The sequence below is a fragment of the Phacochoerus africanus genome, chromosome 4 (genome assembly GCF_016906955.1).
Source record: "Phacochoerus africanus isolate WHEZ1 chromosome 4, ROS_Pafr_v1, whole genome shotgun sequence".
Lineage (NCBI taxonomy): Eukaryota > Metazoa > Chordata > Mammalia > Artiodactyla > Suidae > Phacochoerus > Phacochoerus africanus.
The window spans coordinates 137,483,756-137,627,934 of NC_062547.1; the positions used below are offsets into that span (position 1 = coordinate 137,483,756).

Genomic DNA, 144,179 nt, shown 5'->3' on the forward strand with positions numbered 1-144,179 from the left:
AAGAACTTTTTCTTTCATTTTTCTCCTGCTGCCCCAGTGGTGGAAACAGGCAGCAAAACCAGGCAGGTGTATAATTCTGCATGGATCACCTCAGTTCTGTGGGCTCCCCGTGGGCAGGGTCCCCTGGGCTGGATGGTGCGTGCATTGCTGAGGCAGGAGAAATGCTTTTGTGCATGTCTGGAGGCTGGGAGAAGGTTCACGGCCAGGTCACAGCGCCAGCATTCTTGCCTCAGCCACAGCAGCAGGGCAGCGCTGGGCCCCAACTGGAGAAGCCCAGGCAGGCGGGGCCCGGGTCCTGGGAGGCAGGGCTGCAGCTGCTGTGTTTGGTTTCCCTTTGGTCCCAGGGATTTAGATAAAAGGGCGCTTTTATTGATTGGGGAGATTGGGGGAGGGGCAGGGGGCTCTAGAATCAGCCTTGGCCTTTTTTGTTTTTCTAAGTAAACATTTATTGAGCATTTACTGTGGCATCGTGCTAAATATATATTTTTTTTGTCTTTTTGTCTTTTCTGGGGCCACACCCATAGCATATGGAGGTTCCCAGGCTAGGGGTCCAATCGGAATTATAGCTGCTGGCCTACACCACAGCCACAGCAACACCAGATCCAAGCCGCATCTGCGACCTACACCACAACTCACAGCAATGCCGGATCCTTAACCCACTGAGCGAGGCCAGGGATCGAACCTACAACCTCATGGTTCCTAGTCAGATTCGTTTCTGATGAGCCCTGATGGGAACTCCACTAAATGCTTTACATGCATTATCAGGTTGAATTCACACGACAGCCCTGCCATTTGAGTCTCATTCCACGGAGGAGGTAACTACAACTCAGAAAGGGGATGTAACCTGCCCAAGGTCACGCAGCTTGTAAACGGTGAAGCCATCTCTCACCTGGACTATCACAGTAGTCCCCTTCCTAGCCTCCTCCTTCTATCCCGCACCCCCTAATCCAGGCGCCAGTCTGCCACCAGAATGTTCTTTCTGGAGCTTGGCGCTCTTCTGCAGTTGTCAGTGGCTTTCCTTTCCTTTTGGTGCCCGGCTCACAGGGTGACCTGAGCTCGCCTTATCCTTCTCTCAGGAGTCCACTCAGCTGGGCCTTTCCCCCTGGGCCTCCCTCCCTCCAGGCCGAACCCAGGCCTCCTGCCCAGCTCTCAAAGCAGTTTATGAGGCCCCTCCTGCAGTAGGCCGTGCCCTCCCCACCAGACTCAGCTCCTCCTCCCGTCGTGCCTGGCCTTGGTCAGACGGGGTTCCCCGGGTGTGGGGGGTACTCTTGTCTGTCTCCCTCTTCCCAGTGGCCTGCCAGGGAACCAGCATGTGGTGGGTGTTCTAATGATTGCTACGCTGACTTGGAAAAAACCTACCTTTCTGGCCCTTTGTCCTCAGCGTGCAAGGTGCTTCCCAGTCTGGGGAACCTCCCCAACTCCTCCCCCACTGGGCAGCAGACCCATCCCTAAAGGAGGGCCAGCTCGAGTGGCCGTTTGCTGGCCAGTAATAAAGTCACAGTGGGAAACTGGCCAGTGATCTGAGAGGCAGGTGCTGCCGCTGGGTGGGCGGGCTGAGGCCGGCAGAAGAAGGAGATGGGGAAACGGGCCCCCTGGGCTGAGGGTCTGGCTGGTTCTAGACAGACATGGGAGATGCCAGGGTAAGGTATGGACACAGTGAGGGCTGGACAGCAGGCCCACCCAGGGCCACAGTGAGAGGGCACCTGTGGGGCCTCGGGGAGCCCAGATGTTGCCTGGCCAACAGCAAACCAGAGGGGCAGGGATTATCCGGTTTGGGATCACAGAGACAGAAATGCTTTGGTTGCCATTCGCCGAAGTGAATTAGGATCCCAGCTGGGTATTCCAGTTGCAAAAAAAGCTCAAGGAGGTATCACTGGGGGATCAGTGGTACCCACTCTAGTTAATGAGCTGATAATGTTGCCATGGGAACCCTTCCCCGGAGCCTGACGGGAAATCGCCCTGGCCTCGGTTTCCTCTTCCCTGGCACAGTGGCCCTCCTGCCCCATAGGTGGTGGTGTCCAGGGGGGCAGAGACGCTGCCCCCACTGCTGTGGGCAGCGCTGGCAGGACCATCTGAATGAATGTGCCTTTTTCTCAGATTCTTGGCATCAGCTGTCAGTCCGTGGGAGAAGCTACAACACGGCTTGCTGTTGGATGGTTGCTTTCCTCGTAGGTTCCATCCATTCAGAGTTTTCACAGAGTCTCTGGCTGGAGGCACGTCTCCCGCCCCGTCCATCCTACTTGTGGGGCCCAGCTGGGTTCATTTCATGCCAGACCACCCTCGAGGCAGGGTAGAGGTGGGGGCTGATATTGTCATCTGTAAAATGGATGTGATGCGGCTCAGAGAGGGCAGGTGACGGTCCCGGGTCACCCAGGTGAGTCGAGATGGTGGGGTGGACGTCAAGCCTGGTTCATTTGAGCGCTTGTGCCCTGGGCTGCTCTGCCAGCCAGCCTTGCTCTGACCTCAGTGACAGAACAGGCCTCACGAGAGCACAGCATGGGGTGACAGACAGTGGCTTGTCCATCCAGCCCCTTCTGGTCCTCGCAGAGCACCGGGATCACTGAACCCGCCAGCCGCATCGCTCTGCATCCACCCCTTGGTGACCACCAGCAGATGGCGGTGGGGGCGGCCCTTCTGTTCTCAACCTGAGGGGCCCCATGTGGGACCGGCCACCCTGCCCTCTGTGTGTTTCACTCAATCTGGAAGCCTCTTGGCGGGGGCCGCTGGGGGCTGCGTTGCTTTGTAGATCATTAGTTCCTCAGCTTAATGGTTTAGATGGAAACAAAAGAGAATGACCCTTGGCAGGGGGCACAGGCTCACATGTGTGTGTGGCTGCTTCCAGGGCGCTTCCACACCCACAGTTACGGTGACAAGGCCCACTGGCCAGACTTCTTTGCTGAAGGACGTTGGAAGGGCGTCTGGGACAGTGGCGGGGCTTGTGGCTTGCTGACCACAGCTGTGTGAGTGCCAAGAGGCAGGGCTGGAGTGTGGGCGAGAGCTCCGGGGCCCCGTGTCCCCCAGCCTGGCTCGGGACTGCTGCTTTCTGGGCTGTGAGCCTGAGCGAGCTGCTTAGTCTCGGGGCTCCCCCACCTGGGAAACGGGGGTGCTGATGACAGTGGCGAGGACAGCCACTCACCATGCAGGGCGTGTGGGTCCCCACAGGGACCCTGGGTCATGGAAGGCTGCCCCTCAGTGCTGAAGTGGTGATGGTGGCCGTCATGGCCCTGGTAGGAGGGCCTTCTCTGGGTCCCCCGCCCCTGGGAAGCCAGGAGGAGCCCCAGGAGCCTGCTGACCCCACGGGAAGCGTTTTCCCACAGGGCGGGCCCTGCGCCTGCGCAGAGCCCCTTCTGCACAAGAGACACATGGAGATCGTGTTCAGGCCTCGGCGTCCGTTGTTCAATCAATCAGGCTAATCTGCCTGGCCCTCGATAAGGGCACGGATCAGGTTGCAGGGAGATTTTCCCGGGATTACTTCTAGTAGCCGCTCAGTCTAGACAGGGCTCTCAGTTACAGGGGTGCAGACAAAGGCGAGGACTGGGAGTGCCCGGCCACCAGGCGCGCCCCAAGCCCTGCCCCACTGGCCTCCCCCCTGCCCCAGCCCCCGCTCTCCTCCTGGGGGGCCCGGGCAGCAGAGACATCAGCTCACCAGCCGGGGACCCTGGCCTGTCCAAGCGTGGGTCCTGAGCCCTTTCGTGGGCGCAGGTGGGGCAGTGCCCTGGTGTGAGCGGCTGGTGACCGTGGAGCCCACGTGCTGTGCCCGCGCCGTGAAAGCTCAGCCCACCCTTTCTCCTGCTCCCTTCCTGCAGGATCTCGTGAGGCAGCCGCTCTTGTTGGGCCCCTTTTAAAGACAAGGACAGTCAGGCACAGGAGGGTGAGGTCCCACAGCTAGAAAGGGGTGGCGCTGGGACATGCATGGGAGCCTGTCATCGGCTTACCCTGGTCACCGGGGGCTGGGATTGGCTGGTGAGAGGAGGGCTGGGACCTGGTGCTGAAGGGACCTGCAGGGAAGTCCACCCACATGCTTACCTCCGCTCACTGCTGGGTTCCAGACCTGGTTTCTCTAATCCCTTGCTCAGAGTCTTGGGCAGTTGCTTTGGGACATCATTATATCCATCTGCAAAATGGGCACATACCGACCCTACCAAATAGGGGCATTGGGTTACCGAGAGGAGAGGACATGTGTTGAGAGGGTTTTGCAGATTGTTAAGTGCAGTGCTAATGCTGGTTACCCAGTGCGCTGCTCGCTAGAGGCGACCATAAATTAAGTGGATAAATGAATGAGTGAGTAAATCTGAATGTCCCTCCCTTTCAGATCGAATTGGTGACTTGACTGCTTCCCTTCTCCACCTCCTTCACTCCCCTGACCCTGAGCAAGGTGCACAGCTAGCCTGAGGCCACAGGGACAGGCACCTGCAAGATTAGCCTGCTTTTCAGGTTTTTTGGAAAACGAGGGAGTAACATCTTCCCAAAAGCGGTGAAGTCCTGCCTTCCCTGGGAACGTTGTGGGTATAACCCCTGCCACTCTGATATTGCTGTGTCCAGGTGGGGTGCACGCTTCTTCATGGGGTTTTGGAACAGAGCTTGGAGAGGGGCTTTGAGGAGCTGTCCTTTGGGGCTGGAATGTAAACTTTGGTCACCTACGTGTGTCATGGGGCAGGGGGACATGCAGAGACAGATAGATAAACAGCTCTTTGTTTTCTGACTCATCACCCTTGGGTTTGGAGCAGACGCCACGTTGCCTCCTGGTTCTCTACATCTGTATGCATGCCCTCTAAGAAAAGTAGAGTCGGCTCAAGGACACAACCCATAGCTCCTTTAATGAGTTAGCTTTGCCCAGAGCAGCAAAGCCGAATCAAAACAGAGTAAAAAACATTCATAACAACAGCAAAACTTACAAAGTCCTAGAGTTCCCTGGTGGCTCAGTAGGTTAAGGGTCTGGCATTGTCACCACTGCAAGTCAGATTGCTATTGTGGTACGAGGTCACTCCCTGGCCCTGGAACTTCTGCATGCCATGGGCGCGGCCAAAAAATACGCCAAGCTTACAAGTCCAGGGAGCCCTTCAGGCATTGCTCTCTGTACCCACGGTGTCTGCCTCTTGGTGTTCTTTGGTTGAAGAACCTCCCATCAGAAGCGGACTTCGTACATGAAGCTTGGAAGGCCGAGGCTGCACAGAGATGGCCTTGGGTTGGCCGACGGGTATACCCCTTCCCAGAACGGTACAGTTATCCAGCCTGCACACTGTGTTCTTTGGATCAGTGTAGAATGACCACACGAGCACAGTGAGGCGGGGAGAGGAGGTCTCGATGACAAGGGACCACTCCGGAGATGTGTGTGGAGGGCCTGGGGATCTCATAGCGTTTCGTGTCTCAGTGGCCTTGGTCCACCATCTGCCAGCTGTGTGACTGAGACACACCCGTTCACCTCTCTGACCCTCTGTCTTCGCATCTGTGAAATGGGGCGAATGATAGGACTTAGGTCCTGAAGCCCTTGTGAAGATAGGTCGGAGATGCTGGGCACGAAAGGTGTGTGGGAAGAACAGGCCTTCAGTGGGGTTTGCCCTGCAGAGGATAAGCACGGAGCGCTGTCAGCAGGGCTGTGAATCCACTGGCAGGGCCTTCGCTGTGGGCTCTGGGGGTGTTTGACTTGCCTGGTAATCGACCACGGGTGCCTCGACTCATTTCCATTTTCACAAATGCATTAAACACGCCCCTGGGCTCAGAACAAATGCCAGTTGCACCCCGTAATGGAGTCTTGACTCTCCACCAAGCCATGCATGGCTGCTCCCAGCAAGATGAGCAGAATTATAATGAAATCAGCATGTGCTCATGGCCGTTGACTGTGTTAAGAGCATCTCTGGAGCTGATGAGCCCTCCCCTTTTCCACGGTCTGTGAACAAACAGTGTCGGCCGCCTCCTCTTTGCAGAGCCTCGAATGCATCCCTTGACAGCTCTGGGCCCCAGTTTCGACCATCTATAATCTGTCACAGATGACCCTTCCTGTTCTGTCTACCTACTGGGCTGTTTTGAAGGCCACGTGAAAATATGTACTGAAAAGACGTTTCGCATCTTATACAAATCCCTAGAGTTGTTATTGACGAAAGAACCCGAGGGTGTATGGTCATCATTGGCAACAGGTGATGAGTAAAATTCTGTCGTTCAATATTAGGTTTCTGAGCTCCGTGAGTGATTTGGAAAACACGCCAACCAAGACAAGTATTTACATGGCTAGGAACCTACACTTTGTGCATCCTTCTAGCTTCCGAAATAGAGCTGAGAAGACAAAATTTAACCTTGGCATTGACCTAGCCGTTAGGAACAGTATCAGCAATGACAGCTGTTGGAGGCCAAGTACTGAACGTGTGCTTCCCGTGTATGATCTTATTTCATCCTCATCACAAACCTATGAGGCGTATCTCATTCTTTATTCTGTGTTATTGTGAGAAACGGAGGCTCAGAGGAGTGGAATAACATGCCGCAAACCATACAGCCAATAAGAAGAGGGATGGGGGTTTGAGACCCTGAGATCTGTTGTCGTCTAGTGTTGCCAATAAGTCAGTTGAAAACATTTCACCTCTTTTCCCTCCCTCCCTCTTTTCCGCCTCCTGCCTTCTTCAATGCCTCCATCAAAAAGCCACTGAGTGGGTGTTTGCTGGAGTGAGAGGCTTGGCAAATCTACCCCACTAATAAAACTAGACAAAATTGTCAGAAGCATCTCTTTTGGGGCTCTAGAAACTGACCAAGATTATACATTTCTGGTAAGAATGTAAAATGGTACAGCGGCTTTGAAAAACAGCTTGGCACTTTCTTAAAAAGTTAAACATAAACTTCCTATGCCTCCCAATTAAGTATCTGCCTGTATTGGTTAACTGTCATTGCTGTAACAAATTGCCACAAACTTAGTGGCTGAAAAGAACACAAACATATTATCTTACCATTTTGGAGGTTAGAGGTCCGACAGAGTCTCACTGGGTTACAATCGGGGTGTCAAGAGGGCTGCATTCCTTGTGGGAGGCTCTGGAGGGAGGCTTTCCAGCTTCCAGAGGCGGCCACGGTTTCCTGGTTCACGGCCGTTGTCCCTCCATCTTCAGAGCCCGCCACAGTGGGTTGCGTCCTTCTCACATCCTGTCACATCTCCCCAACCTCCTCCTTTGCCTCTTCTGCTTTTAAGAACCCTCGTAAGTAGACTGCGCCTCCCCAGATAAGCCAGGATCACCTCGCTTTCTTAACACCAGCTGATTAGCAACTGTAATTCCGTCTCCAACTTGAATTCCCCCTTGTCGTGTAATGTAACATAGTCACAGAGTCTAGGAATGAGGACATGATATACAATAACCTAGGATAATCTTGCTTTCTTAGGGTCATCTGACCAGTAAATTGGACTCCTTTGGGGGCCATTATTCTGTCTACCGTGGGACCCAAAATAAATGAAAATGTGTATCCCTATCCAGATTTGTGTGTGAATGTTTATAGCAGCATTATACGCAATAACCCCAAACTGGTGACAATCTAAATGTCCGCTGGTTACCGATAAAGTATGAGGTATCCACAAAGTGGAATATGAGGCAGTAATAAAAAGGAGCTACTGGTGCGTGTTACCTCGTTATGCGAAAACATTATGCCAAGTGAAATATAGTGAGACGCAAAAGATAATAGAATTCCTTTTATATGAAAATTCCAGAAGAGGCAGATCTCCGGAGATAGAAAGCAGATCCATGGTTGCCTGGCAATGGGAAATGGGATCTGGCTGCCAATGAACTGGGAAGGTGGTTGGAGCGAGAGAAGTGTTCCAGCACTCAGCTGTGGTCAAGGTTACACCACTCTATATACATTTACTTTTTTAAAAAAAAAAAAAATCACTTACTTGTATACTTAAAGTGGGTTAATTTTAGGGTGAGTAATTTATAATTCACGAAAACTATTTGAAAAAATAAAAAGCAATTATGCAGGCCTAACAGAGAAAGTGGCCTGGCAGGGGTTAAGGGCCAGGTGGGGAAGGTGGCTGAGTGTGGTGGCAGCGTAGTCAATGTGAGCATTGGATTATGCACAGGGATGTGGAGCAGTTAAGAAAATAGATTGGGATAGTGGAGGCTGGCTTTCCCACTATTGGAGGAGGGGTTACAGATGGGGAAAGAGGAAAGTGAGAATGAACCCAGGGCTGTTGGACTGGAATTGGAGGTATTGGTGTAAAAGCTTGGTTTTAAACATAAATATAGAAATTAGCATATATGTAATGTGATATATACCTATATATATAGATATCCATATACACGAATAGTACGGAGCCCTTTCTATTGGGAGCGCGTAACAACAGTGACACCTAAGTAGCAAATAATAGCACACCTAGTTGCTCAGGGAATGGGTTCTAATAACATTTTCCACTGAGGAGGACCAGGACTCCTTGGAGAAATGGCTGATTCCAGGGCTGGGGCAGGAAGAGTACAAGATGAGATGGAAACATCTTCTGCCAGAAAGTAAGGAGGTAATCAAAGATTGATGTGGATATGACAAAAGAACATAAGGAGTTCCCTGGCGGCTCTACAGGTTAAGGATCCAGTGTTGTCACTGCTGTGGCTCAGGTTGCTGCTGTGGTGCAGGTCATTCCCTGGCTGTGGGACATTTGAGCATCAAAATATATAATGATAGTGGAGTTTCCATTGTGGCTCTGATGTTGTCTCTGTGGGGATGCGGGTTCAATCCCTGACCTCACACAGTAGGTTAAGGATCCCATGTTGCCACAAGCGTAGGTCGCAGATGCAACTCGGGTCTGGTTATGCCATGGCTGTGGTGCAGGCCTACAGCTGCAGCTTTGATTCAACTCCTAGCCCTAACTTCCACATGCCATAGTGCAGCTATAAAAAAGAAATATATATGTGTGCCTTTGAGATATATATATATATATATATATATATATATATATATATATATATATAATGAAAATAATGTGTTAAAGTCCATTAAACAGGAGTTCCTGCTGTGGCACAATGGTACCAGTGGCATCTCTGCAGCACTGGGATACAAGTTCGATTCCTGGCCTGGCACAGTGGGTTAAAGATATGGCCTTGCTGCATCTGTGGCATAGGTTGCAATTGTGGCTCAGATCTGATCCCTGGCCTAGGCACTCCATGTGCCACAGGGCAGCCAAAATAAATTTTTTTTAATTTAAAAATAAAACAAAATCCATTAAATAGCTCTCCATGAGTCCACACCAGTTTAATGCAGAAGAGGAAAAAGCTCCTTATCATAGTAGAATGCCAACAGTCAATGTAGAAGGAGTGATGGGATTAGGGAAAAAAACCTCCATTCAGGAGTTCCTGTCATGGCTCAAAGGTTAACGAACCTGACTAGTATCCATGAGGATGCAGGTTCGATCCCTGGCCTTGCTCAGTGGGTTAAGGATATGGTTGCCATGAGCTGTGGTGTAGGTAGCTGACGTGGCTCAGATTTGCCATTGCTGTAGCTGTGGTGTAGGTCAGCAGCTACAGCTCCAATTCGGCCCCTGGCCTGGGAACCTCCATATCCTGCAGGTGAGGCCCTAAAAAGACAAAAGACAAAAAAAAATGATAATGACATAATGATAAAACTCATTCATTAAATCAGGTAACTCAGGTAAAACTCATTCATTAAAATCATTTCCTATTAAAAAACTCAAAAATATATTTGTGTTTGACGTTGTTCCAGGCCTTATTCCGTGCTACTCAGATATATGGCACATCTGTCTTGGCTCTGCATGGTCATGGGCTACTTTTTTAGTTTCTTTTCATCTGCTTTAGGATGCTGCATTCTTTCTCTGTGTACCTTTGCTGTCAGTTGGTAGCTGTCACTTTTTGCGGTGGCCCATGTCTGGCTGCAGGTGTCCTGCCTTATCTTCTCGTTGGTGGCTCCTACCTGTAATTTCCAGTCTGACAGGGCTTAGGACACCATAGGAACAAGCTTATCAGGGGGCGGCGTCTCTGGCTTGTGATGTGAGGGCCTTGCACATGAGGAAAGGACGTGGGCTTTTGTGCACACAAGTTGTAATGACATTTTTTTACCGCTTAGAGACCTAGCGGTCTATTTCCCGGCTTCTAAAATATTTTGAGGAGCTTAGATTCCTTGAGAGTTAGATGTAATTTGTGACTGCCTCTGGTCTGTGAGGACTCTGGTTTCTTTTCCCAATGCAGGGTCACCTGACAGGTCGTGCGAGCACGAGCACCCTCTGGTCAACAGTGGAGGCCAGAGGTTGCCCAGTGTTAATAGATTGGCCAAGGCCACCCAGAGTGAGTTGTCCATAGGCAGACACTGGTGAGGTGGCTTCAGGAGTGCCATCTAGGGAAACACTGCCAGATGATTCTTTTCATGAGAGTGAGCAAGTACTTGGTAGTTAATAAGCTGAGTAATTGCCTCAGTCACCTCTCTAGACCCAGACCCTTTGGCTCAAGGACAAATACCGTTTCTTCACTTGCCAGTCCACACATTGCACAAGCTCGTCACTTTCATATGGGCTGGGCCGTTGTGGACCCTGCATCTGTGCCTGTCCTTCCCTCTCAGGGCCTGGGAGGAAGGTATTTGTGCAGGCGGAGCCCCCAAACAGCTGTCACCTGTGGAGACTGCATTGCCAGTGACACCTCTGGGACTGGGAATGTGGGCAGGACAGATGGCCCCAGGCTCTGGGAAGCTGTCCCAAGACATTTGGTCTACCACCCACAAATAGACATTCATCATCCTGAAGCTGGAAATTTGGTTTCTGGACTCATTTTTATGTGCTATTTATGTTGGCCACTCTCCTCAGAATAACCTTGGCCAGCTGAGGAATGAGGGAAATGAGGCCGTGTCCACTGTGAGTGGATAATTCCAAAGGGATGGGTTGGATGGCCAGGGACTTTTCTGATAGTGTCTGACATGCCTCTGCTTGGCAGAGATTGGTTTTGATTTGGGCTGAGTTCTGGTTTAGGCGTGGTAGCAGGGATGTGCCGTGCCAGCAGAGGCTCCAGAAGCCATCTGGCACCAGGAAGAAGGCAGTTTCTTCCAAGGCTCAGCCATCATGGGCCAAGGATGGTCTGCCTAGATGGCCCAGGCATCAGAGCCCTCAGGGACCCTCCTTTCTTCTCCTGGGCCCTGTCACGTGGATTTGAGAAGCACCTGCTCCCTGGGTGGGAAACACAGGCTCTGGCCTCTCATGTCCGCCAAGAGAGTGAGGCAATACATGCACATTCTCCCTCTTCCTTTTGGAGCCCAGTCCTCATCTGTCATTGAGGGGGCCAGATTCAAGGTCTTCTAAGCTTCCGTCCAGATAACATGATACCTACAAAGCCACCTGCCTTGCACCTCTCCTCAATAAGGGTGCAAGTGCCTCTCCCCTTATGTAGACCCCTTGGCATGGAGCTCATGCAAGATGGGGGATAGACTGCATCCTGGTTGGCAACTTTTAAGATCTTCTCTTTGTTTGGGGGTCTATACAGTTTCACTGTAATATGTCTAAGTGTGAGTTTCTTTTTGTCTGTCCTACTTGGGATGCGTTGGGTTTCCTAAATCTGAGGGTTAACACCTTTTACCAATTCTGGCAAAGCATCTGGCATTATCTATTTCTCCTTTTCCATTCTATTATCTTTAAGAAATCTGATGAGATGTAATCAATAATCTATCTTCCATTAAATTTCTCAGGGAAGTACTTAGAACAGAAGCATTAACATTTTGCTCACAAATTTGTAGGTTGGCTCTGGTGGCTCCACCCCATGCTGAGGGTCAGGTTTGGGTCTGGTCCACATGCTGTCATCCTAGGATCCAGGAAAAACAGACAGCCGTTACCTAGGGCCTGCGAGAGGCCAAGGCACACCCCAGAAGCATGTTTAACCTCAGCATGTATCATGCCCACTCACATTCCATTGGCCAAAGAAAACCACATGACTAAGCCCAAAACAGTGAGTAAGAAGTCTACCTCACTCCTCGAGGGGGCTGAGGAGAGGAAATGATTTGCTGAGCACCATCCACTGTGTCCCAAATATTTACTTTAAGCCTCAAGCAGAATGCCCTTCCTCCCTCGCCAAGGGAGTCCAAAGTTTTATCCCATAATGGAACCAGGCTCAGCATCCTTTAATCTACATCTGCTCTCTCGGTTCATAGGCCCGTGAACTAAAGGGACAAGTATTTGCTCCCTACTCCCCACCCCCCACATGAAACACAGCACAATATGCAATTGAAGAACGGGGACAAAATGACCACAGGTATCCCCACCGAATAGGAAAACAACAGGAGGCACAAAGCACTGATTGATCCATAGGGGATTCCTCCTTCTGGCAAAATACTGTGAGATCCTCTTTTCATGAGGGCAGGCGATGTTCCTCGATCAATCCTTGATTCTTGGAGCAGCACCCACATCTGTTGTTCTCTGTGGCTCCTGGTTTCACCCTCTGGGGGCTTCTCTCTTGCCTACCTCCAAAGAAAATGTTAGAAAAAAAAAAAAAAGAAAGAAAATGTTAGAAAATATGCCTTCTTGCAATGACATTTTCCTGTATTTGGAAAGTTGGGGAGCCAAGGGCTCTTTTATGGCAGTACTTTTAGGAATTTATCATGCTCACAGTCATGTTTTAAAATGTATTTTAAATTGTATTTTATATATATATATATATATATATATATATATATATAATATGTGAGTATAATATTGTATTATATATATAATATAATATGTGACATATATATATGAGTGTGTATTTATTTATTTATTTATTTATTTCTGTCTTTTTAGGGCTGCACCCACAGCACATGGAAGTTCCCAGGCTAGGCACTGAATCAGAGCTATAGCTGTCGGCCTACACCACAGCTCAGCAACGTGGGATCCCAACCATGTCCTCAACCTACACCACAGCTCACAGCCACGCTGGATCCTTAACCCAGTGAGTGAAGTCAGGGATCGAACCTGCATCCTCATGGATACCAGTCAGTTTCATTACCGCTGAGCCACGACAGGAACTCTGACTTTATTATATTTTTATTGCATAGGTCTGAAAATGCTCTTGAGCTCCAACTCCATGTGCCACAAGCCTGTCCCACAGTTCTTTTGAGGCCTGACTCTCTGTTTCTCCCTCCCTTTCCTTGGCCTCTGCCTCTGGCTCCCCTCCACTCTCACTTTAATTATAGGTGTTCCGAGTTAATCAGGCTTCCCTGGGAGGGGAGCCTGATTTTGTCCTTAATCTACCAGCTGTGATCTTAATCCGACCAGATTTTACCAAACGTGGTGTAAGGGCCACCTCTGTGATTTGATCTCTGTTCTGAGAGTGTCTTAAAGGCTGGGCCCTCGGCTTGATCTTTGCCCTAAGTCTGCATGTTAATGGCCACATCCTCAGTTTGAGGAGAAAACAGTTCCATTTTGCAACTTTGCAAGTCCATGGACTTCAGGGCCCTCTCCATGCTGCTTGCAAACTGGTCAGGTCTTCCCCAAGCTCTTTTTTTTTTTCTTCCTTGCAACATCCTGTGAAATGCAGCGAGTAACTCCAGCTCACCCAAGGAATCATCTTTCCGACTCTTCTTCGCCGGAAGCCATAAATCCATTAGGTGCATTTTTGACTTTTCAGGTCTCCTCGGCAGCAGGTTTACCACCACATAACCCAGTGCTCTTTCTCTAGTCCGGTTTAGGTTTCCTTACCACCTGCTGCCCAGTCCCAAAGCTACTGCCACATATTTTAGTTTGTGGCAGCAGCCCAGTTCAAGGTACCAACTTCCATATTTGTTCTAGCAGCAATAATACTTCTTAATAACTCCAGGACTTAAAGCAAAAAATACATTGTACTTAGGTATCTGCCCGCTTCTCTTCTGCTCCAGGCTGTGGGTCAGGTTCAAGTCTACTCCACGCTTCGGATATTCTGGGCTCCAGGCTGAAGGGCCAACTGCTCTGTCAGCCGTGCTCTTCTCGTAGCATATCACAGAGTGTGAGCACTAGCCTATTTTTAGTAAACGTTTCTTCTATCCCACCCCCCACCCATCCCATCCTGTCTTTGTGCCAGTTCCCAGGTTGTTTTGTTAGATCCTTTTCAGTTAATTAATTGTCGCATCAGCTATGGTTAACTGTTCACTGGGCTTCTCATTTCATGTTTCATTTCTGAAAGTTCTAGTGGCTTCATTTTCAGGTATGCCTGGTCAGTTTTGAACCGTTCTGTTTCCATTATATGTAAGCTTACATGTCTTCATTTGTATTTCATATTTGCAAAGTTAACATCTGGTCCTTGGGGAGTTCCCGTCATGGCGCGGCAGAAACAAACCCGACTAGGAACCATGAGGTTGAGGGTTCGATCCCTGGCCTCCCTCAGTGGGTTAAGGATCCGGCGTTGCCCTGAGCTGTGGTGTAGGTCGCAGTTGTGGCTCAGATCTGGCATTGCTGTGGCTGTGGTGTAGGCTGGCAGCTGTAGCTCTGATTCAACCCCTAGCCTGGGAACCTCCATATGCTGCTGATGCAGCCCTAAAAAGGACAAAAAGACAAAACAAAAAAATCTGGTCCTTGGGGCCTAATTTTGCTGCCATTGTTTCTGCTGACTCTCATTCCTGGTGGCTTCTTTCCTCGGGTATTTGGTAATTTTTCATCATGAGTTTCACTAACAGATTATAACCTGTAACATTCCTGTGAGGGGCAGGGGGGCAGGAGTGAGCATGCATCCTTCCAGAGAGATTTTATGGATGCTTCTTCTGGTGCCCAAGGATGACACCTCTCTGAAGTCACTTTAATCTGTCTTGCTGGCATTTCCCAGACCGAGAAGGTATTAAAAATTCATACCCAAACCCGAGTGAAGCCGCCTTGGACTGGGATCTCCTGTGGGATGCTTCTGGGGTACTTCTCATTCAGAGCCAAAGCAGGAGATGGCCAATTTCCCAGCGGTCCCCTTTTCTAGTGACTAGACTGCAGGATGAGTTCCAGATCCAGGCAGAGGTCTCCGTTCAGGCTCCCCCTTTTGTGGGCCAAATGCTTTATCTGTTTCTGGGATGGGCAGGTGCCTCTGGCGTAGCCCACGTCTTCAGCATCCCCATGGCTTTGGGCTCCTTTTAACACAGCTGATTCCTTCCATCTGTTGCCTCCATCTCTTCCTTCCTGCTTTGCTCCCTTTGCTTAACCTTCACATTTAAGTGCATGTGTATTGCATCTTACCCAGCCTTTCTGGGTGTTTGTGGTGGGAGGGTAGCCTGGGGAGCAGAAGGTCTGCCCTCCATTGGACACTTACTCTTCCCCAGGCTCACAGCTGTGTTTCTCAAGAGACCAGGGGGCACAGCCCCAGACTCAGCCCAGGGACCATCTAGAGGAAGCAAAAGACCTGATTTCCCTTTATGAAGTTCTTGTCAGGGAACAAAATGAACAGACACAAGGAGGTAGAAGAGGTATAATGACCATACATTTATTGAGCACCTACTGTCTGCAAGATTCCATGTGGGTGCCTCGCCCATTTACGGGTGTCATCTTACTTAATCCTTACAAGAACCCTTGGAAAGGCTCAGAAATGGCTAGTGATGTACCCAGGGTCCCACAGGCAGTAGGTGGCCAGGCTGAGAAGCCAGGTCCACCCCCTTTTCACAGTCCTGTGCTTCTCTAAAAAATGAGCACAGGAATTCTTGCTGTGGCTCAGTGGGTTATGAACCTGACTAGCATCCATGAGGATATGGGTCCGATCCCTGGCCTCGCTAGTGGGTTAGGATCTGGCATTGCTCTGAGCTGAGATGTAGGTTGAAGACAGAGCTCGGATCGGGCGTGGCTGTGGCTGTGGCGTAAGCCCGGGGACCTCCATATGCCTCTAGTGCAGTCCTAAAAAGCAAAAAAAGCAAACAAAGAAAATGAGCACAGGCGGGGCTGGCCATCTGGGATGGGCTGCGGGGGAAGCAGCATGACCACGTTCCCATTCACTCTGTGCGGTCAGGTCTGAGTGCGCATGTGCAAGCTGCCGGTGGGCACCGGCAATGCGGCTTCGAGGGCATGTCCCCCTCTTCCCTTTTCATGACGGTTGTAGAAATCCAAAATGAACCAACAAGTAAGCCTTTCAAATGGAGCACGGGGGTGCTGTGCTGTCTGTGAGGGCGGAGGGCTGCCCCAGCGCTGTTTTCTTCAAAGTTGGCATCTGGAGCTGCTGGTGACAGGTGTGGATGCTTCAGACTGAGAGACAGGTGTGCCTGCGGACAGGGCTTGCCCTCCCTGCGGCTCCACCGCAGAAGTCCCAGTTGCCCTGTTGTTGCCTCGCTGCCAAGATGCTCACCAGCCAGGCCTCATCAGAACTAAGCTCTTTAGGTATTTTAATATTTTTTCAATCAGGACTCATCCCCAAGGATCACAGCAGATTTAACTCACAAGTCTGGACTCAGGTCTCCCCTCTCATCCCAGCAGTGTCTGCTCACACCTTCGCCACTGAGAAAGTCCCATTTCGTCTCTTCTCCCTGGCACGGCCCCCAGCCCCCATGTAGCCTGTTCTGCATCAGGAGAGCTCCATCCCTGAGACGTAAGGTGCCAGCAGATGTTAGTGGCAGAGCAGAAGGCAGCTGGCCCTCAGGGAGCACAAGGCCCTGTGCCATGTTTACCATGGCTTTCCTAGGCCGGCAGGGCCAGGGGGCACTGCGAGGGTAAAGGGATGGCTTGGGGCATTCCACTGTTGCACCCAGGGTCCTGAGCTGCCTTTAGGTTCCCAGAGGTTTCCTGGGCAGGGCAGCCTGGAAGCAGGGGCCTCTGGGTGTAGTTCTGTGTCAGGAGGGGGAACGCCAGGACAGGCTGGGGAGCAGAATGGTTCACAAAGTGGGCCCTGGAGTCAGACAGACCTGGATTCAAGTGCTGGCTCTGTCACTTGCCTGTGTGACCTTGGGCAAGTTCCCTAACTTCTCAAAGCCTCAGGTGCCCCACCCGCGAGGAGGAGAGGGATGGTAGTGCCCATTTCTGGTTGCTGCTGGAGGGCCCTCTGCACAGTGCCCGACACCTGCTAAGCGGTCTCTAAGTGCTACCTGCTGTCGGGGTCATGGCTGTTGATCTGGAGGGACCCTGAAGTCCATGGTGCTGGCTTTTGCTGGCTCTCGTCTGAGTGATAAGAGGAAAGCCTGGACCATTGTGCCCAGTAATTCAGGGTGTTGCCCTAGAACCTGAGTTGCCAGTAGTGTTGAGGTGACGGCCCCCAGCTCTGGGGGGAGGATGTCCGAAAGGCTGAGTCAGGTGAGCAGGTGGATAAAGGGGGAGGACCCCTCCCCATAGCTTTCTTAAGGAGCCTGGCAAGTGGGGTCCCTGCTGTCCACTCAGATGGGGCTGGTCCACCCCCCACCTCCCTGAGCCCTCCAAGGAGGCAGGGAGACCCTGGCCTCTCGTAGGTGAGGGCCACTGAGGAGCTGGGTGGCTGGAGATGGGAACCTGGGGAGGAAGCAGGCCCTCTCAGACCCCAGGGAGAAGCAAGAGGAAGCCACAGAGCCCGATGTTTAGAAAAGGGGCGCCACTTATCCACAGGGCTGCACCGCGCCTGTGACCGTGACCATGTCAGGGCCTGCGGGCTCAGCCAGCTGCAAAAGTCGGCATTGCAGCTGCATTCATGGGCGGTGGAGCCCTGTTCTCCAACTTTCTGCTGTGTGTGCCCCATGTGAGCCGCTGCATACGGCTGATACGGGCCCTGCTCAGAGCCTGCTCCCCCAGGCTTCCTGTGGCTCTGCCTCCCCTGCCTTTTACCCCCAGCCGGGAGTTGGCAGGATCAAGAACTGATCACAAACCAAGGCGCTGGAGCCCACCTTTGGAGCTTTATCAGGTGGTGCTGGGAAAGATCTGAATGGGGCATGGCAGCCTGGTCGGGGAGGGTTCGGGCTCAGTTGGGGAGGGCCTGGATCCTCATCCCCAAAGGGGATAAGGGCATGCCTGCCTGACCCTGGAGCCAGCCCAGCACAGGAGAGGGGCCTTGTGCTCCCTGGGCCAGCAGATGCCCTCAAAGTCACATTCACTGGTGACATTAGAAAAAAAGAGCGCTTTGTAGGGAAGGCTGTGTGTCACTCCCAGACTTCCCTCCCTCGGTGACACATGGAATCTGCTCACCCTTTCCCGATGGCGGGTCCATCGTTCCCTGTTCCTGGTGGTGTGAAGGCCACTTTTGCCCCAAGAGTCTACAAGGACACTGCTGTAGACAGAATAACGCCCCCCCCCAAAGATGTCCAATCCTGATCCCCTTTACAAAGCACGAGAAGCTTTGCAGGTATGATTCATTGTGATGGAGTTCCCGTCGTGGCTCAGTGGAAATGAATCTGACTAGCATCCATGAGGATGCAGGTTTGATCCCTGGCCTCACTCCGTGGGTTAAGGATCTGGTATTGCCCTGAGCTGCGGTGTAGGTCACAGACATGGCTCAGATCTGGCGTTGCTGTGGCTCTGGCATAGGCCAGCGGCTACATCTCTGATTCCACCTCTAGCCTGGGACCCTCCATGTGCCGAGGGTGTGGCCCTAAAAAAAAAAAAGAAAGAAAGAATTTCGAGATGGGGAGATTATCCTGGATTATACGGCTGGGTCCAATGGCATCATAAGGGTCTTTATAAGTAAGAGAGGAAGGCAGGAATGTCAGAGTCAGAAAAGAAGATGTGATGACGGAATCAGAGGTCAGAGAGGGGTCAGAAGATGCAGATGGAAGAGGGGGCGCGAGGCAGAGCGGGCAGGCGGCCTCCGAGAGGCTGGAACGGCGAGGAAACTGATTCTCCCCTCGAGGCTCCCGAAAGAACACAGCCTGGGGACACCTTGGCCTGCAGTGCAGTGGACTTCTGACCTCCAGAACCGCAGATACCTTAGGTGGTTTTAAGCCACTCGGTTTGAGGTCATTCGTTAATAGCAGCAGTGGGAAACCAGCACAGGCACTGAGACCTGAAGCGGGGCTGAATGAGATAATCAGACCAGGGTCTGTTCTGGATCTGCCCGGGGCGCCCCCTCTTCCCTGTCCCCTGGCGTCCCACCTGAAGCAGCCCCGGGACGCTGTTCTTCCCAGCGCTTCTGTATCAGTTTTCGGTTCTTCACCACTGCATTGCTGCTGCTGTGTCTTCTCGGGCCTTCTCCCTCCTCTCAGCATTCGTTTCCTCCAGAGTCACATCCAAGAGCAGATGAGGAGCAAACAGAGGGGCTATCAGGCCACCGAAGAGTAATCGTGCCACCTGACATGGAACGGAGCCCCTCTTTTCCTACAGAGTCACAGCTCTGAACTTTGTGACAACAGTTTCTCTCCATTTGGCTGCGTTTCTTCAGATGTTTCTGGCTTTAAATCACTGTTCGAGAGGGCAGAGCTCCTGGAAGGCTGAGTGCCAGCCAAAAGATGGATTCTGTGTGCTTTCAGGGAATGCAGGAGAAGTCACTCAGTCTTCTTGCCCGTACAGAAAGCCAACCACGGCAGTGGAATCTGTGGGCTCTTTTCAGAAATTCCTTTGCCTTTGCTGTACCCAGAGGGCGAGTGCTGAACCCACATCTCCACCATGGCTTCAAGAAGACGGCATGCGATTGGCAGCTGGCTTTGTTAGAGGACCCGCCAGGCTGTGGTGATGGGTGGGGGCGGGGGGCACCAGCTTTGGTGGTTTGCGTGTTTCGTGGGGATCTTCCACGAGCGGGGCCAGCCTTGGCTCCTGGTGGGCCTCCCAGAACCGGATCGAGCCACACATTCCTGGATCTTTTAGTAACTTGGCAAAACAAATCAGCTCTTTGTGCGAAGAGGAATTTGGTGGGGACAATCACGTGGCATTTGGCTGTACCGGGGCTTTTATAAAGGAGGGTGAAGCAAAGACAGAAAGGCAGACAGACCAAGACAGTGACACTCACCTTCCCAGACATGAAGATAATAAGTGGGTCCGGAGGATTTCCCGTCGTGGCGCAGCAGAAACGAATCCGACTAGGAACCATGACGTTGTGGGTTCGATCCCTAGCCTCGCTCATTGGGTTAAGGATCCTGCATTGCCGTGAGCTGGGCTGTAGGTCCCAGATGCAGCTCAGATCCTGCGTTGCTGTGGCTGTGGTGTAGGCTGGCAGCTGTAGCTCTGATTTGACTCCTAGCCTGGGAACCTCCATATGCCTCGGGTATGGCCCTAAAAAGGAAAAAAAAAAGCAGGTCTTGGGTGGTCCCTCTGCACTGGGGCCTCTGTTTCCACACCAGCTACTCAGATGTTCCCCTGGCACCGTGTACCTTGTGCCTTGTAGCAGTGGTTGGTTCCAGGCTTGAGCATCACCCCAGGCCTGTGCTGGACATGACTTTACACTGAAGAAATCTTGTTCCATTTAGAATCAAGGAGAACATATCTCTTGAACAGTTCCAAAAATTTCTCCTACAAAGTTAGAATTCCGCCAAGGTGGTGAGCAGACGGTCCTCAGAATTAGCAAAGAGATGGCAATTCTCCGGGTAATTCCAGACTAGGATGTGGCAGAGGGATGCCAGTTCTTTGAGGGGGATGCCAGGCAGCCTTGACCAGGGCTCATGACCCCTCCCTGCCCCACCTTGCCCTGAGCACACAGCCAGGCGACCCATGTCAGCCTGGCCCCCGCGGGTGGGATGCTGCAGGGCCTGGCCTCTGAGCAGCCATGGATAGGTACCTGCCCACAGAGTGAGGGTTTGATCTCGTGCAGCCGAGAGTGAACTGGCCCCGCACCCTAGACCGAGTCCCCTGAGCACTGAAGACATTAAACTACCGCCAGCACCACCCCGCTGTCACCAACTCAAACCAAGAAACCAAACAAAACCATGAGACTGAAGTGAAAATGAGCCTTCTGTGGATTTGCTGATGACAAAACTCCAGGTAAGGTTCTTGACTCAAAGCGTTTCTCACTGATCGAGGGGCCTGCTTGGCGCCTAAGCCTGGGGTGTTTTGCATTCGAGTTCATGGCCATGGCCTTTGGAGTCTGAAAGATCCGGGAGCCCATTCTGTCTCTTTTTCCCATGTGCCCTTGGGTAAGTCTTTTAAGCTTTTCCAGAGGTGAAGGCTGGTGTCCCCCTACAGACTTGTTGGTCTCTAAGCTCCTGTTTGCAGAGTGCTTGCTCTAGGCCAGACACACGCAGTGCAGCACTTAATATTAACACGGACCTCATGGTAGGGGGATGTGTATTGGGGGGGTACCACCACTGCTCTTTTAGAGATAAGTTATAGACTCGAACAAGCTCAGGGACTCACTAAGGTTACAGCCACTAAGTGGCACAGCTGGGATGCCACCCCAGAAACTGACTCAAGCGCCTGCTTTCTTAACCGCTGAGCTTGCGCCTACCGCATGCCCAGGAGGTGCTCGTGCAAATAAGTGAACAGAGAGGGAGCCGTGCGCATGTCTGCAACCCTCACCCGCGGAGCGTGTTGGGTCTTGGGCATGAAACCTTGGTTCTCATAACCTTGGCATGATGGAAGCCAGGCAGGCAGGCAGATGGCGCCCTTGGGGACTTGTTCCAGGTGAGGCCGGGCAGGAGGAAGCCCTCTGGGGTGCTGAGCTGTCTCTTCCTCTTCCTCCTGGGCCAGCATCTCTGCAGCGTTTGAGCCCAGATCCTGGATCCTGGAGGCGGGCACAGGGGTGCTTAGATTTAAGGGGTAAGTTCAAAGCAGAAAGGAAGCTCTCTTAAAAATGAAGGGCAGCATGAGTGTCGGGGCCAAAGGAGGATGGTTGAGAAATCCTAGTAAAACTTTACAGCTTCCGCGTTTCCCCTCCTCCAAATCTTCCCATGAAATCCGTGCATCTGGGGGGCCGTCTCGGCTGAATGAGGGCAGGAGCCACCCATTAGCCCCACCAGGGAGGGCTTTCCGGCTTCATTAGTGCTGCTCATGGTCTGGTGGACAGCGGCCTGCTAATTGAGGGCCACGGTCCAGGCCCAGAGGTGAGGAGAAGCAGCCACAGATACCCGCAGCAGCCAGGTGGCACTGATGCAGCCCTCCGGCCCTGCTGGAGCGCTTCTGGGCAGAGGAAGCTCAGCTGTTGTCCCTTTTACGCGTATTGACTTAGCAGAGTGCAAACATGTTAAAAGTTCACTTTCTCCTTTATAGGAGTCTATAAAAAGGCTCTTAAACCGGAGTCCTAGGGCTTCAGCGAGACAAACGTAGGCTCGGGCCCCAGGGAGGGCACGGTCCATCCCTCTGCCTCCAGCATGGGGGAGCGGTCCCATTGAGGATGTTGCTTCAGCTCGAAGCCAGGAAGCCCAGGTTTAGCTGGCCCCCCTGTGGTGGACGTGTGCCAGTGGGTAGAGGGGTCCTGCCGCAGGACTGCCCGAGGCCTTCAGGCCCTTTGAGCCCAGGCATTCATCGGCGGGTGTCCCTTTTCACCCTGCTGACCCAACCCTGCAGAGTCTTGAAGCTGGTTGGCAGGTAATCGAGACCTTTATTCATTGCATGGTCCTGGGGGGCCTCGGTGAGCAGGTCCTTCTAGGTACAGTGCCAGGGCAGTGATGGTGCCCGTCCCCCACTGGCCAGGCATGGCCTTGACAAAAACATCTGCGCTTTCCTGCACAGGAGGTGTTCAGAACTAAGCGAAAGGCAGGAAGGGAATGGGCAGCTTTTAGAAAGAGCAAGCATCCCTCCGAGTGCCGATCGAGTCTGCACCTGGGGAGGCTGGCTTTGCAGTCGCTCCACCTTGCTTGAGTCCATTTTGTCGCGAGTCAGATGGGGACATGTCACTAGCTGCAGAGTATCTGGGGGAGGGAGTTAAATGTAATGAGGAGTGTGAGGCATGCGGCACAGCGCCTGGAACGTAGAAATGATCAATAGGTGGATATTACTGCTGCCATCATCATCATCAGTCACTGTCACTGTCATTACTGGTAGCATAGGAGCATTTGCTAGTGGAAGTGTCCTGGCCTTGATTTTTGCTCCACGCCCTAAATGTAGATGGTACAGAAAGTTTGGGGCATTGCTCTGAAGGGCGCCAGGGACCGATGTCCTGGCACCAAACTACTGGATACAGTGGCTCCTGCGCACGTATGATGTGACTAGTGAAAATGAGGAACTGAATTCTTAATTTTACTTGGTTTTGATGAATTTGAATTTAAATAGCCATGTGTAGCCACTGGCTACCGTATTAGACAGTACAGTTCTAGAAGGTTCCCTCCAAACTGGATATTGCTCAGCTCTCCTCTCTGAGCTGTTAGCGCACCAGCTGGAGAAGGGCTGGCCCATGACTCCAGCTCCGTCAGCCACCATACCAGTGAATGTTGGGTTTGAAGGGAGCATGGTATGGATACCAGGCTCAGTGGGTTCCCTTGACCTTGGCCCACCTGGAGATGAGCTGGCTACTCGCAACACTGACCACAGGCAGACAAGGGCATCACGTCTAACCTTTCTAGGACTCAGCCGCGGAAAGCAGCCGTTCACAGGTTTATTGAGGACCTGCCCCTCTGCACACTGCTGGCAACTCTGTTTCAGCAGATGGCGAGACCACACCCGTAAGAGGTGGGGTGCCTTGCCAGCCCTTCATCCCCTACCAGCTCCTCAGACCACAAAAGTAAAGGGCCAGCCAGGTTTTGGACTAAGAGGACTCCAGGGTACAGAGGTTCCAAGTGCTGCTCTCCCCGCCAGGGGCAGGTGCAGCTGCCCATTTTACAGCCCTGAGGATGGAGGCTCAGAGGGGTCAGGGGACCCGCCCACAGCCCCGCAGGGAGATGTGCCATCCCTGGAAAGCAGGACGGTGCTCAGGGGCACTGTCTCTGAGCCCACTTCTCCCCCTCTCTGAGTCCTCCCTGCCCTGCGGCCACCCATTCGGTGTGGCCAGGTCCCATCCGTGGGGCCCATCGGCCTGAACTGGAGGGTGGGCGGGGTCAGAGTCGGGTGGTCTTGCCTTGGCCAGCGGGCTGGGGTGTGCGGGTGGGGGGCTGACAGCTGACGGCCTTAATGGGCACATTGTCCCCTCGCGGCCGCTGCCTAGAGTGCCGCCCGGCCACTTCCTCGCTCGCCGCGCTGGATGAGCTCATGTCTGAGGCTGCGGGCGGTGCGGGGCAGCCGAGCTCGGCTGCAGGGAGGCCCGGGCCTCGGAGCCCAGCGGGCTGGGGCGGCGGAGTCGTGAAGCGGAACGTTGTAATGAGCGAGGCCGCTGGATTTATGGGGCTGCGCACGTGCGCCTGGCCTTCCTGCGAGGGCCTCGCCTGGGAACAAAAACAAGTCCTGGCCCAGGAACGGCGCGACTGGGTCTTAACACGAGCCCACTAATTACTGCAAAGCCCCGGCCGGTCCCCCGCCTGCAGAGGAGCAGAGCTTGGGGCTGGTTCCTGTGTCAGCCTAGGCTCTGCTGGAGACCTAGGTCTCTACCCTGGAGACCAAGCCACTCCCTGGCTCTAGGGCATCCTGTAAGGCCCTGGTCCCCCTCCTCGCTTTTCCTCATCTGTAAAATGGGATCGTAGACCTTTTGAGGCTCTTGGGAGGCAGGGAACCAGAACCAACGAGTAAGGGTTGACTCGAGAGTTACTTGTTCCTGGTTTTAAATCCTGTTCTGCCAGGTTCCTGCTGTGTGGCCTGGCCAAGTCACTTCCCCTCTCTGATCGAAGCTCTCCCACCTACAGAGTGGGGATAATCTGGTTCCTTTGCAGGGTCCTTCTGGAGATTTGATGAGAGAATGCATGCAGGCTGCTCATGTATTCCTGGTACTCACCCCCGGCCCCCTCTCTCCATGCACGGATGCTTCTCTGGCTGTGTTGTTACTGCGGTTTTCCACTCGAGCATGCGGGTGGCCTATGGGGTCTCAAAGGCTCTGCATCACTATGATTCTGCCCTGTGCTTGGTGGTCTGGGCAGCAGAGACTCGGGTGCACGTGCTGTCAGGGGCATGCTGGAGACTCCCAGGGGCCAACGGGTCCCTTGTGCTGGTGACCACAGCCTCTTCCTTCTGGCAGAGGAGCCTGACGGTACTGGCATCCAGGCCTTGAACTGAGCTGGCAGCAGGACCTGGTCCTCCTGTCCTGGTGCCAGGGCTGTGGGAAAAAGCTTCCGGACTTAGACTTGTGTGTTGGGTGCTCAGAGGCTACCTGTGGCGCATCAAGGACACCTGCCTTGGGGCCAACACCCTGGCCTGTAAAGTGTGTGCCTCCAGCCTCACTGGCACACGAGCAAGGGTCCCCTGGCTGCTGTAATGCAGAGGTTTTTCCTGCACACATGTTCCACCATTTTCGCTGTTTATCGATGCTCTGGATTTAGCATCTAGTGGAAAAGGTTCCATGTCTGCTCCCTTTTCCCATCAAGAGTCAGGGGAAGCAGAAGCACAGATGCCATGAGATCCAGGCGGTGGTTAGCCCTGGGGTAAGCCAGTGCCAACATTCGGCTTCACTCTGAAGTTGCTCTGTGCCCACATGAGGAGAAAAATCCAGGGGGGTGTTAGCCCCGGCTGACCTCTGCAGAACCAGAGTGTCGGGAATGGCCACGTTCGCCCTGGTCTTCCTGCTGCCTTCTCGGAGTCAGGTGCTTGACCAGTGATTCATGCAGCCCCTGAGAGAGCCCCTCTCCTGCCCCAAACCCTCTGGGCGAGGCTCTGTGAGGGTCTGTAGGGTACGGGGGCCCTGGTCCCTGGCTTCATGGAGGGTGGCGTCTCCTTTGCTTACTCGCTGCTGTCCATCCAGAGCCGACTACCGTGCTTGGCCCAGAGGGCTCGGGGGATGTGTGCAAATGAACAACTTACTATCTGACAGGGAGGCGGCTGTGTTGGCACCTGAGAGCCGCCCAGTAGGCCCAGTGCTGTGACTGGTGGGTGTGCGGCCTACACTGAGGGAGGACACCTGGCTAGACAGGGTAGGGGTGGTCAGGAAGGGCTTCCCGGAGGAGGTGGAAGGGCGGTCTAAGAGCAGAGACCTGAGGGGTTGAGCAGGATAAGTAAAAGGTGGCAGGAGCGTGTTCCAGGCTGAGGAACTGACACATGCAAAGCCTTGAGAGCAAGATGCCAGTGGCCTGAACAGTTGACTTCAGTAGAAAGTTAGGGCAGAGACAGAAGGTGGGGCTGGACAGGGTGACCAGCCTTCCTCGATTCCCAGGCCCTTATAGACTCCAGAAGGCAGCTTCTGAACTCGCACGGGTCCCATTTCTTCATTCACTTAACAAGAGGAGATGCCCACCCTCCCCGTGCGCATGCGGGTCTTGCATGCTGGGCAGGGCTCAGTAGGGTGTGGCGATGGTTTCAGGGTACTGTCCTAGGGTGATGGGTGACAAAGGAAGGCTCAGGCAAGGGCCCCTGGGCAACCAGATGTCCTCTCAGTGGATGCTGGTGACATCTTCCCAGGTGTTTGGATTTGCCCATGACATAATCCTGGAGGGGCTGTCATGGCCCTTGACAGTATGTCATAAGTACTCGCTAACCAAAAGTTCCCTCAAGTTGGCCCAGCCCTTGCCCAGGGTGGCATTGCCCTACGGGGGATGTTTGGCAGGGCCAGGGACGTGCCTTCTCTCCTGGTGCTCAGAGGCAACCTCAAGGTGGGAATCCGTAGCCAGGACCTGCGGGGCCCTAATGAGGAGCTGCCAGGGTTCAATTACGCACCCGGCCCCGGCTCCACACTGTTTGACTGACAGCTCATTACCCTGCTGCCATTTTGGGGCAGTGGAATTTAATCTCCCAGATGGGAAGCCAATCAATTTGCCCATCGGCCGCAGCTGAGCCTCCTTGAACTCAACTCTAATTTATTCTCTTAAGCTTAGGAAGCCTTGTCGTTTCAAGGTACAGAAATATCAGGTTTCCCAGCCAGCCTGGGCATGGAGTGCGTGGGCAGACGTGTGGAGAAGGTCAAGGCCAGGGCCCCTCCTGGGCCGGCCGGGCAGGTCGGCAGGGATGGTGCCATCAGCCTGGCTCAGAGGACCCTGGGGCTCCCGCCCAGGAGCCAAGCGTGTTGTGGGAAGGTTGTATGTTGGAATGGGGGTCAGCGTGACCTCTCGTGTCTTTGGGATCAAAGTCCCCTGCCCAAGAGCTGGGGCCCAGAAAGGACGCCCGCCAGCAAGGCACGTAGGACCTGTTCACCATGTGTGTGCTGGGGCTGGGGCGCTGGTTTCCAGCCTTTGGACCCAACAAGGTTTGGAAGGTGTCATTATGGGATTCTGAGCATTCTGCCCTCCCTCAAGTGTCATCACAAACCCACAGCCCAGACAGTGACTGTCACCTCTCGACACCAGGACACAGGACCCTCAGAGGCCCCCTCCCAGTGATGAGATCACCTCCGGTGCGTGCTCCAGGGCACATCAAGGTGCCCCCTCTGTGGTCCGGGTCCGAGTGCTCCTCTAAGCACACTTGGGGCGTGTTAGCAGATGTGCGTTCACAGGGCGAGACGTGCATGGGAAATTCAGTTGTTTGACAGAAAACAGAGTCCTGGCTGATTCTGCTCAGGTTGGATGTTTCTCTGCACGTCCTGATCCTGCGCTCTGCTGTCACAGAGCGTCCGGAATCTTCCTCCTTGCACAAATGAGAGTGGGTGTGGGTGTGTGTGGGTGTGAGCATGGGTGAGCACAGGTGTGTGCACATGTGAGCATGGGTGTGGGAGGGGCGGGGGTCCTTTGGGTGGGAGAAGGGCCGTGGGGGAAAGTGCCTTGTGTGGAGAGAGCGTTTCTGAGTTTGACAAAGCAGCCCGGCTGCGTTGGTTCTTCGGGGTCAGGGAAAGGCCAGGCTGTTTACACACCTTTGCTGAGGAGCAGGGAGGGCAGAGACGGGGGCCGGGATTAATGAGCAGGTTTATTGCTTCGCCTGTCAGGAGGGGTCATGTCATATTATTTTGATATCGGGGCCCCCAGAAGCAAACACAACAGGCCAGGTTATAAATGGAAAAAAGCCAAAGAAAAGGCGGCCTCACCCCTGCCATCGAGCGTTTCCCTTTCTTCTCAGCCAGGTCCGGCCAGGACCCTCCCGCCCCCTGCGCCTTCAGGCGGATCCCCGCAAGCGGCACCAAGGCCAGCTCCCAAGATAACAGTGGCCGGGGGGCGCCCGGCCCGGAAAATTCAAAAATTCAACATCGCAGTCAGTGGCTAATGAATACATCGGCCACACCATCCCCCAGCCGCCGCAGCCTCTGATGAGAGCTGGACCCCTCCGGGCGATGGCGATGCCGCCTGCGGGACACACGAGGAAACACGGGGCTTTCTTGACACCCCTCTCACCGCGCTGACTCGCCTCATGTCTTCCCCCCTCCCCAGAAAGACCCTCCCACGAACAGGCCCCATGGGACCCCAGGATTTCGAGGGGTGTGATGGAATGAAAGAGGGAAATTGCTGCCCACCTCTTTCCTCCCCTCCCATCTCCCTCCCTCTCCCCCATCTCCCTCCCCTCCCCTTCCCCCTTCTCCCTCTCCCCTTCCCCCTCCTCCCTCTCCCCATCTCCCCCCTCCTCCCTCTCCCCTTCCCCCTCCTCCCTCTCCCCGTCTCCCCCGTCCTCCCTCTCCCCCTCCTCCCTCTCCCCATATCCCCCATCCTCCCTCTCCCCCCTCCCCTCTCCCCCTCCTCCCTCTCCCCTCCTCCTCTCCCCCTCCTCCCTCTCCCCTTCCCCCTCCTCCCTCTCGTCTCCCCCCTCTCCCCGTCTCCCCCGTCCTCCCTCTCCCCCCTCCTCCCTCTCCTCCTCCTCCCTCTCCCCCCTCCTCCCTCTCCCTTCCCCTCTCCCTTTCCCTCCCCCTTCCTCTCCTCTCCCCACCCCTCTTTCCTTTCCCTTCCTTTTCTTTCTTCTCCCTCCCTCCCCCTCCCCTCACCCCAAGGCCCTCTTTTCTCTAGCGAAGCTAACTGTAGCTATGATCAGACACAGAGACCTGACCCTGGACAGGAGGGAGGACCTCTGCCAAACACGTCCACAGACAGACAGCTCCATATGCCGGGGACAGGCAGACGGGCAGGGCCAGGACTGACAGGAAGGCCTGGCTGCGAGCAGGATGCAGACCTGGGCTTCTCGGCATAGGGACAGAGCGAGCTCCCCAGGCAGGGGCTGAGATGGCTCTGTGCCGTCTTCCCACTTGTTACCTATCACCTCTCTCTCTTGGCCCAGAAGATTCCCTGGGCCAGTGGGCGCATCTCCCTCCACTGAGCCCCTGTCCGTATGGCAGCGGAGACTGCGGGTCATCCACTCTGCTGGACAGAGGCAGTGTAATGCTTGCCTTCTGCAAGAGGCCCTGGGCTGAGGCCTCACTCATGCCAAGTGCCCAACGTCCTTCTTGACCACTGGATTGTTTAAAACATGCGTTTCTATTCTCCTGCCATCCAACAGGTGGTGTGGATGTCCCCAGGGCCAGCTGCACAGGAGCCATCAATGAATAAGCAAGAAGACCAACCTCACTGGAGCAAAATTTGGGGGTGCACACCGAAGGACAGGTCAGTCCCGGGGAGGGGGTTGGGGGAGAGCTGTATTTGTAGAGGCAGAGAGCGGGGTTCAAACCTCAGCTGCCCCACTGATAGCTGTGTGACCTTGCGGGAGGTGCTTTACCTCTCTGTGTCATGGTTTTCTCATCTGTAAGACAGGGATAGTATCATGGGGTTGCCACGAGGAGGAGATGAAATGGTAGCTGCAGAGCACAAACACACACGTGCGCGCACACACACAGTAGTAACTTTCATAGCTGTCCTGGTTGGAGCCACAGCACTGTGTTTTAGATCTCAGATGTCGTTTAAAGGAGCTCATGAGGCACGCTGGTGAAACTGTCTGGATTATTCAGGGCAGAGCCCACTGCCGAGGGCAGGGATTGCGCCTCAGAAATAAGTGGGAAGGGGTGTCTGCTGCTCCCCCCTTCACAGGCCGCATCACAGGCTACATGGCCCCGAGGTCAGGTCGGGAGCCCAGGCACGGTGGCTGTGTGACAGTGGCAGCTCGCAGGAAAGGCAAGGCCCGGGATGACCGTGACCTCTCCAGGATCTGCAGAGTGATTTCCCTCTTGGGAAATTTTACCACCTGCAAACTTGTCTTTTCACTTGCTGTCTGTGTCCATTTCAAGTGTTCCTAGCATTTATACTATTTTTTTCAATGAGCTGTTTTCTTTTTTCCTTGTAAACATGAGCCTGACCTCAGAGAACAGTTCTGATCCGTTTTAAAAACGAACTGGGGGGTTTAGAGATGATGGGGCTCCCAGGCAGGGGTGCGGCCCTTTCTCCCAGTTCCACTGAAAAGAACTTCTCCGATGAGCCCACATCGCAGGGGCACAATGCACTCTGGATTAGTGAAAGTTGAGGAACATTTAGGTGATGATGGTAAATAATTCATGCACATCCTGCCAGATGCAGTCTGTTCTTTTGTGCAGGGTCCAGGAAGCGCAGACACCAGCTGCTGCTGCCTCTAGTTATTTCCTAATCCTTTTAGCGACATCTAGTGGAGGATCTCTGCTACGTCGCGGGGCTGGCTTCGAAGGTTCTCCTTCCAAGTGAAGGAAATGCAGTTTACCTAGAAGCCATGGAAACCTCAGCTCCATCTGTGTTTCCACTTCTGAGCTCGAAATGTCACCAAGGCCAAAGGGACTCTTGGTTGCTGGTTAACATGTGCCGTCAGTGGGGAGCAGTTCTGCGGTGGAGTCTCCTTGTCACTCACTAGCAGTGATCGCAAGGTACTCTCTCAGCCTCAGTGCTCCCAGCTGTAAAAGGGCTCTCATAAAAGGACCTGCCCTACAGGGTTATCGCAGGGGCGGAATGAATGATGCCCATAAGAGAGTCAACACAGCTCTTTACTGTCTGGCAACAGTAAATAATCAGCATCACAAGCTCACGATATAGTTCTCATCAGCCTACACGCTGCAGACGCCACCTGCAGGAACAGTGCTCTTGGATGAGTGGCTACGCAGTTGGGTTCGTCCAGGTAGTCGGTTTGCAGGTATCATTTATGGGGTGCCATCCTCTTAAGAGGCATCTTGATGAAAAGACCATAATAAACTTTCTTTATATAGTTTTCCAAAATCGAATCAAGAAGTAGGTGTATATACTCTAGACTCAGTAAAGATCTTGGGGAAAAATGCAAAAGTCTTCATAACGCCTTATATTTAGGAGAAATGGAAAAAAAAGCTTTCAGGTTTGAGTTAGAAGTAGTTGTTTTTTTCACGGAGAAGATGGGCTTCATGAGGCAGACTGGAAAGGAAAAACGACCCTTTATGTCCATCCATGATGCACAGTGTGCTTCATATTTCCTCCTGGGGAAAGTCTGCTTCAGACTCAGGCACATTTCTCAAGAGACAAAAGCAGTCTTCTGTATGTTTTAGGCAAATTTAGATGAAGGTGAAAGTACCTTCTGAAGCAAACAGTGTCTGTATTTTTGCTAACAAGTTTAGGTCCCCAGAGTTTGGCTCCCCTGGTGCAGCTGGGATGGTCCGTAAACACCCCTTGGCTGCAAGAAGGGCTGAGAGCACATCACCAGGGTTCGGCTGGTGGCCCCTTCCCCTTGGAAAGCTCCTGGCAACAGGGACCCAATCCTGTAGGACCACCACAGGCCGGGGATAGGACTGAAGGCTTCCACAGCTCCCCCAGCTGGCAAGTGGCCCAGGGGCTCTGGGTCCAGCCACGAGCCAGAGAGATCGCCAGATGCGGGCAGATGGCAGGAGAGAGCTAGGGTCAGGGTCTGGAGCCTGGGTGCAGGACCCATCTGCCAGTTGCCACCCGCCTGAAACCGACTTAGGGCTCAAGGGCCCAGTAACTCGAGATAACACTAGTCACAACAGTTTAACATTTTACTAAATCAATTCACACAAATACCAAATTGCAAATATAATTAAGGACAACAGATTCTGTTCTGCCTTTTAAATCTTTCATTTTCAAATCCATCATTAAGACAAAAAGTAAACAGAAATTAAGTCGGCTGCAAATTCATGATTTTTCTTCTTGAGGGAAAATAAAAGGAACATTATAGTAAAAAGAACGCCACTGGGTGTACAATAAAGCACCACGACACACGGTTACAAAAGGGGTTTCCTGGACTGGGCCCCACGTGGAGGACACTGCTCTCCCCGCTGCTCTGCGTCAAGCAGGATTTCATTAAAATAAAACTATAAAATCTCCTAGGTTACACTAAAATCAGACACGGTCTGGAACACAGTGCTTAACAGTAATGTCAACTATCAGTGCTAACGGAAAAACATTTTAGAAGGTCAAAAACAATTAAACTGGAAACCAAAACCTTATTTTCCCTAGATGAGCAAAAACTGAAAATGAAAGGGTTCCCGCCTCCCCCGAGGAGCGGAGGGGATGATTTTCTTGCTTTCTTTCAAGTTGGAGGCGGGGGCATGGTGCGGGCTGGTTCTGCAGTTCCTCAGCCTAGTTGGCGTCCAGCTTGGCCATTTCCTGCACGTAGATGCCTATACTCTCGCTGTCAAACAGCACAAAATACACCGTTTTGATGGAAGAGGACATGGTTGACACGAAGTAGCTGGAGATGGCCCTCAGGATCAGCTGAGCTGCCGTCTGCTTCGGAAAACCGTTCCTGCAAGAGGGAGGACACGTGCTCAGCAACGAGGTCGGGCCCACCCTCCCTGGCCGCCGCCTCCCCCACGGGGGCCTCGTGCTGCCGTGCTGCGTGGCGTCTACAAGCAGTACCGGACCTCTGGCTGCTGGTCCACAGGCAGGAGGAAGCCCAGTGCCCACCAGACAGGAGAAGGACGAGTGGGCAGAACCGTGCCCCACAGGAGAACGTGTTACATGCGCTCAGAGCAAGGGGCACGCCAGGAAGTTGTGTTTTGTGGCACAGGATAGGTGCGTAGTCTCCCATGGGCAGCGGGAGCTCCCATGGCTCTTTCCCCAACATCACCGAGACACAGCCCCGGCTCCCAACGGCTCCCCTGGGTCTCAGCCTCAGGGACGGCTGGAGGCTGGAGCTTCTCTGTCTAGGCCAGCAGGAGGGTCACCGCCTTCACACAGGCTGTGAGTGTTCACCTCCCAGCACACTACCAGCACACACACCCCACCGGCCCCGGGATCACGGAGCTGCGTGCAGGGCAATGACTCTGGCCGAGCAAGCTCTTATCTCAAGAGACAGCATCCCAGCCTCCGAGCCAAGTCGGTGGGAACTCACATACAATCCCACTTAAAGTAAACGTCACGTGGTGATGGACTCTAAATCTGGAATCAGGACTAGAAAGGCGGGCGCCCCTTTGCTCCGTGTGTGCCTGGGCTCTTTCCGGTCAGCCCAGCAGGTGCAGGTCCCAGGGGACTCGGGAGGACAGTGGCAGGAATGTGGCAGCTTGCCTAGTCTGGTGGAAAAAACATGGGCTTTGGAGCCAGTGGCCCTGGGTTCAAATCGCAACTGGCTCCGGTCTACAGTTCAGGATGCTGCGGGCAAGAGTGAGGGGCCAGTCTCCGTGGGGATTTCTTTGTTCATCAGCAGATCCAGTCTCCAACCTGCCCTGAGCCTGTGGGTCCGCCGGTGTCCGGAGCGCTGGTGCCAGCTTCGGCCGTGACTCTCCTTCAGATGGGACACAGGCCTCCCGGCGAGAGCGTCTCAAAATTCTGGGCTCACATCAAGTGCCGTGGGTCGTGAGCCCCTTGGCGGCTTCTCGTGGAGAGCCACGCTTAGCCAACTGCCAGCACCCAGGGCCACAGAGAAAACCATTCTGGTGACTTGCTTTTGATCAAGCAAGGCTTCACCCAGCTTGAGGGCGGACCCCTGATAACTCCTGGATGCTCTAAAAGTGAAGGCTGTTCCCAGGAGACTAGGGCTGTCGCCCCAGGCTTGTTGGCAACCTGTGCAGAGGATCCTGCGGCCGTAGGAGGGTGCGACCCAGAGTCAGGGGCTCCCCAGGCCTGAGGCACGCCGGCCAGGCAGCCAGCACGCCCGAGACTGGCAGCCTGGGCCCTGGTCAGAGCTCCGTGAGCACTCCAGAGGTGTCCGGCCAGGACAGTGCCACTAGACATGCAGCTTCCTCCCAGGGCTCTGTCCACCAGCAGAGTCGGGGTGACCACCATGTGCACCGGGACGGGTGGTGGCGGGGACGGTGCAGAGAGAAGGGCTGTGCTGGGGGTGGCGAGCGTAGGGACCCCACGGGGCAGGTCACCCCTCGCTCCCATCCCCACTCTGGGGCCTGCAGGCTCCTCTGGAAGAAGCTCTTCTCAGGCCCCCTGACTCGGCTGCCCTGCCTCTCTTCACAGGCGTCAAGAAGCACGGGTGCTCCACTCTCCGGACAAGGTGCATGCTGGAAAGTGCTGGATGCAATCAACCCAACCTCCTGTCTTGGGGGCCTCTCTCCAGGTGAGCATGTCCTGGGGAGCCCAGCTCCCACCCCTGGAGGGGCTGCCCTTCCTCCCCACCCCTAGTCCTGAGAGGGACCAGGCTGGCTTTGGGGGAGGGTGTGCAGCCCAAAGTCACAGGGTCGCCTGAATAAGGGCTCGTCCTGAGCATCTCCCGAAGAGCACATGTTCATTTTCCCGCTGCAAATACAGCTGCTGGCCTGAGGACTCGTCAGTTACAAGGGCCCATCCGTTTGCTTCCCGGTGAGGAGACCCTGAGGAGGAGGCAGCCGGCGGGCAGACGGTAGGAGCAGGGAGCATTCAGGCCGGGGGAGCTGCGAGGGCTTCGGACTCAGGCCATGACCTAGCTGGGTGAGCGGGCTGAGCGGGACTCTGCCCTAGAGGCCCAAGACCACATATCTACCAGCTCCCAGCTCCCCCAGTCCGGGTGCCCTCCTGCCCATCTCCGCCTTGCCCCCGCGCAGGTGCTGGGCCATGGCGAGGGCGTGTGGCACTTCCCTGCAGGGCAGCCTGCTGGTCACAGCCATCTCCCCTGGAGCCTGCCCGGCCTGTGCTGTCCCGGGCAGGCATGGCCCAGTGCAGAGACGAGACACGGGACCTGGCCCTCGCTGACTGCAGGCACCCCGCCTGGGCGTGGCGCTCTCTGACACGGGCCTTCTCCCACAGCTTCCCACTCCTCCACCTTGGACCCCGACAAAGGGATGTGTGGCTCTGAGCGAAGGAAGGGACGTTGGTTCGTTCCCGCTCCCCCCCATCAGCAGTTCTCAGCTTTAGCCTCGGTCGGGATCCCGGAGGCCGGCCAGAACGCCGCTGCCGGGCTCCACCCAGGAGTCTGATGAGGCGGACCAGGCTTTGAGGACCACTGTTCTACATGGAGCCGTCGAGAACTTTATAACCTGAGCTTGCAGGGTGGGCCCAAAGGTTAAGAACTTGCACGTGAGGAGGAAGGTAGGGATCAAAGGTCACAGACCTGCTGCGCCCACACCTGCATGCCCCACTGTCAAGGGAGCATGGGGTGCTCTGGTCTTGTCCTCCGTGGCTGCTGTTGGCTGAATGTGCATCTGACATGTTTCCAGGAAAACCTCTCGCTGCCAAGCCCGTCCCTCTGTCTGAGGCAGTCACAGCCTAGAGAAGAGACCCGGCCACGAGACTGTGGCTGCTCTGGGCCACGCAGGTGACCAGCAGGGAATGGAGGCAGGCCCCGGCTTCCCTGACGTTTTCAGGTGAGCCCTGCAACGCTTTGTCGGAGGCAGAGCTGGAAGCATTTGGAGGACAATGGAACACATAAACAGATGCTGTCACACAGGTGCTTTGCCTGCAGAGACCTGCACCCTCGAGACAGGGCAGCAGTGGCACACGCCATGCCCTGGAGCCACATGGGACCTGAGTCCGGGCCCTCTCTGTGCCGTTTCCCCTCCGGGCTTGGGTAATCAAGCACTTACGGCCTGGGAAGGTGGGGAGTATGGAACCAAGCCATGCCCAGTCCTCAATCAGGTGTCATCGATCAGGTGGAGTCTTGAAGGGTCTCTGTAAAGGCTCTCACGGTGGAAAACGGCCCCACGTCAGCTGGGACCAGGTGATGGCTGCTGTCTTTGCTGCTACCGTGCTGGCAATGTCGGCATCAGGCCCCTAGAGAGCTGCCACTCAGGTATGCCCTGTCTTGGAGGGCCGTCCGCTTCAACTGCTGGCTGCTGTGGCGTGGCAGAGGCGACAGCTCGGGGGTCCCCTGGTGCCATACTGACCAGTTTCAGGAGAGCTGCTGACCAGGAGAGCTGCTCACTCCTCCTCTGGCTTCTTGGCTGGCTGGCCGGGTTCCCTTGTTGCTTGAATAACCACAACCCCTCTGAAGAGGCATCCCACTGGGCCAAGTCTGGCCTTCTGCCCCCACCTCAGGCCCACTGCCTCTGTGATGGTCAGCCTGTCGCACCGCTGCAGTCTGTCTCCCAGATGAGACCAGATGCCACCTCCTCAAGGAGCGACAGCGCAAAGGCAGATGCCAGTTAGAACCTGAGCTGTTCTCTCAGCATTGGCTTCCTCCACAGGCACGCGGACACCGCGTGGGGATGCAGGTGCTGCTGACCCAGAGAGCCGGGCACTCTGCATAATCCCACTCAGCCCCCAACCAGCGGGCTGTGCGAATGGCGAGGGTCTCAAGTTCCTCTGGGGCCAAGCGCTGGCCATCCCACACGGAGCTTATCTTAGACTTTGACCTTGTTCACTGTCTAGTCTCGACCAGACGAAGATGTCTGAGCTCCCCCTCAAGTCATTCCAGCTGGGTCTGCAACAGCCTTTCCAAGTGTCTGGGGCCTCAGTTTCTCTGGCTGTTGCAAGGGGACCCCAGGGGCCTCTTGGGTCACCAGTTCAGTGATGGCTGGGGCTGTATCCACTGGTTACTTGTGCCACCGGCCCACCTGGATGGCAGAGATTTGGGGTCACAGGGCTCAGCAGAGGGTTGATTTCCCCCCAGCAGTGCTGGACCTGCCTTGTGTGGGCATGGCCAGGTGCCCCTGCTCCCAGGGAGCTCACATCCAGGGCTGGGTAGGCAGGCAGGCAGGCACACAGGGCTCCAGGCCAGAGGCTGGGTTGAACAGGCTGATCAGGGACCCAGAGATTCCAGCGGGGAGAGGCTGTCTTCCCAGAAAATCCACCTGAGCTTTCCACCCTCAGGACACAGACTAGGAACCTGACTCTGAAGCCTGAGGGGAATAAACATGGATTCTAGATGGACTCAGGCTTTCTTGCTGGAGCAGGCCAACCAGCTAAGTGTCTTGGCTGTTTGGGAGATGGACAGTGCAGGAAGGATGTCTTGGAAGCTTATGGGATACAGGCAAAATGTCACTCCATGTGGACCGCTTCTGCCAGGACTGGGCCTCCATCACACTGTGTACCTGGGCCTTCCCAGGTCCTGTCTGGCTTTGGGTGACTCCCCAGCCAGCAGCTGCTTCATCCAGAGCAAGATAGATGAGCACCCATCAGGGTCCCCAGCTGAGAGCACTGGCTACAGGTGGGTGAAGCTACAATTCAGAAGAGGGGGGTCATGGATCCAACGCTGCCAAAGCTCGGGAGGCCCCGTACCTTCTCTCCCTGGGGGCTCACACGTGTCGGGTTGATAAGTGGTTCTCCCCGGCTCAGCTGGTCTCTGGCAGCTTTCTCTTTCTCTCTCTCTCTTTTCGAAGGCCCATGCATTGAGGGTAGGGAGGCTGATGGCTCTGCTGGGACAGGTCAGGGAATTCCAAGTGGCATTTCAAGGTTCCTTAAAATCCACTCTGATAGAGGGTGTGCCGGCAGTGAGGTGACCTTCAGCAGGAACGGAGGAGGCAGGTCTGATGACCACAGAGGACAGGACGCAGGGGCTCCACATGCCCAATAGCGTGAACACTGAAGCCAAGGGCCTCCGATCAAATTCTGGTTCCGCCAAGTACACACCTCGGGACCTCCGGTGAGTGACTGAACCCCTAACCTTCGGCTTCTTTGCCCTTGAGAGGAATTAACAGTGTTGCTCACCTCGCAGGGTTGATGTGAGATGCTGGAGATAAAGGGTTTTAGCCCAGCACCTGGGACTCAGTGAGGACCCGTAAATGACAGCTTGAAGGAAACGAATGGGTTCTCCTTTTAGGCCCCTAAATCTAAGGAGAGTTTAATCAAAGCCCCAAACTAGCTATTCCCCAAGTTCGGCCCCTCCAGAGAGGGGTCGCCCCCTAATGTCAAACAGAGCTGAGAGAGTGAGGGATCCATCAATAATGTGACCAGAGCGGCCAAGGACAGGGAGTCCAGATGCCAGAGGGGTCTCCTGAGGCCGGGGTCTCCTTCGCCTCCAGTGGGCTTGAAGGCTGGAGGGAAGGCAGTGTAGGGCTGCGGGCATCCTGCAGGTGCCCAATGCCGGGCCGTGGCTGCAAGAAAAGTGCTGCCACAGCTCCTTACCAGCATGTTTGCATTTATACTGTTTTAATTCCAATGTGACTTTTAGGCCGGAGACACTGGATGCCACAAACAAGCTGTTTTATTTCCCCTCCTAAACCCCACTATGATTTATAGGCCAGCTCTGGTGTAATCCCATTCTTTGCTCATGAAGGAGAGGGCAGCTGTTTACATGGCTCCGTGGGGCAAGGTCTGCCTGACAGATGTGGGGTCGGGTGGCTGTGCACACGTGCTTGTCTTTGGCATTCTGCCCTCTTAAAAGCTTTCAACTGATTATTTTTTAAAACTTTTTAGTCCGTGAAAAAATGTAAATAAGTTTGTAATAACAGATGCTCTTTTATGGGCATTACTTTTATGCTTCAATTAAAAATTTCCCAATCGTCAAATGAAAGAGCGTGAAATTATTACCTCCAATAAAGGCTCCTATTGCTTCTCTGCTCAGAAGCACCTTTCATCAGAGTAGATCAAAGTGCATCCGAAACACTAATTAACTGAGCCTCAGAACCCTCCGTGAGAAAGGGAAGTCCCATAGCCTCGCTAGCTGATAAGGCAGGCCAGGGACAGAGAGGGTGATTCATTTACCAAAGGTCACACAGCAGGGCTGTGCCAAAGAACAGAATTTCTATGTGAGCTGGGGGGATGGGAAGGTGGGGAAAGTAGGAAGTTCGCTAATTAATAATGCTCAGACCCAAAAGCACTGTATTAAAAAAAAAGAAAGAAAGAAAAAGGGACTTGAATTGACTCTAGGACTGAGCTGGGCACCTATTATATAACCCACCTCCCCAGTTCCTGGGAAAGTTCGTTCTGCAGGTGCTTGCTGACCACTTTGAGAAGGATGCTTGTCTTTGCCAGGTTTCTTTCCGCGGCCAGTGAAAGGGCTTTCAGATGCTCTGGCAGCTCCTCTTTCCATATGCTTTAAATGGTGCTGACTTTTAAACTCATGTTCAGCGAGTGCTCTTGGCAGAAGAGAACGGAACAAAGATGTACAGTGATGGGAAACGCAATCCAAAACCACAGGTATGTGATCGGGACGAACCTGCATGCTGGGGAGAAGCGGCACTTGTCCTCTGCTCAGGGTCCCTGGCCACAGCCCTTGGCGACACAGCTGTTCTGGTGCTCCAGCTTCTCTGTGCTAGTGAGCCCAAGGAGAGCCCACTCTCACGGTGCAGGGGACTGAGGCACCCTCGCCTGAAGGAGCACCTGGTCCAGGAGACCTCGGCTGCCCAGAACCGCAGGGCAGGGAGCCAGGGCTGTAACGGAGATGCGGTGCCCAGAGCTCCCCTCCAGGAGGGACTGCTTGTTCTGGCCCTGATGGAGGCAGGCAGTGACAGAGGCTCCAGAGGAAGATCTCTTCCCACAGAAAAAATGCCCACTGCCATGGCCCACGGGCAGCCCAGGGGCATGCGCCTGTGTGCCTGCAGGCAGGGCCTCCGGCTCCAGCGTCTCAGCTCTGCTGGAGCAGACATCCCAGGACAACGTGATAGGAATCCCACCCAGGACTAGTTCAGTCACTGGCACTTAAGGTGTGGAACCTTCAGTGATGACACTGTTCGGGGAAGCCGAATTACAAGGCTGCCCCAAATGAAAATAGCAAAATCCACTCTCCATCCTCCTCATGGGTTTGGAAGAGAAGTGCTTGGAGAAGGGCAGCTTCCTATCCCTACAAGGGACAGTTCTGAGGACTGTGACTCTGGCTCGCCCAGGAGGACAGTGCAGCCCGCCTGCCTCGGGTACCAGGAGGGAGAGATCCTCACGGGAAAGCCCAGGGGCAGCCACCTACTGACACAGCGCCCTGGGCCGGGGCAGCTCTGAAGGCCACGCTCCCTTTGTTTCAGTGGCCACTCCAGATACCAAGTCTTCCAGAGGCCTGTGGCTTAGATCCCTGGCAGGGAGGACCCTGGTAACGTGCTGGGCAGTAAGGCAGCCTCAGATGCAGCCCCTGTATCTTCACCACACAGAGTTCTCAAAGCACGCTCCCTTTGGAGAGCTCCTCTGGTTTATGGAGCAGCCCTGGGACGTTACATGGCGCAATGAGCAAGTCTGTTTTGCCGAGCAGAAGGTTGGCTTCAGAGGGGAAGCCATCACTCAGCTGGTAAGCCAGGCCTACACGGTGCTGCTCTGATGGGCAAGGACCTGGGAGGCTATGTGCTGGCATTTGGGAGTACCCCACCTGGGAGGGACTGTGGCTGTGTCCTTCCTGCCCCATCGGTGGTTCAAGGACTGCACCATGCCAGTGCTGCCCCCTGGGCTGTGTGTCTGTCTGAGGTCCAGCTGTGCTGCTTGGGGAGATTTCAGGGCTGGGAGGTAGGGGAGGCCTAGCCCTGTTTCACTGTCACGCATCTACCAGTTCCGTCCCCCTCATTAGCAGAGCAAGGACACAGGGAGAGCATGCAGGTTTGGGGGGCAGAGGATGCTGGGAACGCAAAGTAAGGGGCAGAGGACGTTCCCCGGGAAGTAATACTGGGGTTTGCGGACAGACCTGTAACACCGCTAGGGGAGGGGCTGGGAGGGGCTCTCACGGTACCTCTGTAGTCACACCTCCCACCCATCGAAGTCCTAATGTCCTTCACAAGTCCCCCTCTAAGGGTACTTCTGTGATGACATCTGCTGGCACAGCTGAAGTTGGATCTTGTCCCCAGGCTTCCTGTCTCCCGGCATCTCAACTGTCTCTCCCAATTAATGTCTGTGTTTTTCCCGATGTCTCCGCCACAAAGGCAAGTGCTTTGCAGAGTCCGAGCTCCGTGGGTATGGGCTGAACACGCAGAGAAACACACCCACACCTGCTGTGGGCCCTTACCTGCCGCTGCCGATGGATGGAAAGGCAATGGACTTGAGCTTCTTATCGTCTGCCAGGGCCAAGCAGTTCTTCACCGTCTTTTCCAGAAGCTCCTCACACTTGTCTGCACCCCACACGGGACTGTTACAGTGGATCACAAACTTGGCGGGCAGGCCATGGCCTGCACTGACAGCAGCTGGAGGGAACAAGACAGGAGCAGTGAGCTGCGTCCCTCTGCAGAGCAGGAAGGGTGCCGACCCCAGGCCCGCACTCCAGCTCCAGGGGGTCTTCGCAGGCCTCTGACCACCTGGTCAGGGAGGGCCGAGGCTGCCTTGTGATTCCCAAGCTCATCATTCAGCCTCCTCCCTCGGTGGGGGGACTCCAAGCCAGCGTCCACCCCTGGAAAGCTGGCATTAGGGTGCGTGGCCCCCACCAGGAATTCTAGCCCCGGTCACAGGAAGCCCTCCCCGCTCCCCAAGCAGGCAGAGCCTCAACCATCTAACCTGACCGAATGTGTCGGAATGTTTGTGGCCTCAAATTAACTGCCTTTTGGGGTCTCCAACCCCCCTTTTCTCAAGTGGATTCATGTGCAGTTAATTATGAAGTATCTGTAAATCTCTCAGACACAGTTCCGAAGAAGCCTATTGGGAAAGTAACCCGACCAGCATGTCTGCTGCCCTCTTCTTCTCCCTGCCTAACGGATCCTGTTTAGTTCTGACAGAATTAATTGGGCTGTTGTTACGATGGAATAGTTTTCCTTTCCTAGAAGAGGGGCCTTTTCCCTGCTCTAGATCGCCACAGCAGACCAGCCTGTCCGTCTTTCCTTTCCTTCTCTGCTCCTTGTTACATGGGAAGACAGTGGCCTTGGGTCTGCTCCCACCAGGAAATGTAATAGGTCACCCCACATCTCCCAGAGCATGTCCCAGGATTCCTGTTCTAAAAGTTGCAATGCTAAGAAAGTGGTTCTGCTAGGGAATCTCATACTGAGTGAAATGAGCCAGAAAGACAAAGACAAATACCATATGATATCACTCATAACTGGAATCTAATATCCAGCACAAATGAACATCTCCTCAGAAAAGAAAATCATGGACTTGGAGAAGAGACTTGTGGCTGCCTGATGGGAGGGGGAGGGAGTGGGAGGGACCAGGAGCTTGGGCTTATCAGACACAACTTAGAATAGATTTACAAGGAGATCCTGCTGAATAGCATTGAGAACTTTGTCTAGATACTCATGTTGCAACAGAAGAAAGGGTGAGGGGAAAATGTAATTGTAATGTATACATGTAAGAATAACCTGACCCCCTTGCTGTACAGTGGGAAAATAAAAAAAAAAAAAAAAAAAAAGAAAAGAAAGAAAGAAAACTGGTTCAAACAAAAAAAGAAAGAAAGAAAGAAAGTGGTTCTGGAGCCAATGGGTATGGTGAGTGCTGCCAGCTAGACTTCGGTAAAGGCTCAAGTCTCCACTCACTGCTCCAGTAAGACACTCAAAATTTGTGATCAAGGGTCCCCTAAACCCAGTTTGTGAGGAACACCAGCAGTTCCATCCAAGGGATGTGGGTGTCAACGGGTCAGGGACAGCGCTCGCTGACCCTGGAGAAAGTGATGTGTGGGAAATGTCTCCTGGTGCAGAAGCAAGCGCTCTGAACCCAGAGTCACACGTCTGCTTCTGAGTTTTGACTCTGCTTGCTGACAGGTTCGAGACTCTGGGCTGAAGTGCTGACCGACAGAAAACCTGACACCGGAGGGCTGCCCTCCCCTGTCTGTCCGCATGATAAGTAACTGCATGGAAAAGACTGGAAGGAAACATGTTAGCAGTGCTTATCGTTGGACAGAGGAACAGGGGCAGGTTATTTCCTTTATACTTAGAAAAGTTTTTCCCATGTACTTAAATTTTTTTAAAACATTTCGAAAATCTTAAAATCAAGAACATGTGTCTTGTTACTGTGACAAACATCTTTAGCTGTGCTAAATCTAATTAGCTTGCACCAGCTCTGGCTACAGTCTCACCAGCTATGTTTGGTGTGTGCTGGCATCAGGGCCACCTCTCATCACTCCTCCTGCTGAGAGTCACCCAAGGGGCTTGGACTGTGGCACCAATGGGAAGGACCCAGGGCCAGCACAGGGAGGTGGCAGGAAGGGGCTGAGGAGTGGCCAGGAGCCCCGGTCTGGGCAGTTTATGCCGTTCAATGTGGGCAGTCCCAAGGGGAGGTGCCTGGACACGCTGGGTACCTGTGCTCTCCCCAACTCTCTGCAATGCCATGCTCTTGGCAGGCCGAACAGAACTGGCAGGGCACAGGGAACAGGGCAAAAGAAATTCCACCCTCTTCTCCCCACTGGGACCCATGTCTAGCCCAGGAGGGGAGCTTACGTGCCGTCACTGGGGAAAGGGGGGGAAGGCCTGGGGCACCATCAGCGAAGGCCGTGCACATGTTACATAGTTAACTGCCGATGCCCCTTTTAAATAAAACTCATTTAAAAGACAAACACAGGATGTGAAAGACATAACGGGCGCCCGGGACCGTCTAGTAAGAAGAGACAAGGGGAGCCCAGAGAGAGGAAGAGCAGGGCCTGTGCGCACACAGCCTTGCACACCATGCAGACTCCTCGGCCCTCGGGACCCTGTGTCCACCTCAGATCCCCCGTCCAGGCTGGCAGCAGTGAGAGGTGCCCTGCCTCAAGTCCTTGGCAATCATTTTCCTCACGTCACACTGGAAGTCATTTTTCTACCCCTTGCATCAGGAAAGGTGTAACTGCCAAAGGAGAAGTGTCTATTTCTATTTTTCTCATTAAAAACACAGATGGCTGAAGGAAAATGACTCCGCTGCAGCTCTCATCAGCAGTTCTTGCAGATGGCTCAGTATCACTAGCCACACTGCTCAGCTCCTAGATCTGCCAGGCTTGCCTTCCGTGACTGCTTAAAATTTGAGGGCTAGACACCAAACATTTAGAAGCTATTTTCAGTAATAAAGAAAAAAAAATGCAAAGGCAATTTCCACAACCTGAAGTTCCCCTGACACGCTGTATGGGATACAAGTGTAACGGGCTTTCTCCAGCCTCTGCTGGGAGCGAACCATGCACGTCTGATTCTAAGCTGTCTCATCAGGCAGCTCCCGGCCTGGCCTGCGCCCCACCCAGGTCCGCACGTTGCTGCCCCACCTCACCTCCGGCTACTTCCAAGGGCCCGTTCTTTTTCCGGAGTTCCAGAACAGCTTCCACAAACTCCTTGCCACCTTTCTTCTCCAGCGTGTTTCCTAGACAAGGACAGAGGGAGGTCAGGCTGCCACTCGCGTGCCTCGGGTCACACACAGACACTTAGCATGTCAGGTGATTTCATACTTCACATGATCTGACCGGCTACAGTTTCAGACAGCTGCAGAACAGGGACGAAGCCTTGGCTGAGTGGGAAAAGCGCAGTTTAGAAGGGATTCCCCATAGGCCAGTTCCCCCATGGCTGGTCAGGGAGCTGTCTTTGCCGCCCCCTTCCCTGGGGGTTGCTTGGGGTGACCGTGGACATGCCAGAGATGCAGGGGAGATGGGAGACGCCTGCTGCTTACAAGTATGCCTCCCCTGCACGCTCTTCGCCAGCATGAGAAACCAGATGGCAGCGGCTCTCAAGACTGATGCCGCTCCTGGGTTTTCTCCGCACTCTCTGGGGAGAACCCCCAAGTATGGAGGTTTTGGAAGAGGCACCCCACGCTTCCATCAGGCAGCTAGCTTGGCTCCTGGTGGCAGGCCTGGAAGAAAGCACTCAGATTTGGCCACCTCTGGACCAGCTTAGTTCCTGTTTTGCAGCTTTGGTGTCATAGGTGAATACAAAAAGAAAAAAAAAAATGGCCTCAGACAGTATTTCCTTAATCGCACTAATGATTCAGAATCATTTTAGGCCAAGGAGAGCAACATCAGAAGCAGAGCTTAAAGATGAACTTGTATTATTTTATCAAAGCTTGGAAAGAAAGGTAACTGTTTAGGACCAGATTTTTTTTTTTAATTCAAAAAATCAAGTGGCAGCAGGGAGCACTTGTTCTTGGATTAGGGTACCTGCTGAGGAATCAATTCCTGCCATGAAGGCCATCGTCCCAAACAAGATTACCAACACCTGTAAGGCCTGTGGGCTCAAGGGCTCGTGTGGGGCAGTGAGCAGCGCTTCAGGTCTGGCCAGAAGGGAGAGTCGCCGTCTTCTGTAAGCTCTGGTTCCTCAGTTGTGCACATTTTAAAGTACATTCCTCATGAGAGGATGAAATACTCCCCTTAAGATTCACCGTTTTTCTTGGGAAATTCCAGGTGCCCCTGGCACATTCTCGTATGGGTCAGTCAGGGCGCGCGGGGACGCACCAGCCCCGCTTCTCTTGGGATTCGCCCTGGAATGACTAGGTCTGATTATCTCAGGGAAACCTGCCGCAGGTGCATGTTGTTCGGGCAGGGTGAACTAACCCCAGGAAGTGTCTAGAAGGAAAAGCAGCCGGCCTGGGCACTGTCACAAGTAAGATAGCACTGGGGCTGATGGCAGGCCATCACCCACAAGGAGCTCTCAGCGAAGAGAAGGCCCGCCTTTCAGACAGAGCTTAACCTGGGAGCCGTGACGGGGGATCCAGCTTCCCTCCGCGTGAGCCCGGACTGCCCGCAAGCCTTCGCCTGTCTTAGAAAGCAGTGAAGTGGGCTTTAAACGACAGAGCTGTCCGGAGGGAAAAAACATCCACTGCAGAGGTTTTTACCAGCAGAGGTGGCAGCCTCGGCACGTTTCTGACAAAGTGCAGCATCCGAAACAGAGGCTGAAGGGGCTTAAGGGAGCAGGCTTGGCCCCGAGGCTCAAGTCCGGCCGCCAGGAAGTGGAGACTCTGAGTGGGACCCGATTACAGGTTCACCCGAAATATCTACGCAGTTGAAAACAATGACTCTGAGGTCTGGAGCTGCTGGATCCTAAACGCTGGTGCCCAGCTGGGCCTGGTCAAGCCTCTGCTTCTCACCCGCCCTCCACGGACGGGCAGATACAAACATGCTCCAGACAGGACTAGCGCAGGTCCGCATTCCCTATCCTAGCTCCTCCTTGAGGAAAAGTGGGACATTTGGAAGATGAGGGAACATCAGTGCTGTATGAATACTGCCAACTCCTTTCTGAAATAGAAAATATTAAGACAACGGGCTGCCTTATAATTAAAGGTGTTTTATCTTAGGAAGAGTGTTTACTTTAAAATTTTTTACTTATAATTAAATCTTGCTTTAATTAGAAGTGAAATTTGCAAGCTAAATTACACTTAATGCATTTCCCAAACTTAAAAATTGAACCTTAGACCGCAGGCAATCAACCCGGTCAGGACTTGACTCCTACACACACATATGTATGCACATGTTCATGTAGACACACGTGTACTTTTTAACAAGAAACAGGCCCATTTCAACTGTGTTGTCAACACTCTTAATGTAAGATTCTTGCTTTTTAGGCTTAACTTCAGGGTTAATCATAAAGCAATTGACTTATTTGCCCCCAAGCATAAACATGTGTTACTCCCATGAGAACAAGAACCATTATTTCATGCTTAGAAAGCAGGCATAAGTTACAGTGTTCAAACCAGCCTAAGCGAAAATTTAGGCTTGGACAAATGTCAGGCTCAGCCTGTGGTCTATTTCACTGTTAGAAAGAACTTTTGATGGGTAAAAGTTAATCACTGGGGCTAAGCATTCCTGCACTCGCATTCCTTCTTCCAGCAGTCTCGAGACTCGGGAATTCACACCGAATATGCCAAGTGGAGTGATTACATCCTTGCTTCCTCTTTTCCCCTCTCACACATCAAAGTGGGAGCTGGAACCAATTGAGACCATGTGTGAATCTGGTTGACCGTTGTTTTGGTATTGGAAGAGAGCTGGGCTCAGTACTAGTTTGGGCTGGTTCGCTGAGAAAAAAGCACTGAGGCGGGCTTTGGAAGACCTGGGTCCTGGTCCTGGCACGGCCTCTCCTCCTCGGCCAGTCAGGCTGTCTGGACCTGCTGTGACAGTGTCAGTGAATGATGTGCCATGTGACGCTGGCTGAGCTCTGGCAGACGGGTTACTTACACGTCACAGAGGCTGCTCGTGCCTACCCTGTGCAAACGAGTGGGCTGAGGGCAAGCGTGGCAGAGGGAGAAGCACTAGCCCTGCCATCATTCCAAGGAGACCAGGTCTGGCCACGGTCATGGAAGTACTGGGCTCTTCTGGGCTGGGGGGCGGGGGGGACAGTTGGCTCTGCCTGTTAGCCTAGCTGGTCCCCACGGGCCTCAGAGCTTCCAGCTCCACCTCCTGGCCTGGCTAATCCTGAGGAAACGTCTTCACAGCCACAGCAGGTGGGCCTTTGCTCCCTCGCTCAGACTGAGTGAGATTCTCGTGCCTACGAAGTGTCCTAGTGTCCATTTCGCCCACAGGCGGATGGCAGGATGAACCCAGGCCTTTGTTACTCCGGCCTGAAAGATACGCCCTTCGCTGTTCGCTTATTTTCCTCCAAGCAAGTACATCCTTTCCACCACGTTTTCATTTGGTGAAGAAAGGAAGTATCTTTCTCTTAAGCTGCCTGCCTTAGGAGCTCTTAAACGCCTCCAAAATCTTGTGGAACGGGGAGTTTATTTTCATTGCCTACAGCCTGATTTCACTTGGGCCTGACTGACTTGACGAATCCTGACTTTCTGTCCACTCTGTCTTTCCACCCATGTCCAAAATGCAAAATGCCCAGGGGGGCAATTAGCTCAAATCAGAGTGCCGGGCAGACTGTGACAGCAGGCTTAGCAAGCGACACTGAACAGAGGTGGACGACCAGACTGCTGAGCTGCTGCCCCTCCGGTGTCCGGGACACTCACGCAAAGCGTGACACCCTCTTCTTCAAGACGGCTTCACTTCTGCCCTCCTAAGACATGGATCCATTCTCTTTGGAAGCTGGTATGTGAGTCTACACTCAGAATGCTGCTCTCAGGGTCAGCACATCTACTGTAAAAACCACAGAGGCACATGAGAGCGAGAAAATAAACCATGAGCCACCAACCAGGAGCCAGGCATGAAGCCAGGTGCTCTGCTTACAAGATCTCATGGAATTCTCACTTTTACCCCTCGTTTACGGAGAAGGAGGAACCAAGGCCCTGAGGAGGTAGGTGACTTGCCCCAGGCCTCCTACCCAGTAAAAGGTAAGGTCAGGATTCAGGCTCCTCCCACCTAGCCCCAAACCTGAGCTTTTTCGCCGTCACACCTGGATGCTTCCTGGGCAGCCGGCACCCTACGTCCTCTCTCTGCCTCACCTCACCCTCGGCGACTCAGCGCAGAAGCCAACTGACATGCGTCTCAGCTGCTGGGGAGGGAAGGTGCTTCCTGGGTCTAGGACAGTGTTTGCCAAGAGTGGCCCAGGGACACCACATCGGAATGAGGCGACTTTTGTGCACATAAGTTCTGAGAACCCCTGAGTGTGGGAGGCCGTTCTAAAACTGCCCCCACGGGCACCTGAGGCTCGAAGGCCCTTTTCAGGACTGATGGTGTTTCTGGCGCAGACCTGTGCCCAAGCAGCCCTGGGCCCAAGCAGCCCTGGGTGTCTGGCCCACAGACGGGGTCTTGGGTGCCGCTCAGCTGATCTGGCCGCATCCCCCTCACAGCTCCAGGCACCAGTGCACCCAGTCTCCAACAAAGCTGGGCCTCAGGAAGCAGGTGAAGAAATGATGTTGCTGAACCAGGTTCCAAACCAGAAGTGTGCCCATCCATGAGCTGCATGACGCAACCTGGCTGAGAGCTCGCTGGATTTCTCGCATTCACAACCCCGGGACGGGAGACCTGGGGAAGGTCAGGACAGCTGGAAGTGTGAAATGAATGCAGCCCTGCATAGCTGTCAAAGGATCAAGCTGTCTGCGGCGGCCGACTGACCATGCACACACACACTCGGCAGCACCCGGCTAGGCATTACCTACTTCACCACCGGTGTAGAAGTCAGTGTTTGTCGGGTGAACGACAGCGTCACTGTCGATCGAGGCAATGTCAGCCTGTACAACTTGCAACTATAACAGGTAAACAAATGTATATCAACTGTGTTGGACCGAGACCCACGCACAGGCACATTTACTAAGGCCCCAATGGCAGGGCTGGCCTACCTGGTCGATTCCAACATATGAGCCAAAAGGGCAATCAGTCCACGAAGTGTGCGCACACGTGGATGGGGGTGAGGAGAGGAGGAGGAATATCAAATGTGACATGTTTAAATTAAACATTTGCATGACAAGTCCAAAAAAAGAGAAACACACACATGAGATCATTTCCAAAGGTTAAAAGAAATAACAAAACAACGAATGCCCCGTTTCACTTCGCAAGCGCCTGTAAGACTGGCACCCCACTGAGAAGGCTACTAAAACATGGCATCTGTTTTTTAGAAATGTGGACTATCAGGCCAACCAAAACAACAAGTTTCTCCATTTTGTCGGCAGCAGTCACCTTTCGGGGTTTGAGTTTATGCTTGTGATGGTCATCATTCTGTGCACCTTCAAGGGACATCTCTTGAAAAGCGAGAAAACAGTACAGCTATGTGCAGAGAAATGCCTTGACTTTTCCCTTCAGTGTGTAAGAATCTTTCTCTAGGCCTACCTTTTATTCTAATAAATTCCATTTTTAAAAATACATCACAAATAGGATCTTTGCTTTTTCTAGATTGTGAACTTTTTTTTTTTTTTTTTTAAGAGTACCTGTTTAAGGCAATTGGAAAACAAGCCCAAGCAGGGCATTCTTGAGTCCGTTTCTCATGTCTTCAGCGCACGATTATACCCAGCCCACTATTATTAGAGCCAGTGCACTTTTATACCCGGTGCGCTCTTTTACACCCAGCCCACTACTATACCCAGTGCACTATTACACCCAGCGCACTATTATACCCAGTGCGCTATTACATCCAGCCCGCTATTACACCCAGTGCACTACTATACCCAGTATGTTATACCCAGGATGCTATTATACCCAGCCCACTATTATACCCGGGCCTGGGCTCTGAAATGAGCATCTCTCCCAGTAGGGAAATCTGCCATCTTACAAAGGAAGCCAAAGATGGGAGCCTAAGGTACACAAAACATACCCAGGTCAGCATCAGGCATGAGGCTGCCTAGGTGGGCATCCGCTAGCCTGTTGCCCCTGGCAAGGCTCACAGCTAAGAGGGCAGGAGCCTTTGGCATGCCCCTAGCTGACAGCTCCTCTCTGCAAAGGTAAAGCCACAGGGTGGGACACCTGAGGGAAACCTCTCAGCCTTCCCTGAACCATCCGGCCTCCTGTGCAGGGAGACGCCGTGGCTCTGGGGCAACTTTCCGCAGGAAGAGCTCACTCAGAAAGAGTATCTGCCCTTCTTTTGAGTAGCATACCCGAGCCAAATAATGCACGAAGGTGGCACTCAGTCATATACTGTTTTCAGTTGTAGGAAAAGTTGAAGTGACAGTAAGTGGTAAATTTAGGGGAAACCAATTGGCTGACGGAGTAAAACAGCTTAATGGTATATGGATGTAGCTTAAGTGTCTCCCTTCCAAGTGTTTTCATGCTTTGTTTGCGTGTCATTTCTAATTAAGGCTTAAATGGAGAAACTATCATTTTGTAGTTACCTGAGATTTTTTTCAGTCTAAAATAAATAAATAAGCAAACACAGTTTAAAACATCCCCCCCAAGTAACCAGCAGTCAGTGTGATCGTTATGGAAGAGAATTTAGATGGCAGTACATTTGCAATCAAGAGGAAAGCGGCCGATCGCATTTCATGGGACGGGACCACATCATTCCCACTGGGAATGGCTTGGACTTTAAGCAGACATTCAACGTCTACACGCAAACGTGAATCTTGGATTTGGGAATTTGGTTTGGTCATCTGAAGTTTGGGAGGATGAAGAGCCTAAATTCTGGGTTCCATAACTTTTCATCTGACAGCTGATGGTGCCAAACCCCATCCCCAATTACCTAGGTCATCTTTAAGGTCAATGTCAGCATTGGTAGGATTGATTATGGCCTCCACCTCAAAGCCGGCTAAATTACTGATTTCACTGTGAATAAGGTTCAGCTGAAAAGAAAAGCATGAGGTGGGAAATAACAGGACAGCCGGGAAGTCACAGAGCCGTGAGCCTTGGGATACAGATGGAGGGCAGTGGACACTCGAGGTGCACCAGGCACCAAGGGGGAGAGGGAGTCACTGGCTAAAATGAAGCCATTTCAAACACGAGACTCGAGGGCAGCTTGGATGCTGAAAAGAAGCAAGCTAGGCTGAGGGTCCAGAACCTGCTGGGTGATGCCTGCGGCCAAAGGGAGACATAAGCTACATTAGGATGGTGGATCCAGTTCCCTTTAAAAGAACTTCACCTGGGGGCCAAAGTACAGCAGCTGTCAGCACCCAGAGCGGATCCCTCATTGCTGGGGCAGGGTGCGGTGCTGTGTGTGCCCGCTCTCTTCTTTGGAGCACTGAGATGATGCGGAAGTCCTGGCTGGTTTGGGCAAACCCCTAGTAGCTCTGCCAAGTGGCCCTGGGTCTTTCAGGCTGTCCCCCTCACTGTGACTACTGGCTGGCTGGCTCTTCTGCCCTGCTCAGAGGGAGGGGCGAGGAGCAACACTGGTCCTAGTAACACCTAATTGGAAGTGCCTGTCAGTCACGCAATGCAGCAGTTCTGGTGACACCCAGGAAGAGACACAGCAGTTCTCTAGCAAGACAGGGTGTCTTTTAAACTGTGTCCATCTTGCTGGTGAGGCTGCTCTGAGGCCCAAGAGGGAGATCATTTTCCTGAGTGAGTTTTACGAGTACCCGTCCCCACAATTGAGTCTGTCAAGAGCCACTGAAGGCCCCTCCCTCCCTCCCCACTGCTATTCTGGGGCCACAGCAACCCTCCGTCTGAGAGGAACCCTAAGTTCCAGACCGGCTGGCAGAGGGGCAGGGGAACTAGCTGGCACAGAACTCCCATGCTGGGTCCTCCTCTTCCCTTCCTCTCCTCAGGTCCAAGCTCCTGCAGCAAAGTGCTCACATGCTCTCTCTCAGCAAAGATGCTGCTTCTTCAGGGACACCAAGTCCTGACAGCTGCAGCAGACAGCAGTGCCCGAGCAGCCCCAGAGCAGCTGGGGCCCAAAACAAACTGCCATCCTGGCGGGGGATGCCGAGCGCACCCACAGGGCCCAGCAGGGCAGGCGGCTTTGTCCGGGCACTCGCTCCCGGGAGGCTCTTGGCAACCAATCTCCAAGTCACTGAATTTCTGGGGCCATTTTGTTCAAAATGAAACCAAACAAAAAGACCTGACGTTCTATAAGCAGCAGAAACATAAACCCACATTTCTGATTCCCAGAAGCAGTCAGAAGAGTCTCAAGAAAGAGAACTGCTTAGACTAAAAGCTGTGGAAATGCATTTGGTCTTATGGACAGGCCAGGACTCTGGCTGCCCTCCCAGCCCCAGCGTGGCGGGCCTCATTTTCAGTTAGGCTCAGAGAGAGAAGAGGTAAAGCCCTCTTCGCCTGGACTTTCTGGGGTACAGTTCCCAGCACTGCAGGGAGATTGGGGCCACTGACCTTCCTGAGGCTGAAGGAAGTCCACTGGGGTGACTTCACACAGTCACACTCTCAGAAGCACAGTCCCTGGTGCCAGGACAGAGGCACAGCAAAGAGCATCAGGGCAAAGGTGCCAAGAGCTGTGCTCAGGGAGAAGGGGTGTGCTGGGCACACACGGGGACAGGACGTGGTGGGGGTGGCTGTCCTCAAGGCAAGTAAGGCTCAGGGTTGAGGACAGGGTAAAGGGTTTGATTATGACATCATGGAAGTGCGGCATATGATTTCAAGCAAACGCTGTTCATAAAAACTCAAATTAGGTCAATACTCCCTGCTCCCCATCAAAAATAAGAACCCACACTTTGGGAAGCAGGAGGGTGTTGGGGGAGAAAGCAAAAGGAGGAAAAAGGGAAAGAAATACTCCACTTGGTGCTGTGGGTGAGTATACTTTTAAAACATCTATGAGATTCCTTTTTTGTTTAAAACTATACATGCTTAAATTCTTATAATTCACACTATTTTTCTCAATTGTATTTCTGGATTTGTATTCAGAAATGCCCCAGTGGACAATTAGCTATTTCCAAGGGCTCTGATTCACTCGCCAGGGAGAGCCTAATACAGTGTCTCTGCCTCGGCCTGGGGAGGACTCCCCCTTCTTTCTAGGGGAATGGGCTTTCTGGAGAAACAGAGATGCTTCATGGCCTTGCGGAAGCGAGGGCCATGCAACCAGAACTCAGGTTCCTCAGAGAATTCTCCATTCACTCCAGGCTCATCACCTTCCCTCTGACCAGAAGCAGTCCTGCAAGTTAGGGAGCCAATGCCACCAGCATCAAGAGGCTCCAGCTAACCGTCACTGCCACCTGAATCTTGGTTTCCCCACCATGTTCTCCTGGGTGCCAGCTCAGCACACATCCTCAGCGGGAGGGGCTGAGGCACCAAAGAGTTTTGCTCTCAAAAAATGTACGGGTGCTGTGCTGGGAGTGGGTCTGTATTGGTGTGTGGGGGAGAACAAAGGGGAGGGGAGAAGACAGACTGCTTCGGGCACCTGGAAAGGCAGACGGGCAATCGCCTTGGCTTGGGCACGCAGGACCAGTGTGCAGAAGCTGACAGTGAGATGATCATGAACAAAGACGGGAGCGGGAGGAGCACAGGCGGTGTATGCACATGCCTGCAAAGGAGCCCGCTGCATGGGGAACACTCGCCAACCCCTGGTAAGGCCACAACAGCCGTCCAGTCCCAACAAGTCCCAGGTCCCCCTAAAGCCTACCCAGGATCAAATCCCCCCCGCCCAGGCCTCTCAGCTAAAGGAGCAGACAGCTGGTCGAAGCACAAGGCAGAGCCGGGGTCTTTGTGAGCTGGGAAATCAGATTTCTGGGGAAGAGGGAGGATTCCCAAGTTGAGTCTGTCTTCCCGGGAGGAGGGTCATTGATGATTTCAGAATTTGAATAAGGTAACTGCTTCCTTGTCCTAACACTGGGAAAGATGAAAAACTAAGTTGCGAACCAGAGCATGGGGAAGTTAGAGGATCTATGAAGACTGCGGGCCCCTGGAAGAGCGAACAAAGAGCACTGCCAGGTCGAGAGCAAAAAGGGGGTCCCACTTGGCTGCAGAGGTGGGAAAAGGGACTGGGCCAAATGTCCTGCGGGATCTCCTCCGCCACCGGGGATCTATGTGCTCCTCTCCGAAGGCTGTGCTGCAGCCAGGCCCCCAAGGTCCACAGGACCCGAGTCTCCCCTCAGGTGGTCATGCCCACTGAGCGCTGTGGTCTGCTCCTGATGCAAATTCGTTTGGGTTTAAGCTCCTTGGAGGCACAGAGAGGGCTGCCTCCTGCCTGAGGGCCATACAATGCTCAAGACAATGCTCAGGATTCTGCAAGCCCAGAAACAGAGCTGGTTTCAATGTCAAACATCCAGACCTAACTCTGAGATGAAATGAACAAACGCTCCCCCTGAAAGCAGGGCTGGCAAAGCCAGAGCTTAGGGAGTGGGCCCTTGGCCTGGCAGGGACCTGAGGGGGCTCAGAGCCATCCTGGAAGAAAGGGTGGTACCCACCTATGTGGGAAGGTCTGGACATAGCCTGCCCATGATAAGCAAGGGGCTGGTGGCTTAGAGCTACTGAATAGACATCCACTCTGCCTTAACATGACTTACCTCGCTACAAGAAATAGTGCAATACTATTTTTTGCTGGTTTTGTTTGTTTGTTTGTTTGTTTTTAGGGCTGCACCCACAGCATATGGAGGTTCCCAGGCTAGAGGTCGAATGAGAGCTGTAGCCACCGGTCTACACCACAGCCACAACAATGCCAGATCCGAGCCGCATCTGAGATCTACACCTACAACCCACTGCAATGCCTGATCATTAACCCACTGAGCGAGGCCAGGGATACTGGTCAGGTTCATTTCCTCTGAGCCAGGACGGGAACTCCTTTTTATTTTAACACGTACTATCAGAAAGTCCATTTTAGGAATAGAAGTGATCATTAACGAGTATCTGAGGGACATGCTGAGTTTAGTATCTCTCATTTCCCTCAAAATGGACAAGGAGAAAGACTGGCCAGTCTTCCTTGCCCGTCACATAAAATGTAACCGTTTTCCTATCCCGAGTCCACTTCAAGGAGGATGGAGCGCGAGGTCCTCACAGAACTACTTCTGCTTCCTCACAGGGAACCCCGTGCTCCCCGCAGCCTGCTCCCGGGCCCACTCCCGCCCCGGCCTCTGGGGTGAAGGGGCTCCTTCCTCTGTGCTATGCCGCCCGGCCTGCCCGCATCCCCGGCCTGCATTCCCCCAGAAGGCTCACGCCTAGTGGCAGCATCGCTAGGTTCCAGGCTAGAATGTGCCACACAACGATAAGGCCACAAGGCTGTGAGCACTGATGGGGTCCAGCAGCACAGCTTCATCCGCATCCTGAACTAGCTCAGAAGGCAGCCGTCCACCCACAGGGTGGAAGGGGGGGCAGCCCTTCTTTCCCCATCACTGCTTCCAGAGCTCCCTCGCTCCTGCCCCCCGCCCCTCAGGACCAGGGTGTCTGGATCTGAGAGAGAAAACCCGCTGTACCTGCCCTGGAGGCCCATGGCCGCGCTCCTGACGGGAGGCACACAGACTCGCTCGGGCCCCCTGACGCTGCCTTTCCAACCACTTCCCACTGCAGACTCTTCCCCGGAAGCCCATCTCGCCTACGCCGCTGACACACATGCGCAGAAATACACATCAGAAGTACTTTCTCTGGACATGAAACATTTTAAATCTCTGAAAAGAAGCTGGGACTCTCCAGTGAATCGCAAAGCCAAAACACGTAGTCAGTTGCTTCCGATTCACAGCACCGCCTTCCTTTGGCCAACGACTCAACCACGTGCGTGAACAATGAGTCAAGTCAGAGAGTAATGAGCGTGATGGCTCCCGAGAGGTCGGTATGTAAAATACATCATCATCAACAACAATTAGACTCCAGGCTCCTAAGCCCTGGGCCAGCTTCTCTGGGCAACGAGCTTAGCAACCAGCCTTACAGGCCTGTAGTGAGAACACAGTATCGCCTTTCTGACCTCGGCTTGCCTGCACTATTCTGGCACTGGTTTCACTGCCACTGGTGGAAAATAAGATTCGCGGACACAGGGTACCATCATTGTAAAGTACCCTTTCTGAAAGATTTTCTAAAGTCTAAGTCTAAACTAACGTCTGTAATAATGACATTTTAAAATGTGCTTTACGTAAAAATTCTTATGATCAGCTGGACTGCTCTTGCTCTTTTTACACTGTATGCCACGACTTTCACCCAAGAGTTACAACTAATAACGAGCTGGAAAGAAATGCTTCAAAATAAGGCTCCCAACTACGAACGCTCCATCTCACACTGCAGGGGCACAGGGCTCCAGTAAGGGTGGCTGGGACACTGGTTTCTAACAGGGTTTCCAAGGTGACTCGAGATGCCCCTTTATTGTGACCCTACTTCTGGGGGAACATGGTCGACTCTGCTAAAGGGTATCTGCAGGGCTGCCCTGGTGGAAGCACACTGACTGCAGAGTCTCACCGTAGTCTGGGGTTCTGTTCTCACCACTCACACCTGCCTGTGAGATGCGGAAAAGAAGGCGAGAGTCCCCTCTGCTTCTGCACTCGGAACCCTCCTCTCACGCTTGACCATGTTACCCTGGGCTCCAGCTCAACCAATCCTTTCTACGCCGCCTCCAAAAAGTCAAGATGTCAAACAGACACATCGGAGTCACTGTCAAGCCTACTCTTTTTTTTCCCTCTATTTCTTAAATAATGTTAGGATGCCTGTCCATGATTATAGGGTATCAGTGCCTCTCTATAGCTTTTTGGACCTCCCCTCCCCAACCCTGAGTGGGGTACACTCGGTATTAGCTGGATTCGTACTTTCAGGCACCTTCCTGCCTGTGGCACCTGGTCCTGCAGCCTGAGACCGGGTGAAACCAAAACGGAGACAGTGCTGCTTGGTTGCCAAGGAGCCAGTGCACAGTCTGCGGCCTCTGATGCCACCCTTCCAGGACTCATGGGAGCCCAGACGAGGCCCTGATCCCAAGGCCCACAAGGGCATCTCGTTGGTATGCGGCCGTCTGTACGGCTGATTACTGCTCCTGCGGGATGTGTGAGTTTGTCCCCCAAGGGGGTGTGAGGAGTTCTGATGAGGCTGGCTCTGGGGTGACGGGCAGCAGAGAGGAACAAGAGCAGACAAGGGAGGCCAGGTCAGGGCAAGGGAACGGGGGAGGGGGAGAGTGGCCCCGGGGCCGAACTGTTGGACTTGCTTCACAGGTTCCCGAGTCCTGGCTAACGGTCAGCACCAGGGACCTAGAGCACACTGAAGCGAGTCCTCAACAGCACGGGTTTCTCACACTTCAGTTCAAACCAAAGCGGGCTGGAGGACGGTGCACGTTAACTTCCCACGTGTCACCCAAAGGACAGGTTAAAGGGTGTGAAAGGTGGCTGCCTTCACTGCTGAGCTGGAATTTGATAAATAAATAAAAAACAGTTTAAACAAAAACTTTCAAAGCCCCGGACCTTAAGATGACAACAACTGCTGCTTACTTTTCCCTTCGAAAAATGCACACAAAATACAGATTATGGTTATAAAATGTACACTGTAATGGTTATTTGCTGGAACACAGAGTCCACCACAGGAATTGCATCATGAGAGCCTGAGTGCAATTAGTGACAGGAGGTGGGGGGGAGGGAAGGGGCACTTGCAATGACGTGAGCAGGAGGGCTGTGTCACTGAGATGCAAAAGAAAATTGACAGTGAAGTTGTAAAAATGATGCAGCTTCAGAACCAAGTTGCTAACCACATCCAAACTAAACACAATTTATATGGCAAGTCAAATCCGTGCCTTTAATTTTCTTTTCTTTTCTTACTTTCTCTTTTTTTTTTTTTCAGCTGTGCCCACAGCATGTGGAAGTTCCAGGGCCAGGAATCGAACCCAAGCCACAGCAGTGACAGCACCAAATCCTTAACCATTTGGCCACCAGGAAACTCCCAATTTTTTTTTTAATGTAGAATAAAAAAAAAATTTTAGAAAAATAATTCCCCCCCATTTCTCTACCCCCTTTTTTTGGTATTAACAGAAAAATATTAACTAACTCTCATTCTCAGGTCTTAAAAGCCTTTGCATCATTTTTATTTTCAACAAAAGTGAACCGTCTGTCATAAAACCATAGCATCCTGGCAAAGTTACATCACTGGGGGAGGCTGAAAACATATTGCCCATGGTTAAAGCAAGTCAACAACGGGCTTGAGGGGTCCTTGGGTGGCGTAGCACAGCCCTTCCATGTGTCTAGAAACAACCTGCCCCCTGGCTCAGGGCTCTACCTTCAGTACCCACCAGAAAGCCCGGGCTGCGTGCTGGAGCCTTCTCTTTCCAGGACCTGGTTCTGACTTCTGGCTGTTTTTCAGGCCAGCGCTATAGGATGACCAGGTCCCCCCGACATATGCAGATGAAGCTCGGGGTGTCCCGAGCCCCGCCGGCAGCCGCTGTCCCTCTTCTTTCTATCTCCCCTCCCTGCCAGCCAGTCTCCCCCAGCACCCCACCCCAGCCCTCCCTGAGGCCTCTCCTAAAGCCCCTGCTGCCCACTCTGTCCACCCACACCCACCAACAAGGCCAGGACTGGCGCTGGGGTGGAGGGGGCACCTATCCGTCCCAGGGCCCACGAGTAGACCAGGCGCGTGTGTGCCTACCTTCTGGCCGAGGAAGAGGCTCTTGGTGGAGAGCACGGTGAAGCCGTCGGCGGGAGTGCCCTCAGTCGTGCTGTCGGCGCTGGCTGCCTTGCTGACTTCTCCCTGCTTCTTCTTACACAAAGAGAAGAATCAGTGTGAGGCCCACACAGGCAGAGACCACGTGATCTGGGCTCTTCTAACAGGCAGGTGAATTAAAAGCCTCGTCCACATTACTCTACAGAAAGCAGGAGACTAAACCACAACTAATTTTCAGCATTTTTCAAAGTGGGGGGTGCAGTCCAAGAACTGAAGTCCAAGAGTTCTCTAAATAATGCTAAATTCCATTTTCATCCCTCCATAATCTTTTCAAAATAGCCACTTAAAGGCAAGACTTTACAGTGTTCATTCAGACCAGAACCAGCTGCAGAACTGCAGACCGAGTAAATGTCTCATTGCTTACGGTCTTCACTTTCCAGATACCTGCACAGGATGCAGGGGAAAAACAGAGCAAGGACCCTCACCCTCCAACCCCCCCAGCCCCGGAGGTCAGACCCTCCCATCCTCCTTCATTAAGACCCCCTTGGAGAAGGGTCCATGTGGCGGCTGTTGGTGAGCCTATCTGTCCACCTGGATGCCCGCTGCCCTGCAGTGCGCCTGGGTCTTGGCAGGCTCTCGGCCTCTTCCCAGCATTATCTCAGACTGAAGTGTGTGGATCCTGGGGTTTCCAGGAGCTTTGCAAGGGTATGTTACGTAGAGAAGTCAATTACTTTCCAGATTCCCAGCTTGCTCATGCACGTCTTCCTGAAACAGATGTGCCTTACGAGGGATCTACACCCGCAATCAAGGTTCCAGGCCGAGCTTCCCTCCTCAACCACTTCTCCCACTTCCCAAGGGTGTGTATTAGAACAGCGCCTGGCCCTTTGAGTATGGATGCATGCGTTTCTCAGTCTTTTATACATTTCTGTTAAGGGTGAGGCCTGTATTAGAAATGGATATTCTGGCTCATTTGAAGATATTTTCTGTATTTAGACATACTGAGTGAGGAAAGTGGCAATTTTTGTTCAGATACTTCAGCTTTTCCCTTCCCCCAATTGGTATCAAAAAGGATGGCCCAATATCAGCAAATCAAGAAATTAGGGGGTGAGAAATATTATAAATGGCTATGTCTTCCTGAAGGAAAGATCTGGACAGTAAACTCAGGACAAGGCCCTGTACCCTATCCAGCTGCCCCTTCAATATTCAGATTCATTAACCTATTAACATGTTTACCTACATTGAAAAATAAGGTCTAATTTTTCTAAGTGCCCCAGCAATAAGGACTGCTTTGGCCTTAAGGTTATATGGCTAACCTGGAACATTTTCCATAAGTTAAATGAGCTTAATTTGATGCGCCAAGGTTTCAATACAAATGGGAAAACAGAAAGCATTTTATTGAGAAACATGGCATTAGCAAGGATATATTAAAATCATCACTATTTTGCTATTCTTTATACTTTGAGTGCATCAGATTTGACAAGTAAAAGAAAAACAGGTATGATCAACAATTACATGCGAAGTCTTAGTACTACTTTGCAGGAAACAAGAAAGGCAAAGGCTGGATGACAGATCCTTTCACACGTCAGATGTTTCTAATTCTGTGCTTTCAACAAAACTGAAGAAATAGCACACTGAGTTAACAGCTGATAGATCATTAAAGAACAGATTGATGGAATTTGGTTAATAGTAATGCAGCAGTGCTGGTTTCTTAGTTGTGATGAATGCACGAGGGTTATGGAAGATGTTAACGACAGGGAAAATGGGTAAGGGATATTCAGGAATGCTCTGTACTGGCTGTTGTAACGTCTGTAAATCTGAAACAATTCTAAAATAAAACATTTATTAAAACAAACTGGTGACAGATTACTACATGATTGCTGGCATGTAACTCAGAAAAAGTTCAGAGGACTGAGTGATTGCTAAAACAAAATCCTTTCCATTCCCGTTTAATTGTTTTTGTGAACAAGATTTTTATTGGCACTTTTACATATAAATATAAAAACACAGGATCATGAACCCTGACTTGTTTTAGCAATAAGTAACATTCATTTATCTTAGGGTACTTGACTTAAGTGATAAAACTACCTCCATGCATCCCATTACTTGATACCGTTTCAAAAACATTTTACTCTCTCCTTAATAGTCAAAATTAAATGTGTCAAGTATTTGTTGGTTTGATCAATTGTGTACTATTAAATAAATGGGCTAACTATTCAATCCTGTAGAAACCATATACTTACTAGTACTTTTATGATCACAAGAAATTTTTTCAAAAGAAATTTAAATTTATATGCATTATTTTTTTTGCAGATAACATATTGCAAGCAAAAAAAGATGCTATGTAAAATAGCATTTTGTGGAGCAAGTGAAAGAAAAATAAGGGCTCAAGGGGGAAAATGATGTAAATCTTCCAACTGTTAAAAAGGAGCCTGTTAAGTGTGCTATTCACAAGAGCCAAGACATGCAAACAACCCAAATGTCCATCAACAGATGATTGGATTAGGAAGATGTGGTGTATATACACAATGGAATACCACTCGGCCATAAAAAAGAACGAAATAATGCCATGTGCAGCAACGTGAATGGAACTAGAAACTCTCATACTGAGTGAAGTAAGTCAGAAAGAGAAAGACAAATACCATATGATATCACTTACATCTGGACTCTAATATATGTCACAAACGAACCTTTCTACAGAAAAGAAAATCATGGACTTAGAGAATAGACTTATGGTTGCCAAGAAGTAGAGGAGGGAGTGGGGTGGAAGGGGAGCTTGGGGTTAACAGATGCAAACTATTGCCTTTGGAATGGATTAGCAATGAGATCCTGCTGTGTAGGACTGGGAACTACGTCTAGTCAGTTATGATGGAGCATGATAATGGGAGAAAATAGAATGTATATATGTATGTGTGACTGGGTCACCATGCTATACAGTAGAAAAAAAAACTGTATTGGGGAAATGATTAAAAAAAAAGAAAAAAAAGGAACTTGTTTGTGTATATCAACACATCGCAGTAATCAGATTTCTTTAGATACATCTGAGTGATGAGTTTTTTTAAATTTCAGTATTTATTATATATCCAAAATATAGATATTTAAATTTATTATGAAAAGGTAAGCTGTCACATTTTAGTTGTGTGAGATATGAAGATTTTCAAAACTACTTTAGGAAGTATGCAAGCAAAAAAGTTTTAAAACCACTGCTTTAACCCAATGAACACCGTTCATACGTAAGGTGCTCAGTAAATGCTGTAAAATGTAAAGGAGTTGCTAACTGAATAAAGATTTAGTGCCACTCAAGGATATGTGGATTTTAAGAGGTGAGAAAGATGCCAATGAGAGAATGAATTTCAAGCATCTAGGAATTGGAGATGCTATTATTAGGAGGACGGGGTCTGAAAGACGCCCTGTGCTCTGATACAAGTCAGTAGCAGCTGTGGCTGCCTATGCAGCCAGGTTATAAAGCTTAACGTGATAATCAATACTAGTAATTTTTAGCAATGATTCATTTGCTTATTGCCACCTGCATTAAAGCCCTCACCCCGTATGGTAAACTGGTTCAGCCACCATGGAAAAAGTATGAAGGTTCCTCAAGAAAAAAATAATAATAAAACTACCATGAGCTCCAGCAATTCCACTTCTGGAAATATATCCAAAGGAAATGAAAACACTATATTGAGGCAATATTTGTACCAACATTCATAGCAGCATTATCTTTTTTTTTCTGTTTTTTAGGGCTGCACCTGAGGCATATGGGAAGTTCCCAGACCAGGGGTCCAATGAGAGCTGTAGCCACCAGCCTATGCCACAGCCACAGCCACGCCAGATCTGAGCCGTGTCTGTGACCTATACCACAGTTCATGGCAACACTAGATCCTTAACCCACTGAGTGAGGTCAGGGATCAAAACTGCGAGCTCATGGACACTAGTCAGATTCATTTCCACTAAGCCACGTCGGGAACTCCCCATAGCAGCATTATTTACAATCGCTAAGACACAGAAACGACCTAAATGCCTACCAAGAGATGAAAAGATGAAGATGTCAGACAGACACACACACACACCTCACACACATAAACACAATGGAATATTCTTCTGCGATAAGAAGAAAATCCTGCCAGGAAGCTAAAAGAGCCCCAAATAACATGAATACAAAGACACAAAGAGACCCACGCCAACCCACATTATAATTAAAATGGCACAAGTTATAGGGCAACGCTAACAGCCATAAAAAGAGAAACTGATAGTAACACAATAATAGTGGGGGACTTAAACACCCAACTTAAATCAACAGACAGATCATCCAGGCAGAAAATTAGTAAAGAAAGGGCCTTAAATGACACATTAGACCAGAAAGAATTTATATTTATAGAACATTCCATCCAAAGGCAGCAGAGCATACATTCTTTTTAAAGTGCACATGGAACACTCTCCACAGCAGATAACATCTTGGTCACAGAGCAAACCTCAGTAAATTTTTAAAAACTGAAATTATATCAGGCACCTTTTCTGATCATAAGACTATGACACTAGAAATCAAATACAAGAGGGGAAAAAAGCAAAAAACCACAAAACTCCTGATCCACAAAATCACTGAAGAAATCAAAGAGGAAATTTAAAAATACTTAGAGACAAATGACAATGAAGACACAACAATCCAAACAAAACCTATGGGACACAGCAAAAGCAGTTCTGAGATGGAAGTTCATAGCAATACAGGCTTACTACAGGAAACAAGAAAAATCTCAAACAACCTAACCTTAAAGCAACTAGAGAAGGAAGAACAGACAAAGCCCAAGTTAGTAGAAGGAAAGAAATTGTTAAGATCAGAGCAGAAATAGACACAAAGAAGACAATAGAGAAGGTGAATGAAACCAAAAGTTGGTTCTTGAAAAAGATCCACAAAATTGATAAACCTTTAGCCAGACTCATCAAGAAAAAAAGGCAAAGAACCCAAATCAATAAATTTGAAATGGAAAAGAAGTTCCAAGTGACACCAAAGAAATACAAAGGATCATAAGAGACAACTTACTATAAGCAAGTATATGCCAATAAAATGGATAACTTAGAAGAAATGGACAGACTCTACAAAGGTACAACTTACCAAGACTGAACCAGGAGCAAACAGAAAACATGAATAGACCAATCACAAGTACTGAAATTGAAACTGTAATTTAAAAAATTCCAAAAAACACAAGTCCAGGATTTTTTTGTGGAATTTGCCACAAGCAAATTCTATCAAACATTCATAAGAGTTAGCACCTATTCTTCTGAAACTCTCCCCCAAAAAAAATTCCAGGGGAAGGAATAGTCCCAAATTCATTCTATGAGGCCACCATGACCATGATACCAAAACCAGACAAAGATACCACAAAAAAAGAAAATTACAGGCTAATATCACTGATGAACATGGATTCAAAAATCTTCAAAATGTTAGCAAACTGAATCCAACATTAAGAGGATCATATACCAAGACTGAGTGAGATTTATCCCAGGAATACAGGTTTCTTCAATAGCCACAAATCAATCAGTGTGATATACCACACCAGCAAATTAAAGAATAAAAAAAAAAAAAAAAACATAGGATCATTCCAGTAGATGCAAAAAAAGCTTTTGACAAAATTCAACACCCATTTATGACAAAAACTCTCCAGAAAGTGGGCCTAGAGGAAAACTACCTCAACATAATAAAAGCTATATATGACAAACCCACAGCTAACATTATTCTCAATGGGGAAAAGCTGAAAGCATTTCTCCTAAGATCAATAATAAAACAAGGATGTCCACTCTCACCACCGTTATTCAACTTAGTTTTGGAAGTCCTAGCCATGGAAGTAAGAGAAGAAAAAGAAATTAAAAAAATTCAAACTGAAAAAGAAGAAGTAAAACTATTACTGTTTGCAGATGACATGATACTACACATAGAAAATCCTAAAGAGGCTACCAGGAAAGTATTAGAGCTCATCAATGAATTTGCTAAAACTGCAGGATACAAAATTAATACACAGAAATCTACTGCATACTACATACTAACAATGAAAGACCAGACAGAGAAATTAGTGAAACAATCCAATGTACCAATGCATCAAAAAGAAAAAAAAATACCTAAGGAACAAAACCTACCTAAAGAAACAAAAGGGGAGTTCCCATCGTGGCGCAGTGGTTAACGAATCCGACTAGGAGCCATGAGGTTGCGGGTTCGGTCCCTGCCCTTGCTCAGTGGGTTAACGATCCGGCGTTGCCGTGAGCTGTGGTGTAGGTTGCAGACGCGGCTCGGATCCCGCGTTGCTGTGGCTCTGGCGTAGGCTGGCGGCTACAGCTCTGGTTGGACCCCTAGCCTGGGAATCTCCATATGCCTCGGGAGCGGCCCAAGAAATAGCAACAACAACAACAACAACAACAATAACAACAACAAAAAGACAAAAAAAAAATAAAAATAAAAAAAATAAAGAAACAAAAGACCTGTACTCTGAAACTGTAAGACACTGAGGAAAGAAATCAAAGATGGAAAGCTATACCATGATCACGGATTGGAAGAACCAATATTGTCAAAATGACTATACTACCCAAGGCAATCTACATATTCAATGCAATCCCTATCAAATTACCAATGACATTATTCACAGAAGTGGAACAAAATATTTTAAAATTTGTATGAAAACACAAAAGACTTCAAACAGTCAAAACAATCCTGAGGAAAAAAATCAGAGCTGGAGAAATCAGGCTCCCTGACTTCAAACTATACTACAAAGCTACAGTCATCAAAAGAGGCACAAAACCAGACATACAGATCAATGGAATAGGAGAGAAATCCCAGAAATAAACCCAAGCACCTATGGTCAACTACTCTATGACAGAGGAGGCAAAAAGCATACACTGGAGGAAAGACAGTCTCTTTAACAAGTGGTGTTGGGAAAACTGGACAGCAACATGTAAAAGAATGAAATTCAAACATTTTCTAACACCACACACAAAAAATAAACTCAAAATCGGAGTTCCTGTCATGGCTTAGTGGTTAACAAACCTGACTAGCATCCATAAGAACGCAAGTTCGATCCATGGCCTCACTCAGTGGATTAAGGATCTGGTGTTGCCATGACCTATGGTGTAGGTAGCAGATGTGACTCAGATCCCGCATTGCTGTGGCTCTGGTGTAGGCTGGCAGCCACAGCTCCGATTTGACTCCTAGCCTAGGAACCTCCATATGCCGCTGATGTGGCCCGAAAAGACAAAAAGACAAAAAATAAACTCAAAATAGATGAAGAAGCTAAATGTAAGGCCAGATGCTATAAAACTGCTAGAGGAAAACACAGGCAGAACACTCTTTAACATAAATAGTAGCAATATCTTGTTTGAACCACCTCCTAGAATAATGAAAATAAAAACAAAAATAAACAAATGAGAGCTAATTAAACTTACAAGTTACTGCACAGCAAAAGCAACCATTAAAAAACCAAGAAGACAACCTATGGAACAGGAAAAAATATTTGCAAGCAAAGCAACTAACAAGAGGACTAATCTCCAAAATATAAAAACATCTCATGGAGCTTTACATCAAAAAGACAGAAAAACCCAATCAAAAAATGGGCAGAAGATAGACAAAGCACATGAAAAGATGCTCAACATCACTAAATATTAGAGAAGAGCAAGTCGAAACTATAATGAGGTACTGCCTCACACTAGTCAGAATGGCCATCATTAAAAAGCATACAAATAACAAATGCTGGAGAGAGGGTGGAAGAAAAGGAATCCTCCTACACTGTTGGTGGGAATGTAAATTGGTGCAGCCACCATGGAAAACAGTATGGAGGTTCTCCAAAAAACTAAGAATAGAGTTGCCATATGATCCGGCAATCCCACTCCTGGGCATATATCCAGACAAAACTATAATTCAAAGAGACAAAAGACACCTCTATGTTAAAACAAAACACCTCTATGTTAAGACAAAAGAGACCTCTATGTTAAAAGCACAACAGTCAAAACATGGAAACGACCTAAATGTCCACTGAATCGATGAATGGGTAAAGATGTGGAGGGGGGCGGTGTACATATATACACACAAATAGACACACAAAGGAATATTACTCAGACATAAGAAAGAACGAAATAGTGCCATTTTTGTAGCAACATAGATGAACCTAGAGATTATCATACTAAGTGAAGTAAATCAGAAAGAGAATGACAATACCATGACATTACTGATATGCAGAATTTAAATATAAGATAAACTTATCTATAAAACAGAAACAGAATCACAGAGAGAACAGATTTCTGGTTACCAAAGCGGGGTGGTGGGGGAGAGATGGATTGGGAGTTGGGGATTAACAGACACAAACTATTATATTCAGGATGGATAAAGAAACAAAGTCCTACTTATAGCACAGAGAACTATATTCGATGTCCTGCAATAAATCGTAACAGAAGAGAATATGAATAAGAATACATATACATGTATCAATGAATATCTTTGGTTTACAGCAGAAATTAACAGAACATTGTAAATCAACTATCCTTCAATAAAATAATTTTTTAAAAACAAATAGGCTGTTGTAAATATAAGTCGTTATACATAAGGTTCACGGTAAACACAAAGCAAAAGCCTACAGAAGATATGCGAAAGAAAAAAGAATGTAAGAATACCACAAAAGGAAATCATTGAATCACAAGGGAATAGAACAAAAAAAAAAGTAAAAAGGAACTAGGAAACAGCCAAAAAACAATTAACAAAAAGGAAATAAGTACATACCTATCAATAGTTACTTTAAATGTAATGGACTAAATTCTCCAATCAAAAGACATTGAGTGCCTGAATGGATAAATACATAAGACCCATCTATATGCTACCTACAAAAGACCCACTTCAGATGTGGGGATATACACAGACTGAAAGTAAAGGGATGGAGAAACATTTTCCATGTAAATGGAACCAAAAGAAAGCTGGGGTGGGAGTTCCCATCACGGTGCAACAATTAACAAACCCGACTAGGAACCATGAGGTTGCGGGTTAATCCCTGACCTTGCTCAGTGGGTTAAAGATCCAGTGTTGTCATGAGCTGTTTTGTAGCTTGCAGATGCATCTCAGATCCTACATGGCTGTGGCTCTGGTGTAGGCTGGCAGCAGCAGCTCCGATTAGACTGGGAACTTCCATATGCCATGGGTGCAGCCCTCAGAAAATACAAAAAGACAAAAAAAAAAAAAAAAGCTGGGGTAGCTATACCTAAATGAGACAAAACAGACTTTAAAACAAAGCCTGCAATGACAGACAATAATAAAGGAATCAAGCCAACAAGAGGATATAATATTTGTAATATTTATGTATCCAACATAGGAGCATATAAATATATAAAGTGAATATTAATAGACCTAAACGAAGAAACAGCAACACAATAAGAATCGGGACTTTAATATCTCACTTTCATCAATGGATGAGTCTTCCTTAGAGAAAATCAATAGGGAAACATTGGCCTTAAAAACAACATGTTAGACTAGATGGATTTAACAGATATACACAGAATAGTCCACCCAAAGGAACAGATTATACATATACATTCCTTTCAAGTACACCTAAAACTCTCTGCAGGAGAGACCATAAAAAAAACAAGCCCTAATAAATTTCTGAAAAGTGAAATCTTATAAAGTATCTTTTCCGAACACAATGGTATGAAATCAGAAATCAATTACAAGATGGAAACTGGAAAAAACCCAAATATGTGAAGATTAAACAACACGCTTTTCAACAACCAATGGGTCAAGGATGAAAGCAAAAGAGAAATCAAAAAATAACTTGAGGTAAATAAAAATGGAAATAAAACCTACCAAAACTTATGAGATGAAGCAAAATTAGCTCTAGGAGGGACAATTATAGCAATAAATTCCTACATCAATTTTTTTTTTAAATCTCAAATTTAAAACCTTAACTTTATACCTGAAGGAACTAAAAAAGGAGAACAAATGAAACCCAAAGTCAGCAAAAGGAAGGAAATACCAAATAGACCCAAGCAGAAATAAGTCAAAGAGAGACTAAAAAGACAATAGAAAAAAATAAATGAAACTAATAGCTGGTTCTATGAAAAAATAAACAAAACTGGCTAGACTGAAAGAAAAAAAAGAGAAAATTCAAACAAATAAAATCAGAAATGAATGAGGATATATTAAACAGATATCACACAAGCACAATGAATTATAAAAGACTGCTATGACAATTTCATACCAACTGGACAATGTAGAAGAAACTAACAAATTCCTAGAAAAACATAAAACCTACCAAGAGTACACTGTGCAAAAACAGAAAATCTGAACAGTCCAATTACCAGTAAAGAGATCAAATCAGTAATCAAAAACCTCCCAAGAAACAAAGGTCCAAGATCAGACAGCTTCACTGGTGCATTCTACCAAAGATTCAAAGAAGAATACTAATATTTCTCAAACTCCTGCAAAATACTTTATAGATGGAAACACTTCCAAACTCATTTTACAAGGCAGAATTATCCTGATAGCAAAACCAGTCAAGGACACCAAAAGAAAAGAAAACTACAGGCCAAAACACCTGATGAACACAGATGCAAAAATACTCAATAAAATGTTAGCAAATTGAACTCAATAATACATTAAAAGGATAATACACCATGATCAAGTGGAACTTATTCCAGGGATGCAAGGATGGTTCAACATTAGCAAATCCATCCATGTAATACACTACACTAACAAACGAAGGATAAAAATGATATGATCATCTCAATAGATGCAGAAAAAGAACGTGACAAACTTCAACATATATATGTGATGAAAAATTCTCATGAGTGGTTAAAAAGGGAGCTACCCCAACAAAATAAAGGCCACACATGCCAAGCCCACAGCTAACAAACATAGTCAATGGGGAAAAGCTGATCACTTTTCCTCTAAGATCAGGAACAAGACAAGAACATCCACTCATGCCACTTTTATTTAACATAGTACTGGAAGTCCTAGCCATAGCAATTAGGCAAGAATTAGGCAAAAGAAAAGGCACTCAAATCTGAAAGAAAGAAGTAAAAGTGTCATTATTTCAACATGACATAGTATATACAGAAAACCCTTTAGACTCCACCCATAAAAAATTGTTGGAATAAATGAGACAAAAAAGTTGCAGGAAATAAAATCAATGCACAGACATCTGTGGTGTTTCCATACACTAATAATGAACTATCATAAAGAGAAATTAAGAAAACAATCTCATTTACAACTGCATTAAAAGGAATAAAATACCTAGGATTAAATTTAACCAAGAAGGTAAAAGCCCTGCACGGTGAAAGCTATAAGGCACTAATGAAAGAAATTAGATACAAACACATGAAAAGAAATTCTGTACTCAAGGAATGGAAGAATTAATATTGTGAAAATGTCTATACTACCCAAAGCAATCTATAGATCCAATGCAATCCCTATAAAAATTCCAATGGCATTTTTCATAGAAATAGAGCAATTTTTTTTTTTTGTCTTTTTAGGGATGCACCTGCAGCATATGGAGGTTCCCAGGTTTGGGGTCTAATTGGAGCTGTAGCCACCAGCCTACCAGAGCCACAGCAACGTGAGATCCAAACCGCATCTGCAACCTACACCACAGTTCACAGCAACGCTGATCCTTAACCCCTGAGCAAGGCCAGGGATTGAACCCGCAACCTCATGGTTCCTAGTCAGATTCAGTAACCATGAGCCACAACAGGAACTCCAAGCAATCTTAAAATTTGTATCAAACCACTAAAGACCCCCAAACACCCAAAGATATCTTAAGAAAAAAGAACAAATCTGGAAGCATCATGGTCCCTGATTTCAAACTACATAACAAAGCTGTAGTAATCAAAACAGCATGGTATTGGCATAAAAACAGACACATATGGAGTTCTCTTGTGGCACAGCAGTGAAGGATCCAGTGTTATCACTTGGCTCACTGCTGTGGCATGGGTTCAATCCCTGGCTAGGAATTTCCACATGCCACAGGTGGGGCCCAAAACAAAACAAGGTAATAAAAACAGACACATATATCAATGGAACAAAATATAGAGCCCAGAAATAAACCAAGGCATATATGGGCAATTAATTTACAATGAAGACACCAAGAATACACAATGGAGAAAAGACAATGTCTTCAATACATGGTGCTGGGAAAACTGAACAGCCAATGTAAAAGAATAAAATTACACCACTGTCTTACACTACACACAAAAATTAACTCAAAGTAGATTAAAGACTTGAACATAAGACCTAAAACCATAAAACTCCCAGAAGAAAACAGACAGCAAGTTCTTTGATATTAGTCTTGGCAATGATTTTTCAGATTTGACATCAGAAGAAAAGGCCTCAAAGTCAAAAACAAACAGGACCACATCAAACTAAAATGTTTCTGCACTGCAAAGGAAGCCATCAATAAAATGAAAAGGCAGGAGTTCCCGTCATGGCGCAGTGGTTAACGAATCTGACTAGGAACCATGAGGTTGTGGGTTCAATCCCTGGCCTTGCTCAATGGGTTAAGGATCTGGCATTGCCATGAGCTGTGGTGTAGGTTGCAGACATGGCTCAGATCCCATGTTGCTATGGCCCTGGCATAGGCCGGTGGCTACAGCTCCAATCCAACCCCTAGCTTGGGAACCTCCACATGCCACGGAAGTGGCCCTAGAAAGGGCAAAAAGACAAAAAAAAAAGGGCAACCTATGGAATAGCAGAAAATATTTGTAAATAATTTGATAAGGGGTTAATATCCAAAATATATAAAAACTCAGATAACTCAAGAGAGAAAAAATATGATTAAAACATGGGCAGAGGTGCTAAACAGGCATTTTTTTCCAAAGAAAACATACAAATGACCAACAAGTACATGAGAAGGTACTCAACATCACTAATTCAGGGAAGTGCAAATCAAACCACAATGATACAGCACCTCACGCCTGTTAGAATGGCTATTACCCAAATCAGAAGAAATAACAAGTTTGGGAAGCTTGTGGGGAAAAAAAAAGGAACCCTGGTATATTGTTAGTGAGAATGTAAACTGATGCAACCACTATGGAAAACAGTATTTAGGCTCCTCGAAAAATAAAAAATAGAACTACCATATGATTCAGTAATTCTACTTCTGGGTTTTCATCCAAATAAAACAAAAACACAAACTCAAAAGGATATTTGTAACTCCATGTTCATTGCAGCATTATTTATAACAGCCAAGATCAAGAAACAGGGAACCCACTCAAGTGTCCATAAATGGATGAACAGGTGAAGAAAATATGAGCCACATAATACACATCCGCATGCACATATATACCTATATAAACAAAATAGAATATTATTTAGCCATAAAAATGAAGGAAATTCTGCCATTTTCCACAATACGGATGGACCTTGAAAGCATTATGCTGAGTCAAATAAGTCAGAGAGAAGAAAAATACAATATAATCTCTCTTAACATCTTTAAAAAATCTTAAAAAAAAAAAAACTAAACTCGGAGGGAAAAAAGATCAGATTTGTGGTTTCCAGGGGCAGGGTGCTGAGGACAGATTAGAGAAAGGTCAAAGGTACAAACTTCCAGCTGTAAGATATATAAGTACTAAAAATGTAGTGTACAACATGATGACTATAGTTAATACTGCGGAATAATACTTAGGAAGGCTGCTGAGAGAGTAGATCCTAAGAGTTTTTATCACAAGGAAAAAAAACACTTTTTTTCTTTTTTTGTTTATGAGATGAGGGATAACTACACTTACTGTGGTAATCATTTCACTGTACACCTTAAATATACACAGTGCTATATGTCAATTAAAACTTAATAAAATGAGAAGATGAAGGGTATAGAGGGTAAAAGGTGGAAATTATAAACAGAATCTATAAGTCATGAATACACAAACTGGTCAGAGTGCGGTATTAAAAAAAATTTCACACTGCAATGGGCAATGTTCAGCCCTCTACCATTAGACTAGAGGGAATTCTCCCAGGGGAAGTGGTCCATAATCACAGTGGAGACAAGTGACACTATGTCTGAACTCTGAAGTTCTGCATTTGAGTCCTGGTCCACTAGCTGCACAGCCTTAGGCAAATGGCTCACTTTCCCTAAAACTTAGCTTTCAGCAGGAGAACTAACTAAATGAGCAACAATGACAGGGAAAATGGTAGACCCTGGCAAGAACAGCCATTTCTTCCCTGTTCTCTTGTCTGTCCACCTGGTGGACAATGCCTGCTTCTTCCCTGCAAGGTGTGCAGACCACAACAGGATGCCTCAGGTCCACGTGTCATTTCATGAGATGTTGCTACTTTCCAATCATAGTAACTGTGCCCTAAGTCTTTTACAAGGTCTATGGTCTAAGACATCATGGCCCTTCCTAACTTTTTGGTCTTAAAATGCCTTTTCTTATATAAAATAGTAAGTAGCAGATTATTTTTATATCTTAGTCTGAGGGGATAGAAGCTAGCAAGCAATACTCTGTCGGTCTCCAAAATGACTGATATTTTAGAAATTCATACTGTTACACAAATCCCAAAACTTCATGTATTGTGCATGCACCCAGCTTTGTTTGAGCAGCAGAAAACCCATAAGGTCAGAGTCGGTGGGAGACATATTTAAAAATCTGTAGAAATGAGTGTCCAGAAAGACTTCTGAAGCTATCAATCCAAGAATACCTGTGTTTAGTCTCATTTGCCCTGTTGTCTGAACCACCATAAATTTGATTAAAAAGTCAACAAAATTTTGCAAGGATGGCAGCCTCTCGAAAAAACCAATTCCTTTCTTTGGCAGCCCTTACCAGAACATTAATCACTCATTGCCAGTTTAAATATTTATCAAAAAAGAAAGAGGTACTCTACTAAAATCATCTTGGGCTTTTGTCAAAATGAGGAACATGCTATCTTTGTGATCTAGGAGTATGATTTACATATTGCGGTGCAATTAAGTTGGGACAGTGGTGTGCATTTACATTTGGAAAATCCTAGGTAATAATTCTGATAGTTTTTAATCAAAATTTTTGGCAAAAACTGTCTTTATGGAGATGACCTAAAGATTAGCCTATGCAAACCACAAAAAGAAAAAAGAAAGGTTTCGAATGACAGTAAATCCTATCAATAATTAGCTTAAACATCAATGGACTTAATGTTCCAATTAAAAGACAGTGACAGATTGGATTAAAAAAAACACAAGAGTCTACAACATGCTGCCTACAAAGACCCATCTTAGGGCAAAGGACACACATAGATTGAAAATGAGGGGATGGAAAAAGCTATTTCATGCAAATGAAAATGAAAAGAAAGCAAGAGTTGCAATACTCATATCCAACAAAACAGAATTTAAAACAAAGTCCATGAAGAAAGATAAAGTAAATATTATCACAGCTTTGTAAATTAATAATATTTCAATAAAACTCAAAATAAATTAAAAATTTTTTTAAAAAGAAAGATAGAGAAGGATAGTATATAATGACAACAGGATCAATACAAGAAGAAGATTTTACACTTGTCAACATATATGCCCCTCATATAGGAGCACCCATACACATTAAAAACAAAACAAAACAAACAAAAAAACCACTAACAGACATAAAGGGATGAATTAATGAGAACACAGTAACAATAAGAGACTTTAACACACCACCCGTATCAACAGACAATCCATCTAGAAAGAAAATCAAAAAGGCAACAGATATCCTAAATAATAGAACAGCATAGTTAAACCTGATTATTTTCAGCACATTATATCCAAAAACTAACCTGGATATATATTCTTTTCAAGTGTACATGGAACATTCTCTAGGACTGACCACATACTAGGACACAAAACTAACCCCAACAAATTTAAGAGTACAGAAATGATTTCAAGTATCTTCTCTGACCACAATGGCATGAAACTAGAAATCAACCACAGAGAATGAAATGAGAAAAAACTAACCACATGGAGACTACACAACATGCTACTAACAAAACAATGGGTTAAAAAAAAATGGGTCAATGATGAAATCAAAAAGAAAAATTAAAATATACCTGAGACAAATGACAATGAAAACACAACCATACAAAATCTATGGGGTGTAGCAAAAGCAGTTTTTAGAGGGAAGTTCACAGTGATACAGGCCTTCCTCAAAGAAAAAAAAAGGAAAAAGGAAAAACCTCAACCAACCTACTCTACTCCTAAAAAAATTACAAAAAGAACAAACAAAACCTAAAGTCACTGGAAGGAAGGAAATAATAAAGATCGGAGAGGAAATAAATAGAGATTAAAACAAAAATACCAAAAAAAAAAATCAATAAAACCAAGAGCTGGTTTGTTGACAAAGTAAACAAAATTGAAAAGCTTCTGGCCAGGCTCACCAAGAAGAAAAGACAGAGAACCCAAATAAAAAAATAATAAATAAAAAAGGAGAAATTTCATCTGGTACTGAAGCAATACAGTACGTATATATATGATAATACTATGAACAACTGTAAGTCAGCAAATGTGAAAAAAATACACAGAAATACAAAGGACCAAAAGAGACTACTATAAGCAACTATATGTGAACAACATGGACAACCTAGAAGAAAACAAATCCTTACAAAGGTACAATCTTCCAAGACTGAACCAGGGAAAAGTAGATAGTATGAATGGACCAATCAAAAGTAGTGAAATTAAAAATATGATTAAAAAACTTCCAACAGGGAATTCCCATTGTGGCTCAGTGGGGTAAGGATCTGATGCTGTCTCTGTGAGGATGCAGGTTCAATCCCTGGCCTTGCTCAGTAGGTTAAGGATCCAGCATTGCCATAAGCTGTAGCATAGATTACAGACATGGCTCAGATCTGCTGTTGTCATGCCCGTGGAACAGGCCCTAGATGCAGCCCCAATACGACCCCTGTCCCAGGAATTTCCATACGCTGCAGGTGTGGCCATAAAAAGAAAAGAACAAAAAATACTTCCAACAAACAAAAGTCCAGTAGCAGACAGCTTCCCAGGCAAATTCTATCAAACATTTAGAGACGAGTTAACACCTACCCTTCTGAAACTATGCAAAAAAAACCTCAGAGGAAGGAATACTCCCCAACTCATTCTAAGAAGGCATCATCACCCTGATACCAAAACCAGACAAAGATACCACAGAAAAGAAAATTACAGGCCACTATCACTGATATTCATATTCAACACAGATACAAAAATCCTCAATAAAACACCAGCAAACTGAATCCAAAAATATATTAAATGGACCATATCCATGAGTGAGTGGGATTTATCCCAGAGATGCAAAGATTCTGCAATATCCACAAATCAATCACTGTGATACACCACATTAACAAAGTGAAGAAAAAAAAAACTATATGATCATCTCAACAGATGCAGAAAAAGCTTTTGACAAAATTCAACATTTGTTTATGATAAAAACTCTCCAGAAAGTGGGCCCAAAGGGAAACTACCACAACATAATACAGGCCATAAATGACAAACCCAGAGGTAACATCATTCTCAATGATGAAAAGATGAAAGAATTTCCACAAAGATCAGGAATAAGACAAGGATGTCCACTCTTGCCAATTTTATTCAACATAGTTTTGGAAGTCCTAGCCATGACAATCAGAGAAGAAAAAGAAATAAAAGGAATCCAAATTGGAAAAGAAGACATAAAACTGTCACTGTTTGGAGATGACATGATAATATACATAGAAAACCCTAAAGATGCTATAAGAAAACTACTAGAGTTCATCAATGAATTTAGTAAAGTTTCAGGATACAAAATTAATACACAGAAATCTAATGCATGTCTACATACTAACAATGAAAGACCAGAAAGATAAATTAAGAAAACAATCCCATTTACCACTCCATCAAAAAGAATATAAAATCTAGAAATAAACTTATCCAAGGAAGCAAAAGACCTGTTCTCTCAAAATAGTTAAGGCACTGATCAAAGAAATCAAAGATGACACAAACAGATGGAAAGTTATACCATGGTCTTAGATTGGAAGAATCAATATTATCAAAATGAGTATAGTACCCAAGGCAATACAGAGATGTAATGCAATTCCTATCAAACCACCAATGGCATTTTTCACAGAATTAAAACAAAAAAAAATTAAATTTGTATGAAAACACAAAAGACTTCAAAGAGTCAAAGCAGGGCATTCCTGTTGTGGCGCAGTGCAAACAAATTCAACTAACATCCATGAGGATCTGGGTTTGATTCCTGTCCTCGCTCAGTGGGTCAGGGATCCGCTGCTGCCATGAGTTGTGATGTAGGTTGCAGGCACAGCTCAGATCCCGGACTGCTGTGGCTGTGGTGTAGACCTAAAGCAACAGCTCCAATGCAACCCCTAGCCTGGGAACTTCCATATGCCATGGGTGCAGCCCTAAAAAGCAAAAAAAAAAAAAAAAGTCAAAACAATCCTGAGAAAGAAAATCAGAGTTGGAGGGGAGGGATCAAGGCGGCAGGGGAGGAAGATGTGGCATTCACCACCCACAAACACATTAAAAAAAAAAAACCCACCTACATGAGGACAGTTCACACAGAACATCTACTGAACACTGGCAGAAGACCACAAACCTCCAAAAAGGGCAAGAAACCATCCACATAACTGGGTAGAACAAAAGGAAAAAAAGAGAGAGAGAAGGGAATCAGGATGGGACTGGCACTCCTGAGAGGGAGGTATGAAAGAGGAAAGGAACCCACACCCTGGGAAGCCATCTAACTGATGAGATCAGCAGAGATGTAGGGACCTCAAAGCCTCATAAAAGCTCAGCAGCTGGAATGCGGAGGGCAAAGCAACAAGAGAGCTGCAGAGACCAATGGTACCACCTCCCAGGACACCAAAGCCTTTGAGGCTCAGAAAGGGGCAGGGTGCTGAGACTCAGGCTCCAGAGAACAAGAAAAATATAAGCAAAATGAAGAAGCTCAGGAACCATTCCCAGTTAAAAGAAGAGGAGAATTCCCTATAGGAGAAAACAATGATAGAGACCTCTGCAGTCTATCAGACACCGAGTTCAAAAAGGAGTTAGTGGAAATACTGACGGAATTAAGAGCAGATTACTTTAGAAAGGAACTAGAAAATATACGGAGGAGCCAACAAAAATAAGAAAATTCATTTGCAGAGACACAAGCTGAGTTAAGGCACTGAGGAGCAGAATAAATAATGCAGAGGAACGAATTAGTGACTTGGAAGACAGAATAATGGAACTCACCCAATCAGAACAGCGGACAGAAAACCAAATGAAAAAACTTGAAAGCAATATGAGAGATTTATCGGATAATATAAAGTGGAGTAATTTACACAAAATAGGGATTCCAGAAGGAGAAGAAAAAGAAAACGGGATTGAAAATGTATTTGGGAGTTCCCGCCATGGCAAAGTGGAAAGAAATCCAACTAGGAGCCATGAGCTTGCGGGTTTGATCCCTGGCCTCACTCAGTGGGTTAAGGATCTGGCATTGCTGTGAGCTGTGGTGTAGGTCGCAAACACAGCTCAGATCTGGTGTTGCTATGGCTGTGGTGTAGGCTGGCAGCTACAGCTCCAATTTGACACCTAGCCTGGGAACCTCCATATGCCGCAGGTGCGATCCTAAAAAGACAATAATAATAATAATAAAATTTTTTAAAAACCCACAATATATTTGAAGAAGTTATGGATGAAAACTTTCCAAATCTATAGGAAACAGACATCAAGATAGAAGGAGCAAAAAAGGTTCCAAACAATTTGAACCCAAACAGGCCCATACCAAGACATATCATAATAAAGATGGCAAAAGTTAAAGAGAGGATTCTAATGGAAGCAAGAGAAAAACAAAGAGTTAATTATAAGGGAACCCCCATAAAACTATCAGTTGATTTCTTTACAGAAATACCAGAAGGTATAAGACAGTGGAAAGGTATAATCAAAGTCCTAAAAGGGAAAAATGTGCAGCCTAGAATACTTTACCCAGCAAAAATATCATTTAAAATAGAAGGAGAAATAGGAGTTCCCATCGTGGCTCAGTGGAAACAAATCTGACTAGCATCCATGAGGACACAGGTTCAATTCCTGGCCTTGCTCAGTGGGTTAAGGATCTGGCGATGCTGTGAGCTATGGTGTAGGCTGCAGATGTGGCTGAGATCCTGCACTGCTGTAGCTGTGGCACAGGCCAGCAGGTGCAGCTCCGATTGGGCCCCTAGCCTGGGAACCTCCACACGCCGCAAGTATGGCCCTAAAAAGAGACAAGATCAGAAAACCACATAAAATAAAACGGAAGGAAAAATATAGACTTTCTCCAAAAAAATTGGAAGAGTACAGCAACAACAAACCCATTCTAAAAGAAACACTGAAAGGGCTCCTCTAAGATTAAAAAAAAAAAAAAAAAAAAAAAAAAAAAAAAAAAACCTAAAGAAACAGGATGGAAGTTGGAAAGTAATCACTTAAATAAGCGAGTATACAAATCTAAAAGGAGAAAAAAAAAACTATTGTAAAAGCAAAGATAAACATAAAGAACAGCAAAAGGTTAAACAAGATGTTAAAAAAGGACCTCAAAATCACAAAATGTGCGGAAAGAAAGTAGGACAATCTAGACGCTATTTTTCTTTTAGAATGTGTTTGAGCCTATATGACCATCAAGCTAAAAGCAAGTGATATAGGAAGCGGTTAACATACTTGAAAAACAGGGCAACTACAAATCAAAACCAAAAAATACATTCAAAAAACTAAAAAGAAGACACAAGCATAAAATAAAAGGACATCATCTAACCAAAAATATAAAGGAACAAAGGAGAAATATAGAATCAACTGGATAACAAGGTTTAAAATGGCAATAAATACATAATTATCAATAATTATCTTAAATGCCAATAGCTTGAATGCTCCAGTCAAAAGACAGAGTGGCAGACTGGATATAAAAACAAGAGCCTACAATATGCTCCCCACAAGAGACTCACCTTAGGGCAAAGGACAAATTGAAAGTGAGGGGATGGGAAAAAATATTTCATGCAAATAGAAAAGATAGGAAAGCAGGAGTTGCAATACTCTTACCAGACAAAATAGAGTATAAAATGAAGGCCAAAAAGAAAGAGAAAGGACACTATTAAATGATAAAAGGATCAATTCAAGAAAAGGCTATTATACTCATCAATATATATACCCCAATATAGGAGCACCCAAATACATACGACAAATACTAACAGACATAAAAGGAGAAATTGATGGGAGTACAATAATAATAGTAGACTTTAACACCCAATCACATCAATGGACAGATCCTCTAGACAGAAAATCAATAAGGCAAGAGAGATGCTAAATGATACAACAGAAAAGTTAGATTTGATATTTTCAGGACATTCCATCCAAAAAAAAAAAATCAGAGTATGTATTCTTTTCAAGTGCACATGGAACATTCTCAAGGAATGACCACATCCTGGGGCACAAAACTAACCTCAACAAATTTAAGAGTATAGATATGTTTTCAAGTATCTTTTCTGACCACAATGGCATGAAACTAGAAATCAACCACAGCTGATGAGAAATGAGAAAAAACGGACTACGTGGAGACTGACAACATGGTAGAATTTGCCTGTGAAGCCATCTGGTCCTGAACTGATGGACCAAACCTCTGGCCAGAGTCACCAAGAAGAGAGAGAACCCAAAGAGATAAAATAAGAAATTTAAAAGGAGAATTCTCAACAGATAATGCAGAAATACAAACAACCATAAGAGAATACTATGAACAATTACGTGCCAAAAAATTTGACACCCAAAAGAAATGGACACACAGCCTACCAAAACTAAGTCAACAAGAAATAGATCAAATGAACAGACAGACCACTAGAAATGAAATTGAGTATGTAATAAAAACACTCTTTATATATAAAAGTCCAGGACCAGATGGCTTCACAGGAAAATTCTAGCAAACATACAAAGAATAACTTATACCCATCCTTCTTAAACTTTTCCAAAAGGTTGAAGAAGAAGAAATAATCCCACCGCGTTGCTGTGTAGGACGGTGGCTACAGCTCCGATTCAACCCCTAGCCTGGGAACCTCCATATGCCGCGGGAGCGGCCCAAGAAATAGCAACAACAACAACAACAACAAAAAGACAAAAGACAAAAAATAAAAAAATAAAATTAAATTAAAAAAAAGAAATAATCCCAAAGACATGCTACAAAAAAAAAAAAAAAGTCTATGAAGCCACCATCACCCTAATACCAAAACCAAAGATAGTACCAAAAAAAAAGTAGAGGCCAACAAAAAAATTCTCAACAAAATTTTAGCTAACCAAATCCAACAACATACAAACAAGATCATATACCACAACCAAGAAGGATTCATCCCAAGTTCACAAGGATGGTTTAACATACACAAATCAATCAACATCATATACCCCATTAACAAAAGTCAAAAACAACATGATCATCTCAAAAGATCCAAAAAACAAAAAAAACCCCATCTCACAAAATCCAACATCCATTCGTGATGAAAACTCTTACCAAAGTGGGTATAGAGGGAACATATCTTAACATAATAAAGGCATTTATGACAAACCCACAGCCAATACAATGCTCAATGCAGAAACGCTGAAAGTCTTCCTGCTAAAATCTGGAACAAGACACAGATGCCCACTCTCATCACTTCTACTCAACATAGTATTAGAAGTCCTAGCCACAACAATCAGACAAACAAAAGAAATAAAAGGTTTCCAAACGGTAAGAGAAGAGGTAAAACTGTCACACTCTGCAGATGAGCTGATATTACATACAGAAAACCCTAAGGACTCCACACAAAAACTACTTGAATGAATCAATGAATTCAGCTAAGTAGCAGGATACAAGATCAACATTCAGAAATCTATTGCACTTCTGTATACTAACAACGAATTGTTGGAAAAAGAATACAAAAATACCTCTTAAAATCATACCCCCCAAAATTAAATACCCAGATATAAACCCGACCAAGGAGGTGAAACTTATGTTAGGTACTATAAAACATTAATTAAGGAAATTAAAGAGGATTCAAAGAAATGGAAAGACATTCTATGCTCCTGGGTTGGAAGAATTAATATCGTTAACATGGCCACACTACCCAAAGCAATCAACAGAGTCTATGCAATCCCTATCAAATTACCTATGACATTTTTACAGAACTAGAACAAACAATGCAAAAATTTATATGGAAACATAAAAGACCCAAAATTGACAAACCAATCCTGAGGAACAAAAACCAAGCAGGAGGCATAACTCCCTGCTGACTTCAGGCAATATTGCAAAGCTACAGTCATCAAGACAGTGTGGTACTGGTACAGAAACAGACATAGAGACCAACGGAACAGAATAGAAAACCCAGAAGTAAACCCAGATACCTACAGTCAATTAATCTTTATATTACTGAATATAAAGAATATAAAATGAGGAAAAGACAGTCTCTTCAGCAAGTGGTGCTGGGAAAACTGAACAGCTGCATGTAAATTAATGAAATTAGAACACATTCTCACAGTACATACAAAAATAAACTCAAAATGGCTTAAAGACTTAAACATGAGACACCACTAAAACTCCTAGAAGAGAACACAGGCAAAACATTCTCTGACATCAACCATACAAATGTTTTCTTAGGTCAGTCTCCCAAAACAATAAAAATAAAATAAAATAAAATAAACAAATGGGACCTAATCAAACTTACAAGCTTTTTGCACAGCAAAGGAAACCATAAAAAAAAAAAATCCAGAGAATGGGAGAAAATATCTACAAATGAAGTGACTGACAGATTCATCTCTAAAATATACAAACAACTCATGTAGTTCAATATCAAAAAACAAACAACCTAATAAAAAAATGGGGAGAAGATCTAGATATTTCTCCAAAGAAGATAGCCAAAACGAAACATGAAAAGATGCTCAACATCACTAATTATTAGAGAAATGCAAGTCAAAACTACAATGTGGTGTCACCTCACACTAGTCAGAATGGCCATCATCAAAAAGTCTACAAACAAGAAAAGCTGGAGAGGGTGTGGAGAAAAGGGAACCTTCTGCACTGCTGGTGGGAATGTCAACTGGTGCAGCCACTGTGAAAAACAGTATGGAGGTTCCACAAAAAACTAAGACCAGAGCTGCCATACGATCTAGGAGTCAACTCCTGGGCATCTATCTGAAGAAAATCATAAATTGGAAAGACACATATACTCCAAACTTCACTGCAACACTAGCTACATCAGCCAAGATACATAAACAACCTAAATGTCCACCAAAACAGGAATGGATAAAGAAGGTGCAGTACATATATACAATGGACTGTTACTTAGCCATATAAAAGAATGACATAATGCCATTCATAGCAACATGGATACAACTAGAGATTCTCACACTAATTGAAGTCAGTCAGAAAGAGAAAGACAAATACCATGTGACATCACTTATATGTGGAATCTAAGATATGTCACAGATGAACTTACCTATGAAACTTAAACAGACTCACAGACATGGAGAACAGACTTAAGGTTGCCAAGGGTGGGGGAACAGAGAGGGATGGACTGGGAGTCTGGGGTTAGGAGATGCAAACTATTACATGTAGAAAGGATAAACTACAAGGTTCTATTGCAGAGCACAGGGGAACTGTATCCAGTCCCCTGGGAAAGATCATGAAGGAAAAGAAAACAAAAAAGAATGTATATATACATGTACGAATGGATCACTTTGCTGTACAGCAGAAATTGACAGAACATTGTAAATTAACTACACTTTAATTTTTTTAAAAATTAGCCTGTGACTCTTGGTAAGCCTTCTAATGAGGAGAGTTAACCTGGGAGATTTAGGTATAAATGATGTCCTTTGAATCTCTGGTATTTTATGCATTTGAAAACCTGATCTTGAGAAGGCTCCCCAGGCTCCTCTGACTGCCAAAGGCATTCGTGTTACAGAAACGTCAGGGACACCACGTAAAGGCCTGTTGTGTTCTCCCTCGGAGGAGCCAGACACGCGCCCATCCTGTGCCAAAAGCTCTTTCCTCTCAGTCACTTGAATGCCCAGATACCTATCTCCCTCAGGTCTCTACTCGTGTCACGTTACCAGAGCAGCCTCACCTGGCAACTATGTAAGACGGCACTGCCATGCTGTCACTCCACTTTTTTTGGTCAAAGCACCTGCTCACCCACCTTCTGTCATGACTCTGCCTCCCTCACTAGACCAGAGCTCACTGAGTGCTGAGGTGCTGAACCCTCCCTACCAGGAAGTGCAAGGAGCACAAGTAGACGCAACAAACATGGATTGAGTGGATGTCCTTCAAGCAACTCAGTGTCAAAAGTGAAAAGAATAAGGCCACCTTTGAAATGTAATGGAAAATTCCAAAAAAAAAAAAAGAAAGAAAGAAAAGAAATTTCTTAATGGGATAATATGCTGTACATTGGAGTATAGGAAACCTAAAAGAAAACAAAAAGACAGCTTACAGAATGGGAGAAAATAGTTTCAAACGATGCAATGGACAAGGGCTTAATTTCTAAAATATACAAATAGCTTATACAACTCAAAAGCAAAAAAACTAACAACCCAATGGAAAAATGGGCAAAAGACCTGAATAGACATTTTTCCAAGGAAGATGTACAGATGGTCAACAAGCACATGAAAAAATGCTCAAAATCCCTGATTATTACAGAAACACAAATCAAAACTACCACAAGATACCACCTCACACCAGTCAGAATGGCCATCATTAATAAGTCCACAAATAACAAATGCTGGAGGGGGTGTAGAGAAAAGGGAACCTTCCTGCACTGTTGGTGGGAATGTAAAATGGTACAAGCACTATGGAGAACGGTATGGAGATACTTTAGAAATCTATACATAGAACTACCATACAACCCAGCAATCCCACTCTTGGGCATATATCCGGACAGAGCTTTCCTTAAAAGAGACACATGCACCCATATGTTCACTGCAGCTCTATTCACAATAGCCAAGATATGCAAACAACCCAAATGTCCATCAACAGACAACTGGATTAGGAAGATGTGGTATATATACACAATGGAATACTACTCAGCCATAAAAAAAGAATGAAATAATGCCATTTGCAGCAACATGGATAGAGTCTCATACTGAGTGAAGTCAGTCAGAAAGAGAAAGACAAATACCATATGATATCACTTACATCCAGAATCTAATACACAGCACAAATGAACCTTTCCACAGAAAAGAAAATCATGGGCTTGGAGAATAGACTTGTGGTTGCCCAGGGAGAGGGGGAGGGGGTGGGATGGACTGGGAGCTTGCAGTAAATGGATGCAAACTATTGCTTTTGGAATGTATTAACAATGAGATTCTGCTGTGTAGTACTGAGAACTATGTCTAGATACTTACGATGGAGCATCATAATGGCAGAAAAAAGTATGTATACATGTTATGTATAATTGTATCCCCATGCTGTGAAAAAAAAAAATGTGTTGGGGAAATAACAATAAATAAATAAATAAAAGATAAAATCATAAAAAAACTCCAAAACAAAAAAAAAGAAATTTCTTAATGGGATAATATGCTACATATGGGAATAACAGCCAAAATTAAAAAGGACTGTCTTCCTCAGCAAGCCCACCTTGAAGACTTTCTCCTACAGACACACTTGCACTTGAGCAAGGAGATCCACACACAGTGATGGTTGCTGCAGCGCTGTCTGTCAGAGTGGACACGAGCAACGATCGGCAGAGGGCTGGGTACACTGGTTCTGCACAGTGTATCAGTACCAGAGTCCTACCATGCGATGCTCAAGTGGCCCCACACGCCAGGGTGAGAAAGAGCTGCCAAGGCAGTGAGAGCAGCAGCTTGCAGTGCCGTAGGCACTTCACAAGAATTCTCTTTAAGCCTCCAACCCCCCTGTGTTATACCCCACTTTACGGGTGAGGACACTGAGATATCAGAGAAGTGAAGTCACTTCCCAACATCACACAGCCAGGAGTTAGCAGGACTGCAGTATAAAGCCAGGTAGGCTGGCACCCATACCTACTAACACCATACTGCCAAAACAGTGGGTAATATGATCTATGCTTTTTTTTTTTATTAATCTTTTATCTTTTTAGGGCCGCACTCAGGGCACATGGAGGTTCCTAGGATAGGGGTCAAATCAGAGCTGTGGCTGCCGGCCTATGCCACAGACACTCGGGGATCCAAGCCATGTCTGTGACCTACACAACAGCTCATGGCAATGCCGGATTCTTAACCCACTGAGCAAGGCCAGGGATCAAACCCGAATCCTCATGGGTACTAGTCAGATTTGTCTCTGCTGAGCCACGACAGGAACTACGTACACACACACACACACACACACACACACACACACATACCCACCCACTGAGCAAGGCCAGGGATCAAACCCGAGTCCTCATGGGTACTAGTCAGATTTGTCTCTGCTGAGCCACGACAGGAACTACGTACACACACACACACACACACACACACACATATATATGAATTCCAACCAGATGGGGAAGGAGGCTTTAAGTACCCATGTGCTTTTATGTGCACAGCCTTTCAGAAAGAGTACATGAAAGCTCGCCCAGAGACTGCTCTGGGAAGAAGCCAGAGGGCTGTGGTATCAGCGCCATTTTATTACCACATACTTTTTTCTCCAAACTCTGACATGTATCACCCAAACACATCATGAAGATATTCACTAGAAACACTGAACTGTAAGGCTGGAATGGACCCCATCGTTTCACGGCAGGGGATAAACTGAGGCACAGACCGGCCTGAGGCCACCTAAGTAGGAAGGAGGAAGCCTAAGACACTGCCAGGGCCGGGACTCCCCGCCCCGGGTGGGTTGAGCTGCCTTTTCCAGCAGTTTCCACGCTAGCCAACTCAGCTGTCACAACCGGAGACTTTCAAAACCTTCCAATTACATAGAATTGGGGGAGAAATTATGATTTGGAATTCAAGTGTTGACACTTGAAAAATACCAACTCCCTTTCACTACAAGTACTTTAGCATGTTACTCAGGCTTTTTCTGCATGTCTCTGGAAAGGTTATTTTCAGAACATTCCACTTAAATCTGGAGATGCAGGGTTCTCTGCTGTTTCTGGGAGCTGACACCACAATTTACATTAAACAAATGTTTTGAAAATTAGCTGTTCACGGTTCCAATTTCAGCTTCCCCCAGGGTTTAATGTTAGCCAAATACTGGTACAGTAAGCAGACAATGTGTTTTATTGTGTGGAAGAAAAACAGACCACCATAACAGACTTCCTGCTTTTGTAATCAAGGGAAAAGTTGAGTGTTCGAGTGATTATTGGCATATGGTTATTAGAAACACTGAGTTCCAAATATAGCTACTAGATGCTAAAGACACACACACACACTACATTTCAAGTCCTAAAAGAAAGAAGAGGCATTCCTAGTGTGTGGTAAGCTGGGCAGTTCAGAAAGTCAAGGGGCAAAAACAAATGCGGAAGACGGGGTTGACACAGAGCCAGGTCAACCCAAGGTTGTCGGAGACAATGGAGCTGGAGAGATGCTCACACATCAACAGGCAGCAGCCCACATGAACAAGGCCAGGCTCTAGCCAGCATGCACGAAGGCCACATGGAGGGACGCAGTTCGGCCCTGCTGCCCCCAGCGCCTGCCAAGCACCAATGCCCTGCTCTGCGCAGAGAGCTCCCTGAGGCCCACGATCCAGAGATGATGGATTTGGCATCTTCACCTTCGTTCTGAACACTAAAAGAGGGGTGCACAGGCACACTCCCCCTGCCTTTCCCGTCCTGCTCCTCCCCTCAAATGTAAATGTTATAAAGGAAAAAAGAAACAGGTTGATCTGCCACTTTTATAGTTAGCAGCAATGAGGAGCGGAGCCGTCTGTGAAATCCCCGCCTGCCCCAAGCCTCCTCCAGGACTCGTGAGCCAGGTGGAGCGCTGTGTCTGGAAATAACTTCCGAGACACTCTTCAGTATCAGGGTTCTCTCTCAAAGAGCAGGGAGTGATTCGGGGCCTGGTGGGGTGGGGGCCTGCTGGCAAGAGGAATTTCAATGTTGCAGTTTTCAGGGAACTGCATCCACACCCAGAAGGGTATACAAGAAACACTGCCTCTTCCACCTCAACTAAAGAGAGCCTGCCCACAGTGTGGATGGGAGGGTAGATGTCAGAGAAGGTGCCCCCCTGCAATGCGGTGGAGGCCTGCCTGACCTTGGGGTGGGCACAGAGGGGACATGCCAGGAAGGTGGGCTGGGGAGTGGCTCCGGGTCTGTGCTCCTGGACCTATCCCGGGAAGGAGTCCTCGCCATCTCACTCTGAGAAGGCTTTGGGCTCTGGTAAGAAGGCCCTGACACTGACCCTGCCATTAGACCCCACGCAGCACTTCCAAAGGGTTATTACCAGGGGTCTTACAAACAGGCTGGAGGCCAGGAGGATGACCCCTGAGGGGACACCCCGGGGCAAGGCAGGCTGTGTCCGCCTTAAGATTCCCTGTTATTAAACACAGAGCTTGGACTCTGTTGCCAGTTTGCTGGCCCTGGAGTCTGCAACAGCAGCTGAGGGGCAGGGCCCAGTGAGGAAGGAACAGAGGACTTGCGTCCCTGTCACCCTGGTGTCTCAGGTGAGTGTGACCATTCACAGGCGTGGCCCTCCTGAGCGGGAACTAGGGAGGTCCTGGCTCGGGATTCGCTGGGCTTCCCCCCTCTGAGAAGACACTGGATCACACTTACGAGAGGGTTTCACTGCCCACAAGATTTCAGCTCCTGTGACCCAGCCTCGATCCAAGCAGAGTCTAATGCATCTACTCTCCTCCTTAACAAGGCAGTCGTTTCCAAGGGCAAACGGTCTGAACCATCCCTCCTGGCAGAGGCTCAGAGGAGAACGTGCAGCCATGGCAACACGACAATGGCTCTGAGCTCAGCAAGGGCGAGTGGGCAGCCGACAGCTCCAGACAGGACTCCACTGCTGTCCCTCGAACAAGGAAGCCCCTGCACACACAGGTCCCTCCCCACGCACATGGGCATCCCCTGGAAGTGCGGGCACCGGCTCCCTCTTGCCTGAGGCCACCTGCCCCAGCACCTCCCCACAGCCCCCTTTCCTATAGAAATCGAGTCCCCCGACCTGTATCCAGAGGCTGGCCGTTTGAGCCGGACTCACCCTCTGCCATCAGCTCCACATGTTCCCAAGTCCTCCCCCGATCCCCTGCCAGAGGGATGAGCCCTCAGCAGCAAGCGGAACTCTCGTGACCCTACCTGCCTGCACCTGTCCAGCCCCGCCCCATGCCTCCCTGCCCGATCGCGTACACACCTTGGATTTCCGGGCCCCCTTCTTGCCGCCTGTTTTCTTAGACACGGGCTTCTTCTGGGACGGAGACTTGGCCTTTTTGGCTGGGGGTGGCGTGATGATGGCTTCCAACTTCCCTTTGGATCCTCGTTTCTTCGCTAGCAACTCCGGGTGGATGTTCGGTAACACCCCTCCGCTGGCTATGGTGACTCCTTTTAGCAGCTTGCAGGAAAACCAAAGTAGCAGATGGTGAGCCAGACCACCCCGTCCCTGACCTTCAAGAAGTCAGCCCTGCCCAACCACGTGCTTGCTTCTGGTTGGCAGAGCGCCCTCCGCCCTGGCACCTACAAGGATGCTGACAGGACCCTGGCTCACTACACAGGGAGCAAGTCTTCAGGGTCCCTCGCGCGGGTGGAGTTTCCAAAACATCTTTCTTCCAAGGAGAGCCAAATGCCTTGTGTCTTTTCCCCCCAACCAATAAAGCCTTGGGGGAAAACTGCCGAGAGGGACAGGGAAGCCGCTAAGAGTCCAAGACGCAGTTCACACCCATGACAGCCAGCCTCCCCCCACCCTCCTCTGGACAGACAGTTCACTTCTCGGGCAGCGAGACTCCCTGCTGGAGTGTCGGGGTCAGGAGGCAGAGGACAGCCCCATACCTGATTGAGCTCTTCGTCGTTGGCCACGGCCAGCAGGATGTGTCGGGGGGTGACCCGGCCCTTCTTGTTGTCTCTTGCTGCGTTGCCAGCTAGTTCCAGAATCTCCGCTGTGGAACAGAGGGGAGGGCATGCGATCATGTCAGAGCATCAGAGCCCTGTCTGTATCCTCCCAGACCCCCTGTTCTTGGTGCCAGGATGGTGAGCAGGCAATGGCTTCCTGAAGCAGCTGCCTGCCCTGAGCTAGAGCTGCAGGAGGTCTGCCTGACAACACTTAGTCAAGTCACAGAAGTGTTGCGAGGCAAAGCTGGGCAGAACTAGGAGGCCCCCAGTCCAATCCCTGTGTTGAGGACACGAAGACACTGAGGCTTAGCAAAGAGAAAGGACGCCTGGATGAAGCCATCAGGGAAAAGTGGGAGAGCTGAGATTTGAACCGGTTTCCCAGAACAGGGCAGCCTGCAGTCAGCGCTCCAGATGTCACCAGCACCAACCCCATGGAGCTGGCAGTGTGGCCCCTGGGACTGAACCGGGCATCTGGAGCAACAGGTTTAAGGGGGAGGTGGCATATTACTTAGTACATTTTAGTTGATGGCCTCAATGGGGACCGTCTGCACACTCAGGTTCAAAAGCAGAAGGCTATGAATGGACCCCTTACAAAATCAATGCCACAGAAACACACAAGAGGTGAGGTGTAGCAGATTAAAAGAGGCTAAACAGACCTAACAGTCAGACACAAGGTGTCAATCCTTAATAGGATCGCAATTGCAAGCAACGCTATAAAAGTCGCTCTGGAGACAGAGGAGGAGATCTGAATACAGACTGGCTATTAGACACAAGGGAACTGTTCGTTTTCTTGGCTGTGATAATGGCAGGACCCTGCGAGGGGAACAGCCCATCCTCGGGAGACACGTGCTGAAGTATTTAGGGGTAAAGGGTCTTGATGCCTACAGTTGACTCCCAAATAATTCTGAAAAAAAATCTACAGAGGAAAACAAATGTGGTGAAACACTAACAGTTGTTCAATCCAGGTATGAGGTAAAAGAGTAAGATGTCCGAGAATTCCACTTTGAGCATCCCATATGTTTGACATTTTTCTAAAAAAAAAAAAAACCTGGAATAGGAGCCTGACCTACAGTTGGTGCTAAACCTATAGTTGATGGACCAGTCCTTTGGGGCAGGGTCTTAGCACAGTGCTGAAGATGGGGAAATGAGGACGTGCCCCTAGGCAAGAGAGTTTTTTCTCCTTGGTGGCCAAGTTCTCTTGGCACCTGTGAACCTCATCACTCTCACTCCACTTTCTTGATGAGAGATGCAGGCGATCCCGAGTGTATCTTACACCCCGGCTTCTGCAATTCCATCCAGGCCACAGCCCTTCCTGGGATGGCCACGAGCCTTCTAGGCTCAACTCAAGCCTCATCCCTTCTTGGTACTGAAGGATTTATAACATTCCTAGTTATGTTGTCAACACTAGATGTCTCTGGCAAAGTCAAAACTGAAATTATTATAAAATAACTAGGGAAAAAATTCTAGCTATGTGAAAATCGTGTCTTTAAAATTTATAATAATTACATGCTTTACACTGTTAAGGTACTAACAGCTGAACCCAACGCAAAAGCTGCCCTGTGAGTAAAGCTGGAAAACGGCTTGGCTACTCACACCTGGATCAGGAGGGGCCCCTAAATCCAAGTAAGGAAGAATTAATTCATTTACTCAGTAATCACTACCCTGATGATACAGGACACCTGAGGCGCCCTGAGGCCCTGCCTGCTTGATGCTCCCAGGCCATCGGGGCGCTTCACTTTGAATGTCACATGTGAGTGACTCCTGGGTGAGAGAAGAGAGATTATCCGTACCTTTCCCACGCTCGCCCTGTCGTCCCAACAGAGCTGTCGCCCACAGAGCCTGAGGACAGCCCCATCTGACGATTCCACTGAAGCTTCCCTAGGACTGACGACGGCTGTGTTCCAGGGGAGACGGACCCAATGTGGCCAAGCAAAAAGGGCCTGAACACCCTGTGTCCAAGGGCCATGGATGCAGAAATGGGCCCAGTGCAGCCTCTATTCTCTCCTGTTCACAGTGGACGCAACACATCTGCAACATTACATCCAATGCACCCCCTGAGGGGAAGCAAAACAGGAGCCTGACCCACCAGGAGCCCAGACCCTGGGAGCAAGGGCACAGGAAGGAAAGCCCGCAGCAGCCAGCCCCTGTGGCAGGAAGGCTGCAGAGGGGCCGCTGGCACCACTGAGCCGCAGCCCACTTGGCTGGCTTCCTGGCCTCCACCACCCCGTCACCTCCCCAGTGTTCTTCCCTTTAAGGCTAAGGGAAACAAAGGGCCAGCAGTACCTTCAAACCAGAAGGCACAGGAGGCTGGCGCCTTATAACCTTTGCCCCTGAACATGTGCAGAAAGCTTTACCTGGCCCTCATGAAAAAGGGAGACAGAGAGACGCCCGCAGCGGTGCCGAGCCCACCCCTCTGGCAAAAAGATCGTTTGAAATTACGGTTTCTGGGGAAACTGGAGGTGGCCTGCTTCCTCTTCCTGCCTGGAGCATGGGTGGAGGTTCTCGCCTCAAAAAGGCACAGTGGCCGTTGGCAGGGGGTGGCGGGGAAAGGGATGTGGTCTTTTTATTTTGGGAAACGCTGTGTTGGGTGGGTGGGTGTGTGTGTGTAAAGAAGGTAGTGAGGATGAATGCAGAGACCTGGGTGGGGAGAAGGGTCACCAGAACTCCAAGTGTCTGGGCCTCCGATGGCGCAAGGGACAGGCAGTATGGAACACAAGGAGGTAAAGCAACGCGGTGACCTCTAAGTAGCACCCACGGCTGAGAAATCTGCAGACCGATTCTCCAGGAACTCCCTGAACTTCCACCAGCCCCACCCCAGCCCACTCCTAGGCACACACTCACACTGCGGTTGAAATTTCCAGCAGCCTGAGTTTTTCCATTTGGGAAATTTCAAGTACTGTGCTCACTTACTGCTAATCCAGCCTGCGACACCTGACCGGGCCCCCCTAAGGGTGACCATGAGGTGGACACAGAGGGGCTGGGGAGCTGTGTGGAGTCGGATGAGGAGAGTTCCAGCTCCTTGGAAAGAGCTGGGCTGATTATCATTCCTGGGTCATTCCTCTACTCTCTCCACCAAGGAGCCAGAAAATCCAGGACTCCCTTTTTGCAAAACCTCAGGTCACCTTTGATCTGCTAGGGCCAAGAAGAGTGGCCCTCCCACCCCCACCCTCTGAGAGCGGACCCTCAGCTGCGTGGGGAGGGCGGAAGCTGTGTCTAGTGGGGAAACAAAGCAGGGCAGGGACTCCCACCTTGACTAGCTGGGCAAGAGCTTTATCTTCTGTTTACTCCTGCGTGTTCTGCAGATGGAGAGTTACCATAGCAACTCCTTTGGCAAGGGATACACAAGACAGAGCACCTCAGAGACACACCTTTTATGAGAAGTGTGTTCCACGCTCCGCCCCTCCCCTGCACTGCGGCAGGCACAGGGCTGGAGCAGTTGACAAGAGCCCAGAAAGATGGAGCACGTACTCCAGCTGAGAATAAAAGCAGGAACGCAGAGCGCCAGCACGCCTCTTGCCAAGGGTTCGGTCATACCCCACACGCCCCCTCCCATCCTCAGTCCAGTTTTAGAAATGGGAATTGGAAAGGCTTTCCTGGCAAAGGAGGGCTGCCTGCTGCAGGGGGAAAGGAGAGGTGCAAAATGCCAGCCACTCAGCAAGACGGCTCCGTTCCCATCCCGCGCTCCGGGGCAGGTCTGCCCTCAGGCGGGAGAGAGGTGCTGAGCGCTGAGGAACTGGAGCAGGGCACACGCCACCACCACCGAAGGAGATTTCCTGCTGAAGTTTCCTTCCTAGTAACAGATCCTCGGCTCTGCAAATGATGGCAAGACTCGCCGAAGCCCTAGGCTCAGCTGGGCCTGGGCTCCTGCCGCTGCACCCCCCTGTCCATGGGGACTGGCCCCTCAGCACACCGGCCAGGGGAGCCGCCTCCTGGGCTAGGTCGGAGACAGCTTCAGCTGTGCCTCAACATGAACGGAACCCAAGCCTTCCCATCGGGAGGGGCTCCTGCACTTGATGCATCCCGTATTTTAGAAGGCTTTCTGCATCTCTCAATTTTTTTTTTCTTTTTTTTTGCCTCTGGCTGTTTTAAGAGAAAAGGGATTCTGATTAAGAGAACCAGGAAAGCACCACACCTACAGACACAAATTCTTTCCTCCTCGGTTTTCAGCGCTCCCCGCTTGGATCCCCCCTCAGAGGGAGTCCGCAGGAACCACAGCCCCGGAGCTTCTAGCCAGAACAAACGGAATCCATAAGAAACCACAGGAGCGAACTGGGCAAGAGCAGTCAGGGGGAGAAGAAACAGACCCCTCGCCGGGTTCTCCACCCCCACAAACCAAGTCCTCCCGGCCAGCGACATTCTGATTTTGTTACCAGCCACCACCAAGGGGACTGTGGTTTGGGGCTCGAAGCATGTGGGGTCAGCTCTGAGGAGGCCGCTCAGCGGGGCGAGGCTCCCCCGTTGCACGCACTGCAAAGCGCACAGGTGGACCCATGAGCTACGCCGGCCGGCCGCTGAGCTCGCCAGCTTTTTTAAGATCTTTTTGCTTGTGTTAAGATCTAATTGGCAAAACACCCGAGCGTCTCCGGCTCCCGCCCGGCCAGGGCCAGTCTCTGGCAAATGCTGAGCCGCTGGGGCCATCGCCCGCGGGGGCCCGGCCCCAGCGACACGACCTGATTCTCTCGGGGCAGCAATCGCGGCAGAGGCAGCCCTGGGCCCCAGGTTCCCCCGCCTCACGAACACGGTCGTCTGAAGGCCGCTCGACGCAATTCCCACAGCCTTGAACACCGGCGTTACTTGGCAGCCTTCTCAGCGTCGGCCCAGCTGTCGGAACGGGAAGACCTCGGCCAGGCCTGCTTTCCAAGTTCACCCAGAGACCAAAGGCTTAGAGGCTTTTTTTTTTCCCCCCCCCCAAACGTCTGGGACCGAACCCTATCTGGTGTGCTGAAGCATTCCGCCTCTCTTCCTTTAGGGAGATGAAGTCACGGTTTGTAGAATGAGCCTCCTAACAGCTTACAGGTGACGTGTGGAGACCGCGCCAAACGCTCAACACGAGCCTCGCGGAGGAAAAGAGTCGAGGCTTCAACGGAATCGTTTGAAGCGTCTCTTCTCACAAAACAAATACTGAAAACAACACGCAGAAATCAAAGAAGAGCAAATGTTCACGTCAGCCCAAGGAGAAAACAGATGATTTGCTACAAAGCCGGCACCATGACAGGGAGTCTGTTTACTGTACTTCTTCCCATTCATCGGGCTGCCACGGGCAGTGCCTTGAGTTCAGCAGGTTTCACACCGCCCTGGACGGCCCGACCCCCGTCGACCCCAATCGGAGTGGCTGCTAAGCGTTTCCGCGTCCTCACGGCACCACGGTTGCCTGCAACTCCCCCGGGAGCCCCGAACCCGCCAGCCCGCAGCCCACCTTTAGGGACGATGGGAGATGAGGGACAGACAGGGTCTGAAGCCCACGGGGCCTTCTGCCCGGAGCCCCGGGGGCCTCGCCTGCGGGCCACAGCAAAGCCCTCCAGGCTGCCTGTCCCCAGGGCCCCAGGGTACCAGGGCTTTCACAGAGAAAATAAAACCTCCAGCAGCAAGTGAAGCTGATACTTTCGCTGCAGAAGGCAAGGTATTTTTTAAGAATGAGACCTGCTGCTGCTTTGCTGCACATGTTCCAAGTCCAACACAAACTCATCCATCGCTGTTGAGCCCAGATGACAGACCCCTCCTCAGGGCCCATGAGTTAGGGGTCCAGGAGGCAGCCTCCCATTTCTCGTCTGCTCCCAGAGTCTCTCAGGAAGACAGAAATGCAGCTTAATATGAGCTGCCCAAGTCCGCTAATTGTTTTTCATATTTCAAAATAAAAAACCAGTAATTTTGCCTCATACACATTAACAAAAAAGAGCTTATGATTCCTGGCAAACCTCACCTTCATCGAACCTGCCCACCCAGCCCGCTGCGCGACTACCCTGCCCTTCGGGAAAGCTCTCCACTTCCTTCCCCGAATCTCTAGCGGTTCCAGGTAAGCTCACCTGCTGGGTCCTTTTCCCGCAGAGGGCACAGCCCCGGACGGCGGCGGGGTTAGGCCGGGGGCGCATCCCGGCTCGCCTGCACTTGGCTGTGAGGCCCCGCCAGCCCAGGTGAGCCTCCCCTTCCCTTCCCGCTCTGTAACGGGGATGGTAACTGAGGCCACCTGTCCTCTGGCGCGTGAGGATGAACGAGTTACCAAGTGACGTGCTTAGAACGCTCGGTAAAGGTAAGCTGCGGTTACAGAGGCTGCAACCATATACTTTATCTCTCAAGAGTCTAGCAGGCTGATGCCAGGGGGAGAAAACTTACACTTTCCTCCCCTCCGCTTCCTCCATCTATAGTGGCTACACAGATGGATGTGCGTGAGAGCCAAGAGGGGAAGCAATACAGAAAACCTGGTCTTTTCTCCCCTGGTCGGTTCCCCTTTGCTGTTACGCTTAACAGTTTACATGTGTTTGAAAAATGCACTTGAACCTGCTTAACCTCGGAGCTGCCAGACCTGTCTTGATATTATCCAGCACCCAGGGCGGCCCCACAGGCAGCCTCTGCCTTGGGGTGGGGTCTGGGGCTTTTGTCCGACTCGGCAGGGTGCAGAGAGGCAGGGGCAGGACCAGAGCCAGCCGCAGGGGCGGCCCAAGGCAGGGCCCCAGGAGGCCGGCGGAAGGACTGGTGCCTGGGGAAGGCCAGAGAGACCTGCTCTAACCCCCCCACACACACACCCCAACCCCGCCGCCATTCACGGGCTTTCAAGGACTTTAATTTACAAGGAAATGGTAAATATGTAAGTTTGCTCTGATATGGAAAATCACAGCCATTTGTTCTTAATTCATCTCAGGAAGGGGTGAACAATCCGAGAGGTCTGCTGAAACGCGATGATCTGAAGAGTGTAAAGAGGAAACCTGTTTAAAGAGCCCTGACGGGGTGCCAGGTCCCAGACGGCCTTTTCGGGGGTGGGGGGGAGCCCGGAGCGGAGCAGTGCTTTGGTGGGCGGCCCTCCGTGGGGACAGAGGCAGCGCCTGGTGTCTTGCTATCCTGCTGTCACATATATTCTTGGAGATGTGGCACAGCTTTGCCTCCTGGGAGTGGCATCGGCAGCCAGATCCTGGGGAGACATTTCGCTCTACCCAAGGACGCTGTTGGAGTGTATCCTGTGCACAATTTCTCGAAACGCAGCATAAATGAGAAGAGGCAACTACGCTATAAGCCATCCCACTGGCCTTGGCAATTGGGTAGCCTAAGCACCTTCCTGCCTTGACATCTGTCCCAGCCTGCTTCAACCTGCCTCCGGAGACAAAGATCTGAGCACATGAAGCCTTTCTAGGTTCCTTCAGGACTGGCTGTCTCTAGAGCAGTATGAGTGCATCACAACACGGAAGCTCCCCAGAGGTGCTGTCACTCCAGGGGTCACCTTTAATAGCCCGGCCCCACCCTGTGAGCCCAAGTAGATTCCCACGCTGAGGGCACTTGTCTGAGGATTTGCCTAAGCTCTGTCACCCAGGATTCCACCTCCCCTCACGAAAAGGGTCACGAAGGGGCATCGGGCCCTGCCTCAGTGCCACTGACTGCTTGCTCCCTCTCCACGCCTGACTGGGCACCACCCTCCCCTCTCCTCCTGGCAGTCCTCAGGCCTCCTCTGGCCACCTGCACGCTTCTCCCCCAGGACCTCAGGGTCCTGTGGCTGCTACAGCTAACATCTCCCCCACTGACCGGACAACCCCTTCCCTACAGGCCAGCACATGTCACTCTAATGACCGTCACCCCTCTCTGCCCATTCAGCTCCTTCCTACAGCCCTCGATTCCCCTCCTCCCTGTCAGAGGCTGTGCAGGAGCCCGTCCTCCTCACGTGTGCCAGGCCGCGGGGCTGTCTCTTGCCGCAGCACGCCCGGGCCATGCGCCCTATACGGGACGGCCCACCCCTCTCCGGAGTCACATCTGCCTCCTGAGCCAGTCTGCGGCTCCGTGGAGCAGAGATGCCAGCCTTGGACCGGGTATACGCCCCCCATGAGATGTCCACAGGAGGCAGAGGAGATGCCAAGTGGACGGCTCTCCTTTTAACCGCTAAGGTTCAGCTCCGGTGAGAGCCTCCAGGAAATGCTCCGCTAGAGGTGAAGAGCTGCACTGAGTGACCTTGGAGAAGTCATTTAAACACACCGAGCCCCTGGTTCCTCCTAAGCAAAGTAGCTGGTTTGAGGAGTCAGTGGCTTGCAGGCTGTCAAGCGCTCGGCCAGTGCCTGACACACAGCAAACGCGCCAGGATGGCAGGTGCTCCACTGCTTCAACGGCCCTGCCTCCGCCCGCATTCAAAGCACTGCCCTCCTTGCCCCCAAATTCAGACTCTGAAACACCACAACTGTAATCTGGAAGAGTGCCAGGGCCTGCCTGGGGCAGAAAGGGGAGGGCAAAGAAAACGCTACTCAAGGTAAGGACCTTCACTTTCAGAATGAACAGCAGATACTGACTTTCAGAAGTCAATATCCAGATGAACGGAGACCACAGAGAAACGTTACCCAAAGCCTAGACCTCAGTTACCAGTTACTACAGGGATCATCCATCAGGGCATTGACAGCAAGGGAAGCCAATAGGTTAGTCTTTTCCAGAGGCCCTGGGTTTCCACAGGGTTCTCGAAGTTCTGCGGGCAAGAAATGCGAGCTCTGGCAGAGAAGGAGCCTCCCTCTGTAAGGAGGGTGTTAAAAAGTGTCTTCTATCAAGCCCGTTCGACACACGTCCCCTGGAGACCTTCCAGGCCTCCTGAAGTACCAGGGAACACATGCTTTCTAGCCACTAGATGGAGGGCACCTGTCTAAAAAGGAAGGGGGTTGGTGGAAGCTGAGGGAAGCAAGATCGGGCGGGGGTCGGGGGGAGCCAGGGTCGGAGCTGAAGGCCGGGCAGCCTGGCCGAAGCAGCAGCGTTTGTGTCATCTTCCCAGCAAGCAGACCTGGAGGGGGCGGTGGGAGGAGACAGGCAGGGAGATGGAGGGAGCCTGACTGTGGCTAGGACCCTTTGCGTTTGTCTTCTTGCTAGAACGTATTTACAGTTCTGAGGAGTGGCTTTTTGCTTTCAGGGTATTTTATTCTGGGTTGACTAGACACAGAAGCCCTCCGGCAGGGAAAGAAAGTAAGGGGGCTATAAATATGTTTTAGTAGTTGCTGATATTTTAACGGGAAGATACTGGGAGAAGAGATGCTTGTGGCATTCTTACTTCCTCTTCCTTGCCGTGAGCAGCTCTTTTAAAGCCACTCCTGGTGGTCATCCTCAGAGGGGCCGGGAGCCCCCACACCCCTCCTGGGCTGCTGCTCCTTTAATCAGGTGGGCAGCTCCTGACTTGTTCTGCTTTTCACAGTATAGCTGAGACACCCTTTTGGGGCAGGAGCGAGAGATCAGCTCTTGAAACACTCCCAATGCCTTCCTGTTAGCCGCCAGCAACTGTCCTGCCACTGCCTCTCCTCAGGCAGGTCGGATCCACGATGCCCTTCGTGCATCACTAAAAATCCAGCTCTCATCCTCACCGGTTTCCTAGCGGCATCTGCCATTCCCAACACTGCCTCCTCCAGAAATTCCTCCTTCCTCTAACTGGTCTTCTTACCCTTCAACACAGCGATGAAGCAGGGGTGGGGAAGGCACAGTCCCAGCCCCGGAGTCACTGATCTGTCCCCTGGGATGTCTGGCCCATCAGAGGCACTCAATACAAGTCTGCTGAAATCAACCATGATGCTTTAGACTTCCGACACCCAGCTCGGCACCTCGCGCCCGATGAGAGCTTGGTAACTCTTTTGCAAAGAGGTCATTGCAGATGAATCACTAAACAAGAGAACAAGCACTGCAGCATTCAGGTGGTGATGCAGGATCCAAGTGCGGGGACGTTCTCCAAGGCACTGGCCTGGTTTCGAGAATTAGACAAACACCCAGGGGCCGTGGCGGGCAGTGCGAACTACAAAGCAGTCATCCCAGGGGACAGCAGCCCCACGATGGCCCGGGATCCAGACAGGCCAACCTTCAGTCTCAAGTCAGGACTCAAGGTTGGCTGAGAGCACCAGGGGCGCCGGGGCACGTGAGAGGTAAATGTTGGTCTTTCCATATCATAAGCACCCACTATTGTGAGCCAGTCTTTTTTGGCATGATACTTTCTAGACCCCTTATTTTGAAATGAAAAGGGAGAAGATTTAGAAGAACAGAAAAGAAACCATAACACTGCTTATCTCCTGGGGGGAGAACTGGGTGTGCAGAAGAGCCGGGAGAGAAATGCACGTCTCACTGTATGTCCTTTGGGAACGTGTGAATTTTATCATCAGTACAAATGACTTATTTGTAAAATAATTACTTTCTGCAAAAATAAAGATAATGAAAGATCTGCCAGATATGAGAAATATATTACAAAGCATATAACTAGACAGACCAGTGAAACAGAAAAGAAAGTCCAGAAGTAGCCCCAATTATATCTAGAAATGTCCTGTATGGTAAACGTAGCATCTCAGATCACCAGGGAAAAGACGGAATTTCAATTAATTGTGTTGAGATAAATGGGTACCATCTGGAACAAAATTAAGCTGATCCCTCTCCCACACTATACATCAGAAAAAATTCCAAATGGGTCAGAGTAAAAATGTAAAAAATTAAACCATAAAACTACTAAGCAAGAGCAAGAGGGAATTTCTTTGCAGCCTTGGAGAGAAGAAGGCTTTTGAAACAACAGCTCAAAATCCAAGAAAATCAGATATTAGAATCATTCAGATAAACTGGGTCATCACGTCATATATATTGTCATCACATTGTACACTTTAAATATAGATAATTTTACTTGTCAATTATTCCTTATACAGTTGGAGGGAAAGAAGTTATTCAGGTAAATATACAAGAACTAAGTACAACATATATTTAAAGAAAATTTTGAATAGGAAGAGAAAACAAGAGACTATAAAGAATGACCAGATTCACCAAAAAAGAAACACACAGAACTTCTAGAAATAAAAAACATCAACACTGAAATTAACAATTCAGTGCCAGGAGATCCCACTGTGGCCAACAGAAATGAATCCGACTAGTATCCATGAGGATGCGGTTTCCATCCCTGACCTCCTCACTCAGTGGGTCAGGGATCTGGCATTGCCGTGAGCTGTGGTGTAGGTTGCTCGAACCCCGAGTTGCTCTGGCTGTGGTGTAAACAGCAGCTGTAGCTCTGATTCCACCCCTAGCCTGGGAACCTCCATATGCCACGAGTGTAGCCCTTAAAAAAAAAAGGCAAAAAAAATTCAGTGACTGAATTGAGTAGCAGATGAGATACAGCTGAAGAGAAAATTAGCTAACTTGGAGATAGTTCCCTAAGACAGATCAGAAGTAATTATCCAGAAAGTAATCCAGAAAGACAGATATGAAAAATATAAGTGAGATGAATAAACATCAAACATAGAGTAAAACACTAACATATGTTTAATTTGTGTTCCCTAAGGAGAAAGAAACTAGAAAAGAGACACTGAAGAAATAACATCTAAAAACTCTGAGTTAAAGACATGTTAACAATCAGAGCCTCAGAAAGCTTATCACCAAAAGACCTCAACTAAATGAAATTCTAAAGGATATACTTCAATCGAAAGTAAAATAAGGAGTTCCCATTGTGGCACAGTAGAAAGGAGTCCGACTAGGAACCATGAGTTTGTGGGCTCGATCCCTGGCCTCACTCAGTGGGTTAAGGATCTGGCGTCGCCGTGAGCTGTGGCGTAGGTCGCAGACGCAGCTCAGATCTGGCATTGCTGCGGCTCTGGTGTAGGTCAGCAGCTATAGCTCCAATTCAACCCCTAGCCTGGGAACCTCCATAATGCCAAGGGTGTGGCCCTAAAAAGACCAAAAAAAAAAAGAAGTAAAATGAGCCCAGATGGAAGGTCTGAGATAACAGACACACACACACAATTTTGGACACACATTTTTCCTTGCCTGAATTCAGAATCAGGTTTTGTAGTGCTTTGTGCTCTTCCACTGGCCCACGCAAAAACAGAACCCCTGACAGGGAACTTGCCTATGCATGTGCAGACACCAGAAGCGGAAATGAAAGTTGCATATCATCCTTCAAAGAGAAATCTTGAAACAACAGTGAGACTCCCTGACCACTGAGGTTTCCTAGGCAATGCAGCAGAGAAGGTTTCAGCGAAAGGTGCTGGAACAACTGAAATTCACATGCAAAAAAAGTGAATCTAAACACAGACCTAACACCCTTCACAAAAATTAACACAAAATGGATCAAAGACCTAAATGTAAAACTCCAAACTATAAAATTCCTAGAAATAACAAAGAAAACCTAGATGATGTTGAATTTGGTGATGACTTTTTTTTTTTAATTTTTTGGCTATACCCGTGGTGTATGAAGTTCCTGGGCTAGAGAGAGAATCCAAGCCACAGCTGCAACCAATGCCGTAGCTATGGCAATGCCAGATCCTTAACCCACTGCTCCAGGTTGGGGACTGAGCCCACTCCACCACAGAGACAATGTCAGATCCTTAACCTGCTGCCCCCACAATGGGTTCCCCTAAAGATGACTTTTTAGACACGACACCAAAGGCACAACACCAAATTCTTCATGAGAGAAAGAACTGAACGTTGGACTTCGTTAAAATTGTAAAGCTTCTGCTCTGTGAAAGATATTAAGAGAGTAAGAAGGTAAGTCACAGAGCAGGCGAAACTATTTGCAAAAGCAAGCAATGAGGAGGTTCCTTTTTCTGATCCAAGTGATGTGGTCTGACCCCTGGGGCAAAGCAGGGGACATGGGGCCATCGTTTTGAGAAGCAGGACCAGGGCCTATTTACACTCTCCTGGACAACCTCATGGCCTCTTTAGAAAGACTGGATGAAGATGCAGGAAAAAAATCCGTTTTCGAGCTCTGTAGCAGGTTTATGGGGCTCTGGGAGAAGCAGACCCTTAAGCCGTGCTGCCATCTCCACATCTTGGTGGGGAAGTGAAGCACGGGGGGAAACGCCAGCCCATGGTGGCTTCCGGGTCTGGCCTCGGCCCCGACTGAGGGAAAGGCCTCTGGCCTAGTGTGCTAAACTGCTGCTTATTCCAGGTCCCCCTGAATGTGCATCCACCACGGAGTCCTCCCCGCCTCCTGGGAGGCTGAGGGGGCCTGACAAGTGTCGCACCCCCTTCATCATGTCATGATTTGCTCGGATCAGGCACAGTGAGGTTTTCTGCAACTGGCCATCAATGAAGATGACCAACAGCAGATCTTAATAAAAACAAACAATTAGACTAAAATCTAACTCTCATACATGTACACGCACACACAAGAGGCATTTAGGCCTCAGAACTAGAAGAGGGAACATGTTTAAATACACTCTGCGCGCGCATGCACACACACACACACACACACAAATACGTCTGCACACAATGGATACCCAGTACACTGCAGTTTCAACTTGAGTGCTTCCAACTTCCCTCAGGTTCATTAACATCGTGTCCTCCCTTTCAGCTGGTGAAGGGCTTTGCAGAACTGTGAGCACTGAGTGGTCCTGAGAGCCCAAGGGAAGCATGAAGTCCCTGGCAGGAGTTAGCTGGGTCTCCGCCGGTCACACCAGTCCACAAATGGGTGGTCGCACAAATGAGCAAGAGACGTAGGCACTCAGAGGGCCTCGGAGCACCACAGAGCCGGTCTGTCCTCCGCTTCCTGCCCTATTTTGAGCTGCATGAGCCCAGGACACACTTGGGTGTCCCAGACAGGAAAGCAGTAAAGACGCCAGGGAAGTGACACAGCCAAAGGCAGGCTCTGTCCACCCTAATCTTCCCAGCTCATCGGGGCCTTTCTTTCCCAGGCCAGAAATGCCCAGCGTGATGGCTGTTTGTTGGAACAAGTATCCACGTAAGAGGACCTAGTGCTGACAGAGGCGGCCTCCACATACAACACTTGCAAGACACGGGGTGGGAGTGGAGGGCAGCCAGTAACTCACCCCAAGGGGATATGCAACATCCGACCTGAGCTACAGAGCAGAACCCAAACAAGACGATCCTCTTAGCAGCGAAAATCAGGTGGCAGGGCATGTTTCACAACCATCCCTTTCCCTGGGGTTCTACGACAGGCTGCGTCGGACGCAAGGGTGGGACCTCATCCATCTGCACAGTGTGAGCCCGTAATGGTCCCCTAGGTGGTCCCTGTTTGTTCCCCAGGCCAGGAGCTGGCCCTGTAAACTTCACCGTGGTTAGTGAAATACCCGCAGGCAGCTTCGGGTAGAGCTCCTGCTGCGAGGGGATGCCAGGGGCCTTTAGAGGACTGCGGAGGGAGGTCCTGGTCACTGAGAAGAGGCAGGAGAGGGAAGGCCTAGGTGTGAAACACGGATGGGGATGAGGAGGGAGAGGGCTTGAGCATCCGGAAAAGAAGTGGGGGTTAAGGATACGAAAACCGGGATAAACATCTTCATTATTTCATATATTAGATCCAGAGAAGACAGAAAAAAATAATTCGAGCCACGGCCTTATCCTGGAAGCGGTGGAAACCTAATACTGCAGCCAGACCAGAGCTTGCGTGTGCACTTCAGACCGCTCACGGCGGCCACCTCGGGAGGGTCTACACTGGTTCCAAAGCATCAACACTCAGCCTGGAGAGCTGGCAGCCAGGGCTTCCCACACCCCTCACCGCGGAGGAATCCTCTGAGAACGAGGTTAGATTTCTGCAAACAGGCTTCTATCCTAGGAGGCCAGCTGGAAGGATGAGGCGTGTGATCAAGCTATGAAACAGGGTTTCTGGACCAAAAAAAGAAAAAGGTGTCAGAGCCCTTTTTGGAGGCGATGGCCAGGAACCAGGCCTGTTCTCTCCGGGGTTGGGTGAGTGGCTCCAAAGGCTTTTCCCTCCTGGGTGAGCCCCGTGGGCAGGAAGCTCTGTCCAGCGTTCCAGGGAGGAGCATGGACCTGGAGAGCGGTGCGCGCTTCCTGAGGCAGTGCGTGAGTGGCTTGGCTCCGGAGAAGCCCGCGCCTTTCCCGAGCCACAGCCTCACTGCTCGAGTGCTGGAGCACCTTCTAATGTGTTGGCCCTGTACGCAGAGAGCAGAGCCAGGCCTCCATCGTTACCAGCCAAGCCCCCACCTCCACGCCCTGCGCCAGACCGGAGAGCGCCCTTCGTGGCGGCCTCTGCTTTGCTGCTTCACTTGGCACTGCCCCAGTGCCGCTTCTAGCAGCCTAAACCACACGTATCCCCACCCTATCTTGTGCAGGGTGTTGACAGGTGCTCCTTGAAAGGCTTACTGATAAAAGGTGGGCAACCACTACCCATCACAGTTCCTTTCCTGGGGGACTCAGGAGGACACGAGTATGTTAAAGGCTCTGAAAAGTCCTGCAGGAAAAAGCTGTGGCTCGGTGGTTCCCAAACTAAAGCAAGTAGCTTTACTGAGGCACTCAACAAAGTTATTCCTCTGTCCACCTCAGAAGCGGGAAGGGACTCTAGCCGTAATCCAGCCTCAGCCCCTGAGCCCTGTTTTGGTGGCCTGCCTCTTAAACTTCACCAGACACTGCAGTTCTGCTGAGCACAAGGTGCGCAAGGCTGACCCCAACACTCTGCACCCATCGGATCACAGCGCACTTGCTCTCTGCTCTTCCACATGCCTCTCATTTGGGGACACCAGACGGACTGAGTGCTTGGAACCTGTCCCTTAGACCTGCCCTGCCACCTTACTGGGCTGAGGGCTTGTGTGTCCCCAACATCAATGGATATTCCACTGGGGCAAAAGCCGTAACACATTTTCCTTATTTCACGTCTCTTACATCTTCTAGCACCAAGCAGTGCTGGGCTGGGCACAGGGCAGAGACTCCCAAGAGGCTTTCGGAGCTGAACTTAAGTTTCCATTAAATACCATTTAAGGAAAAAGTACCAGAGTAATATGGGGGCAAAGATGATGCCTCAAAGAAACTACCTGGGTTTCCTCCACAATAATATCTATTTTTATCCATCACTGATTGCGTGCTTACTAGGAGTGCTGGCTAAAGTCACCAGGTACAGTATCACACTTCACAGCAATCCCAAGAGGCCGTGCTGCTGTCACTGCCTAGGCTGGAAGGTCAAGGGCCAAGGGGTGGAGCACAGAGTCAGGCCAGAGTCCTGGGGCTCTGAGAAGACCAGAGGACAGCACCACATTCCTCAGGAGGAATTCCGTAAAGAGGCAGCAGGTGCACGGAGATGTGGGGAAGGAGCTGCCTGCTCGCCAGACTCAAGCCTACTCCAGATGTTGCCTTTTCCTTTCAAGTTCAGCAGCGATTGGGCTCTGCACCCAAGAGGAGAAACAGATGCCAGCTTCAAGCTTCAGATCAGCATGCGAGGCCACCATGCCCTCCCCCGTCCTCCCCAGCCTCGAACAGCCCCTGGGGAGGGGTACGTGCGTGGTCCCTCCCCGCCAAAGGCATGTTCTTCACAGGGGATCGTCTATCTGGGCTCTGACGGCCCCTGGTCTGCAGGGCAGCTGCCTGTCCAGATGTTCTCGTGCTGGACGGACCTCAGCCCTGGCCCAACACAGGCCCGGGCCTCGGCATGCTCAGCTCCTAGCCAACCAAAAATACCTTCAAGGTTTTCACGCATGTGCCAGGAGCTCAGGACCGAAGCTGCCTGTGACACCAGACAGAAGCATCTGGTAACATGGCGTCTTGGTGTTGAGGGTGATACAAGCTTTAGGGGGAGTCAAACGGCAGTCTGACATAAACCAGAGGGAGTGGGCCTGAAAGACCCATTTCTGTAGGTGCCTAGTGAGGCCCAGGGGGTTGTGACCAACTGAAAGGACAAGAGGCATGTGACAGCTCCCATCCCCACAGCCAAGCAGGATTCCTGGGAACTCCTTCCGCTCTGCTTTCACCCAAGGTTAACAGCTAGCATTGGGCACCTACACTGCTGCAGGCATGGAAAAGCCCTCACACGCAGCCTCTCGTGTCAACCTCATCATAACCCTAGCACACAGTTACTAGCACCCCATCTCACAGATAATAACACTGCAGCCTGGAGATGTGACTTGTCTAAGGCCACGAGGAAGAAACAGCAGCTGTGACACCAGGTCCACACTCTTAACTACCCAGTTCTGCTGCCTCCACCTGACTTCCACTGAGCATCCTGGGCCCCAAGTGGTCCCCAGGACTGCCCACCAAAGAGGCGTTAGCTCCCCGCTCCAGAGCTGCCTAGTCCTAGGTGGGCCCTGCAGCTCAGCAGCCCTTGAATGTCCGGATCCCTCCTCATCACCCACCTGGGACCTTCTGCCAGGAGGAGGCCTGGCCCAGCCACTCCAAAAGAACGTCGTGTGTCATCCCACGACCAGGCCTGCAAATGTGTGTGCCATGTGTGAGGGAAGAAAACAAGGCCTCTACAGGGCCCTTCAAGTGACAACTGGAAAAGCAAGGTGGCTCTAGGGAAGCGGTTAACAAGCATCCACCAGGGACCATTTCCTGAGAAGACCCAGTCTCAGCACATGCAGTCCTGCACCATCACTGCCTTTTTCTTGCCTATGCCTGTTTCTGGACAAGCTCTCTGGGCTGGGGAGAGGTCATGCGCTGGCTGGTATCCCCATGCTGGACACACTACAGCTCTCAATGAGGACCTGCTGAATGGGTGGTACTGCCCGCAGATGCCTTGCGTTCAAGCACGATGTCTGGGCCCTAAGCTGAGTGAGGGCTGCTCCCCTGGCTGCTTCCTCTTCCCAGATCTTCTCCAAGCTCTAGGAAGAAGCAAGAGGTGCGTGGCACGCAGGTGAGTGGCTGGACGAGCCCCTTGGCCAGCCCTCGCAGGGCTGGTCGGCACTGTCTCCTCATCAAAGAAGCCCTCCGCGGCCCCTCTGGTGTCTCAGCAGAGTCAGTAACCACCTGGGCTGGATGGTTCTTTCTCCCCAACTACCATGAGCTCCATGGAGCAGAGACCATTTCCGCCCCCATCATTCCTGTGCTCTCCTACAGAGGAGGCCGGACCACAGCGGGGTCTTACCAAGCGGGGGGCTTGGTAAGCACGTGGAATAAGCGTCTTCAGTGAAACAAAAGCAAAGAGCAGAAAGAAAGCCTGTCTCCCTTGACTTCTCGCAGGCAGACGCCCAGGACTTCCCACTGTCCACGTGCTCCCACATCCCGGCCCAAGGGGCTCAGGCACATCGCTGCCGGGCGCAGCCGGCGCAGGCGTGCAGCCCTGCTCTGACGGGGCAACACGACAGTGTTTTCCTCGGACATGGCCCAGGGCTCAGCTCCCGTCCCATCAGGTGACAGGACACAAGTGACCAGAGCAGTGATCGCTCACTCGCACTAATGGCTCAGAACGTCCCCCAAGGCCCATCCTGCGGGACCAGGCACTCTCGGGGACAGGCACCGGGCAACAGGCATGTCAGTGACTTAGCACCGTGTGTAAGCAGAGGAAATGGCTCCAATTCAGCTAACTCTAGCCCTGCCACAAGGACTTGGTAAAGCTTTAAAATATAGATGACTCTTCACCATACAGGGGTAAACACGGCTAACGCCAGCAGAGTAAGGATGTGCCTCAAGCGACTTGTCCAGCTCCAGTGCTGGGCTGCCTTGACCCCTCCCATGGCCTCTGGGATCACCAGTGCACCCAAGACGGCGGGGGGGAGGGGGCGAGGGTGGCATGGTGGCTGGGGTGCAGGGTCAAGGTGCCTGGCGCCACGAACAGACCTGCTGACCTGAACTGCTGTGTTCAGTTTCAGAGCCAGTTGGGCACAGACAAGGCACACGTACAGATTTTTCGTCCAGCACAGGAAGTAGCTGCTTCAGACACGATGGGGCAGTGGCATCCCGCCCCCACACCCTGCAAACTAAAAAGAGGAGGCTTGAGGGAAGAAGTGCAACTGCTGTTGTACTTGACCTCGTGAACATGTCCACGAACACCCCAGCGTCACCCCAGTGCTACGACCACCGCAACACTCGGGAACCAGAAACCGCGGCTGGCTGGGTTTGCACATCGCGTCAGCTTCCCCATTATGCTCAAACAAAGCCCTTCTGCTCTCACAGCAGCCTGGAGCTGGTGGAGCGGGCACCGTTGTCTCCATGTGAGCTGTAAGGAAACTGGGGTCCAGAGAGGTTAAGTGACTCGTTCTGGGTCACACAGCATGTAAACTGCCAGCCCAGACCTAAAAAATGTCCTCCATCCTCATGACTTCTCCCCTGGTCTCCTTGGCTGACGGGCAGGGTCACACACGGTTTTCCGGGTGATGCCAAGGAAATCCCAGGCCTCTGTCTCCCATCTGCAGCGTGAGGAGAATCAGGCCAGCCCACGCTTCTGGGCACGCCTCCTCTAAGAGTCTCTGACCAGCAGAGAGTCAAGGTTCCAAATATGTGTCGAGGCCTCACAAACCATAACCCCAGTTACTTCTGGTGCCTGGATGCTTTCAACAAGACACAAAAACGTTACAACCCTGGGTCACGGCTGGGTTCTCTGTGGGGGAAATCCGGGTCTTCCGGAAAGAACCTGGGAGAACAAGCAGCGACTCAGCTCTTCTGCTGCCGGACCACTTCCCTTTGGAAGAGGGATCCTGTGATGCTGAGTCTCTCCTCCTTGTCGCCAGAGAGCCAGCTGTCCCGGCCTGCCACCTACCCTGAGCACAGAGTGAAAAGCGGTAAAGGTATTACAACAGGACAGCAGGATGTCCGCCCCTTCTCAGGTCCTTCCTGGCTAGACGTGACCCGAGGCAAATCTTTCCATGCCCTTGGCTCGTCTTCTCTAAGAAAGGGGGGCAGGGGGGTTTGGCCTCCCACAGTTGCTATGCAGCCACCAATAAGACCAATTTCTGGGAAAGGTCCCAAAGATTCCCCTGCAGAGAAGGCTGATTTCAAGACTTGGGCAGGGGAAGGTCAGGGGGAGATGAGAATATCTCACTGTGTCGGAAAGCAAGGAAAGGGACAGAGCAGCAGCTGACGGAGAGACGGCAAAAGGACAGACAAACCAGCTTGAAGGTCAAACGTGAGACAATGTGAGCATCATAAGGAGTAATGACAGGAGAGTGCATGACCCACTTAATTTTTTTAAAAAATCCATGAACCAACAGTGACAGTCCCAAAAATAACAGGACGGGCAGGAGGAAAGCTCTTCTTAACAGAAGAATACCAACTAATAAATGTAGAAACAGAGTTTCCGTGGTGGCGCACTGGTTAACGAATCCAACTAGGAACCATGAGGTTGTGGGTTCGATCCCTGGCCTCGCTAAGTGGGTTAAGGATCCAGCATTGCCGTGAGCTGTGGTGTAGGTCGCAGATGCGGCTTGGATCCCACACTGCTGTGGCTCTAGCGTAGGCTGACAGCTACAGCTCCGCTTAGACCCCTAGCCTGGGAACCTCCATATGCCATGGGAAGCGGCCCTAGAAAAGGTAAAAAGACAAGGGAAAAAAAAGAAAAGAAAAAGAAACAAAAAACGTAGAAATAATAAAAGGAAACCCTATTTAATAATCACCACAGTGCTAAGAGAACCAAGTAAGATCAGCAGGCAATACCGAAGCCACTGGATAAAAGACTGTGATCCAGGATGTGCAAGACTCACAGCCACCACTTTAACCAAAGGACCAAAGCAAAGATCACCAGTGACAGGACAAACCCACAGCAAGTGCCTCCTGACATGACGCCAGACAAGGACTCAACACCGCTGTGGAATTCTCGGATCAAAATGTTTCACCTGAACTCAAGCATAAGACCAATCCAGATTAAAGGGCGTTCTGCAAAACAACTGACCTGGGCTCTCCAAAAATGTCCAAGTCATCAAAGACTTAAAAAAAAAAAAAAAAAAAAAGGTGGAGAAATGCTTTAGATTAAATAAATCTAAAGAAATCTGAGGGACAAATGCATGTATGGTCCTGAAATGAATCCTGGACTGAGAAAGAAAATGGAACAAAATCATAAAGGACATTACTGGGACAACTGAGGAAATTTCCAAACAGACTATATAAGAGATAATAGCCAAAAATAAATGTGCACTTGTGTGCACACCACACACAGGGGGGAGGGAAATACAGCAAACGAGGCAAAATGTTAACAACTGATGAATCTGGGGCAAAATGTCGCTGTATTGGTAACTCTTCCATGGGTTTGGAAATTTTCAAAACAAAGGAAACCAAAAAAAATTTAAAAATAAAATAAAATAAAAAATAAATAAATAAAAGGAGTTCCCGTCGTGGCGCAGTGGTTAACGAATCCGACTAGGAACCATGAGGTTGCGGGTTCAGTCCCTGCCCTTGCTCAGTGGGTTAACGATCCGGCGTTGCCGTGAGCTGTGGTGTAGGTTGGAGATGCAGCTCGGATCCCACGTTGCTGTGGCTCTGGCGTAGGCCGGTGGCTACAGCTCCAATTCAACCCCTAGCCTGGGAACCTCCATATGCCGCGGGAGCGGCCCAAGAAATAGCAACAACAACAACAAAAAAGACAAAAAGACAAAAAAAAAAAAAGGAAACCAACAAGATCCTACCAATTCCTGGCAAGCTGGGGTGTCCGCGGTGACGCAGGCGCACTCACCTGTCAGGTACTCCAGGACGGCGGCCATGTACACCGGCGCCCCCACTCCAATCCTGTACTTGGGGTGGCCTTTCTTGATGTACCGCAGCATCCGGCCCACGGGGAAGATGACGCCCGCCTTGGCGGACCGGGAGGTTTTGGTGGACTTCTTCTTCCCACCCCGGCTGGACATGGCGGTGGCCCTGGAGATGGATCAGTAAGCTCACTGTGGGGGCAAGAGGCACACAGGTCAGGCTCAAGGAAGACAGCAAGCCTCCCCCTTCCCCTGCACTCTGGCCCCTGGAAGAAAGGGGTCCGGCCAGCAGATGCCACTGCCTGCAGCCACTGAGCCCCAAGAGCCCGGTTTCTGCATTCCGCTGGTGAGCTTCACCCCTGAAAAGAGAACGGCTTCGCTTTCACATTTTATACCATGACATCAAGGTTTTTTTTTGTCTTTTTGTCTTTTTGCTGTTTCTTGGGCCGCTCCCGCGGCATATGGAGGTTCCCAGGCTAGGGGTCCAATCGGAGCCGTAGCCACTGGCCTACACCAGAGCCACAGCAACGCGGGATCCGAGCCGCGTCTGCAACCTACACCACAGCTCATGGCAACGCTGGATCGTCAACCCACTGAGCAAGGGCAGGGACTGAACCCTCAACCTCATGGTCCCTAGTCGGATTCGTTAACCACTGCGCCACGACGGGAACTCCCCATGACATCAATTTTATTGGCCACTTTCATCTAAACATTACCCTGACCATGACTGCTCTTAAGTGCCCTGCCTTTAGGCCCCATGATGTAAAAGAAAATGGGACTTCTTAGCTACGATCTATACGCTTGTTTAATAATTGTATTTTCATACACTGGAGGCCGGGGCTGCTAAGTCTGCTAAAGTCTTCCTAAAAGAAAACTATGTCACCCGCCCCAGAAGGAAGATGTGAAGCAGATCCCTGGGGACGCGGAGGGAAGCCGCACCTCTACCTTACGGTCCTTTATCTGCGAGAGGCAAGAATGGCTCACGGGACATTGGTGCATGGCCCGGGTAGAAAAAGAGGTGCTCGGAACCCCTGCAGATTGCTAGACAGGCCTGTCCTCAGAGAAGAGGGAGGTGAGTTTTTCCTTGCCTGCCCTCCCCCCAAATCCCCACCCAAAATGTCCCTCTTCTGCGGCCATCTCTTCTCTACCCCCACTGTAACTGGATCCAGATGACCACTATCTTAACCAAATGATCCCAAACATCACCACAGGCCACACGCAGCTGGGTTAACTTTGGACACACAGGTCTGAACACACTATGGCCCAGGTCTTAAAGATTTCCCAGCTGCCTCAGTTCTCAAGATGAAGTCAGGACCCTTCACCTATCATGTGACACCCTAAAAATCTCAGCCTGGCACACCACCTAGCTTTATCTGTGCTTTCTGGGGTCTAAACATAAACACAGGGAGTCCCCCCAACCCCCTTCTCTGTGGTGGCTGTGCCCCTCTTCCAGGACATCCTTTCTATCTCATGCTTTGCTGCCCTCTGCCAACCCATCCCCGAGGGCTCCCATCTAGCTGCTCCATCCTCTGGGCTCCCCTGTGCTTTGCCCACAGCATGGCACGTACACACGCCCATCTCTCCCCTGGTGGTACAAGGTCCCAGAGGGCTGCCCCCGACTCTCGCCCTCGTGGAGCACCACTCCGCAAGGTCACAAATGTTTGCTAAAAGCATTCAAGCATTTAGACCAACCCAACACCTTTGGACAAAGAGCTTTTAGATCTGAATGTCTCCCATTTTCAGCAGGAGAGGCCTGTGGCCAGCGATGATGAACGCAGCTCAGTCCTGGCCTTACTGGAGCAGAGACTGGGTGTGTCTGGGGCTCTCTCTGTGGCAGGCAGACAAAGTCCTGTCCCAGAGAGGAGCCATGAGCATTCAGGGACTTTAGGGGTCCCAGACGTGCTTATTCTTTAAAAGTAATGCTCCTGGGGCTTCCCTCTGACTTGAGCCAAGAGTCTTTAAGCTGACATGCTGGCGACTCCCAGGTCCCTAGCCCGGCACACACTTGGCTGCTGAGCCCTGGAGCTCTGTTCTGAGTGTCTGCAGCAGGGTCCACTTGTAAGTCCCACAGGCACTTGAACTCTGGTCTCTCAGCCCCAGCGGTGGCAACATCACATATCAAGCTACCAAGCGGGCATCGGCCTGTCCCTACGTCCCTGCCCACCTCCACAGCTCGCAGTCACTGGCAAGGCTCCACCGAGCTCACTTCTATAAGTTCTCAAGCCTCTTCCCTCCTCCTCGCCCTCTCCCTACTTCTCACCCGTTCTCCCAGCACCAGTCTCTCTCCACAGACACCAGAGGCTCCCTGCCCACTTTGCTGGTTCCTCGCCACCTGTGACAGCCACCAACAGCGTCTTTCAACTACTTCTGCAGCACTGCTTCCTGCCGCCCTGCCCAGGCGGATGCCCCAGGCGACCCGTGACTTCCTGACCTGTGATGCCATGTCCAAGTTTTCATACAGGCTGTTTCTCCTGACTGCAACACCCTTCATCTCCTTGCCAACCTGCTGCACGGAGGCTCACACAACCCCTCTTCTTGGTCCTGACCAGAGGCTGGAATTGCTCCCTGCCCTGTGTGCCCACAGCACACAGCCCAGCACGTACTGCGTGCCCGCCTCCACAATCCAACTCCACTCTGAGTTACTCCAGGCCGGGGGCTGTAGTCAACTCATTCCCGGGGTCGCCCGGTCCCAGGAGAGTCCTTCACCCCCAGGGCCACTCTGCTGATCGAATGTCTTCACAGCCCATCTGGAGTCAGGTTCCTCTCTGACACAGCAACCCCGAGTCTTCATCCCCCTCCCCGAGGGGGCTGTCCTGAACAGATTCTGTCCCTCACTCCTACTTGTGTTCTTCCCGCACTAGAGATCCGTAACTACATAACTGGAGACCTCCAAGCGGCAGCCACGGCAGCGAAAGACTCCTGCCTAAGCCATGCAGCCTCATGACATCCAGTAACCTGTGCTGATTTTAAGAGCATCATTTGGAAAATCACCTTGCAGCTCACGGATGTGCCAGGTCCATCCTGCTCTTCGGAGGCCCCTGGGACGTGGGCAGCAATGGCCAGGCACCAACGTGAGGGGAGAGAGTGGCTCTGACGGGAGTGGCTGTTGAACGTTGTGGTTAATAACTCAAATTCCCAAGTCAGGCTCCACCACCGACAGCCTACGTACCCAAGGCCAGCTGCTGGAGCAAAGACGTCCCCACGGTGTACGTCTCACTTGTGCAGAGTCCAAAGAGGTTTCCACAACTGGCTGGTGTTCTCCACAAGATATGTGGATCCAGACCCCTCCCACCCTCCAATGCACGACTCGGGCTTACCACCGAAGGGAAAAGGCCGTGGGAGACAACCCAGAGGGGCTTCCGGAGGCCGGGTCTGGAACGGGGCACACCACGTATGACCACGAGCCATCAACTAGGACGGACGTGTTCTCATGGCTGCACCTAACTGCCGGAGAGGCTGAGAAACGGCCTCCAGCTCCGTCTCTGAAACATCACACACCAACCTGAAAGCTGACCCTGTAGCCAGGGTGTGAGTGCCCAGTCAAAGCCTACGCTGACCTATGTCCTGCGTCTTGCCTCTTCTATCTCTCATGATGGCCAAGGTGCTTTCTTATACACTCAGCTTCTCGGCATGGACCTTGCTCAAGGGAGAAACAGCAGTAATACCTCGTCAAACTGACAAAGCTGTGTCCTTCCTTCCTGGACTCATCAACCAGGAGGGCACCCCATTCAGCCAGCCAGAAGCCCTCAGCCCTGTACAGGGCCCCGCATGTCTTGAAGACAGGGACGGGTCTTCAGGCAACCTCGGCATCTGTTCACTACTGAACATGAGCTTGGCTGTCTTTCTGTTATCAGGCCAGGAAATGCAGATCCTGCGGTTGGTCCTGAAGGGATCTCTGTGGTCTTTATCTTTGCAACTCCTCCAACTATAAATCCATCACAACAGACAGCGCAGAAACCCAAAGCTCGCCAGAGACACTGGTGGAGGGGGCTGCTGAGAAAGAGCCAGGCGCCAGTGAGAAGCAGGTCTCTGACCACAGCAGTCCTCCCCCCACCATCTCCACTGCACCTCAACAATCAAGATGTGACCAAACAAAGCAATCTGTCCTCAAAGCACAAGACAAATGAGAAACCTGGCTGTGAGGACCCTGTGAGTAAGATGGACGGGGTGTCTGGGGATGTAAACAATTACATTTAGAACAGATAAATAAGGTCCTGCTGCACAGCACAGGGAACTATATCCAGTCTCCTGGGATAGACCATGATAGAAAAGAATATAAAAAATAATGTATATATATGCACAACTGAGTCATTCTGCTGTATAGCAGAAACTGGCACATTATAAACCAACTATACTTTAATTTAAAAAAAAAAAATGGACCTGAAACCAACGAGGAGGGACAACAGAAGTGAGGAGGGCAAAGGGCCATCCCACCACACTGGCCCTTTCCTCGCCAACGGGCACCCCAACTGGCTCCTCAGTGCGCTGCAAACCACCGGCACTGCCACTTCCACCCTTTGGCACATGGTGCCCCCTCAGTCTGGGGCCTTCCTACTTACAGTCCCCATGCATCCTCTAATGATGGGAGACCTATCAAGGAGCTCCCTCCTCTGCATTCTGGCAGTGGCTGTGCCTTGCAGGCCCCAGCCCCAGTCCCAGCCTAGGGTCGAGCCGCTCCATTCCCAGACTCCAGCTTTGTACTCAAGGCCCCGCTGGCCTCCGGCCCATCTCTCCCTATTTCCAGCAACGAGGGCTCCACCAGGCTGAATAGCGCTCAATTTCCTCAGCAGACAATTCTGCAGAGGCCCCTGAGGCCCGTGAGAAATCCCTTATCATGAAGCTGAGCCACTACCGAAGTATGTTCAACTGCTTCTCTCAGCCTAAAATAAAGTGCTTTGCAAAGGCAGTTTCCAGCACCTCCTTCCAACCCAAGTGCTGCTCTGGATCCAATTTATGTAAACACTCTACAGCCAACCACCTCCTCTTAGCACGTGCTGCACAGTTCCAGCACTGCCAAGTTCCTGGTCTGTCTCGATGGGATGGATCAGGCTACTCTGCTCACCACTATATCTCCAAGAACCTACCCTGCTGCCTGGTTCCTGGGAGGCCCTCGAATGCTAGCTGAGAGGTGACTGATTAGTTACAGTAGATAACGATCCTCTCCATTAAAAACAAGGGCAGCATTTCCAAAGGCCTGAGGACTCAGAGATGTAGCAGGTGGGACCCCAGTCCAGGACCTCCTCTAAGGACCATTCCTGTACACATACCTGGTCAATCCCTGTGGGAGCCCAGACCCGCAAAATTCAGGGAGCTTGCGGAGCTACCCTGGCAATTACCAGGAAGGGAACCACAGAATGTCCCTGACGGCCAAGGTATAGCATGCAGAGGTCTTCTGACTCACTGACCATTCTATGGCTCCAGCAACCTCTCTCTCTCTCTTTTTTTCCCCTGGCCCTGGCATGTGCAAGTTCCTGGGCCAGCAATCAAACCAGAGCCACAGCAGTGACAACACTGGATCCCTAATTGCTAGGCTACCAAAGAATTCTCTCAACCTCTCTTCTTGCCATAAGATGGGCTCAGTAACACAGACCAAAGGAAATGACTTACCTTCCTCATATCTGTAAGATGCTGACCTCTGTTAAAGCTGCAGTGCAGAAAACTCAACAATCAGAGGCACTCACAAAACCACTGGAATGAATGGTCAACGAGGAAGTCTTTTTTTACCTAAGCAATGAATGCATGCATACTGATCCGGAGCGAAATATGGAATGGAACTGCTGGGGGGCTGCTAGGCAGAGCGCCCTATCGCCAGCACCCAAGGATGCAGGAATCTGAGCAACCAGTGCTCAAGTCACTGTTCCAGAGGGAGGACCGCCCATCCATTCCCTCCGCTGGGAAAATGCCCACGTGTCCACATGCGTCTGTCACTCCAATCATGAAAGCAAACCTGAGCCACTTAATTCTGAAATGCAGGACACTCATCCTGTTTCCAGCGTCCTCTCCCGTTTACCCCTATCTATCGCACCAAATGATGAACAGTGTCACACTGCCACGGCCCCAGAGGGATGTGGATTTCCTACAAAGCTATCACTCACAGAGCCGGGGCTCACAAGCTGCACGCTGAGTGGTTCAGAGCAGGGATGTACTCTGGCTGATCAGCAAAAACATCGCTCCCCATTCATAAAAACACGCCACCGTAAAATGAGCTAGATGATTACAGAACTTCAAGTCTCTCCTCGGTGAAGCGAGGGAGTGCAAACAGGGAGAAAGGATAGCCTGAGATAGGAAATAAATCCCAAACGCCACATCTTGTTCCAGCAGACATGACGCTCATGTGTGAGGTTTTCAGCGGCGGGAAAAACCAAAACCCAGACACGAGTGTTTCTCACAACCAGCAGGAACCAGCCAGCAGGAAGCCGGTCTGGGATTACATGCTCACCTCTGCAAACCCACTCGGCAGTGCGCTTCCGGAGCGACGCTAGAGGAACCAGCACTGTTTCAACAGTAAGGCCCTGTCTGCTGGCTTCACGAGGAACCACTGCTTCGCACTTCCTCTTTCTTTTAAAGGTCGTGCCAAACCCGGAGCTGCCACTCCAGCAGAAGACCATCAGTGGCAAATGTGAGCTTCCGGAGGGCAAGACCCTGGTCAGGTTTGGCACTGGTGGCTATTCAGTGTCTGTTGGCTAATCTCCCAATAAGAACACAGCACATCTGACCGTGTCTTCCTCCTACTCTAACCGTAATGGCTCATGATCACTGCTCTTACCATGCCGGTGTGTTTCTGATCTGGATCCTCTGCAATTTGGTCTGTGCGGCCTCTGTTTCACCTGACTCCCCTCTAGGATCCAGTCCTCCTGAGCCTCTGGCAGTCCCCCCACATGACCTCTATTGTCACTGCTCTAAGGCTCTGCACACACACCTGTCCCCACCTGCCCGTCTTTGCCCAGCCAACACTCACTTGGCCCTTCCGGGCCTGATAGGGGCCTGGCTAAGTAATTGTACTGGTAGGTCCTGTGGCCTCCTGCCCTGACTTTGCAGTGGCGGACTGCCTGCCTTCTCCTCATGTCAGCTTCCCAAGGGAAAGAACTGGGCTTTTTTTTCCTTTTTCTTTACTAAATTACCAGCTTATTATAAAAGGATATAACTGAGGAACAGTCAGAAAGGAAGAGCTCCACAGGGCAAGGTGTGGGGAGGTGCGGGGAGCTCCACATGCTCCCCGACCTGGACACTCTGAGCCCTGTCCTTTGGCGGGTGGGGGTGGAGGTTCCATTACATAGGAGGAATGTTAACCAAATGATTGGCCACTGGCAACTGATTCAACTCCCAGGCCCCTCCCCTCCCGGGAGGTGGGGGAACATGGCAAGACTGGGCATTTCTTGGTCAGGTTCTGTCCCCAGTGCCTGACCCTGGAGAAACTGACTCAAGAAATATTTACTGAAAGACTGCAAGACACTGGTCTAGCAAGCTTGATCCAGGCAAACAAGCCATGCAACTTTTTGGAATAGAGAGCTGACCCACTTGGGCTCACTCCTAAGAGCTAAGGTGGGGCCCTAGGTACGTCTACACCTACAGAACGCCAGAAGGACCCACAGGACAGGTATGGGCCCCACTGACCCCTGCCCCTCCCCAGCCCACATGTCCAGAATGGGGCTCTGAAAAAGCCGACACAAATCCAAGGGCCCACTCACATGAGAACTGGAGAATGCTGCAATTCTGATGACACCACATACAGAGTCTTGCTGGGTTTTGCCAGGTCGGGATTTGCAGTCTGTGCTTTTGTTTATTTAAATAAACCTTTAAATCGCTTGGGGCAACATTAACTCTGAAGCTATCAGAGGCAGGTCCCAGAACACAGATATGTGCTCCAATTCTCTCTGTGAGAAACGGATGAGGGCTCTTCCAGACCTGCTGTCTCCAGCGGCAGAAGCAACGGCAGACTGAGCGGTACCACTCTCTGACTCTGGCCCATTTGGTAGAGACCAAGCCAGTGACTTACAGTGGTGTATTAGAGAGTCATGTGTGATGTTCCAGACACCTCTTAAAGTTTAATAAAATGTGAGCCATCCCTTCCTCATTCTAAAGGCCTTGCCTCAAACAATGTTCCCTTACTTTAACCCCTTCTCTCCTACTCAACGCCTTTATTGAGGGATCAGCATTAACAACGGCAAGAGATTACAACAATAATCGACTGGAGAGATTTCTCACGCTCTTCTTAAAACTTGAGTAGAAAAAGAATTTAAAGTCTTGAGGATTTTTTGAAAAAAGAAAAATAAATTGAAAACCACCTTATCCTCATCCAGGAGCCTCTTGTACAAGACTGAGATGCCACAGGCCAACTATGCTTAGTTGTGTACAAGGGCTATTAATGCCAGTTGCACGCATGAGGTGTCCATTTCAGAGCTAATAGCTCCTCTGACAGCTGACTAGTCACCCTGGAGTAGGTAGGTTCCACCTAATTCACAACGAGTCTCCTACTCAAACCTAAAACTGTTCAAAATTCCGAGTCCCTGGGGCAGGAAGCCTTGGAACAAAGCACTTTCCCCCCTCTTTAATGATAAAAACCTCAAACCACAAAGGTAGAAAAAAGAGCGAGAAGGAGTGCCCCTCTACTTGTCTATTCTTATATGCCTTTATTGGATCACTAAAGTCTTACAAAGAATCCGTGGTAATTTTAATTGTTGAATTCAAGGTTTGTCTCGGCTGCTGTTAGTCTCTAACTTTCAAACGCACGAATATTTTCCCTAACATCTTGTCTAACGCCTTCCAAGGAGTCTACCGACAAGATCTTTGAGGGATCTGTGCTCCCTGCAGGAGTGGAGGTGGGGTGCACCAGCCCGCACACCTGTTGTCAGGTGACAAGGCCAGCAGCATCCTGTGTATTCACCTCCTCGCTCCACCCCACCCCTCAGTGAGCCTCTTCCCTCCTGGCCTTCTCCACCCAAGAAGCCTACAGCCTTCCGGAATTACCTTAAAAAAAAAAAAAAAAAAAAACCCTCCCAACCAACCACAAAGCAAACAAAAGGCTGATCAGGAGACGAGCCAGAGAGCAGCAGGGGTTCCCGAGGCCCCTCTCCAGCCAGTCCCCGGACAAACCCCTCCCCGCCCTTGCCCCTGCCCCTGCCCGCTTCCAGCCCCGCAAGTATCTCCCCAACCCCCTCACCCTACCCTCCCAGCAGATACCAGCCAGACGCCTACACCACGGCCACATGGGGCTCGGGCCCCATTTATTGTGCCTGGGCTGGCAACTCCCCAAGTACAACTCGGCGCACAAGAGCTCCTGGGCGTCCAGGCCCAGGCCCAGGCCGGCCGGCCGGGGCGCGGCGCCTCCCCGGCTTCGAGTCCAGCCCTCCCGGCCCGGGAAGGGACGCTGGGGGAGGGGCCGGGGCTGCCTGAGGCCACAAAAGCGCCCGGGCGCGGGCAGGAGGACGCCTTCGAAGAGAAGTTGGCTTCCGGGTTTCCTTTTTGAACAAAACCGAAGGGAATCCCGCGCGGCCGGGGTAGGGCCTGGGAGGGCGCCGTGCGCACGCGAGGCCCCAGCGTGGGCCGCGCCAAGCACCACGGCCCGAGCGCCGCCCGGTGCGTGCCAGGCCGGGCCGCTCCCGGGCACCCTCGTCCGGCTGAGCGCGGCGGCCGGACCCGGGCGGCGGGGACCGGGCGCGTGGCGAGGGGGCCCGCGCGGCACTTACGGGGAGGCTCGGCCGCAGCGACGGCGGCGGCGGCAGCAGCAAGGTGTCCGGCCCGTGCCCTCTCGGCCGCTCGCGCCTTTTCTTTCCGCTCTCCTCACTGGCCCGCCCGCCTCCTCGCTTCCCGCCCGCGCGCCCAGCGCTCGCCCCCTCCGCCCGGCTCCGCTGCCGAGTGAACTGGAACCAGTCGCCGCGGCCCCGGGATTCCCACAATGCACAGCGCGCAGCTCGTCACATCCCATCCCGTCCCCGCGCGTCCGGCCACCCCTCCCGCGCCACTCCGGCGCCCCGGCCTTGACCCCAAGCTCGCGGCTGCGCGCGCGGAAGCCCTCCGCGCTGTGCCGCCTGGACGTCGATGGGTCGGTGCCCGGGGCGCACCAAGGCCCTGACTTGTGGCCTCTACCCTCAGGCGCCCCGCCCGGACGCCGCCCGCTGAGTCCGGTCCGAGCCCTGGGCTAAGTCCTGGGAAAGGGTCGGAACACTGGTTGGCAGAGGCTCTTCTCCAGCTCGCGTGCCAGCCTGAGTGTCTCCAGTGACACTTAATGAGCGCCCACTGTGGGGGGACTTTCGCTGTCCCCCTAGAGCCTTCCCACTAAGACAGGGACGGAGGCACAACTGCTTTTCCCTCCCCAACCAGTGCAAACCTTCCGAGCACCTAAGAACCTCCCGCTGTCTTTGGATACAACCCCCCATTAAACCTGCCCCATGACCAACTAATGCACATCTGGCTCCCCTGGGGTTCTTCATAGTGACACCTACAGGTCTGGATCTGCTTTGTTCCGTGGAAGGTGATGGCTATTTCGATTCAGCAAAATGTTCCTTCTTGGACCAAGTCGGGATTTATTAATATAAACAGTGATTCTTTATCATTATACACATTTTTTTTTCTTTGCTGACAAGCAGAAAGAGGAGAGAGCGCTACAAAGGCCATCTGTGTATTTCTAAACTGGTTTTTGGCCTGAAGGCTAACGTTAGTGACCCATCTTGAGTACTCAAATAGGGACCTTCCCTCTCCCCCCCTCTTTCCTCTATCCATCAAAGTGCAGAGGGAAGCCATCTCAGCACCCATCTGAGGACCAGATTTAGATAACAATGCATACTGGCAGAGTTGTTCTGTGGCTGCTGGAGTTGGTGATGGGAGATTATTAGAGTCATTAAAGATGCCTCCCAGCTCTCAGACTGCCCCTACAAGAGCAGTGGGAACCTCCTCCCCTCACTCTTTACACTGCCTTTTAAAAGTCTGCAAAGCAGTGTCCAATACATGCCATTCATACATCCATTAATTCAATTAAATATTTTGCTCATACTTTGTGCCATGCAACAATGTGAGTGATGAGGAGGAGGCAGTGACTAGAGCAGGCAAAAATCCCTGACCTCCTGGAGTCTGAGTCTGGCAGGGAAGGACTAGAGGCAGAAGAGATGATGAGGCAGATGGCGTAAATGCTGGAGAGAAAATAACCAGGGAAGGAGAACAGGGGGTATGAGTTGAGGTGGGGTTTCGAAGTTTAGAGAAGGCCTCCCTGAGAAGATGACATTGAAGCAAAGATGTGAAAGAACCAAGTGAGCAAGGCCAAGTGGCTGTCTGGGGGAGGAGTGTTCCCAGAATGAGGAACAGCAGAAGCAAAGACCCTGAGGCAGAAGGGTCTCTGAAATTATCAAGGAATAGCCAGTGTGTTCTTACCACAAAAAAGAAATGATATGTGACACAACCAAAGTGTTAACTAATGCTAAAGTGGTAATTATACTGCAAAAGATAAACGAATCAAATCGACAGATTATACACATGAAACACACAATGTTATTTGCCAATAATATCTCAAAAAAAGTTTTTGGCCACGCCGCCAACACACGGACGTTCCCAGGTCAGGGGTCGAATCTGAGGCACAGCTGCAACCTACAACACAACTGTGGCAACACGGGATCCATAACCAACTGCACCACAGTGGGAAATCCAATAATATCTCAGTTTTTAAAAACGGAATAGTGAGTATGAGGTTAGAGTAGAATGGGCGAAGGGGCAAACTACAGGAGGTAAAACTGGACAAGTGAGGATACTTTGGGTCCGAAAACAAAAGCATTAAGGGTGTGTGAGGATTCTGCCAGGGAACCTGCAGAAAGGTGTCAAGGAAGGGACAGAGACCACTCCCAATTTGTTACTCTGTCCTTCCCTGGTCCTTGGTGGAGGGGTCCCTCAGTTCTCCAGGGGCCAGCCAGCAAGTGAGGCTTCCGCAGGCCATAGTAAGTACTTAAGTAAGGATGCAGGCTTCAATAATTCACTCAACTAACACTTGCTGAGCACCTGCTGTGAGCAAGGCTCCTTCCAGGAGAGAAACCCCCCAGGTGTGTAGCCACACTGCCCAGACTCTGGTTCAAAGGGTAAGCAGCGCTCCTGGAAATCTGAACAGGAGAGAACAGCTGGGCTCAGGGAAGGCCAGGCATGTGTGCAGATGGGGAGATGCCTGCAGGCTGCTGCTGCCCTGGGGGTGTACAGACCTGAGGCTTCCTCTTCCCCAGGCCCTTAGTGATGGCTAAGGCCCTACACACCATAACTGTCTAAGCGATCCCAATCTGCAACCCTCAGGGGCCAAGCACCAACGCACTCGCCTCCACCCCAGCTTTGGTTTCGAAGTTGATGTCCCTGGCAACATGGAAGTGGGCCATGCCTACATGGCTGTCTTTTCTCTCCATCTCACTACCTGCCAAATCGCATATAGCCCATCACTTCCCTTTCCCAGTGGTCCCAGCAGACATGCTATTTCTAGGACGTTTCTATCCCCAGTTTACAGACGAGGACATGACAGATTCAGAAAGCCAAGAAATATGCCCGAGATCACAAAGTGGGTAGGCTGGCACTGGGGTTCAAGCCCAGGTTCAGCTGGGACCTGAGCTCTCACGGGTCAGTCCTGAAGAAAGCCCTTCCAGGGGCTTGGTTTCCTCTGCACCCAGCATCCATCCTCCCTACACTTCCGCCCAATTCACTGTGGGTCTTTTTCTCCCCACTCAGGCAAGCATCATCATCCTTGGATTTGAGTCCAAGGCCTCCAAGAACTGAACTTGGTGCCATCCCTATCCCCACACCCCTCCAGAGGGTGCCGTCCTCAGGGAACTCACTAGGAACATCGCCCCCCAGAGCGGTTCAAGATTCCCTGTCTCCACCTCGCCGGCAGGCTCCACCTGCCTTTCCCTTCCCCTATAACCTGTGGGCCCTATCCGTCTACCTCAGCGACCTACCCTCTCCCCTAATCTGGATTAGAGGGTTCCAACCAGCTTTTTTGATTCCCAGCTGCAAAATGAATGCATCCTACCATGTAAAACTTGGAAAATAAAAATGCACAAAAAATGGAAATCACCCTAAGGACACCACCAGGAGAGAACCACTGCTTCCCTTCCAGCCTTTGTATCCTTAGCTACTTGATAGTAAACATTTTTGAGTTCTTGCTGCATTTAGTGCTTGTCTCCTACTTTTTAAACTTAATGGACCTTTATGAACATTTCACCAGGCATTCTACAACAGCAGCTCCCAAACGCTTTGAATTCGAAACACCTTCCCCTTCTAAAATTACTGAGGACTGCAAAGAGCTCTTGTTTATGTGGGTTATATCTGTCAATATTTGCCTTATTAGAAATTAAAGCAGAAAGCTGAAATATTAATTTATTCATTTAAAATGTTAATATGTAAACAAGTTGCATCCTAATATAATCAATGTATTTGTATGAAAAATAACTATACTCTCCAAACGAACAAAATCGAGTGAGAAGGATGTCAATGTCTTGCGATTCTGCACGTTTCTTTGATGTCTGGCTTAACAGCAGGCAGCTAGATTCTCATGTCTCCTGTGTTCGGTCTGTTTTAAGTATACGAAAAAAATCTAGGCTATATGAAAAAGTACAGATGAGTATTTAGGAAAAGCAGAGGGTTTTAATAGGCTTTTCAGATAATTTTAGACATTTTTCTTTGATACATCAAAACCCCAAAAGAAGGAGTTTCTCAAAGATTAATAGTACTGTAGAATCTGAATCTAGCAGATAAACTTTTGATTTTGATAACATAAAAACCCATTAATCTTATTTTTTATTATTCATTATTTTGGATTTACTAAGCCATCTTATTTTTTTATTATCCATAATTTTTATGGATTATTTATTTATTTCTGGCTGTGCCCAAGGCACAGAGAAGTTCCCAAGCCAAGAATCAAATTCATGGAGTTGCCGTCGTGGCGCAGTGGTTAACAAATCTGACTAGGAACCATGAGGTTGTGGGTTCGGTCCCTGTCCTTGCTCAGGGGGTTAATGATCCGGTGTTGCCATGAGCTGTGGTGTGGGTCGCAGACGCGGCTCGGATCCTGCGTTGCTGTGGCTCTGGTGTTGGCCGGTGGCTACAGCTCCGATTAGACCCCTAGCCTAGGAACCTCCATATGCCACGGGAGTGGCCCAAGAAATAGCAAAAAGACAAAAAAAAAAAAAAGAATCAAACTCGTGCCACAGCAGTAACCCAAGCCACAGTAGTGACAGTGCCAGGTCCTTAACCCACTCAGCTACTGGGGAACTCCCTTGAAGGATCCTTTAGCCATATATGATTTGGTAAAATCATTCATTGGTCACTTGGAAAAGAGTGGTTCACTGAGTTATACGAGCTTCCAATCTTCCAAATGTGAGGTCCTTTCATAAACAATATCAAAAACCACCTTCCTTAATTGCATAACTGACATTAGCAGAAGGTTTTTTGGGGGTTTTGTTTGTTGTCTTTTCAGGGCCACACCCGTGGCATATGGAGGTTCCCAGGCTAGGGGTCAAATCAGAGCTGTAGGCGCCGGCTTACACCACAGCCACAGCTACGCCAGATCCGAGCTGTATCTGCAACCTACACCAGAGCTCACGGCAACACTGGATCTTAAGCCACTGGGCAAGGCCAGGGATCAAACCCACAACCTCATGGTTACTAGTCAGATTCACTTCTGCTGAGCCACTGCAGGAACTCCAGCAAAAGGTTTTTAAGTATTAAGAAGTTTTCAAGCTCATAGTGGGGCAGATCCAAATTTCCCAATACTGTAATTTTTGCTTGAAAGTTCAAATTTACATCAGCAACACATAATGTCACGGTTACCCTTCTCGAAGTAATAAGTTCATTTTACTCATTTTCAAGAAAATGTCTGCCACATATACAGGGCTGCATTAGTGCATTATTATGACTTTCCTGGGCCTTAAGCATTTTACCTTCTTAGGCTCCCTTCCTCCATTTAAAAAAAAAAAAAAGGAACTCCTCTAGTATAAAGACAGATATATTAACATGATATAATACAATGATGCCTCATGGGGAATTGAGCCTGGTACAAACCCAAGTCTGAACTTCATCTGTCAGTCAGGCCCACCTTCTCCATTAGCAACAGAACCAAGGCCCACATGACTTCACGGGCCCACGAAAATGCTTCAATTTCTTTAAAATCAGAAGAAGAAACTAAAAGTTAATTCTTTCAGACCAAATACAATGATTTTAATATATAACATTAATACATTTGTCTGTATGCTGACTCAGTAGTAAAATGGAATTTTCCTATCTTTTAACAGTGGAAGGGGCCCACAAAAGTAAAAGCGCCGAGGGGCCGCAGAAATATTAATGCAGTACTCCGCCTGTCAGTCGTCGTGTCAAGCAAAAATGGTGTCTTACAAAAGCAGCTAGTTTAGGCCACAACTCAATCACAGACATGCTCTTCCTCGAGGCAACCTTCCTACCTTATTTACATGGCAGATCTAAGACTTCATGCATCCTTCCCAGGTGGTCAGAGAGAATATTTTAAAATGTAAAATGTGTCCTGAAGGGTTGAGATCAATAAAACTATCAAGTATTACTGTTTCATCAAGGACTTTTTTTTTTTTTTTTTTTTTGCTTTTTAGGGCCACACCTGCGGCACATGGAAGTACGGAAGTTCCCTGGCTAGGGGTGGAATTGGAGGTACAGCTCCTGGCCTACATCACAGTTCACAGCAATGCCAGATCCTTACCTCACTAAGCGAGGCCAAGGATCAAACCCACATCCTCATGGATACTGGTCAGTTTGCTGCCGCTGAGCCACAGCAAGAACTTCCCATCGAGGACATTCTTAGAGGAAGTTGCTGGGGTTTTGTTTTGTTTCCTGGGAGTGCTTGGCAATGGAGGATCAAGCCTGACGTCATTGCTGATGTGTGCGAGGTCACCAGCAGTTTTGCCCACAATTGTTTTAGCACCACTGGTGCAGACCAAGATAGTGAAAAAACTAAATAATGTCTTGGCATTATCATGAAAACTCTGGACCTCGTGGACCCCTGATAAGGGTCTCAGTGACCTTCCGGGATCTGCAGACCCCATTTTGGGAACCACTTTCAAACACCCTGGGGCTGTACCATCATTTAGTTAACCAGTTAAACGAATGCTTTTTCTTGTTGTTACTGCTTTCCTCTCAGGCGGTTTCCCACTCTATTCTAAAGGCCTAATGACCGTCCTTGGAGACTTCGCATTTGTGCACCTCTGACTGTTGAGGGCAAGTTCTTAGAAGTGGAACTGCTGGATCAAAGAGGCACAGTTCAAAAGCTTTAACACAGGTAGCCAAATGGCCCCCCAGAGAAGTCAGGACAGGGCAGGCAAGGGGCGGACCGAGCACTCCTGCATTTCTCCAGCACCTCTTGGCCCCACCCTGCCTATTCTCCAATACCTTTGATGATATGAGAGCCAAATGGTAGGGGGTCCCCATTTCCTGACCTTATTTTTGGAAGGGCAGGGAGTGGGTCTCTAGGTAGTTCCTAAGCTTTTGATCAACACACATTAAGCTAAGAGGAGTGTGTGTGTATGCGCAAGGGAGTGGAGGGATCCCAAGAAAGAAGTCTACCTCCCCCACCATCCTGTGCCCCCCAAGCAAAGACATGTGCTCTCTTCCCCGGAACAGCTGCACTACCGTCTCTTCTGCTGGAAACTCCTCCTCAGTGGATACTTCAGAAATGAGGTCTCTCTGATATGTAATTGGCAGCAAAATCTGACTCTTTCCTTTGTTTTCAACAATCCCCACCCCCTCCTGTCTCCGTTTAGCAGTTAATGCCCTCCTCTAGAGGTACAGGTGACTACTTACCCTTAATCGGGAATAACAAAGGGACAAAGGAACACCATCCTAGGGTGTATTCGGGAGAGGAGGAAGGGCTCTATCACCTCTCCTGGCCCAGTGGTGTCTCTAGACTTAAATGGGGGGTTTTCTTCCCCTGAGGTTAGAGCTGGATTGAAGATAGGTTTGAAGGATTTGGGCTACCGAAAGAGCAGTGATGCTCAAAGGGACCATTCTGGGGTCCCTGAGAAACATTACCAGGGTGAGCCAAAACTACTACATGCACAATAACACTAAAGCTTGTATTTGCCTTTTTCACTGTGTGACATTTGCATCAGGATCCCGCTTTGCTGTAGCTGTGGTGTAAGCCAGTAGCTACAGCTCTAATTCCACCCCTAGCCAAAAAACCCAAAAAGAATTAAAATTGTCTCTAATGAAGTAGATTTTAATTTTTTTTTTTGTCTTTTCTAGGGCCGCACCTGCGGCACATGTAGGTTCCCAGGCTAGGGGTGACTGGAGCTGTAGTCGCCAGCCTACGCCAGAGCCACAGCAATGCCAGATCCAAGCCACATCTGCGACCTACACCACAGCTCACGGCAATGCCCGATCCTTAACCTACTGAGCAAGGCCAGGGATCAAACCCGCAACCTCATGGTTCCTAGTCGGATTCGTTAACCACTGAGCCACGATGGGAACTCCGAGATTTTAAATTTTTTGAAACCTTATATCTGCCATAATGAGCTTGAGAGTTGACAGGTTCCCAGCACTTTAAAAGCTTTTCTGATGACATTGGTGATGATATTAACTAGTATAATTTTCGATGTTAATAATAAAAATCGGTCAATATCTGGAAAGATCTTAAATATCTTAGTGATAAACAAGATAGTATAACTTGGTGAGCTAGTATTTTCCAAATTACTAATGTATGATGTTACAACCTCGTGCACAGGTTTTTAAAAAATCCATTCAAAGTGAAAGAAAAACCAACAGATTTAATGGCACAGAGTATGAAAAGCCCAGTGATGTGTTTTAATATTTTACATAACTACTAACCTTTAAGAAACTACCACTTGTCAAGTCTGGGTGTATAATCAGAGAATAAGATCCACAATTATCTGAAAATGTTATTATCATACTCCTCTCTTGACTATATTAAGAACAAAACTTTTGCATGGAAAAAGAAAACCACCATGAGAAAATCAAAAGATAAACTGTAGGGAAAATGTCCCGACAAAAAGGTCAAAAGGAGACACTCTGGCCATGACGACTAAGCAAAATCTGGCCAAACTGCCCCTAATCCAGCCAACTACCTCTAACCACCCCTCCCGCAACATCTGCTTCTGTACAACTCACTCCCGCATCTATTAGTTTGCCAGTTCTCACTCCGGTCCGCCAAGCATGGACCCAGAAGAACTAGCCCCATAAAAGCCTTGTGAAACCCCTCTTCAGGGATCAGACTCTGGAGAGCGATCTCCCCTGAGCCCGCCAGGGCAATAAACCTGAGTTCTCCAACTCTCAGTGCTCGCTTGGTTTCTCGCCGCGTAAAAGAGCTGATACATTATGGCCACAGAGCTGCTGGAGCTGGCACACTGGCCATAGGGCTGCCACCAAAGCTGATACACTCCGGCCTTGGGCTGCTGACAGCCACCGCAACAAAATGACAAATTGGAGCAAAACACTGGCAAAATTCAAACCCAGGTAAAAGTTATTGCCCTTTTCTTAATCTGTTTAAGTCACCATAACAAAATACCATAGTCTGGCTGGTGTAAATAACAGAATTTTCTCACAGTTCTGAAGGCTGGAAAAGTCCAAGATCAAAGTTCTGATACAGTTCAATTTCTGGTAAAAGTCTCTTCCAGAGCACACAGCTGTTTCTCTTCACATGACCTTCCTTCTGTGTGTGTGTGTGTGTGTGTGTGTGTGTGTGTGTGTGTGTGTGTGTGTGTGTGGTGGGGCAGGGGGAGATCTTTCATTTCCTGGTGTCTCTACTTAGAAGGACACTAATCCTAATGGATTAGGGCCCCACCCTTATGACCTCATTTAATTTTAATCACATCCTAAAGGCCCTCTCTCCAAATGCAGCCACATTGGAATTCCAGCTTCAATATGAATTTCGGAGGGACACAATTCAGTCCATAGCAGTTGCATAAATATATCTTCTGAAAACTGGGGAGGGAGTGGTATTTAAATCCCATTGAAAAAAATGCTCAAATGATACAAAAAATTAACAAAAAGATATAAAAGTGGTGCTTAAAATATGAAAAGATATTCAACCTCACTTATAAGAAAAGTGTAAATAAAACTACACCTAGGTATCATTTCTTACTTATCAGCCTGGAAAAAATTCAAAACCCTGAAACTACACTTTGTTGGCACAGCTGAAGGAAACAGGCTCTCATACACTGCTGGTAGGAATGAAAACTATTACTGACCTATGAAGGGGAATTTCACAGTATTTAATAAAACTGTATCTGAATTTACACTTAACCAAAGAATTCTGCTTTTAGAATTTACCCTGAAAATGCACCCCAATAATATGAAAATACATATCCACAAGATTATTTATTGCTTCATTATTTGTAATAACAAAATATTGAAAATACTTAAATATCCAAGCATAGGAGATTGGTTGAATAAAGTCGGACACATACACATAGTATACACAATATACTGTAAAAAAAAAAAAAAAGGATGAAAATCTCTATGAACTGATTATGGAGTGATTTCCAGGAGATGTTGTTAAATGAAAAAAGCAAAGTGCAAGTGAACATATATAGCATGTTACATTTTGTATAAGAAAGAAGGGAGGAGTTCCTGTCATGGTTCGGTGCAAAGGAATCGGACTAGGAACCATGAGGTTGCAGGTTCGATCCCTGGCCTTGCTCAGTGGGTTAAGGATCTGGCGTTGCCATGCGCTGTGGTGTAGGTCGCAGACGTGGCTCAGATCCTGCGTTGCTGTGGCTGTGGTGTAGGCCAGCAGCTGTAGCTCTGATTGGACCCCTAGCCTGAGAACCTTCATATGCCATTGGCGCGGCCCTAGAAAGCAAAAAAAAAAAAAAAAAAAAAAAAAGAAAGAAAGAAAGAAAGAGGAAAAAGAAAGGGAAAATGAGAAAACATACATCTATCTCTACAAACAGAAACACAGAGAAACACAGGAAGGATAAAGCAGAAAACAGCGAATGCAGGGTCACATATAAGAGCTGAGGGGCAGAAAGCAAGGAAGACAGTAACATTTCTCTGAGTCTATTTGTTCTACAATATTCAGAAACTAAAACTGCATCTATAAGAATGATCAAGGAAAACATTCCTAAAAGTGAAATCAAAGTAAAACCAATGAACCCAACTGTATTTCAAATGATAACCACAATCCTACTGAATGGGGGGACGGTGGCAGTTACTGTCTGTGGTAAGAAAGGAAGTCAGAGAACCAACTTTTACTGAGGTTTTTGTGATTTTTTTTTTTTTTTACAGTGCTAGGAGAAAAATCAAATTTTTTTTTTTTTTTTTTGGTCTTTTCTGTCTTTCTTTTAGGGCCGCACCGGCAGCATATGGAGGTCCCCAGGCTAGGGGTCCAATTGAAGCTGTTGCCTCCAGTCTACGCCACAGCCACAATGCCAGATTCAAGCCAATCTGTGACCTACACCACAGCTCACGGCAACGCTGGATCCCTAACCCACTAAGCGAGGCCAGGGATCAAACCTGAAACCTCACGGTTCCTAGTGGGTTTCGTTTTTGCTGCATCACAATGGGAGCTCCGAAAAATCAATTCTAAAACAATTTTGGATCTATTATAAGGTTTTAGTAAAAGAGTAAATGTGTTGATGGAGTTCCCGTTGTGGGTCAGTGGTTAACAAACCCAACTAGTATCCATGAGGATGCAGGTTCGACCCCTGGCCTTGTTCAATGGGTAAGGATCAACCGTTGCCATGAGCTGTGGTGTACATCACAGATGTGGCTCGGATCCCATATTGCTGTGGCGTGTGGCTGCGGCAGAGGCCAACAACTGCAGCTCCAATTTGACCCCTGGCCTGGGAACCTGGGAAACTCTATGTGCCACAGGCACAGCCCTAAAAGACAAAAAAAAAAAAAAAAAAAAAGAGTAAATGTGTTGATATTATTGGGAGCCAGGGTTCTCACCATGGGAAAAAGGAACATAGAAATATGAAATGTAGAAAGGCAAGAAAGAGCCCTATGGGGATGAGCTGGGACTAGAGGTACCAGCATGAACTCATTTCTAAAATTGGTATATAGGAGTTCCCATTGTGGCTGAGCGGAAACAAATCTGACTAGCATCCCTGAGGATGCAGGTTTGACCCCTGGCCTCAGTCAGTGGGTTAAGGATCCAGCACTGCCATGAGCTGTGGTGTCGGTTGCAGACACGGCTCAGATCCCGCCTTGCTGTGGCTGTGGTGTAGGCTGGGGACTGAATCTTCAATTTAACCGCTAGACTGGGAACCTCCACCTGGCACAAGTGCGGACCTAAAAAGAAAAAAACAAATAAATAAAATAAAATTGGCATAGAGAAATAGATATGTGTATATACTTGTATGTGCACTTGATACATGCATGGGTGTGAATACGTACATGCATGTGTGTGTGTGTATGTGTTATACACGCATACATTTCCTAGTTCTGCCTGCTGAAAAGGCCAAGAAGACCCCCATGGAGCAATAAGCACATCGAACACTGAGATGGTGACGTCTGCTCCCATTTCCTGCTCAAGGCTCCTTGGAGAAGTGGCACATTCTAGGCCTGAGGCCAGAAGTGCATAGGATGAGACTAGAATTTCATAGTATGCCAGAAAGTAGGGAAATACCTGTGCACAGGGGCACACACACCCACAAAGTCATAGGGACATGTCACAAGAACAAGGAACCAGTGTAAGTGGCTCCCCTGGTCTGGGACAACATGAGGAATTCTGGAATCCACACTGATCATAAAAAGGTATATATATGTAAAATACATACTTATAATACATAATGTATACTTACACATATAGTATACACGAGTATATATTTAATATATACTTACATATAATATATATTTATTTATTCATAAAGGGCAGGGGAAGAAGTTCTCTTCCTTTAGTAGAAGGACCAATGGCAACTAGTAAGTGTAGAGGGAGTGATGGAGTTGGAAAATCAGCATTTTGCAACCATCAAGGTAAGGATTAGCGTCAGCAAAAAAATCATCAGTGGATACTAATATTATTACTATTACTAGTTTCCTATTACTATTAAAATCGATTACCACAGACATTATGAGATGTCTCCTCGACATTTTACCAAGATTTTTTTTTTTTTTTTGGCTTTTTGCCTTTTCTAGGGCCGCTCCCTGCAGCATATGGAGGTTGCTAGGGGTCTAATTGGAGCTATAGCCGCTGGCCTACACCACAGCCACAGCAATGCCGGATCCTTAACCCACTGAGCAAGGCCATGGATCGAACCCGCAACCTCATGGTTCCTAGTTGGATTTGTTAACCACTGCACCACGACAGGAACTCCCCAAGAAATTACTTTTTGTATCTTCCTAATAATGTCAATACCTTAGCCTTTTTTTTTTTTTTTTTTTTTGCTTTTTAGGGCCACACCTAAGGCGCATGGAAGTCCCAGGACTAGGTGTTGAACCGGAGACGCAGCTGCCGACCTATACCACAGCCACAGCAATGGCAGATCTGACCCACATCTGCGACCTACACCACAGCTCAAGACAACGCCACATCCTTAACCCACTAAGCAAGACCAGGGATCAAACCCCCATCCTATTGAATCCTAGTCAGGTTCGTTAACCACTGAGCCACAAAGGGAACTCCCTATTGGAAGAATATTTTAACTACCTCAACCGTTCATTATTCTCATGAATCTTCTACATATATTTTAAACTCTACGGTTATATTTACCCATGTTCATTCCCATATTTACCCTTTCTGGTGCTCTTCAGTCTCAACTGCATATCTACATTTCTATGTGGATCACTCTTATCTCTTGAAAAAACTATGATTAGGGAGTTCCCGCCATGGTGCAGGAGAAACGAATCCGACTAGGAACCACGAGGTTGCGGGTTCAATCCCTGGCCTCGCTCAGTGGGTTAAGGATCCAGCGTTGCTGTGAGCTGTGGTGTAGGTCACAGACACAGCTCGGATCTGGCGTTGCTGTGGCTGTGGTGTAGGCCGGCAGCTATAACTCCGATTGGACCCCTAGCCCGGGAACTTCCATATGCCGCTGGTGCGGCCAAAAAAAAGAAAAAACTATGATTAGTGTTTCTTTTAATAAAGACTTGCTGGCAACTTACTCTCTTAGTTTTTGCTTCCTTAAAAAGAAATCATAAAACTTCCTACTTCACACTCATTTATAAAGTCTATTATGGAAAAATTCACATATTTACACATCAGGAGAATAAAATTATCTTCAATATATTCATCACCTAGCGACAACAATTACCAAATCCTGCCATTCTACCACTGTCTATACTCCCCCAAACTCCCTAACTTGATGATTTTTTTTTTTTTTTTTGGTCCTTTTAGGGCTACACCCAGGGCATATGGAAGTTCCCAGGCTAGGGGGCGAACTGGAGCTACAGAAATTGGCTTACACCCAGCCACAGCAACACAGGATCTGAGCCACATCTGCAACTTACACCACAGCTCACCGCAACACTGGATCCTTAACCCACCAAGTGAGGCCAGGAGTCGAGCCCGCATCCTCATGGATGCTAGTCGGGTTCGTCGTAGCTAGCCACGACGGGAACTCCCGGACAATGATGATGTTTGCCAGCTGTTATATCCCAGACAATGATGATGTTTGCCAGCTGTTATATTCTAAGGTAAGATATAGACACGTGCAAGTGTAGATCTTGTCCGATGGTTACCTCACTTAATTGCCTCCTTTATCATAAAAGGGAACATTTTCCTCACCTTCCCAAATTCCCTCATGTCCCTTCCCAGTGAATCTTCACCCCCAGAGGCAACATCATTTTCATGTTTTTCACCTCAAATTGGTCTTAGTTTTAAAACTTCATAAAAATGGAATCACACCGCATAGAGCTCTTTTGTCTCCAGCTGTCTTGGTTTGGACATCAATCCGTGCTGCTGTGTGCATTAACAGTCTATCACTGTAGAAGAGCACCACCTTGTATAAACAGACCCGGATCTGTTATATCCATTCTCCTGGTGATGAATATTTGAGTTTGGGTGGTTTTTTCCCAGTTTTTTGTTATCATGAATAAAGGTGTAAGGAGCATTCTTATATAAGGCGGTTTATGGACATATATTGTTAAATCACTCGCATAAATAACTAGGACTGAAACTGCTAGAGCAAAGCTTAAGTGCCTATTTAACGAGCTAAGAAATTTTCAGAGGTTTCTAGAATGACTGTACACTTTTATGTTCCTACCAGCAATATGAGAGTTCGGGTTGCTCTACACACTTGCCACTTTCCTGATGCTTCATAATGCTGAGCACTTTTTCACACTTACTGGCCATTCAAATAGCTTCCTTTGTGAAATGTCTGTCCATTCTTTAGCTTATTTTTATGAGGGTTATTTGTCTTTTACATTATTAAGTTGTAAGAGTTTTTTATGTATTCTGAATACAAGTTCTTTTTCAGTTCTATATCTCGCAAATATTTTCTTTCAGTCTGTGGCTTGCCTGTTTTCTTAATGGTGGTTTTTGATGAACAGATGTTTTTACTTTTGATAAATTCCGCTTCATCAATGATTTCTTTCATAGTTCGATCTTTCTGGTTCTGAGAAATCTTTGCCTAGCCCCAGATGATGAAGATTATTTTCCTTACTATCTTTAGAGTTTGACTTTTTCCATTTACTTTTATGATCCATGGCAAATTAAATCTTGTATATAGTGTGAGGTAGGGAGGTTGAGTTTCATTTGACCTCATGTGGATACTCAAATTGTTCCAGCACTTTTTGATGAAAAGACTTCTCTTTCCCCATTGATTTGATTTGGCATCTTTACTGAAAATGAACTGACCACATAAGTATCTCTTGAAAAGAATGTGTATTCTGCAGTCATTTGGTGAAGAGTTCTCCCGTCAATGAACTCTCATATCCTTTAAACGCCACTGCCGCTGCAGTTCTCTGATGCTTCTGAATATATGACTTTTATGGTTGGTGTTTCCAGGGGGAGGGGGTTAGTGGGAGCACTGCCTTGCCACAAACTACTTCACGCGTCTGGAAGTGGAACTCTTTGGACTGAATGTGCCTCCTGGAGATAGACGCTCTTTCCTCTTTTCTCCTATAGAAATTCCAGGTTATACATTTCCTCCTAGGTCCAGGCTTACTGTCATTGCCATTCCATAACAAAATTCCACAGCCTGGATGGCTTAAACAATGCACTTTTAACTTTTCATATTCTGGAGGCAAGGGATTCTAAGATCAAGGTGCCAACAGATGTACTGTCTGGTGAGGGCCCTCTTCCCAGTCTGCACACAGGCCATCTTCCTGCTGGATCCTCACATGGTGAAGACAAAGAGGGCTCTTGTCTCTTCCTCTTCTTTTGTTTGCTTATTTATTCATTTATTGCTTTTTAGGGCCGCACCCATGGCATATGGAGGTTCCCAGGGGTCGAATAGCAGCTACAGCTGCCAGCGTACACCACAGCTGCAGCAACACCAGATCCGAGCCGCATCTGTGACCTACACCACGGCTTATGCCAATGCCGGATCCTTAACCCACTGAGTGAGGCCAGGGATCCAACCCACAGCCATGTGGATCCTAGCCGGGTTCGTGAACCGCTGAGCCATGCCAGGAACTCCATCTTTCTCTTCTTTTAAAGATGCTGATCTCATCATGGGAGCTCCATTCATGTCACCTCATCTAAACCTAATTACCTCCCAAAGGCCCAGCCTCCAATACCATCACACTGGGGATTAGGGCTTCACCATATGAATTCTAAGGAGACATAAACATTCAGTCCACAGCTCATAGGTTTTCCTATGTTGTATTTTCATTATTATTCAGTTAGTTTCTCCTCTCCACTTTGCTATTCTTTGACCCACGACTTTATTTAGAAATATACTATCACCCTCACCCTGATACCAAAACCAGACAAAGATACCACAAAAAAAGAAAACTACAGGCCAATTTCACTGATGAACATAGATACAAAAATCCTCAATAAAATGCTAGTAAACCGCATCCAACAATACATTAAAAGGATTGTACATCATGATCAAGTGGGGTTTATCCCAGGGATGCAAGGGCTAGTTATTCAATACCTGCAAATCAATCTTGTGATACACCACATTAGCAAAATGAAGAATAAAAACCATATGATCCTCTCAAAAGACGCAGAAAAGCCTTTGACAAAATCCAACACCCATTTCTGATAAAAAAAATCCTTCAGAAAGTGGGCATAGAGGGAACCTACCTCAACAGGATAAAGGCCATATATGACAAACCCACAGCAAACATCATTCTCAATGGTGAAAAGGTGAAAGAATTCCCACTGAGATCAGGAACATGACAAGGATATCTGCTCTCACCACTACTTTTCAACATAGTTTCGGAAGTCCTAGCCATGGCAATCAGAGAAGTAAAAGAAATAAAGGGAATTCAAATTGGAAAGGAAGAACTAAAACTATCACTATTTGCAGATGACATGATACTATACCTAGAGAATCCTAAAGACTCTACCAGAAAACTGTTAGAGCTCATCCATGAATTTCGCAAAGGGGCAGGATACAAAATTAATACACAAAAATCGACGGCATTTCTATACACTAACAATGAAAGAGCAGAAAGAGAAATTAGGGAAGCAATCCCATTTACCATCACATCCAAACGAATAAAATACCTAGGAGTAAACCTACCTAAAGAGACAAAAGACCTGTACTCTGAAAACTATAAGACACTGATGAAAGAAATCAAAGATTTCACAAATAGATGGAAAGACATACCATGCTCGTGGATTGGAAGGGTTAATATTATCAAAATGACTATACTACCTAAGGCAATCTACAGATTCAATGCAATCACCATCAAATTACCAAGGACATTTTTCACAGAACTTGAACAAAATATTTTAAAGTTTGTTTGGAAGCACAAAAGACCCAGAAAAAGCCAAAGCCATCCTGAAAAAGAAAAATGGAGCTGGAGGAATCAGGCTCCCGGACTTCAAACTATACTGCAAAGCAACAATCATCAGAAACATATGGTACTGGCACAAAGACAGAAATATAGATTAGTGAAACAGGATAGAAAGCCCAGAATTCAACCCACCCACCTACAGCCAACTCATCTCTGACAAAAGAGGAAAGGATATACAATGGAGAAAGGACAGCTTGTTCAATAAGTGGTGCTGGGAAAACTGGACAGCCACATGGAAAAGAATGAAATTAGAACACTCCCTAACACCATACACAAAAAGAAACTCCAGATGGATTAAAGACCTAGATATAAGACCAGACACTATCAAACTCTTAGAGGAAAACACAGGCCAAACTCTCTCTAACATAAACGACAGCAACATCTTCTCAGATCCACCTCTTAGAGTACTGACAATAAAAACAAAAATAAACAAATGGGACCTAATTAAACTGAAAAGTTTCTGCACAGCAAAGGAAACCCTAAACAAAACAAAAAGACAACCCACAGAATGGGAGAAAATCTCTGAAAGTGAATCAACTGACAAGGGATTCATCTCCAAAATTTATAAACACCTTCTTCGGCTCAATACTAAAAAAATGAACAACCCCATCCAAAAATGGGCAGAAGATCTAAACAGACAGTTCTCCAAAGAAGACATGCAAATGGCCAAAAAACACATGAAAAGATGTTCAACATCACTCATGACTAGAGAAATGCAAATCAAAACCACGATGAGGTACCTACCACCTTACACCAGCCAGAATGGCCATCATCCAAAAGTCTACAAACAACAAGTGCTGGAGAGGGTATAGAGAAAATAGGAACCCTATTGCACTGTTGGTGGGAGCGTAAATTGGTGCAACTACTGTGGAAAACAGGATGGAGATTCCTCAGAAAACTAAACATAAGAACTACCATTTGATCCAGCAATCCCACTCCTGGACATCTATCCAGAGAAAACCATGACTCGCAAAGACAGATGTACGCTGATGTTCATTGCAGCACTATTTGCAATAGCCAAGACATGGAAACAACCTAAATGTCCATCGACAGAGGAGTGGATCAAGAAGATGTGGTGCATACACACAATGGAATATAAATCAGCCATTAAAAGGAACGAAATACTGGCATTTTTACCAACATGGATGGACCTAGAAATTATTATGCTAAGTGAAGTCAGTCAGACAATGAGATGCCAACATCAAATGTTATCCCTGACAGGTGGAATCTGAAAAAAGGACAGAATGAACTTCTTTGCAGAACAGATACTGACTCAACAGACATTGAAAAACAGTTTGGGGATGGAGGATGTACTTGGGTTATGGGATGGAAATCCTGTGAAACTGGATTGTTATGATCATTATACAACTACAGATGTGATAAATTAATTTGAGTAATAAAAATATATATAGAAAATAAAAAAACAAAAATATGCCGCTTAATTTCCAAACATTTGTGCATTTTCTAGTAAGCTTATTGTTACCGATTTTTAGCTTAATTCTACCATGGTTAGAGAATACCTTCTGTGTTTCAGTTCTTTGAAATTTGCTTTATGGCTCAACATATGTTCAGTTTTGGCAAATGTTCACGCGCACTTGAAAAGAATGTACAGTCGACCCTTGAACAACTCATCAGGTTAGAGCACCGACTGCATGTGTCCAAAATCCAAGTGTAACTTGCCAGTTGGCCCTTCATATCCACAGTCCCACATCCTCAGATTCATCCAACTGTGAATAGTGCAGTACTATAGGACTAGTCAGTGAAAAAAAAAATCCACATGTAATGGATCCACACAGTTCAAACCACGTTGTTCAAGGGCCAACTATATATTCGATCTCTCACTGCTAGGAGGTGGCAGTATTATGTTATTTAGGTCAACTTTTTTATTATATAGCTCAATTCTTTTACGTTTTTATTTTATTTATTTTTCTTTCTATGGCTACACCTGCACCACATGGAAGTTCCCAGGCTAGGGGTTGAATCCGAGCCCCAGCTGCCGGCCTACAACACAGCCACAGCAACACTGGAACCGAGCCACGTCTGTGACCTATACCACAGCTCACGGAAATGCTGGATCCCTGACCCACTGAGCAAGGCCAGAGACTGAGCATGTGTCCTCATGGATACCAGTCAGGTTGGTTACTGCTGAGCCATGACAGGAACTCCTTGATCCTTTTAAATCTTGATTTTTTTTTTTTCCGCTTGTTCTATCAGTTGCTAAGAGAAGACAATTTCAAATAATCTCCCACTATAGTTATAGATTTGTCTTTTTCCGTTTTAGTTTGTCCAATTTTGCTCTTTATGTTTTGAGCCTCTATCATGAAATGCATATGAGTTTGAATTGCTACACATTTCTGGGGATTGACCCCGTTAACATACATAATCCCTCTTTATCTCCAATAATGCTATGTTTTGAGGTCCATCTAACTACAGCGGTTTTCTTCAGTTACTGTTTGAATGAATGTCTTTTCCCATCTCCATTTTTTTAATAATTCCGTATCCTTATAATTAAAAGTATATTATTTAAAGAAACATTTTGGGTAAGTCTGTTGTTTCTAAATTTACTCTATCTTAGACTTTGAGTTGGAACATTTTCTTCATTCATATTTAAGGCTACAACTGATATTTAAGTTTCAGCACTACAATTTACTATTTATTTTCTATTTTCTTACCTCTTATATGTTCCATTTCCCTTCTTACTTTCTTTCATATGAAGTATTGTTTTATCCTATTTTTCTTCTCTATTGGTTAAGTTACACATTCAGCTTCTAGTCTGTTGATGATGAACCTAGAGATTACAACACGCCTTTTTGATTTATTAAAATCTAGTATAAATGAATATTCTAACAATCCCCCAGACAATACCAGGATTTTATAACATCTCAGTATCCCCATCCTTCTGCCCTTAAGCTACTGCTGTTATTTTAATTACATATACGTAATCTAACTGTATGTGTTTATGTCTATTAACACTTATTACATATGATTGAATTGTACGTGATTTAAAATGTTTGTAATCCCACAAGACATTATTATTGATGTTTTCAACAGATAAAATTCATTTGGTTTAATCTACCTTTTAACTCTTTTAAATAAAATTTTATTGCACAGCAAAGGAAACCATAAAAAAAAACAAAAAGACAACCTACAGAATGGGAGAAAATAGTTTCAAACGATGCAACGGACAAGGGCTTAATCTCTAAAATATACAAACAACTTATACAACTCAATAGCAAAAAAACCAACAACCCAATTGAAAAGTGGGCAAAAGACCTGAATAGACATTTCTCCAAAGAAGATATACAGATGGCCAACAGGTACATGAAAAAAAATTCTCAACATCACTGATCATTAGAGAAATGCAAATCAAAACTACTGTGAAGTACCACCTCATACCTGTCAGAATGGCCATCATTAACAAGTCAACAAATAACAAATGCTGGAGAGGATGTGGAGAAAAGGGTACCCCCCTACATTGTTGGTGGGAATGTAAAATGGTACAGCCACTATGGAGAACAGTATGGAGGTACCTCAGAAAACTAAATAGAGAACTACCGTATGAGCTGAACATATATCCAGATAAAACTTGCATTCACCCGTATGCTCACTGCAACACTATTCACAATAGCCAAGACATGGAAACAACCTAAATGTCCATCAACATATGAATGGATTAAGAAGATGTGGTATATGGAGTTCCCATCATGGCACAGCAGAAATGAATCCGACTAGGAACCATGAGATTTCAGCTTCAACCCCTGGCCTTGCTCAGTGGTTAAGGATCTGGCATTGCCATGAGCTGTAGTGTAGGGCACAGACGCGGCTTGGATCTGGTGTTGCTGTGACTGTGATGCAGGCCAGCAGCTATAACTCCGATTGGACCCCTAGCCTGGGAACCTCCATACGCCACATGTTTGGCCCTAAAAAGCCACACACACACACACAAAAGAAGATATGGTATATATACACAATGGAATACTACTCAGCCATAAAAAAAGAACAAAATAACATCATCTGCAGCAACATGGATGGAATTAGAGACTCTCATACTAAGTGAAGTAAGTCAGAAAGAGAAAGCCAAATATCATATATCATTTATATCCTGAATCTAATAAATGATACAAATGAGCCTTTCCACAGAAAAGAAATGCATGGACTTGGAGAACAGACTGGTGGTTGCCAAGGGGGAGGGAGTGGATGGACTGGGAATCTGGTGTTAAGAGATGCAAACTATTGCATTTGGAGTGGATAAGCAATGAGATCCTGCTGTGTAGCACAGGGAACTATATCCAGTCACTTGTGATGGAACATGACAGAGCCTAATGTGAGAAAAAGAATACATATGTATGTGTGTGTGAGACTGGCTCACTTTGCTGTACAGTGGAAATTGACAAAACACTGCAAAACAACTACAGTGGGAAAAATCATTATAAAAATAATAGATAAATAAAATAAAAAATAAAGATTTTATTTTAGGATAGTTTTAGATTTACAAAAAAGTTGTAAAGAGAGTTATATATATTTTGCATGCAATTTTCCATATTTTTGTTGTTGTTGTTGTTGTTGTTATTGTTGTTGTTGTTGTTATTTCTCGGGCCGCTCCCGCGGCATATGGAGGTTCCCAGGCTAGGGCTCGAATCAGAGCTGTAGCCACCGGCCTACGCTGCAGCCACAGCAACGCGGGATCAGAGCCGCATCTGCGACCCACACCACAGCTCACGGCAACACCGGATCCTTAACCCACTGAGCAAGGCCAGGGACCGAACCCACAACCTCATGGTTCCTAGTCGGATTCGTTAACCACTGCGCCATGACGGGAACTCCCAATTTTCCATATTGATAACAATTTATATTACTAAGTTACATCTGTAACAATTAGGGAGCCAACACTGGTACATAATTAAACTCCATACTTTATTTAGCTTCCATTAGTTTTTCTCTCTTTTTTTTCTTTTTTCCTCTTTTCTATTTCTCCCTCTTTCTCTCTTGCTCGCTCTCTTTTATGGCCACACTTACAGCATATACAAGTTCCTGGGCTAGAGGTTGAGTCAGAGCTGCAGCTGCAGGCCTACACCACATCCACAGCAACATGGAATCTGAGCCATATCCACGATTTATGCCACAACTTGTGGCAACACCAGATCCACAGATCCTTAACCCACCGAGCGAGGCCAGGGATCGTATCTGCATCCTCATGGGTACTACCTGGGTTCTTAACCTGCTGAGCCACAACAGGAACTCCTAGTTTTTCCCCAATGTCTCTTTTCTGTTTCAGGATACCACTTCACGTCTAGTTACCACTTCTCATCTGGCCTGAGACAGTATCAGATCTTCCTTGTTATAAATGACCTTGCAAGTTCTGAGGGGAACTGGAGTTTTGCAGAGCTCAGTATATGCTCCCTTACACATTCTCCCTTCTGCCCTGCCTCACTCACAGCTTCCCTGCAAGTGTGTTTCCTAGAAAAGCGGCAGCATGCAAGCTTTTACCTCCGCCTCTGTCTTCTAGGAAATTTGGACTAAGACTCTCTTATTCTGGGTGGTAGATCTTTGAGATACCCACTGAAAACCTAAGCTGTTCATCATATCCTCTCCTGATCAGCAGGTCTCAGACTCCAACTTTTGTTCCTGCCAGCTGGTGAGAGCTGTCAAAAGCTATACTTAGTTTCTCAGCTGCCACTTTCTGATCAGCTTTTCAATCAAAAGTTCAAATGAACAATTATCTCAAGGATTGAGCAAATAGTGGACTCGGACTCCTGGTCTCCCTTTCTCTCCAAGATCTTGCTTCTGGTAATGTTTGGTTGCTCTTTAATGCCATCAAACAGTCTTCTTTTCTAGTTATTTCTAGCCAGAAACTTCGTCTGGAAAAAAAAAAAAAAAAGGCTAGCTCACCATCATCCCCACCCCCACCCCCTGATCCACTCCAGGAAGCAGAACGCAGAACCGTTAGTTTTAACGGGAACCCATAGGGTATTGCTAGAGAAACTGCTGTTTCCTTATAAACTCTTGCAGGCCCCAGGCCCTGGAGAAAACAAAATGGGACTCTGTCCCCTCATGGGCTTCTCCTTTTATTTGTTTTTGCTCTCGGTGCCTGTTTTCTAACAGCTCTGCACGTTTGCATGTTTTGGTGGAAGGTAGCTGAAGCAGCTTTTCCTTACCTCATGCAGCTGGTTATTCCAGCTGGAGAATTTTTAGACATGTAGGAAAAGCACAGGCAGAGTTGGTCCTGTAACAACGGCAAGGGAGATGGAGGTGGAGGCATGTATCTCTAAGATACCTTCCTCGACGCCCCCAACCACCACCAGAGACTATCCACAATCCTGGGGTCAGCCCACTGCCCCTTTCCATAAACACGGACTCCATTTCTCCCTTTCATGAGGATTCAGCTATCATACGTGCATCAGCTATTATATAGCATTGCCCTCTGGTGGTACAGAACTGTTAGCCCCCTGTACTGAGTGTGTCCAGAGTCCTGCTGTTCTAAGCACTCTGTCCACAAAGGAGACAGAACAATAACAACAACGACAAAAGGACTGCCAACCCTCACAGCTAATAACGAGCCTTCCTCCCTGCATCT

The 144,179-nt window shown here is 48.8% G+C and overlaps 1 protein-coding gene and 1 long non-coding RNA gene across 12 annotated transcripts; one reads left to right on the forward strand and one right to left on the reverse strand.

Annotated features, from left to right (window-relative positions):
- Window positions 1-31,515: 31,515 nt before the first annotated feature.
- On the reverse strand, window positions 31,516-120,576 carry LOC125126364 (core histone macro-H2A.1). Of its 10 annotated transcripts, none has more exons than XM_047778671.1 (9): window positions 120,442-120,576; window positions 110,743-110,947; window positions 89,223-89,329; window positions 88,591-88,788; window positions 58,394-58,501; window positions 48,642-48,732; window positions 43,897-43,986; window positions 40,754-40,928; window positions 31,516-32,278 (listed from the first exon to the last, which is right to left on the reverse strand). In XM_047778671.1, exons 2-9 carry the CDS (start codon window positions 110,912-110,914, stop codon window positions 32,113-32,115), a joined length of 1,107 nt encoding a protein of 368 aa, XP_047634627.1. In that variant the 5' UTR covers window positions 110,915-110,947; window positions 120,442-120,576; the 3' UTR covers window positions 31,516-32,112. The 10 variants fall into 10 exon arrangements, 8 of the variants coding, with proteins under 8 accessions (XP_047634627.1, XP_047634624.1, XP_047634626.1 ...); XM_047778668.1 differs by lacking the exon at window positions 48,642-48,732 and adding an exon at window positions 50,655-50,754; XM_047778670.1 differs by having other exon boundaries at window positions 58,394-58,504.
- On the forward strand, window positions 35,287-40,734 carry LOC125126366 (uncharacterized). Of its 2 annotated transcripts, none has more exons than XR_007134615.1 (3): window positions 35,287-37,477; window positions 38,809-38,973; window positions 39,915-40,734. It is a non-coding gene; the product is annotated as an uncharacterized LOC125126366 (long non-coding RNA). The 2 variants fall into 2 exon arrangements; XR_007134614.1 differs by having other exon boundaries at window positions 35,287-37,042; window positions 37,312-38,973.
- Window positions 120,577-144,179: the final 23,603 nt, after the last annotated feature.

Bases quoted from the DNA above. Each gene is read 5' to 3' on its own strand.
- LOC125126364 (XM_047778667.1), bottom strand. From the start codon at position 110,914: ATGTCCAGCCGGGGTGGGAAGAAGAAGTCCACCAAAACCTCCCGGTCC. The intron at 89,330-110,742 runs GTGAGTGCGCCT...TCTGTTCCACAG, and splicing joins CGTCCTGGAGTACCTGACAG to CGGAGATTCTGGAACTAGCT. The intron at 88,789-89,222 runs GTATGGGGCTGT...TTTTCCTGCAAG, and splicing joins ACGACGAAGAGCTCAATCAG to CTGCTAAAAGGAGTCACCAT.